The sequence below is a fragment of the Lipophrys pholis genome (genome assembly GCF_963383615.2).
Source record: "Lipophrys pholis genome assembly, chromosome: 22".
In the NCBI taxonomy this organism is placed as follows: domain Eukaryota; kingdom Metazoa; phylum Chordata; class Actinopteri; order Blenniiformes; family Blenniidae; genus Lipophrys; species Lipophrys pholis.
This window is the reverse complement of record NC_137644.1, coordinates 7,892,432-8,034,380: the sequence shown is the minus strand read 5'-3', so window position 1 is coordinate 8,034,380 and position 141,949 is coordinate 7,892,432. Positions and strand designations below refer to the sequence as shown.

At 41.4% G+C, this 141,949-nt stretch overlaps 11 protein-coding genes across 15 annotated transcripts in view; 4 read left to right on the top strand and 7 right to left on the bottom strand.

Annotated features, from left to right (window-relative positions):
• Positions 1-3,962: 3,962 nt before the first annotated feature.
• Positions 3,963-8,367, bottom strand: LOC308127326 (fibroblast growth factor 4B-like; the record flags this gene model as incomplete). The annotated part of the gene is made up of 3 exons (XM_080492308.1): positions 7,622-8,367; positions 7,011-7,114; positions 3,963-4,139 (listed from the first exon to the last, which is right to left on the bottom strand). The coding sequence occupies exons 1-3, from the start codon at positions 7,965-7,967 to the stop codon at positions 3,963-3,965; spliced, it is 627 nt and encodes a 208-aa protein (XP_080348434.1). The 5' UTR covers positions 7,968-8,367.
• Positions 8,368-28,541: 20,174 nt separating this feature from the next.
• On the top strand, positions 28,542-33,057 carry rad51ap1 (RAD51 associated protein 1). 2 transcript variants are annotated; one of them, XM_080492578.1, is made up of 9 exons: positions 28,542-28,840; positions 28,932-28,978; positions 29,206-29,341; positions 30,442-30,548; positions 30,625-30,711; positions 30,812-30,916; positions 30,995-31,180; positions 31,263-31,400; positions 32,252-33,057. In XM_080492578.1, exons 1-9 carry the CDS (start codon positions 28,824-28,826, stop codon positions 32,377-32,379), a joined length of 951 nt encoding a protein of 316 aa, XP_080348704.1. In that variant the 5' UTR covers positions 28,542-28,823; the 3' UTR covers positions 32,380-33,057. The 2 variants fall into 2 exon arrangements, with proteins under 2 accessions (XP_080348704.1, XP_080348705.1); XM_080492579.1 differs by having other exon boundaries at positions 31,266-31,400; positions 32,252-33,055.
• Positions 33,027-39,906, top strand: LOC308127309 (putative polypeptide N-acetylgalactosaminyltransferase 8). 2 transcript variants are annotated; one of them, XM_080492280.1, is made up of 11 exons: positions 33,027-33,536; positions 33,987-34,203; positions 34,459-34,625; positions 34,856-35,039; positions 35,138-35,335; positions 35,583-35,697; positions 35,777-35,962; positions 36,059-36,196; positions 38,332-38,427; positions 38,522-38,689; positions 39,456-39,906. In XM_080492280.1, the coding sequence occupies exons 1-11, from the start codon at positions 33,254-33,256 to the stop codon at positions 39,600-39,602; spliced, it is 1,899 nt and encodes a 632-aa protein (XP_080348406.1). In that variant the 5' UTR covers positions 33,027-33,253; the 3' UTR covers positions 39,603-39,906. The 2 variants fall into 2 exon arrangements, with proteins under 2 accessions (XP_080348406.1, XP_080348407.1); XM_080492281.1 differs by having other exon boundaries at positions 33,312-33,536; positions 38,549-38,689; positions 39,456-39,826.
• On the bottom strand, positions 39,669-45,017 carry ada2b (adenosine deaminase 2b). 2 transcript variants are annotated; one of them, XM_080492282.1, is made up of 11 exons: positions 44,929-45,017; positions 44,264-44,411; positions 43,404-43,778; positions 42,359-42,578; positions 42,075-42,285; positions 41,871-41,998; positions 41,690-41,780; positions 41,479-41,587; positions 41,246-41,403; positions 40,959-41,161; positions 39,669-40,104 (listed from the first exon to the last, which is right to left on the bottom strand). In XM_080492282.1, the coding sequence occupies exons 3-11, from the start codon at positions 43,702-43,704 to the stop codon at positions 40,017-40,019; spliced, it is 1,509 nt and encodes a 502-aa protein (XP_080348408.1). In that variant the 5' UTR covers positions 43,705-43,778; positions 44,264-44,411; positions 44,929-45,017; the 3' UTR covers positions 39,669-40,016. The 2 variants fall into 2 exon arrangements, with proteins under 2 accessions (XP_080348408.1, XP_080348409.1); XM_080492283.1 differs by lacking the exon at positions 44,264-44,411.
• Positions 45,018-45,161: 144 nt separating this feature from the next.
• On the bottom strand, positions 45,162-52,412 carry atp6v1e1b (ATPase H+ transporting V1 subunit E1b). The gene is made up of 10 exons (XM_080492373.1): positions 52,322-52,412; positions 52,140-52,201; positions 50,367-50,432; positions 49,475-49,584; positions 49,142-49,208; positions 48,426-48,515; positions 48,264-48,332; positions 47,967-48,061; positions 47,790-47,877; positions 45,162-45,794 (listed from the first exon to the last, which is right to left on the bottom strand). The coding sequence occupies exons 2-10, from the start codon at positions 52,170-52,172 to the stop codon at positions 45,732-45,734; spliced, it is 681 nt and encodes a 226-aa protein (XP_080348499.1). The 5' UTR covers positions 52,173-52,201; positions 52,322-52,412; the 3' UTR covers positions 45,162-45,731.
• Positions 52,413-53,446: 1,034 nt separating this feature from the next.
• On the top strand, positions 53,447-58,231 carry washc3 (WASH complex subunit 3). The gene is made up of 7 exons (XM_080491768.1): positions 53,447-53,651; positions 54,392-54,490; positions 54,595-54,660; positions 54,742-54,879; positions 55,938-56,054; positions 56,321-56,385; positions 56,467-58,231. The coding sequence occupies exons 1-7, from the start codon at positions 53,601-53,603 to the stop codon at positions 56,564-56,566; spliced, it is 636 nt and encodes a 211-aa protein (XP_080347894.1). The 5' UTR covers positions 53,447-53,600; the 3' UTR covers positions 56,567-58,231.
• On the bottom strand, positions 57,877-64,698 carry dram1 (DNA-damage regulated autophagy modulator 1). The gene is made up of 7 exons (XM_080491767.1): positions 64,351-64,698; positions 62,696-62,763; positions 61,002-61,144; positions 60,660-60,837; positions 60,167-60,225; positions 59,987-60,079; positions 57,877-59,902 (listed from the first exon to the last, which is right to left on the bottom strand). The coding sequence occupies exons 1-7, from the start codon at positions 64,479-64,481 to the stop codon at positions 59,864-59,866; spliced, it is 711 nt and encodes a 236-aa protein (XP_080347893.1). The 5' UTR covers positions 64,482-64,698; the 3' UTR covers positions 57,877-59,863.
• A 2,239-nt stretch (positions 64,699-66,937) lies between these two features.
• On the top strand, positions 66,938-88,136 carry gnptab (N-acetylglucosamine-1-phosphate transferase subunits alpha and beta). Its single transcript, XM_080491766.1, has 21 exons — positions 66,938-67,213; positions 67,913-67,998; positions 68,934-69,053; positions 69,177-69,227; positions 69,349-69,551; positions 70,584-70,648; positions 71,349-71,483; positions 76,677-76,838; positions 77,153-77,332; positions 77,555-77,725; positions 77,809-77,932; positions 78,009-78,224; positions 79,090-80,075; positions 80,190-80,389; positions 80,854-81,073; positions 81,171-81,284; positions 81,352-81,437; positions 81,514-81,612; positions 81,718-81,885; positions 83,912-84,002; positions 85,916-88,136. Exons 1-21 carry the CDS (start codon positions 67,067-67,069, stop codon positions 85,985-85,987), a joined length of 3,696 nt encoding a protein of 1,231 aa, XP_080347892.1. The 5' UTR covers positions 66,938-67,066; the 3' UTR covers positions 85,988-88,136.
• Positions 88,137-88,282: 146 nt separating this feature from the next.
• chpt1 (choline phosphotransferase 1) lies at positions 88,283-97,970 on the bottom strand. The gene is made up of 8 exons (XM_080492027.1): positions 97,521-97,970; positions 94,308-94,455; positions 93,919-94,060; positions 93,235-93,319; positions 92,646-92,777; positions 92,405-92,563; positions 91,774-91,899; positions 88,283-89,704 (listed from the first exon to the last, which is right to left on the bottom strand). The coding sequence occupies exons 1-8, from the start codon at positions 97,758-97,760 to the stop codon at positions 89,588-89,590; spliced, it is 1,149 nt and encodes a 382-aa protein (XP_080348153.1). The 5' UTR covers positions 97,761-97,970; the 3' UTR covers positions 88,283-89,587.
• A 1,267-nt stretch (positions 97,971-99,237) lies between these two features.
• mybpc1 (myosin binding protein C1) lies at positions 99,238-132,514 on the bottom strand. Its single transcript, XM_080492127.1, has 32 exons — positions 132,234-132,514; positions 126,751-126,777; positions 125,369-125,440; positions 123,746-123,964; positions 122,657-122,704; positions 121,440-121,481; positions 120,166-120,207; positions 119,301-119,411; positions 118,957-119,105; positions 117,903-118,020; positions 117,754-117,805; positions 117,040-117,096; positions 113,348-113,514; positions 113,136-113,268; positions 110,987-111,111; positions 110,785-110,890; positions 110,530-110,696; positions 109,497-109,662; positions 109,307-109,413; positions 109,094-109,230; positions 107,893-108,052; positions 107,706-107,810; positions 107,439-107,627; positions 106,725-106,859; positions 105,611-105,778; positions 105,420-105,508; positions 104,615-104,810; positions 104,380-104,519; positions 104,141-104,300; positions 103,498-103,634; positions 102,647-102,833; positions 99,238-99,967 (listed from the first exon to the last, which is right to left on the bottom strand). The coding sequence occupies exons 1-32, from the start codon at positions 132,253-132,255 to the stop codon at positions 99,867-99,869; spliced, it is 3,834 nt and encodes a 1,277-aa protein (XP_080348253.1). The 5' UTR covers positions 132,256-132,514; the 3' UTR covers positions 99,238-99,866.
• An 8,825-nt stretch (positions 132,515-141,339) lies between these two features.
• The window catches only part of LOC308127376 (transcription factor Spi-C-like), a 3,112-nt gene continuing 2,502 nt past the window's right edge, over positions 141,340-141,949 (bottom strand). Inside the window, exon 5 of one of the 2 annotated variants that reach the window (XM_080492396.1) lies at positions 141,340-141,949. This exon is cut by the window's right edge and continues 272 nt beyond it. In XM_080492396.1, coding sequence (XP_080348522.1) covers positions 141,710-141,949 — 240 coding nt within the window. In that variant the 3' untranslated portion in view covers positions 141,340-141,709. The other variant, XM_080492397.1, reaches the window with a different exon arrangement.

Here is a 141,949-nt window from a genome sequence, read left to right as displayed (position 1 = left end):
TGCTACTAGAGGAGTGCTCATTGCTGCGCATGCGCAAATATAACCTCCACACTGCCCGCGGCTGCTTCGTCTGTCGTTTTCAGCCTGAACGGTGTCGATGGAAGTGGTTCGACATGCGGCCTCGTCCACTACTTCAACAAGTCTCTAAGTCTTTGAACGTTTTGAGCTCCGTGTGGCTGCGCCGGCCGGATCAGAAATAATGAATGAGAATGGGGAGAATAGGGAGAGGAGGTGAGGAGAATACTGTAATGTGCCACAGACGGGCGAGCAGCAGGTGATGCTGAGTCAGCGTGAGGTGTGATGGGGCTGCGGGGTCAGGATGGAGCCCTGCGGTAGCAGCAGAGGGCTCGGCCCGAGGAGCCTTCCTGCAGGACGGAGGAGTGCAGCAGGACAGGCTCTGCGTGACTCTGCTCCTCACACACACTGCATTAACTCTGCAGATGTCCCCTCCCCAGAAATATCCCGACACCAGCACTTGTGAAGGGGAGCGCACGGCATGCCGGGGAGCTGCGTTTTAAAGAGCCAGAGCTCTGAATGCGCAGGCCGCTATGGAAGCTATGGTTTTGAGGGACTTCAAGAGAGAAACAAAGCGTCAAAAAGATGCTTTAAATTCCTGTTTCGTGGAAACGGTCCGTCCCATATAGCAGACCTCCCCAGCCACTGGGGTTAGGGCCAAGGCTGGCCCACGACTCTGACCTTGAACTAAAAAAGGCTGAAAGGAGAGCAGGAAGCTCCTGGGTTACAGCTGGAATCCCAAGGTCCCTGTCTGCAGGGGGTGAGGGACCGGCAGAGGTGGGTGCTGGCAGGTGACAGAGCTCAGGTATGCAGGAAGCTGCTTGTCATCGTGGCAGATCCACATTCCGGACAAGCAACAAAGGGAGCGGGCCTGGCTCCGTCGCATACGTCTTTCCCTGGATTTAAATAGTCCTGCGATCAGACACAGGGCTGATAGTGCAGCCTGTGTTTGGTGGGAGTAGCTGTCTGCAAAAACCACGAGGATCAATGCACTCTGTAAGACTCTCAGACTCACAAAATATGACTGGAATCTTTAGAAAAGCCTCATTTGCCTTTAGTCTTTTTGAGAAAGCAGCTGAGATCCACTTTTTACTTTTAATTTACTGAAACTCTGACCTTCTTTGCACATTTTACCATTCAAATACACAAAATTCTAAAATGTTTCACATAAATAACCTAAAGGTGCACCTAAACTTTATTCTGGATTCAAAAATCTTCCCAGATAGAATCAAAAATATACTCAAAGTACTACAAACAAACAGAACAATAAGCTGAAGATACACTGGAATTCAATGTAAACATGTGTCTTTATTTGTAAAAGTAATCTGAAACTGCAAAGTAACTTGTATGTGAAGGTGTCAGATGACTATTATAAAGTAAAAATGTTCCTGAAAAAATGAGTGAGTGTCAGTCCAGCCTTTAAAAACCTGCATGAATAACATAAAAATTACTCATAATGTTGAACGACCTATTCACGAACCACTACGGTAGATTGCAATGTAACCTATGACATAAAATGCTGCAACTTTAAAATGTTTGATTTTAACTTTTAGATCATCTTGATTTAAATTGCATAAATAAAAGTAATTTGTTACTAAATCTCTCAGATGAAGTACAAGCTTTGTCTCCAAACGTTAACAAGTAAGTCATGCAAGCAATACACTCAAATTATAAGTAAAAGTGCTCATTGCGGAGGGTTGGAAATCACAATGTGAAGGTGTTTCCAGTTCTATGTGATAAAAATTATGAAATAATCTTGACAAATTCCATCAAAATAATGTGAATCTGCAAAGTAACTTGCAACTAATGCTATCTGTTAATATAACAGTAAAAAAAGCATCAGATTGATGAAGCTGATTTGAATCTGTATCTTCTAACAACACTTTTCAAATGAAGAACAAAAGGAGTAAAAGTACAGCATTTCCCTACAAAATGTTAGACGAATCAGTCCAACATTCTTAAAACCTAAATTTTGAAATTAAATTGTATCTCTGACAAAAGTATCTACACATTTAACATAAATAAATAAAAAAAATCATGCATTCAAAGCATCAAAATATACCTTAAAGTACCATAAGTAATAGTGCTCATAGTGCAGAAAGCCTCATGTAAGTTCCACTGTAGTGGATTACGATGTAACTTTGTCTGCTTGATATGTAAATAGCTGGTAAAGGTGTTGCCAGTTCTCGTGGATTCTTGAACAATATTGACAAATTTCATTAAAAAATTCAGAATCAGCAAAGTAAATTGTAAGTAATGTTTTCTGATAAATACAAAAGTAAAAAAAAAAAGTATTAGCCTTGCTGAGAAATGGCCCAAGTAAAAGTCCAGAATTCATTATTTAGCTGGTGAAAACGTTGCCTGTCTGCAGTAATTTGTTATGTAGTGAAACTAATCTGAGTCTGTAAAGTAACTTTAAAGCATCAAGAAAAAAGTTAACTACCAAAAATGACCATTTTGTCTTTAAAAATATGGCAATTTGCTTATTGTCTTTCCATTCATACAACTAAAATCATGAGAAATGGGGACAGTGAGTTTAGAAGTCTTATAGCGTGCATCCGCTCCTCTGACGGCGCTGTCCTTGAGTCCTTCCACATGATTGACTCGTCCATAATTGCATTTGGACCCACTTGCCTCCAGCTCCCAACACCTCACTGCCACTGCAGTGCTGCTGCAGCAGCGCACACAGGTGAGCAGGGGATCCGGCCCGGGACGCCCAGCACACACACACACACACACACACACACACACACACACACACACACACACACACACACACACACACACACACACACACACACACACACACACACACACACATTCAGGCACTATCATTGATGGTCAACTTTGCAGCCCGAAGTCTTTTCACCACGTTCAGGTAACTGCGACAAAGCAGCCATTCAACAAGCTCCTGGTTTTGTCTTTTACGTTTGCAACTATTTACACGGTCTGCGACGGCTCGAGCGTCACAGTTCAGATCAAACAGCAGCTCCTCTCGGCTGAGGGGAGACAACATTTCTAACGTGCCGCTCCATCCAGTTTCCTGACTGAAAACTTTCTCCATGTTGGGATTATTTAATGGGAATAATTCCACCCTGTTTATTCGCCGGCCATGTCACACGGACACACACCTATGGCCTCACGCCAGTCTCCATGGCTGACCCCTCTCCGGTCTCAACCACAGATTGTTTATTACTTAATCGATCTAATTACAGAAAAGAAAATAAACCAGAGATAGTCATCCCCCTCCCTCCCTCCCTCCCTCCCGTACTCCACCCCGCCCACACCCCCTTCTGAGGCCCTCTCTGGAGTGTCAGCCCTATTTCTGACTCCAGCGGGTGTCTCTTACATGCAAGTTTAAGGGGGCCACAAGTGGGAACACCAAGGCACCTTTAAATCGTGCAGCAAAGGTAGTGCATTTTAAGTTTTTCCCCCCAGCACCCGCTGCCGGACATCGAGAATCGAGCAGGGAACCGTTGAGCGCTCAAAGGTTTCAAAGAAATGATAAACTCAGCAGATATTTCAGCAGAAGTCCATGCACCCCTTCAATTTTTACTAAAGTGGTTCTTTGAGGTAATAAAAAGTATTCGTTTCACTCTTTAAAAGCACAGAATATAGCTCGTCTTCCATCTCAAAAAAAAGAAGTGACACATAGTTCAGTTACAGCAAGCACCAAGGTAAAGTGAGACAGGCAAAGGCTTCCACTCTCCACCGTCCATAAAAACAATAAGCAGCACGGTATTGCATACATATACAAAGTCAGCTATCCAAATATACATATATATTTATGTGTATATATATATATATATATATACATATATATATAACAGAATAAATATTTGTGTTTTCTTTTGCAGTCCATGGGTGTGTGTATCATGATTATGCATTTCTGTATTACCTGGAAGAACATCCACATGTGCAAATTACTGAGTTATTGCCAGTCTCTCTCATAGTCGCGGGAGGAAGTGTGTGACAGTCATGGCGGTGGTGGCCTTGTTGCCTCTCTTTACGCGGCCATGCTTGCTGAGGGCGATGTAGAAGCCCTTGTAAACAAAAGACTCATAGGCGTTGTAGTTGTTGGGCAGCAAAGTCTCCTTGAACTTGCACTCGTCCCTGAAGACTCTCTGGAGGAGAAGGGAGAGGAGAGACGTGGCCGGTAAATCTCGTGACAGACACAGGATGGACATCACAGTCTACACGCGACCTTTACTTTGGCAAGCGGCCTGTATGGACAGAGCGCGGCGGCCGAAACAGGAGGAGCTGGCATGTTGTTGCTGAAGAAATGCCCTTTTCACACTCGGACTCCTGATTTTACTGCCCGACTCACAAAATAATGTCAGGTACTCAGACCAACACATCGGTCACACCTTTGCAAACCCTCTGTTACACCACGGAGGAAGTACCTACTTATAGTAGTCAAGTCAAGTCATCTTTATTTATAGAGCACGCTAAAACAGCTGTGGCTGAAGCCAGAGTGCTTCACTTAATAGACAAAATAAAAATTGCAATAGAAGGGTAAAAACAGTAAAATGCAGTCAAACAAACAATATTATTGAACAACTACAGTCTACAGATGGTAATATGTTGTGTAATCAGTGTGCAAGTTGGATATTGTTGCTGTCCAGGGTGATCCTGGGGCAATAAAGGGCATTTGTTGAGGTCTTCCATGTTGAAAGTAAACCTAATGGGAAGTCTCAACATACAGCCTGCAACTGTCGCACATGTACCATTTATGGTGTTGCATTGTAACTTATCTTAATTATTCCAAATTAACTACTTTACATTCATTACATTACTTTGTTTGAGCTTGAAGTTTTTTGTTTTTTTTAACTTCAAATAACTTAATTCTACATTATTATAATTTTTTTCCTTTTATATTGTTTTGGCTGATTGTGTTTTAAGCAACACAAATCAGATTCTATGTAAATCTAATGTTGCCTCCAGAGCCCTGTGTCCTGGTCACTTCTTCTGCACCATCACAAAATACTCAGAGTACTACAAGTAAATATACTTATTAGTGAATGATGGATTTAAGCGTATGTTTTGTAGTAACACAACGCTTTGGTTTTTTAATAAGACATTTTCCAGGCGTTCAAGCAAATGCTGTAGATTAATTGCTTTATCAACACTTAATTGGTCAAATTATAGAAATATTGTATAAATGTCTTACTTCTGTCATAACCACTTTCTAAAACTGCCAAATAAATAGAACATTGGTACAAAATGCAAGCTTCATGAGAAAAATGTTATAAGTAAAAGTTTTTCCTGCTTCAGTGACATCGAAGTACTCCAAGTAAAGGTACTTCAGTGTATTCAGTGTAGGGGATTACAATGTAACTGTCATTTCAATCTGTAAAGCAGCTTATACAAAAATTAAGTCACTTTAAACTTCAGTACAGTAAATATAAGAGTAAAAGTAAACACGACCTAAAGCTTCAGAACGGCATGTTTACGAGTATCTTTGTAGTTGATTCACATATTTGTTTACTATTTATGTACAGTAAATCTGAAAAGTAGCTTGTAACTAAAGTAGCAATAGCATCACATTTTTCATGAATATTAAACGTGAGAAATTACAAACTAATGAACACCAACAGGGATGAAACAATATCTAGCACTGATCATGTGCAAGCTTTAAAAAAACCCGCTGTACTGGTACGTTATGTTAATATTTCTGTGACAAATCATTGATTTAATACAGGCGACGTTGCTTACTAACTCACAATCAACTGACCTCCTAGAAAATAAACCTCTTTTTAGATTTCCCCACAAATACCAACATTTTGGTTACTTTTAATTAAGGAAACAAACTGAGACCCAATAATAGACATAGTGAATACGTAGTGTTGAGATTCTTACTGGAATTAAAAAACAAATAAATAAAAATACAGATTTTCAAGTTACTTTTAAATTGATCCCATTTAAAAAGAAAAAAAAAAGTCTTTGTGAAAGACCCCCTGAGTTATTTGATGTCAGCGATTTCTAAAAATACACAAATTTCACAGAGACACTCACTTTTTATTTGGCATCTCAGGCACTGAACAGTGAGTTGTGGCTGACCTACTTTAGTGGCTCCATGGTCTGCTGTCGGTGGTTTTCAACACGCTTCATCACAAATGAGCAGATGTACTTTTACTCAAGTGCTGGATACTCCTCAGGTACTTTTCCTTTCAAGCTACACGACACTGCGGATTACTTTACACGTCCAGCAACTTCACAGATAGGAATTCATTTTTGTTCACCGATAGATGAAGGCTGCTGCAGGCTTCATCCATATGTTCTAATGTGAGTAGTTTACATACATACACATTTATTTTGTGGGTTTTAATATTTTAGATTAAACATTTTGTCAGAGTTTTTTCAAGAAGTTGGTGGGTGGGAAGTGGCAGTGAAATCTTTTTTTTATTTATTTTTTAATGTTTACCTCAACATTTACATAGTACTGGCAGCTATCACATTGTTTACAATTACACAAAGGGTTCTTTTTCAGCAAAGTGGATATTTTAAAAACAAAGGAGGTCTTGATAATTGCACTCCACTAGATGTAATCTGTGGACCCCTTTGAAAAAGTATCTGCAGACTGCCCCCACCCACAGTATTTCCACCCCTGATAAATGATACTTTTTGGATTACAGTCGGTACTGTACTGTACTTTGGAGCTGAGTATTTTGCCTTGGGGACCAAAGCAGGGAACTAAACCCCCTCATCTGATTCTGACACAGCAGAAGATTTGAGAATTTCCCTGGGGTGGGGGGGGATTTTTGGACCTGTGAAGCCCCCTCCACCCTCCCTATCATCAGGGCATATTAATAACACAACAGTGCTCTCAAACTCGTGGATGCAGCAGCTATATGAACTCGTCTTACACTGAACAGGATGTGTGACACAGAGAGAGAGAGAGAGAGAGAGAGAGAGAGAGAGAGAGAGAGAGAGAGAGAGAGAGAGAGAGAGAGAGAGAGAGAGAGAGAGAGAGAGAGAGTTGCGCACAAACGTACCGTTCCGTATAACCTTCCCCTGCTGTTCATTGCGACAAACAGCTCACTCTTCACCCCGAACAGGCTGATCACTCCTCGGTCCACGGTGGAGATCTCTATTAGACCTGAATGAAACACAGTGTTAGAGCTGCTGCTGCTGACGGGGGACAAAGTGCGCACAGTAAAAACTGGCCTCTGCACCACTGATGGGTGTAACCTTTGCAGGTGCATTGCGACTGGATGATGCTGCCTCGCCTCAATTAAGCCCCCCCACCTCCCCATCCCTGTGCATTAATCACCCATCTGCGTGTTCGACATAATGAGAGTAGTTTACAGCCTGCTGAGAGGCATATGAGCGTGCGTCCTGCTCGCGGGGTAAAAATAAGTGCGCGTCTAAACCGGCTCAAGCATTCATGTCATGTTTTTGGCTTGGAAGGATATTTCGCACGGCACGGATGCGAGGCTCAGTACACTGTTTTTCCTTTGGGGAAAACTTTCAACCGTGCCGACAGCGCTTATTAAATATCATGCAAGACAAGCGAGCGGGCTCTTAACTTTCACACAAGCCGGCGCGTCGGGTTACACTCTGGTTCTGGGGGTGCGCTCAAGCCTCCACCCGGATGCAAACTCACTGTGTTGGTTCTCATTGTGTGCACCGCTTATCCTGCCGTCCGGGAGCACCTGCAGGTGAAACCCAATGCCCACGTTGCAGTACAGCCGTCGCACTCTTTTGATGCCCTGCAAATAGTCACTCTCCCAGTTCAGCTCCGATTTCCCCCCAGATATACCCAGATAGGAGCGGGAGAACAGCGTCTCCCACCTCTTCTCCAACAAAGTCGCATTAGTCCTGCTCGGAATCGGATAAGACGAAACGATCCCACAGAGAGAAGTCCACAGTACAATCACTGCTGGCAGCGTCCAGTGCGTCCTGGCCCCGCTGGACATACTGTAGTGGTGGCACCTTTGCGCAGTGGCCATCCAGTTCACCTTTGGGGCACGTGGTCAAAGTTACCTGCCCTAAAAATGCAACTCGTCTTATTTTCTGTCCTTTGGCATGGTGGTGGTGAAGGCTTATTTCGGGATCAAGGCAGATCAGGGCCCCATGGGCCGAGATCTGTTCAGGAGGAGAAGGACTGTGCGCGTCGGAGCTTGAATTGGTGCCGGTGGCGATGACCATCTTTCGCCGCTCCGCGCCTCTCTGCAGGCTACGCTGGCCGTGGAGGGGACACCACTCACCGCAAAAAGCAGCCTCACCGTTCCCCCTGACTCTCACATCCTACACTGACATAAGTGGGACTTCACCGCTGCAGCCCCCCATCAGAGGTCGGAGATGGGAGGAGGAGAGACAGTTCCTGGAGCCGGCGGCAGCAGCAGTTCTGATGGGAGTGATGGGGGGCTGCTGCACCTTCACTCCAGAGTCTGATAAGCCAGAAAGGACCAGAAAAACAGGCTCCTGTGGTATATTTCACAATAAGAGAGCCCAGCACGGTGAACTGCTGCTTCAGTTTCACTCTTGACGCAGCAAACAAAACAGCAATTACATTTTCTGCTGAAGATTTTTAAGTTTATTTTCCTTCTTCCAATTCCAGACTAACTACGCCTCAACGTAAAACGATACAAGTATATTAAGATGTAGTTATTCAGTGACTGGATTTTAGAATCCGTTTTTAAATAAGTTCAAGACGGAAACTATAAAACTTGATTCAAGACTTAGTTCACGTCTTGTAGAAGGTTTCACAACAATCAAAAACAGAATAAGAAAGCTTTTATTCAAGATATATGGCCTCTACAATCCCATTAAAATAAACAAAATATACACGATGGCTGCTATTTTTATAGTTTGTGTGAATATACATGTCCAGTGTTTCTATATCTATTTATTTTAGTTTGATTTGTTGCTACAACTTTTTATCTTTTTAATGTTTGCCTCTTATGATGTTGTTTTTCTGAGAGATACCAAATGTTAATTTTGCATTTCTTATAATGACAATAATGATTCATTCATTCATTCATTCATTCATTCATTCATTCAATCAATCAATCAATCAATCAAAAGATCTGTGACCAAATTAAATATGCCAACTTTTCAGGGTTCAGGTATCATTATAAACTTCACTTGAGTTGAGTCATAAAAGTTCACATTGTGAACCCAATAAAAAAATAAAAAATAAAAAATCTACCAATTCAAATAAGTTGACCTCATTTTTCCCCCTATAATGTCATGATCAAGAGGATAACTTGTTTGAGGATTGCAATTTTACATTGTATTGTTTCTGGTCATTCGTCAGAGTTTGCCTCTTTAAATTGGACTCATTTTGAAAATGTTTTTCTATATTTGACACTCATAGACTAAAATATTGAGTAAATGCCTCATTAATTGAATAAATCAATCTGTAGTTGTACATGGCTGGGAGCATTACGAGGAAAAACATCTGTCACAAATTTTGTATTTATGTGTCTTTGTGTGATTATATTGTACGAATGACAAAGAAGTGACTCCAGGAAACAGTTTCAGCAGCCGTATTATTTTGAAGGTTTCCTAACCTATTTAATCCTTCTTCCTCTTAATAACTCCTCTGACTTGACCCCCACTCCCCTCACATGGGAGACCTGTGAGCAGGAGGGGCGCGTGCGCGTGCATGCGTTTGACTTTCATTGGCGTTGAGCAATCATGGGATGGATGGATGGATACTGTGTCCAGGGCCCAAATCGGGACGGTGGTCATATGTCCTGGCAGCCTGCTGCCTTATTTAGAAGGAAGGTGTAAAAACAGTCGCAGCCAGTCACAGGAGAGCAAATGGAGATCCTGTCTGACACTTCCTTAGCTGTTTGTCCAGGAAGTTTACACAACCAAATATTCTGCCTGGTCAGATTGCGCGTTATTATTGTAAGTAACACAGCCCTGCAACCCACATCAAAATATAACCTGCGTGAATCAAATACGTGACATTGTTCGGTGTGACCCACTAAGTTCACGTCCTAAAATAAAGTGGCAAAGGACACGTGGAGAGAAACTGGTGCTGTTGATGATCACAATTTGGCAAAAATGTCTATTTTACTGCTGAAATGATCAATTCTTTGTCATCTCATTTAGGATTTATAAACAGTGGCATTATGAGTGATCTATAGCAGGCTTTCTAAGGGAGTAATTTATTTTTTACAACCACTTTTTTTCTTGTATTTTGTATCAACAGATGATAAATGTAAAGTTAAACCAAAACAAATAGAAACTGGTGCGAAATCATAGAATTCGCCTCTAAATCCATCACATTCATTAAATTGCCCTTTCCCCTCATGCACAGCTATAATAAGCCTTCATTCAGTATCTGTACGCTCCTTAAGGGCTTAGCGTGCTGTTTGCGTCAGTGGAAAATGAGGATGAAACCCTGTGAAAATAAAAATAAGCCAAACCCCCCCCCCCCCCCCCTTTTACATCGCCTGTTTGCATCCCATCGTGCAGGGTGCAGGGAGGAGATGGCGGCTCGGGGGAATTCCCAGCACGTCACACAGGGCAGCAATCCTCTGAGGCCCCCGGAGCTGCTCCCTGCTGCCAGGGAGCCTCAGGCCCACCTTAGCAACCACAGAGGCAGCGAGCGGCACTGACACACAGCAGCAGGCAGGCCAGCGGAAAAGATACTATGGACCTTATTTTTACACATGGTGATGACCATTGAAATTCTGTTTTTAAACTGTCTTAACATAACATTTGTAAACAAAGACCATAGAAAACATTAGAATTCTACTTTAAATAGTTGTAAGATTTGGCCGTTATGCTTATGTTTGATAAAAAAAAATATTATCCGCCTGCTTTCTGTCGCAACAATCCTTTAGTCATTTCTATGTCCTGCTGCCTTCCTGTACAGGTAGATGATCTTTCATAAATCAATAAGTTGTCAATACGTATTAAAACAAGCCTCATTTAAGAACAAAAAAGTGGCCAAAAAAGCTGGTAAATTGAAGAATGATCAATTAAATCACCTCTCATCATCCACAGCCATTGAAAAGTGATAGTATTCTATTTTGAGGGTCACCAGAAAGCTTATTGAGGGTTTACTGAGTGGTCGTGTTGACATACTGCATATTATATTAATGATTTCAAGGATTATGTGCCCCTTCTTAATTTTGGGGGTCATATTATGCAAAAGTCACTTTCTCATGGTTTTCCAACACTAATAATCGTCCCCATACCTGGAATGACGCCCCAGAAGTGAAGAAAATCTGTCCTCTCTCTCTCTGGCTTGTTTCAGTTTTTAAAAAGTGTGTTGCTCCAACGAGTGAATCAGAACTCAAACCCTATGTAGTGTCATCGTGGGTTTAGCCAATCCCAATCAAGGTAGGCCCTCCCTTTGACCCTCCCATAATTAGGCAGCTCTGCTCTGGCACATGGCACCACAAGAGGAAGTACTTCCTCATTTTCCCAAGATGGACATGTGTGGGCGGAGCCAGTCCAGGTCACACAGACACAGCAGATTCTGAATGCAGCTCTTATGATCCAATATACGGCTGAAAATCAATGAGAACACTGGATTTGGGGCAAAAAACTTTGAATCTAAATTTTCGACTCGTACTTTCTAGGACTGTTGTTTTTTTATTTTAATTTAATAGTTGCTTTTATTTCAGCTTTTTAAACCAAAATTAAATTCATACAGGACATTTAAATTAAATCTGAATATAGCTTAATTGCAATTCACCATTGTGTATAAAATTGTGTTATCTGAATTAGTCACCTCAATTGGTGAACTTTGAGCTCCTTTTAAACTTAGGGATCAAGCTCATATTATTTTTTCAGCAATCACACTAATCTTGTTTTAATATTATATGAAAATTATTCAAATGTTCTCCTCTTGATATAATACAAAACAGCTCAACACAATTGCAAATGCAACCTACAAACTAAACGAGCAGTTAAATCAAATCCTCTGTAGTGATCCTCAGAGGGACTGAACATTACCACCCCTATGAAAGTAGAATTTATGTTCTATATCAAGTGTACCTGATGAGGTCCAAGTGAGTGTATATTAAGGATAAATCAGAAAAAATTCAACTTGTGTATTTAGAATATATTTCATGTTATTCCTTTGTGAGCTGACCGGAGGTTTCTCTGATTAGTTTTACATGTTGTGGTACCTGGTTTGCAGAACCAGATTTATAGATCTTCAGTGGTGTGTGCACACAGGTAGAACGTGGGAAACTTACTAGTTGGGCAGTTGACATGACAATAAGTGAAGCTCCTAAAACTCAGCGATTGAAGATGATCTCATGTTGTTGTGAAGTCGATATTATTTTGAGGATTCAATTCGACATACTGTTTCCAACAAACTGTATTCGCACATTCTGTGATAAGGCTGGTTTGTTAGAATCATTAATAAATACAGTTTCTCATATAGATGCAAGAATACCATCATTCTTAATGAGTCCAAACTTACCATTTCCTCAATTGGAAGTTCAAAGTTTGATAATTCTGATGTATGTTTTTCAACTCAGAAGCTGAAACGTCACAGTTACCTCTGAATGAAAGGTAACCGGTTCAAATACAAAGTTTTGGTCATGAACCAGCTAATTCCATTTTTCTGGAACTCCACTGATTCAGTGATTTACATGGTAGAACCCAACAGGCCAGACAGACCAGACCTCACCGTACAGCCAATTAATGAGACCCGCTCCTGATCTGCTGCATCAGCACATGACTGTGCAAACCGAGCCAACCGATAGCCTGAATAGACAAAACCAGCGAGCTATTGACAGAGTGGAACTTTAATCAATCGAGAGTGGCCACCTTTAATGAGATGCTGCTGAGCTCTGGAGATTAATTCAGCTAATACTGGTACGCCGGCATGTGACGCTGAGGCGGCTTTTTACAGATGACAGCAATGCGAAGTGTTGAAAATCTGAAGCAATTACATGTTTGACAGAACTACCTGACATTATAGCCCAGAATCAATACCGTAATGCACAAATTGTAGTGTTATGTTGTGATACAGAAAAACAATACGGTAATATTGAAACGATATAGTTTTACATCCTCCACTGTCCAAAATAAAAGCATAACATTTCTTCTGCAGAATGTAAAATAGCACAAGGCGGCTGAAGCCATGACTTTATTTACAAACATTTATTTTAATATTAAAAGGGGCATTCAAATGAGTCGCTGTGACACAGGAAGTCAGTGTCTCATAATCAGCAAAAGAAAAAAAGAGATACTAAAACAGAAGCAGCAATGGTCAGTACATCCCGATTTTATTACCTACAGTGTGAATCGCTTCAAAAATAGTGGAGCCTACATTTCCCACAATGCACCACAACACTGACTTTGATTCAGCTTCATTTGCCTGGTAAATGGTAACTTTTCTGATCAAGCAGCCACAAGTTTAAATGGAAGTCTTTCTCTTCATATCAAATTGATAATTAGGAATTAATGAATTAATGTACATTCTCTTGATGATATCACACCATCAGCATAAAAAAATCTAAACTAGAAAACCTATTTAATCTTCTTGTGGTTGATAAAACTGATTAATCAGCTGTATCCTTGGAAGAGTGAGTCAAACAGTAAACTGCAACAGTGTCCAGCCACAGAGGGGCAACAAGGGAACGGAGATGGAAAGTTGCTCTGATAACGGATTAAATAGAATTCTACTATAGATCTGCCTTAACAGAATCTATTAAAGCTTAAGGAGATAGTGGAAAAACTTGAGGCTCAAGCAAGAGAAAAGTGCAGGCAGTTTACTGTTGTCAGGTCAGCTGTCTTTTCTGCAGTTATAGGATCTATTAGTACACACACACACACACACACACACACACACACACACACACACACACACACACACACACACACACACACACACACACACACACACACACACACACACACACACACACACACACACACACACACACACACACACACACTTACACACATCAATCAGGACACCAGTACGGAGCAGAGGAAATAGCTATACAAACAGCTTTTATGCATATTACCAAAGTGTAAGTAACTGGATACAGGAGGACGTAAAGCTCTTCCAATCACTGTTTTATTAACGCAGGGTTTAAAAGACGATATAGAAACAACAGCTGGGGAGCCCCGGAGATGAAGAGGGGATTTCTCTGGCATGGCATCAAAATCTCTGACATAGACGGACAATAATACTCAGCTCGACTGTATCAGACTCACCAGAGCTGCACAGCCCGCCGCATAAAGACACAGCAGTGGCTTCCTCGTCATAAATCAAACTATTACAGATCAGACATGCACACAGCAGGTCCATATATTAGTAGGTTTACTGAAGGAGTCCTGTGAGTTTAACCGTCTCTTAGGTGTGTGAAAGAAAGCTTGTAATGTGTCACTGAACCACCAGTAGTGTAGTGACCCCTAGTGACTGTAGTGATTATGACAGCAACAGTGTAGAGACACAGGAAACAAAAAAGGGAGGAAAGTGAGTCTGTCAGAGGTGGGTTAAAACAAAGTGTTCTCCACCTGTCGTCACTGGGCTCTGGCTTTCAACTAGAGTGTCAGTAATGACCTACTGAGCCAACTGGTTGAGGGGGGCTCTACTACCTTATATTTTTGGGAATATAATGAGTCATAAGCTGGGTTGATACCATTAAAAGGAGCAGGTCAAACCTGATGTCGTATCTCACAAAAACACACAATATTTTTTTCCATATGTCTTTGTTACCACTTTCTCCGACCTACATAGACCCGCAGAAGGCTCAAGCTGATCTGAAGAGACGAAACCAAATTTACCTGGAATTCCAAATGTGAGAGGAAACTGAAGAACTTGGAAATACACAATCAAACTGTGAAGCGAGATTGCTAACTATTATGCATCGTGTGGTCTATGCCATTCTCCATTATTCTCCAGTGAAGGTTCTGTTAAGGCCCCTTTTACCCAACAATGTTTTTAAGTAAAAACAGAAAACTTCCGTTGCATTTTGGGTATTCGTTTACATGACGATGATGCTCGAAATCACAAAAAAATGCAACTTTTGGAAAAAGCTTCCAAAGTGGAACTTTAAAGAAATGCCAGAAACGGGGGGAAATTCAACTTTTTGAAAATGCTGCTACTGGGCATGTACACCACAGCTGTAGTAAATAGTTGTTTGGCACATGCATGAGTCGGTGGACAGTAACAACAATGTTTGCCTCCATCGTGTCATGACTCCCAGCCCAGATTCTCCTGGGACTTGGTAGTTTTAGAGTTGGCAGTCACCGTAATAACAATCCAACTTGGTCGTCTGTCCAGACAAATGTCCATGTTCTCACCATATTTATTGTTCTCTGCAATGCATGTGTGTGAGGTTTCATTACTAACACAGCCAGCAGTGAACACTCATAGCCTGACACCCTACAACTACATCGTTTTCAGTCTTTCTGCTGTTTCTGTGTAAATGCACAGCGTTTTCAAAACCGTTGCCGCGTAAATGCAAAAACGTTTCTGAAACAGAAACACAAAAATTATGCCTTTTCACGTGAAACGTTTTCCTGGAAACGAGGCCTAAATCAGGAAACTTTGTGTTTCATTCCTTGGGAGCAGGGAGTTGTGAAGCGGCGCCGCTCTGAAAGCAGCTTGGGGTTCAGGTTTTTTTTCTTTTTTCTTTTCTGCTGAACCAGCTTATGTATAATGCAACAGCCAAAAACTGCTCAGGGTTATGCTCTTTTCCTGTGCTGCTCTGAAAAATATGTGATACGGGCCAAAACAGCATCCAACTGTGACACGGCGACACGCACACCTCATAAAACATGATGAGCTGCGTTAAAAAAACCCTGGTTCTTTCCAGATTAATTTGTCCAGCTTTGAGCTGCACTTGGGACGACAACTTGTCAGAAGGGAGTGTTCCTAGTAAAAATATCTTTTCAAGGGTACAGCTTGTGCACCTTGCGGAGAAGGATGTGCCTGCTGCTAAATTGGGCGTAGAGTGACGAAGGAGAAAAGAAGCAAGGCAGAGGTGACTGTTTAGCCGGCAACAAATCCCAACCAGTGACACAGCAGATTTTTGTGCTTGTCTCAGGAAGCAATGCAAAGTATTTTAAAACAAATATAATGACATCGGATGGTTTTGGATGCCTCTGTCATTTGGCAAAGCATCCAAGATGGAGGAAAATACAGCGCAGAGGGAGAAAGAAACCCCTCATTATGTTGTTGTTTATGAAAACCACAATATCAGGAGGTTTAGCAAACTTTTTGGTCATATTTTTTGGCTGATTTTCAGCATGTTTAATTTGTACATGACATTAATATTTAACACAGTCTGATTTGACATGTTACTGTCCTCAAATAGAAAAAAACCCCAAAACATTTTACTATGTTTTCAAACAGGAATTATAATTGTCATATTACAGTGTTAAAATATCAAACTGGTGGTTTCTATACATAAAGACTTTGTGGGTAGAAGTAAAAATACTTGCACATGCTTTATAATACCTCCCATCATGACCATTGATATAGTTTTAAGCTCTGTAATCAGGCTCATCCCAGGAGACCTCAGAGACACGTCAAATTGTGTCCATCATGCTGTGATCAAACACTTTGGCGAGCTTAACACTGGACCCCGAAGAGAGCCAGCTCAGCAGAGCTGTTAACTCCTGAGCCCCCTTTAGCGTGTGATGCTGACAACTCGCATCAGAGAGCAGATTGCATTGTGCAGAATGCAGGTAATAGTGCATGTATCTGTTGATCTGTCATTCAGAGCCCAAAGCTTAGACTCACATTGGGGCAGGATTGATGACGAAGATCCAACTGAAAAGTTTGATTTGTATTTACATCCAGTAGAGATATTGCTCTTCTGTATAAACTGCTAAGGGCTGTCCGGTCCCTGTACGCCCGGAGCAGGAGTTTGGTTCGCATTGCCGGCAGTAAGTCGGACCTGTTCCCAGTGCACGTTGGCCTCCGGCAGGGCTGTCCTTTGTCACCGGTTCTGTTCATAACTTTTATGGACAGAATTTCTAGGCACAGCCAGGGACCGGAGGGGGTCTGGTTTGGGGACCACAGGATCCCGTCTCTGCTTTTTGCAGACGATGTGGTCCTGGTGGCTTCATCAAACCTGGACCTTCAGCGTGCACTGGCGCGGTTCGCAGCCGAGTGTGACGCAACTGGGATGAGGATCAGCACCTCTAAATCCGAGGCCATGGTTCTCGACCGGAAAAAGGTGGCTTGCCCCCTTCAGGTCGGTGGAGAGCCCTTGTCCCAAGTGGAGGAGTTCAAGTATCTCGGGGTCTTGTTCACGAGTGGGGGGAAGATGGAGCGTGAGATCGACAGGCGGATCGGTGCAGCGTCTGCAATTATGCGGTCGCTGTATCGGTCCGTTGTGGTGAAGAAGGAGCTAAGCCAAAAGGCGAGGCTCTCGATTTACCAGTCGATCTTCGTTCCTACCCTCACCTATGGTCATGAGCTTTGGGTCATGACCGAAAGAACGAGATCCCGGATACAAGCGGCTGAAATGAGTTTCCTCCGTAGAGTGGCTGGGCGCACCCTTAGAGATAGGGTGAGGAGCTCAGTCACCAGGGAGGAGCTCGGAGTAGAGCCGCTGCTCCTCCGCATCGAGAGGAGCCAGCTGAGGTGGCTCGGGCATCTGTTTCGGATGCCCCATGGACGCCTCCCTCGGGAGGTGTTCCGGGCATGTCCCTCCGGTAGGAGGCCTCGGGGCAGACCTAGGACACACTGGAGAGACTATGTCTTTCGGCTGGCCTGGGAACACCTCGGGGTCCCACCGGAGGAGCTGGAGGACGTGTCTGGGGCGAGGGAAGTCTGGGCTTCCTTGCTTAGACTGCTGCCCCCGCGACCCGGCCCCGGATAAGCGGAAGAAAATGGATGGATGGATGGATGTATAAACCGAATTACAGAAAGGTTGGAAAAAGATGTATAGAGGATAATCAAACAGTATGCATGATTCTTAGAAAAGACTTTGCAACAATTTAGAGAACTTTACAAAGGAACATGCAGGAGGTCAAGACTGGATTCTTGTGATCTTCACACCTTTCCGCAGCTGCAATAAGAACGGGTGAGCGGCCACTACCTGGACTCAGGACCAGGTGGAGAAATCATTGTCTGTGAGCATGTAGATCCACATCTAGATATTTAAGCTGTATCAAGAATGGAAGAAGCCATTTGTGATCATGATCCAGAAACACTGCTGTCTTCTCTGGAGCACTGTTCCTATAAAATGGACTGACGCAGTTTGGACCTCTCTGTGTGGGGTTTGCATGTTAACCCTGTTTCTGCCCACAGTGCAAAGATGTGTTAGACAGATTGGCTACCCTAAAGTGACGGCAGGTCAATTGTGTGAGTGTGTGTGGGATTATGTTTCCGTCTCTTTGTAATTGTTTTATGATGGGCTGTCCAGAGTTACTCGGTCTTCTCCCACTGCAAGCCAGACGATACAGTCTAGAAGAAGCACCTTGTTCTTCTCTGTGCTGTACCGAATACCAAACCTGGTATCAGGAAGGCCACATCTTCTCTGCTCATTCGAGGCAAATGCTGACTGACCTATTGGAGGCCACGAGGAAAAACAGTGTTTATGTGGCTGCCATGCTGGAAAGTCAGACAGTTTGGTTTATGGCTGTAGGAAGAGATAGAGATCAGAGGAGGTGTCAGCTGCTGATTCCCCCGGCTCCTCTTCCCTCTCTCCCAGGAACCCAACACCAAACCAGGCCACCGGGACCGAGCTGGAGAATGCGAGGAATCCTCTCAGCACATTTGCTCACTGCTTTGCACGTTCGCACCCCGGTGGGATAAAAACCGTGCCGCCGTCCCAGAGGATGCGGCCACCGCGCTCGGCTGCGAGCGAGCGGCAGTGGAGGGAGAGAGGCGGCAATGAGAGGAGGATCAAGGCAATTTGGCTGCTGGGCTGAAGCAGAGCGTCAGGAATGGCACACCGCTGTGAGAGTGAGTCATCCTGGACAGAGCTGCTGTCGATCTGCCAGCACAACAAAGATCGGATCATTTATTTTTGTCACGGCCCCCGCTGGATGAAATCTAAACCCATAAGGAGTTGATCAAAGGTTTGGGCGTGCTGCCTGTCCTGGAGAGCAACTCATAACAAATGGCATTTAAAAAAAAAAAAAAAAACATTCAGAAGAATTAGCGGCCAGTTTTCTTGTCCAAACCAAGTCATTAACAGCGTCAAAGACACATATTTCTCAGTGATAGTCGTAGGCAAAGGTGCAGTCCACACTTTTCAAGTCTGAAGCAGACCTGCTCTTTTCCTGCACTGAAATTCACTTGATTCTACCGGCTTAGTTTTATTTTCAACACAGCAAAAAGCTGCATCAGCAGTTAGGGGGGGAGATACTCAGTCTTCCTGATATATCCTGTTATCATGTGATTCTTAGAGGGCACTGGGACATGCAGCAGCAGCAGCAGCAAGCACAAGAGAAAATATATCGCAGTGAGGAAGCGTGTCGCACACGATAAGTGTCATAGAGGGAGAAACAGAAACAGATTTATCAGTCGCATGAAAACAACAATGATCATCTTTGCTATATGTCACCCCTCACATTCAATGAGCCACTCTAAGGTCCCGTTTACACGACAACATTTCTAGTGAAAACGCATTGTTTTGGCATTTTCGTTTCAAAAAAGATTGCACTTACGTGGCAATGTTTATTTTTACGGAAATGCTGTAAACAATGTCGTTTTCATGTTGGGCCACTAGTGGGTGCTGTTGTTTGTTTTTGGAATGAAACCACACACGTGCAGAAAACAATATGCAATAAACATTAACAATAGCGAGTACATTGTTATTTTTGTCTAGCTACTGAGCATGAGCAGAAGAACTATTTACTGGCGTGGTGTGCGTGTGCGGCAGCAGCGTCAACAAGGACACGGAGCCTGAGCGTAAAAGAAAAAGCAAAAAAAAAGCCTTTTTCCAACTTACATGACAATGGGATTGGAGCATTTTCGAAAAGTTCCACCTTGGGAGCCATTTTCAAAAAGTTTTCAGTTGCTCCGACCAACGTTTTTGTGTAAACCCAAAATGCAATGAAAGTTTTTGCGTTTTCACTTTAAAGCATTGTTTAGTTTAAATGGGGCCTAAGTGCTTTCACATAAAAATAGATAATTAAGTGGATTAAATGTGTGGCAACAACACTCACTGGAAAGCCAACATCAAAACACATATAGAAGAGGATGAAATTTAAAAGACAAAGCTAGTTAGGCTCACGTGCCTCACCATTTCCTTTCTTCTCATGTCTTTATTTGAGCTGTGAACAGAGTGAAAGGCTGGAGGATAATCTAGAAGCTGACCCTCACACACTCCTTATATTTGTTTTAGTGTCAGATAAACAGTTGTGCTTTGCAAAAGCACTTTATTTGCAAGTATATGGCTGGATGGGTTGCTGTTTGTGACTTCAGAGGCTGCATTGATGATTTGTTGTCAGTGTAAAAGTGACACGGTATAGTTTTTGTGCCATCTGTGTTTTTTTTTTGAATGAATGAATAATAGCAGTGGGCTTGCAAATTAGAGGAAATCAAGATGACGCACGAAAGCATGGCTACCACAGACTGGTGGGACTAAAGAAGAGAAAAACTTTCTTTTCTGAATGTGGATGAAGTCTCTCTCCCCTCTCTCATGGGGACAGCGCCCTCTGGCGTCAAGCAGGCTTCAGGACATACTGTCTCTGTCAAATATGATAACTCACTGCATTGCAGCACTGGCAGGCTGGCAAGTGGCTCGACCAAGATCAATAACTTTAAATAAAACTTCCCGAGCATGCACTGTTACCATTAGCATTATCTATGAGCATAAACTGTGGGTGTGTGAGTGAGTCACACTGGCTTCACGAGATGCAGGACGTGCAGTTTGCGTTTACACAAAAAAGAAACCTGTGTTCTTCCTGCATTGCAGGTAATGTATCCCAGTGGAATATTTAAAAAATGGTGGAAGCTTATCAGAGCATCAAGTTCAAATCCTGCACTAAAGACTGAAGTCACTGACTCATCACAGCTGAGAAAAGTTGTAAAGATGTTGTGCTATCTGGAAAAAGTCAGTTTTCCTGTTGAGTGCCACGAGACTCAGCTGCCGTCAGACGTATGCAGATACATATTGGGTATTAGAGACGACCATGTGCTCTGTGCAGGCACAAGGGAGCGCAGAGTACTTTGTCAGAAATGCACAAGAGGGAATCTGAGACAGCCGATCAGTCAACAAACGAGGCGGCAGTGAGAGAGGGCCACATCCCAGGCACGTCCAGAGGTCTCATGTGCCTGTGACCTGCCCGTTAAAAGGTCATCCTAATGAGACCGCCCCCCTCGTTGCCCTTCAAGCGCTGAGCTCCGACGCAGGAAACAATGCCGCGTTACGCACGCTATTTTGAATGGTGTCACAGTGCAAAACTGGCAACGCTGAATTATTGTCGGCCCTTTGATGCTGTTTATATCCTTGCCGTCTTGTCAACACATATAATCACACTGCAGATTCCCCTTCTGGGACCTCGTATGGCCAATAACAGTGCCTGCAAACACAAGCAGCATGTTGTGATGATTCAGCATGAAAATGTTTTACTAAGCTCACCTTCAGCCTACTTTGTAATGTTGTTCTGCTATTGTGAAGTATTGTATTGTTTTTTTTTGAGAGCAGTGTTTGCCCGCAATAAAGGGTCGAGACATAAACTGTATGAGTTGTTGGTTTAACATCAGTCAAGACTTATGATGGATCATCAATTGTCATGTTCAGGCTCAGCTGTCAGTGATTTGAGGTATGCACCAGTAAACATAGTCTGTGAATCTGGTGAAGTTTCTTTTTAAAGCGGTGGTTTTCTAAGTGTGGGGCGGGGCTCTTCAGAAGGGATTTTAACCTTTATTTAACCTGGTGCGTCATTACGAACAAAATCTTAATGACAACGATGACCCAGCAAAAGAGAAACGGAGGTCTTAAAAGGGAATACAAAGTTAAGCTCATCAACGGATGTTAAATATCATCGCAATTATTTAAATAATGAAATAAAATCAGACAATATAATAATTCCAGCAACGTGGAGTCAAACTGGGTTTCAAAGCCTTTTCATGGATCAGTGAGAATGTTCATTTTAGAGAACTTGAATTCTGACCTGGTGATGAAATTGTACAGTTTTAATGTTTTTCCTCCTTGTGGGTTTATTGGAATGAAAGCTGAGCAGTTACAGAGTGCGTGTTTAGGAATTTTAAAGGAATAATGGTGAGCAGGACCGGTGTTGTACACAGCAGGTGTCACTTGTAACAAGCCGTACAGGAATGTTGGTGACACACAAAGGACGAGCCAATGAATTTACTAACTGGCGTGTGATGATGCCAGCTTATAGACAAATACAACATGCAGTGTTACATTCTGAAAACAAATTGCAAAACAATAAACAAACCTTTTACATTTTCTACATTTAGGTTTTACTTTACTCTGTCAGATATTTGGAAACCTTTTTTAATGAAAGTGTGAAATGGGCAGAGAACTCTTCTTACCAAACCACATGACCTTTGGCTTGGATGGGCTTTCTTAATTAAAACTTTTGAAACAAGACTGAAGTGACAAAACTGAATTTCAAAGGATCCGTGGAATTTGAAGAGACTAACAATGAGAAGAATGGACTGATTGACAGAATGAGTCATGGTAAAAGATGAATAAGAAGAGCTGAGAAGTCGTAACTATGTCATTAAAACCCTTTTTTCTTTTTTTACTGTATTTATTCTGTTATGCTGACAAATTTACGAGTCAAATCTAAACTCTAGTGCAAAACCAGGAGTGTCATAGTTTTAGTTACAGACTATATGTGAAGATTGATTTGAAATGAATCTTCATTCTCCTCAAAAAGGAAATCCCTGTTGGCTACCAATTTGACATTCAAGCTCCAAAAGTGGCTTGAATGAGGTAAATCTAAAAAGTCAAAAACAAAAATTGTCATTATCAATTTCTACTTTAAAACAGAGTTCTTGTAAGGCCCGTGTCCAAGTTACAGCGAGTAAATTACTGAAAGGCAGAACACAGTTTCAATTAACAGCATCTGAACTATCCTACCGACATAAGTTGTTTAGACTGAGATTATAAAACATTGGACTGTGAGAAAAAAAAACTATTTAAGTAGATTTAAACACTCTTAAGTGTTAGGCAACAATGGTATTGCTATAATAGTAGTGCAATGTAAAATAAATAACCCTTCATTGTGACCATATTCAGTAACATGTGATTTAACTTTGTCAGGAATTGAAAGAAACAAACCCAGAATACAGGTAATAAATACTGTGCTAATAATTGTACTGCAGTCCTTATTGTAAAAGGTAAATACACACAAACATATAGCGTTGGCCCCATTTGCGTCTTTTATTTCCAGTCAGTCCAGCTGATTATCTTGAAAATGTGAAGAAGTATGCTTGAATACAAAAAGCTCATTGTTAAACACACATCAAATATGTGTAGTGCGTCATATTTAATGTACTTTCTTTGTAAATAACACAATGTGTTGTAGGGCAGGAAATCTCTGAAGGAGACTAAAGACCATTTAGAGAACATTTTAAGTAGATATGGTAAGATATGGATGACTTTGGACATTTTTTCTTGAATAGTCTTGAAGGGTTGGACTCTCATTCTGGAACACCTTATACTATACTGGGTTATATATTAACACAAACACATGCACATGGACCAAGTGTACAATATGTGTGTTTAAGTTCTATGTTTAACTCTTGTAGCTGCTTTTAAATCTGACAGGTCAATACTTCTTCAAGTCAACAATGTTTTGGACTGTTACAACTGACTGGTTCTCGACCCTAACTCAATATTTGTACAGTTATTCTATCGCTGTGGCTTGTGCTGTGTCTTCCCCCAAAAGCTTATCTTAACGTGAGTTTATGCAGTCACAAGCCCACACTTCCCAAAAATCTCCTCATAATTGTTCCTCTGTGGTCTCTCCTCTCCCATGCAATTAGTGTGGCGGTTGCCGCGTGTGTACTCCCTAAAGAAGAAGCAAGAAAAAGTAAAAGAGAAAGAAAACTTGAGAAGACATCGTCTAAGACATCAGCCTCCGGAAACCGCTGACTGACAGATCGCTCTGCCCACTCTGGTTCCCCGGCTGAAGCCGTGGCTGCTGCGGCTGTGCTGCGGTTCCCACTGCTCTGTTCCTGAAGACATCTGAAGCAAGGCCATTTCTAGGTTAGAACAACAACACCACACTGACACAACTGCAAGGCCGGACGTCCTAAAAGCTCGTCAAGACGTCTTTAGTTTGAATCTTGTAAATAACTGGTGCCCCCCCCCCCCCCCCCCCATGAGGAATTTTGTCTTTGACAGAGCATTTTGTCTGAGGACCGAAAAATAAATCCAACTCCAACAAAAATAAAAAAATAAAAACGGCTGAAGAGTGGCAATCGACAACAAATCACCTGTTTTATTATTATTAACATGCAACCAATGACCAGCTTTTGTATCTTTCCCAAAATATCTCAATAATAATACGAGGCAGCGTATTTTTTCTTCGCCCTGCGTGGAATGTAAATAATAACATTGCAAGTCTCCGCCTGCGGAACAACCATACAGGGGCATTGGACCAATGCCCCTGTATGGGGCAATTATTGGTGCAGCATGGAGTGAGCCCCACACAAACTACCACTCTGAGAGGCTGCACAGTGCATAATGATGGCATTCAACGTCAGCGGTTGAGGGGGGAAACTGCCTCCTGACCACTTCCAACTAACAAGCTCAAATTAAGACCACTGATGAGCTCATGGCTGCCGGCGAGACCAGCACATCCAGCTGGATGTCTCTTTTCAAAATAGTCTGCTCACGCTGCCAGCTGCTGCCACAGACCAGAAATACACAAACACCGCCGCCTGTGGAGAATTCAAATGCAATTAATGACATCTGTGCTTGTCATTAGCACAAACTACAAGAGGACATATTAGCAAATGATTCGCTTCCTGTGAATAATCACGATATTCCAAATATTTGCTCATCAGGAGATTAACATTCAGTATGTCACATTAGAAACAGATTAATACAAATTATAATAATTAAGGGCCGCACAGTGCACATTCTCATTGTCATTGACAGTCATCATGATGTTTACCATGTTTGCCCGCTTACATTTGAAATCATGTCGTACAAACAATGTAGAAGCAGAACAATTTAAAACGTTAGAAAAGCACTAACACCACATAAAGAGTTAAAGCTTCAAGATATCCATATATCCTGAGGGATCATTCACATTTAAGTTGTACTAAAAAATTCAAATTGCTAAGTAAATTACAGAAAAATTCAACATCTTAAAATAAACATTTTGAGCAAAAACCTTTCCATTATTGTTAAAGAGGAATTTAAATGATACTTCACAGAGGATACATTGATCTTGAATTAATTTGTTTAATCCGAAAGGATTAGTTTTTACTAACAACTGCCTCATGTTTGTTTGCTTTCTTCAGTGAAACATGGGTTAATTTTTTGACCTCAGAGCTCCGAAATGCTTCAAATGAGATGAACCCAGAAGAGTGTTTCTGCCAACATGTGTGTCCTACACAGCTAAAAATACTGAAAAAATGATATAATTTCAATAAACTGCATTTAAATTCACACATCATTTCTGAATTCATTCAGATTCGAGGTACTGAAATGGTAAAGCAATAAACTAAAGATTAAGACCTGATGCTTTAATGCACCCTGAGTTTAAACAAAGAGTAAAATTAATTGTGATTTTACTGATCCACTATGAGAGAAATTCATTGTAAATATCTTGGATTATAACCAAATCACACTGTCGGGGGCCGGCCATGCTTTGAGACCCATTATTAAGGGATCAATAACAAAAACATACATATATGAAATGTACCGTGTGTGTATGTGTTTAACTTCATGTTTACGTACATTTAAAACACCGCATACCTCCATATTTTAAGCTCAGGAGCAGCTTCAGTACATAATATTTACTTAAAATCTAAACGGGTATGTCTACTTTTAGTTAAGTGAAGAATACATGAGCTTCACTCTGTTCCCTACCCGTCTTCATGTGACTTTGTTTGGGAACATATAGCACACGAGTGGGGGCGTAGCAATTTTCTCTGTAGAAACATATAAACACTTCCTGCAGTTAAAAAGACATGCAGTATATGTTTGGAAGGGGCAGATCAATGAGAAGCATATATCTGAATCAAGGAGACTGCAGGTTTATGAATACTGTAGTGACCTGTGCAGCCTGCAGCTGTTGTAATAACGCCACAAATACATGAGAAACATCTATACGTGTGAATGGCAGCGTGATGTTGTGACCACGGAGTTTGCATGACTGGACCTGATATTTTAGTCACGGCTGTAGGCAGTGCTGGAGGAGTTGAGGAATGTGTGACCACAGGGCCTTTTGGCCCCACGGCCGCATGTCTTCCTTCCTTGTCTGGGGCCGAAGACACGGACCATCACATCCCCGAGCGTCTCCTCCAGGTCCACTGTGTGACAAACCGCAGCCGACAGCCACCCACTCACACACTAGAAAATGACAACCCTCGGTACAGCTGCAGTCAAAACGGGGCGATTTCTCTTTCACTGCACTTCAGAGGGAGCTGTGATTGCTTCCGCCCTGAGTGTGGGCGACTCAGTGACTGAGGACATGGCAGGTTCATGTCAATCAGCTGCTCAGACTCTGTACCTCTGAGAGCTGAGGGTGTGTCACCCATCAGGGTCATGCTGCCATCTGCTGGACCGTAGAGCTGAACTCAGTCAGTGACTGCAATGATGCTGCCAGGGCCTGGAAATGGAAAAACAGATTAGTTTACTCCTTTTTACTCCAATAATGAGTTTAAACATGTTTAATGTGGTCAAAATGTACATTTATCAGGGTTTTATTTGTTATTTGGATAATCTGACTGTTGCTGCAGTCTAAGCCTGGTCTTAATTAAAGAGATAAATGCCTGGTTTCGACTTGCCTTGTTTAAAAATAAAAGGCTTTAATAATTAGAGATATTAAAATGGTGTGATACAGTTTGGATTGCACAACGAAAATAACTTAAAGTTAATTACCTCATTACCTTCAGTTGTATGAAGTGAATATGTAAGATGAAGTATAGAATCTGCATTTCCAAATTACTTTTTTGAAATAATCTGCAAGCATGCTTTAAGAAGTCCTTTTTTTTTTCTTTCCTTTTTTTTTTTAGTCTGGTCTGCCGCACACACACCTACTCACAGGCTCATTCAAACCTTGGTTTGGCAGACTGATCCTGAAGGTGTGGGATGAATAAGCAGTTTCAAAATGTAACTTTTGAAACGGGTAGGAATAAATAGTTCCTCTAAAGGGACAGAAAACCAAAAAACACTGAGTGGCATGAAAAATATGTTGTGCTCATGTTCTCAATGTGAGCTAATAATAGGTTTTTCCACAAAAACATAAGCATTTCCCCATTATTTAAATTAGGCCATCACAGATTGTGTCTGGGGTTGGTACTAACTGATCAGGCTCATTCTGACATTTTAACACCCAATAAACATATTTATAACATTTAGGATTTTGTATATTATTGTTATCATCACAAACATAAATGCAGATAACCAAAGGATTGCTCAGCAGCACTTATCTTGACACTTTTCCTGGCTGGTAGTTACACCACGTTTATGTTCATATATTAGTTCTTTATTGTTATTAATTGCCTGTAAGCATTTGACATTGGCATTTCTGCATGGCAATTTCTCCATTCTGTTATCATGAAGTAAATACTTCATGATTATTTTCAGATATGTTTTGCATGAGATGACCTCCAAAAGCTGGAATAAACCTACAGCATACAGTGAAAAAAGCATAACTATGTACAGTATATACAATCAAAAATGCTGTTCTCACTCATATGACTGACTACAATAGCCACTGGGTATATTTCAATATTTCAAGCTCAAGATGCTGAAATCATCCATGCATAGTGAGGATCTTTGTTGTTTTGATGTTTGTGACTTCAATCTTCCGCTTTGGCCAGTTTATAATCCCAGCTGGGTATCTGATGACTGGCATGTTGATGGCTCGAACCTTATTCTTTCCTTTCGGCTGCCTTCTTAGGACTTGCCTGGCTATGGAGATATATTTCTGTGGGCGAATTCCCTGTGCCCTCCTCGTGGTTTCCATCAGCCTTCCCAAGGTACTTGTAATTATCCTGGATATCCCGCATGTTGCCCACTGGTAGATTGATCTGTTCAGTTGTGGTCACCCTGCCGCGACCTATATCATTTACAGGGATATAAAGGACAGAATATTTCCACACTACATTAAAGTCCTAAATAGAGTTTATCTAATATTAGAGTGAGACTCATTAAAAAGATGAAAGTAATATAACTAAAAACACAGCGACCGTACAATACATACTTAAATGGCATATTTACAGTGTAATTATCATGCCTTGGTCAGTCTGTTGTCATGGTCAACGCTTGGCGCCGATAAGATAAGGCAAGGCGAAGCAGATTCGAGACTTTTTAAAATGAAAATAAAAACAACCAATATTCATATGTTTAAAATGCCATATTTCCATACACCGAGATCCTTAGGTTCAGTTTTTGGAAAAACAACTTTTTCTATATTTTTTTCAGGCACGAATCAGCTTCCGGAAATTGTCAGCTATTCAACACATACGTCACTTCCGGGCGGTTCAGGCGGGCTTGTTGAACGCTTATTGACTACCGAGTGAGTTTTTTTACTTTAAACAAACGTTTTTATAGATGGTTATTTAGCGACAGTGAACACATTACAGAAAGGGTGAATGCTCGCTCTGAAGCTGTGGACGCTTGAAGCGAGTCACCGCGAGCGTTTTCTCTAGGTTTTTAGCATTTTGTAGCCAGCTAGCAGCGTTAACTTGAATATTGTTGTCTGGATTAAATAAAGTCTTCTCAGGTTTGCAAACTTCACAAAGCATGGATCGGCCCTGCAGGTGAATACACGATTTTATCAGTGTCCCTACTTTAAAAGACGGCAATTCGATGTAGGTTGATGCTTAACACTTGTTTTGTTGATTAAAACAGGAAAACAAAGACTGTGAATTACCGTGAAGCCAAAGACTTTGATGACGGTGAGTTAAAATGTGGTTTGAATCTCCCAGAGACTTGTTACTTGTTTTCAGCCAGTCCAAGTTTGTTCACGGCATCTCTTGCAATGAAGAAAACAGTCATTACATGGCTGCTGTTCAATTTACACTGTAGCTGCATCCCCATGTCGAGACATAAAGCCTGAATAGACACTCCTCCCCTGGTCCATCGACAAATATATCTCTGTTGTTTTGTTGTCAATCTGTGTCAGATGAGGATTTTGCGGTCGTGAAGGCACCGCCGAGCAAAAAGTCCAAGGAGGACGTGACAAGGGAGCACAAACAGTCATCCAGCAAATCCTTCAGTCAAGAAACCAACACACAATCCTCACAAAGTCAGAAAAGCAGGTCGGTGACGATCATCTCAGTCACTGGTTTATTAGTTGTTATCGTCAGGGCAACTTCTTGTCGTGTCTCAGCTTTTATATATGGACTGTGTGTTGTTTCAGTGCAGTTTCAACAAACTAACATGACAAAAAAAAGCCCTTCATACTATCATAGTTGAACTTTGTGAAGATTTGTGTAATATTTTCATTGCACCTTAGTTTGTTTCAGGTTACACACAATCTCAACCTTTTTGGAACCAGGGTTTAGTTAATGTTACTTCTTCCCAGCCAAATTGAAAGGATCCCTATACGGCCACTGAAACAAACTGAGGCGGTTTCCATGGTAACGGGAAAGAAAAGTCTGATTTGAAGCAGATTTTTTGTTTTCAAACAAGCATAATCTAATGTTTCTTATATTATGAGAGTAATAAACTCTTGAAATGATGCAGGTACTTGATAATAAAAAATGTATCTCATTAAAAAAGCATGAGACACAAGCTTTTCTGAAACTACTTGTTAGAATACTCCATTCACAACACTAAAAACTACGATATAAGATGTTTCACCAAGTGATGCAGATTTTTTCCAGAGATTTGACAACTTTCATTGTAGATACATAACTGATGCTCATCTATAAAATTAATTACATCCTTTAATTTCTGAATTCTGAAAGACATAAACTTCTTTCAGGATCCAAGAAAACACTTGGAGCTGAGATGAGTGAGGCTCCTAAGCTAAACCAGTCCTCCGGAGAGTCCAGTGTAGCCCGTGAAATGACTTTGCAAAGACAAAAACCTGGATTTGTCATTGTTCAATAAAAGTAACAGCTGTTTTCAGTGTGTTTGCATCACTAATGAAGCAACGTTAACATCAAATCCACACTGTGAAGGCAGATTTTCACAGCCGAATTAAACTGACAATGAAGTCATTTTTAATGTTGTTTTTTTGATGCAATGCAATTTGAACAGAAAACAAGCTATTAAAAGAGTTTAGGGGTATTATTAGTTACTATGTTATTAAAAATCTGAGTGATTATGATGTGATATGGAACACCTACATTAACCTGATGTAGTACTTCAATGGGAAGTTACAATCTTCCTGTCGACTAATAAATCTTCACAGAAAACCTCTGGATGAAAAGCTGCTGAACAGAGATCTAGAAGCAGCCATTACACTCTCCATGCTCAATAATGCTGATGGCGAAAAGGAGCATTCTCACACAAATAAAGGTACGATGGAGAAAAATATGATTAATATTTGCAATGTTACAACGTTTTCAGGTTATATGTTCATTTTATCAAGCAGAGATGAAAGCTGAGCTGCCTTTGGGTGAAAACACAGATCCTTCGTCTTTACTTCGGTCGAACTGCAGTGTGGATGGTGACATTTTAGGTAAATGTCTTTTCTTCACTCTTGAGTTTTTGATTTCACGCAGTTGTCAATTTTAAGGAGCACAATAATTTTAATACCTGCAGCTGTTTTTTTCTGTAAGGTCTGGACAAAATCACATCAGAGAATCAAAGTAAGAAACAAAAAAAGACAGACGAGCCGAAGAAAAAGGACGATGATGATGATTATGAACCCAAACTGACACCAGGTTTTTGTTGCTCTTCAAAATGTGTTTGCTAATTTTTTGAACCTTTGTCCTACTTAACTAACAAACATTCTTCTGCAGATTCAGAAAGCGATGACAATTTCAGCGAACCAGATGAGAGTGACGACGAGGAGTTCACAGTAAAGAAAGCCAGCAAGGCTAAAAAAGGAGGGAAGGTACCAAAGAGTGAGAAACCCAAAACGAGTCCTGCTGCTAACAAAGCAAAGCGGCCATCGAAGCCATCGAAATCTAAATCGCAGACGGCCGGTACGACCTGTCGTCACAGTTTGGATGGATTGTCGTTTTGATTTCACTCCGCCACTGTAGTGACGATGACGTTTTCTCACAGCAGCTTCCACCCTGATGAGAAGTCCTCCAACAGCCAAACCTGCACCCAGCAGAGCAGGTTCATCCTCTACCGTCACGTCGAAGCCGTCAGTGTATGTGAGCCCAGCAGGGGGCAGAGTGCCCAAGTGGAACCCTCCAGGTATGTATAAGGCCCCATTTACAAGTGAAAACTCAAAACTTTTGTCACGTTTTGGGGTCCGTTTACACGGCGACAGTGCTTGGAGTCACTAAAAATGCCTCTCAAGGTGGAACGTTTGAAAATGCTCCCGTCTCCGTGGAAACGAGGGAAAACTCAACTCTCTGGAAAGGATTTGGCCGCGTCTTTGTGTAGCTGTTGCTATTAAGCATGCGAACGATGGCTGTAGTAAATATATAGTAATCTGCACATGAACAATAACACCAATGTTTCTTCCGTCGCGTCATGACTCCCAGTCCATGGTCGTCTGTCCACTCGAATGTCTGTGTTCTCCCATTGTTAATGTTTATAGCATATTGATCTCTGCGTGCATGTGTGTGTGATTTCATTAAAAAATTTAAACAGCGTTTGGGTGAGTTTCTCTTTGACATTACGTTGAGTGATTTTCTGCTGATTGGTGTAGAAAGTTTAATTTCACATCGATGTGGTTTACATGCATAAGAGATTGAGAAATTAATGTAAATATTTCAAATAGGTTGTATAAGAACTTTAATATCACAGATATGATTTAAAAAAAGATGATTTCAAAGCTTATGCTTGAGTTTAGACATGACAGTGCATCCTCATGGTTAATCATGAAGAATGAGAAAGGATGTAAGATGAAATTTGAAGAATGTGTTGGTCCACTTTTGCTCAAAATAAATCACATCATGGTCATTTATTTTGTTAATGCACAGGGTGATAAACAATAATTTGCTAAAATCGTGTTCATGAAACGTAATAATGCAAATAGATGAACTCCATTATGTTCAGAAAACTCAAAGCTTTTTATTTTTTTTTCCTCTTTCTTCCAGGTCAACTCGGTAAAAGTCCAGCACCGTGCCAGCGTCCTGCAGGGCGGTCTCCAGGTCAGGGTCTGCGGCTCGGACTGTCGCGCCTCGTTCGAGTCAAACCTCTTCACCCCAGTGTCACCAGTCACTGACTGGACTCCAAGCCCAAATATTGCTGTATTTCTACATTTATTCTTTATTTCTAAGCAGATTTTTTTGTCTAAAGTAGCATTTCCTTTTTGCTACAATACTCAGCACACCTCCACTTTTTTAAACCATTGTGGTTACATTGTACATTCTGTATATAGAAAATAAAACTGAAAATCAATTTAATCAGCCCTGTTTTTTATCACCCGCCTCTATGCAAGTTAAAAATCTGCTTCTTTCAACACTCTTCTAAACACATTAAATTATTTGCATCTATATATTAGGGATACATTACTTTTAACACATGAAATACTTTCTTGAAAATGAATGCACAAAATGACTCCATGTGGCTCCAATACAGCAAGTTAAAGCAGTTATTGACACACCCTGATGATCTGGAAATATATTGTTCTCTGGAAGTAACACGAATTAATTTCTAGGCGTCGCCCTGAGTCAACATGATCCTAATATGAGAGACAGTACATGTGAAAGAAAGCAGACCTGCAAAGGGAGTTAAAGGGTGTGGTTTGTTTTTATTGCTTTTGTACTGTTTCATTATGTATTCAGGTTCATTAATCCGTGCAGTGTCTATTGCATGATCTCAGATTACATCTGTTGATGTTTGATGATTGATTGATGCACGGCCTCCTGTCTGCAAATAAAATTCAATTCAGTGTCTCCACTCAAGAGTGCTTTCCTCTACAACACTGAGCAGAAATCGAGCAATAATTGCTGTATTTTTCAACTGAAATCATAATCCTGTAACAAAGAAAATAGCAAGTGTCCTCTTGAGATGCCAAGCAGATGTTAGAGATGGATGACGTTTGACTGAAGCTTCTGATTCATTGGCGGAAAACCAACATGTGATAAAGCGTCAGCATGTCATCTGAACAAATAAGGGGAAGGAAGGACTTCCTCAACTTTCCCTCTCACTGCGAGGCACAGCAAGGTCTGCAGAGAAGCAACAGGATGAGATCTGGTCATGTCAAAGGATCAATGTTCCTCTTTGCGCTGGCGTCGACGATGTTGTACCTCAGATACATCAAGGAGGAGTTCCACACCCACTCGGAGAGGCTCCAGAGAGCCCACCGCAACCAGTCCATCACCGGGCAGGGGCTGCTGAGGAGGATGGAGAAGATGGAGAATAACATCAACATGCTGAGTGAGTCAGAGTCTCCAACTTTCTATGAATAAATTCTGATTTGATGATTTTAGGGTCAAGGGATGATGATAACCATCACATAGTACTCGACGAAACAGAAGAAAAGCATCCCAGAGGGAGATGCTCTATGATCTAGATGTTATAAGTGATATCAGTTAGTGGAGAAAAATGCTCTATAATCTGAATGTTGGCATTTCTTAAAAATAAATAGATTCTTCTTGATAAGAAGCAGCAATGAATGAACTCAAACATTGAGAAAAGTAAGTTGACATTTGTTTAAAAGTGCTTCTGTACACATGCCGCTCACGTGAAGACATCTTGAATGTTTCTATTTGTCTTTGGATTAGGCTTCAGCTGTGTGTTTGTCCTCCACTAAGCCGTGATAGGATCAGACAGGAACTACAATAACATGCATCAAAATGACCTGCCTCTTGTCTCTTTCATTTGCAGTCGGTCTGATGAGTAAACTTGAGAAGAAGGACCCTGTTTCTGAGGAGTGGCAGAGGAAGTTGTACCCGAAGTCGGCCCTGTTCAGCAAGTGGGGCGACGGGCTGTCTGAGAAGGAGCAGAGGGCGGCCGAGAAGCTGTTCCAGAGATACGGCTACAACGCCTTCCTCAGCGACAGGCTGCCCATCAACAGGGAGATCCCGGACACCAGGAGCCCCAGGTGACCCCGAAGCCACCGATCCATCCATTCACAAAATAAACTTTATGTTTGTTTAAGGATTAGTTCTTCTCTGTTCTCACCTGTATTCTCCAGTTTACATTATTTCGCTTAAAACATCAGATTAAGATTACTTTCTCAACAATGACAACGACATGGGTTGCCATTACTTTAACAGGCATTCCACTGTGCAGTTAAAATCACATTTGAACTGATTTCAGTGCTTCCTTTATGTTTATAGCATATTTGATCTTGCAGATGTCTTGAGAAGAAATATCCCGAGGAGCTGCCGACCATGAGCGTCGTGTTGATCTACCTGGATGAGGCTCTGTCGATCATCAAACGGGCCGTCCGCAGCATCATTGACAAGACGCCGACTCGGCTGCTGAAAGAAATCATCCTGGTGGACGATCACAGCAGCAACGGTAACATTGACCCAGAGTCTTCATGTCTTATTTTTGTCTCTGTCCTTCGATCTTATCTATCCATAATTTAACATGTTAATCAGTGGTTTCTGTATTACTGTCAAAAGTAGTACCATTACCTGTAACACTTTGTTGGTGGTATTGAATCAGTGCAGGTGCAGCATCAGGTTGCTGGTGACATTAAAAAACACAGAATCCAGTTTGTGTTACAAAAAGTTTTTGTCCTGCAGAGGATTTACTAGACAAGCTGGACCAATACCTGGCCTTCGTCGAAGAGGAGCGTCCCGGCCTGGTGAGGAGGGTGCGGCACCCGGAGCAGCTCGGCCTCACTCAGGCGCGGCTGTCGGGCTGGAAGATGGCGACAGGCGACGTCGTGGCCATCTTGGACGCTCACATAGAAGTGCATGTGCAATGGTCTGTTGAATGTCAGAGCAGTCTGAGCGCCGTCTTTTTAGTAAACCGCTTGTTAACAGGCCTTTCATGTCTTTTGTGAACGGCCACTGTGTGTTAAGGGCGGAGCCGCTGTTGGCTCGGATCAAGGAGGACCGCACCGTCATATTGACTCCCGTCTTTGACAAAGTGAACTTTGATGACTTGGAGCTGACCCCGTACTCGCCTGCAGCCGACGCTTTCAACTGGGCCATGTGGTGCCTTTATGATTCCTTCAAACCCGAGTGGTACGCCATGAAAGACGCCTCGCAGCCTGGCAAGTAAGAGTCACGACTTCTCGGAGAGGTCCGCCATTTTCAGAAACGTCAATGATACAAGAATAAACTGTGTATAAAATCTCAGGTCGAAACCTACAGATGGTTAGAACCTTTCTTTATTTAAACAGTACTCCTATCAATCTAGAGAGTTTCTTCAAAAACACATTTTTTTTCGACCATGCTGACAGTCTGTGAAACATTGTCAGATATTTTGCACTCTAAACGTTCCTTTGTCTCGTGGTGTCTCCAGGAGCCCCTCCATCATGGGGATACTCGTCGCAGATCGCAAGTTCTTCGGAGAGATTGGGAGCCTGGACGGTGGGATGAAGATATATGGAGGAGAAAATGTGGAGCTCGGCATCCGGGTAAGATTGTGTGGATTTTAAAGCTGGGGGTCCCGGAGGTGTTCGCCATGTTACCTGTTCTAACTGCTGCCCTGTTCAGGTGTGGCTGTGTGGAGGTAGTATAGAAGTTATACCTTGCTCCAAGATCGCACACATTGAGCGAACGGTGAAGCCTTACCTCCCAGACATGAGCGTCACCATGAAGCGTAACGCACTGAGGGTGGCGGAGGTCTGGCTGGACGAATATAAATACAACGTCAACGTGGCCTGGGGCCTTCCTCCTGAGGTACGACGCCTCAAACCACTCACATGATGCAAACTCATCATTTGAAGGAGTAACACTTATCGATAACGGCCTTATTCCTCCTCGTTCCTCCTTCAGAATCACGGCATAGACATCGGGGATGTGTCGGAGAGGAAGAAGCTGAGAGAAAAGCTGAAGTGCAAACCTTTTAAGTGGTATCTGGACAATGTTTACCCCATGCTGGACCCTCAACTCGACCTCATCGGTTACGGAGTGGTAGGTCTAAAATACTGTCACATGAGATTCCCTGTCCATCATCTTTAACACGATCGGGTGTCAAACTCATTGTAGTTCAGGCCAGTTTGGTCACGCTGAAGATTAACCTGTAAAATTGATTCTGGAATCTGATGATCTTGTTCACAAACATTTAGCATTTCTGCTCCTTAAGCTCTGAGTCTGAGGTAATGAAACGATCCCTCTCGCATTATGGGCCATTTTCACATCTGGAAAGTGTTTAATTTGGTTAAATTAATCAGATTCACTTGATGAGAGGAATACATTTCAACAGGATTAAGGCCTTGTTTGCACTTCGTCTTCAAGTGAAAATGCTAAAATGTTCATTGCGCTTTGGGTGTCTGTTTACATGACAACAGTGGTCGGAGCCTCTGAAAACACAACTTTTTTCATTACAAATCAAACAGCGCCAACTAGTGGCCCAACATAGAAACTACAATGAATTCAGCATTTCTGCCATTTTCGTGTAAGCGGACATCGTGAAACTTTTCTGAAACAAAAGCGCAAACATTTTGCGTTTTCACTTGGAGTGTTGTGTAAACGAGGCAGAAATCATATTCTAAATTATAATGAATACTATTAGAATCATTTTTAATTAGGTCTTAGATAAGTTTTTGTCTGAACCATGAATATGTTCCTGCTTCTAGCATGCTTCTGCTTCTGAGCAGGATTTACTATTGCAACAACACATCATCAGTAGGGTAAAACTAACCTGTCTTACGACGGTCTAAACCCAGCTCACGTTCCCTATTAGTGGGTGAACAATCCAACGCTTGGTGAATTCTGCTTCACAATGATAGGAAGAGCCGACATCAAAGAATAAATCAGTAGTAAGTTTTAGAATGCTATAATTGTACTCTATCCATTTTTTTTTAAATACATTTTTCTCCTCTGTTACTGCATATTTTGAGTTAATCACAGAGCTCGTGACTTTATATAGCGAGCCCAAAAGTTATACTGAACAAAAATATAAACACTTTTGTTTTTGCTCCCATTTTTCATGAGCTGAACTTAAAGATGGAAAACATTTTCTATAAACACAAAAGACCTCTTTCTCTCAACTATTCTTCACAAATCTGTCTAAATCTGTTTTAATGAGCACTTCTCCTTTGCCGAGATAATTCATCCCACCTCACAGGTGCGGCATATCAAGATGCTGATTAGACAGCAGGAATATTGCACAGGTGTGTCTTAGGGTGGCCACAATATAAGGCCACTCTGGAACGTGCAGTTTGATCACACAGCACTATGCCACAGGCGTCGCACGTTTTTGAGGGAGTGTGCAATTGGCATGCTGACTGCAGGAATGTCCACCAGAGCTGTTGCCTGTGAATTGAATGTTCATTTCTTTACCATAAGCCGTCTTCAAAGGCGTTTCAGAGAATTTGGCAGTACATCCAACCGGCCTCACAATCGCAGACCACGTGTAACCACACCAGCCCAGGACTTCCACATCCAGGATGTTCACCTCTATGATCGTCTGAGACCAGCCACCCAAACAGCTGCTGCAACGATCGGTTTGTAGAACCAAAGAATTTGTGCACAAACTGTCAGAAACCGTCTGAGAGAAGCTCATCGGGGTCTTGACCTGACTGCAGTTCGCCGTCGTAACTGACTTGAGTGGGCAAATGCTCTCATTCCATGGCGTCTGACACGTTGGAGAGGTGTTCTCTTCACGGATGAATCCTGGTTTTTACTGTTCAGGGCAGATGGCAGACAGCGTATGTGGCGTCGTGTGGGTGAGCAGTTTGCTGATGTCAACATTGTGGATCGTGTGGCCCATGGTGGGGTTATGGTATGGGCAGGCGTATGTTATGGACAACGAACACAGGTGCATTTTATTGATGGCATTTCGAATGCACAGAGATACGGTGACGAGATCCTGAGGCCCATTGTTGTGCCATTCATCCACAACCATCACCTCATGTTGCAGCATGATAATGCCCGGCCCAATGTTGATCTGGACACAATTCCTGAAAGCTGAAAACATCCCAGTTTTCTGACTGCGCTGATCCCTCACTATTTGCTCTGGTGGCTGAGCCCCAATATCCAGGATTATTATACTTTCCTTTGCTGTAACTACAACTGTAAGATCTGATGTCTTCTTCTCTCGGCAGCTGAGAAACGATCTGAGTCCAGGTCTCTGTTTGGACCAAGGCCCCATCGATGAGAACAAACCAATTTTATACGGATGCCACTTTTTCCTCTCGCAGGTACGTTGAGACAGAATCCTTGCATGTATGAGGCCCAACTCTGGTTTTACAAGTTTGGAAATAATTAGTTGTTTTTTTTAATTCTGTGCTGAAGTACTGCTACTATCGCACTCATGGACAGCTGTACATCGGGGTGATCAAATCTCATAAGTACAACACAAACCACTGTGTGGTGGACCTCGGCTCTGGGACCCAGCCGGGCCTGTACGAGTGCAAGACGGCCAAGGACAGGAACTTCCACATACTGTGGGATTTTAATCCGGTCAGCATTTCTCTTTTAGCCTTTTATGACCTCCTAAAGAAATTTTTCTTTCGTTTTTTTTCCAAGCAATGAGAAATGGTCAGGAAGTATGGTGTTTATTTTCTCAGTTGACTTATTAGTTTTATTATTCACTGTATTATTTTAAAGCTGTTAACTACAAGATTTGTACCATAGACTTCCATTATAATGACATCTTTGACTGGCCTTTTAAATTCAAATGAAAAGAGAATTCTCTATTATTCAGTGCTCTCATACTAAGTTTATCATTGATCATTATTAGTATTACTGGCTGACCCAGAGGTGAAACAATCAATTTGAATGCATTTTTTTTCTTATTGTGCAACATCTATTGGAATAAAAAAAAAAATGGCTTTCAGATTAACTGCAAGGTTTGTCCTTTAAATCAAAGTGGAAAGAAAGACATAAAAAAACCTCTCGAATTTAATATTCTACTAAATTCAACTTTGATCACAATTAGTATCACTGGTTGGCCCATAGATGAAATGATTTATTTTTTTTTTTTTAAAAAGTGACATTCATATTAACTATAAGATTTGATATGTTTTCATCCTTTAAATCTAAATCAAGTCACCCACTTTGTGCAGTTAGTGAGAACTCATCCTTGCAAAATGGTTGGTTGATATTTTGCAATTCTGTTTGAAATGGGAAAATGTTCACCTTTCCGAATTTAATTTGAAACTATACACTCCAATTCCTGAGTCAAATGAGAAAACGTGGCCAGTAAAATCTGTATTTTCGTTAGCAGGGAGGACCGATCCAGAACAGAGAGACGAAGCGTTGTCTGGAAGTTGCACTGGATGAAAGCGGAGATTACCAACTGATACTCCGGCGGTGCAGCAGTCAGAGGTGGAACATTCAACACATCATCAGAGATCGTGTCGGACTAAGATGAGTGCAAACTGCATCACAAAGTGAACCTCATGTCAGATGAAGATGCAAAAAAAAGACTTGTTTTGTTCACAAGAGGAAAAGTTGGAAACTAGAATTTCTTTTTAATTTTTTTTATGATTATTGTTTTTACATTGTAACAAAATGTAAGTTTCACTTACACTAGAATGCACAATTACCTGGACAGATCGGCTGTGGGGAAGTTTGAATAAAGCCGACTCACTCATGGATCACTTGTCCTCATTGGAGCTTAAATAAACTGACAGAACCTCCCATCACATGTTACACCAAACATGCAGTTAAAGCACAACAGGGTTTGACTTCTTTTCAGAGCATCCTTTACAAACATGTGTCCTGTGGAGTTAATCAGTGCCAGTGATCCAGAGACGTGTGCTTTAGATCTGTTGTGGTTCGGCCTTTATAAATAATTTGAAATGAAGGCGTCCCATTTCTTCTGCCACACTTCTTGAGCCACGTCCTTCTCGTGAGCTGGCAGCGAGCTGTACCTGCAGACAGAAGACAGAAACTCATGCAGCTTTGAATATAATCTTTTTTATTTATTTTTAAACCTACTTCTTTCCAGCTCTTCTATTTATTCTAGGGTAGTGTCTAAATACTGCAATTTAATGGAAATGATTATCTCAGTTACAGGTATGAAAGTTTTAATTTGCTAGTTAAGGGGAAAACACAACCTTTTGAAAATGCTGCTACCGCGCATGCGCACCACGGCCATAGTAAATATGGTAAAATATTGGAAACTTTCACTCTTGGTGGACCTGCAGAAGTATATATTTGCTTCTTAATATTTATAATTTTATACCTATTAAAGTGTACTCTCCATTGTTAATGTTTATAGCATATTGTTCCCTACGCTACCTGATGCTTGTCAGGTGCTGAGCACCTTTCAAGAGCCTCATCAGTCCTCTGACTCACTAGCGCCATCATTTACTTTACTTTTTAGTCGGCACTGACCTCTGGCTTCTCTTCACTCAAGCACACAGTGAAGCAAATATGCACAACTCAGGAGAAAAGTTAATGCTACATTTTTCTGCTACTCATAACTGTAGAAAAACTGTGAACCCTTCAATAAATAATGCTCCAAATTAAAGCCAAAAGCAGCTCCCGGTGACATTGGAGACTCTTGATGTTTACTCTGCTACAATTGGTCAATGAAGTAAACTATAATGTAACGTAATCAGCTTATGGTAAAATCTGAAATCACAATAATTGGCCTTTTAACAGTGTATTTTAATGTGAGGTGGTGATTTTAAGATAACCAAGTCCATCTAAGCAGGATTACGACTAGGGAAGCGCTGGGGGAGAACCCGGCGTTGAAGGCAACGCTCTATAATCTTCTGACCTGATCGAGTTGAGAGCCAGCTCTTTGAGAGTGCCCAGGTTCGCTTTCAGTCCTCCGATGCCCACAAAGGCTTCGTAGAAGTCGTAGGAGAGGCCTGTGGTGCCAAACAGAGACGGGTCATCGGAGCTGATGACCAGCGGGTGGCCCTCAGACATCAGCACGGCCGCAGGATGGTTCCTCAGATCCGACACCAGCTTCAGCACCTGCAGTTCAGAGGTCCAGCCACGTAGCGTTACATACACGGAGATGTATTTGCACATCATCGTGTGCTATGCAGTAACACTAACCTGGTTTGAGATGGGACAAAGCTCCACGGCCACGTTTCTTTTCCTGGACATCTCTTTGGCGAGTGGATGGTGCGCCAGAGCGTAGCCGTGCCCGATGCGCTTGGTGTCGAACAGCAAGGCATCGAGAATATTTTGATCCACCTCGGTGCCTTCGTCATCTACTCGAACATTTAAAGGTTTGTTAAAAATGTGCCGTGATGTAACGAAGCATTTAAAGCTTTGAATCCACTCGCCTGTTTCTCCTGCGTGAAAGTAATATGGCAGCGTGGCTCCAAGTTCAGCTGGCAGAGAGAGAGCCTCTCTGAAGTACCAGAGAGTCCTCCCGCTGTCCTCCCGGCCAACCTGAAAACCGTCGTGGAAACTCCTCCATCAGTTCATCTGTTTCAGACGACCACAAAACCAAACCATGCTGGTGTTTATTGAGCGGGTTAGATCATCTCTTACCATGTCGAACCCCGACACGACCTCTGGAAAATCCTTCTGGAGCTGAATGGCTTCTTTTATAGCGGCCTTGACCTCAGATACACCCAGAACCCTGAAGAAAACACAGAGGAGGTACACAAAGGTGTAAAACACAGTCTAAGCCCCCCAAAAAAGAAAAAAAGTCCTTATATGTCAATTTTACCTGTGGACAGAAATTATGATCCGAGCCCCGAAGAAGTCTGGATGATCTTTCACAAATTTCTTTGTGACTTCTTGAAACAGGTTCAGAGTCCAGACTTTGTCGTGAATCGTCCCGTCGAGCTCGTATGCCTGCATCAGAGAGAAGTGTCAGTGAGACGTGAACGTGTCAGAAACGAGAGAATCAAAGAGACACGCCACGACGAACCGTTGAGAGGCCGCTCCTCAGCTCCAGATACATGATGTTGTCGCAACGAAGCTCCTCGAGGCCCTGGTAGAAGTAGTCCCTCAGCACAGGCGCGTGAGTGATGAGTCCCGCTGCTGCGACGAAGGCTTTCTCAAACTTCTGCCACACAACATCCTGATTGGGATATTCACCATCTGGATCCTCGGTGAACAGCGTGAGGTGCTGCATCAAACTGGGAGGAAGCAGCCACATTCAAGGTTCACGTCTTGACTTTCAAGGTCTCTGGGATTAAAACTCATCCTAACCTGGAATCAAAGCCGGCAGGGTCTCCCGTTTTTTCTCTCAGGGTTTGGACAAGCTGCCAGTAGAAGCAGTCCCATCGCGGGAAGGGCTGCCGATTGGAGAACAGGAAGCGGACGGAGTTGTCCCAGGTGAAGCAGATGTAGCAGTTTGGTCTGTAGGTTACATTTCTGACCAGCCACTCCACGCTGACCAGAGACGAGCTGTGGATGTGGAGCGCTGCGCCTGCAGGAACGGCAAGATCACAGTCACACAAATACTCTCGAGCTTAAAATTGACACGTTTGTTATACTCCCTCAAACTAAAATCATGTATTCTAATATGTCGGTATTTAAAAAAAAAAAAGAAAAGAAAGTTGAACACAATGCCTACAGTGTGTGAAGACATGTAAAACAAGGACGATACGGAAAAAAATAAAAATAGTGCTGGATGGTTAAGTTAATCATGTGGTTTTAACTGATTGAAAATAGTAGGACCATGTCAGTATATTCAATACATTTGTTAATATATTTTACATCTTTTTTCAGTCATGTAGGTCCTACAGGTTCAAATTGTACTCTATCATTACTTTACTCCCTACTTCCTCGTGAGGCTCAAGATTACACCACATTGCTTTCAGCTGTGATTCCCCTCAATCCATAAATGGGTAAATACTGCATTTGTTCACAGATTTTCGAGAGATATCAGGAGCAGAAAATACTCTTACCAGAGGTAAATAAATACGACTACACCTCAAGTTCCTGTGCTTTTTTTTTTTTTTTTCACTTTCTTCTAGTGTTTCTGAAAAGAAACTCTATTTACTGAAAATGGAAAAAGGGATTAAAATGTTTCAAATGACACAATAATTGCACTAATGTGACACTGAGTCATCTGGATTAATTGGTCCCGTGGTTGAAAAGATGATTTTAATTAAGTTTGGACCCAGACATCGAGCCTCCATCATGCCGTCCAAATTTTGATTTAGTGAATTCTTTGTCTGATGTTGCGTTACGATGAGATGTACCATCGATCAAAAATCATCTTGGCTCATGAGTGTGTGGCCTTCGTCACCTTTGGGCATTTTCTGCAGCACTTTGAAGACCGAGCTCTCCTGGATGAGCGGCTTTGCCTTGAAGAAGTGCACGGCGGGGGGGAACGGTGCTGCAGACATCTCCTGCTCCTTCAGTCGATGGAGGTAAGCGTCCAGCTTCTGTTCGGCCGCCGTCAGCGTCGTCCGGCCCCCCGTCTGCCTGGACGCCTCCTGACGCATCAGCAGGTCCCTCTCGGTGGGGTCGGGCTTCCCGTCGGCCGCCATCAGAAGCCACAGGAGAGGGAGAAGGGTGACCCGGGGCTGCCTCCGGGAGGCCACCATGTCCTTCTGCACCAAAGGAGGTGCTAAAGCATGATGCTCTCACTTCACAGGAGCAGGACGGCTGTCATTTACAGCTGTAGGGGAAAAAAAACTGCTTGAGGCACTGACCAATGACATTACAGGCACCGTGCTACCAGTGGAGGGTCTGCAGGGAATCGGAATAACTTCTTTTAAGGTCATTTGCTGCATGTTGCTTCTCTATTATTGTAAATACTCAATAGTTCTATTTTTCACAAAATGTGTTATTATTTTAAGCATATTGAGACAGTTACTTTCTAATAAATGACAAAAAAGCAAGTCAGAGTTACTGAAAAATATTAGTTGAGTACATAAAGGCAAACGAATCTTAAATGAAGAAAACTAATGCGAGCAACTGGCCTTTCATAAATCTCCTTAGTCCTGAGCGGTCAGTCTGATGAGATACATTTACAGTACATTAGTTGATGCTCAATAATCTGGATGTTAGTGGGAGGAAGATGCTCTATAATCTGAAATTGGAAAAATAGATTTATAAACTATTTCTGAGAAAATGCAGAAATGAAACAACAGATGAACTCACACCATGCAGACAGCTTCCAGAAAGGGACGCTTTAGTTTTTTTATGGCTGCGATGTGACTTTACAATCAGGTGTGTGACGGCTGGCAGCCACAAACAGGAGTTCAGCCAAATAGTCACCACTTTGGCTAAACAGTTGTCTTCGTGGGCGCTATAGGGACAGAAACAACAGACTCAGAAACTTTCAACTGCTGATCTAATAAGTGTAACAACGCTAAAAGTAGTGGGATTACAGCTACACAATACTTTATGGTGCCTTATGGCCCTTCGGCTCTGGAATTCCCTGCCAGAAGAGCTCAGACAGGCAAACTGACTATCCTGTTTTAAGTCTGGTCATAAAACTTGTTTTTATAGCTTGGTTTTTATAAACTAAAGTTTTTCTGTTCTTTTTCTGATCCATTTTATTATTTTAAATTTTAGTGTGGTTTTTAATGTAAAAGCACTTTGTAACCGTATTTGGAAAATTGCTATACAAATAGTTATTATTGTCCTCCACACGAACATACAGACAACAAGCAGCTCTGCGTTCATTACAACAGTCTCACTCACAGGAATCACCAGTTTAAATGTTTCCTCTTTCTAATCAACACGAACAAAAGTGCAGGAAACAGTCTTAAACACATGCAAAGGAGGATTAAAGTTAAAGGTTATTTAAAAAGGTAAAATACTCAGGAGAAAGTCGGAGCTCCTCTTGTCCTTTGTCTTCGCTCGGCCGTCTCCAAATAACTTGTTTTCCACGAGGAACTCCGCGTCTGTCAGCGAAATCCTCGCAGCCTCTGGGTAATTGGGGCATTTTTGTGTGACTAATACCATGTGATAAACTAATGAACGGAGCATGAATGACCAACATTGCCAAAGAGATATTCGCTGAGCGTTGGGAACAAAGCAGAGGAAGTGAAAATGAGGATTTTAGGTTTTTATTGTTTTACATTTCCCACAATGTAACATTTTCAGTTGGAGACACAATTGAGAAAAAAAACAACAAACAAACAGAAAACGCACAAACAGAAGACCAAAACAACAACCACACATGTGTATAATTTAATCTGGAAGCCTCATATACATACAGCACACCCTCTGGAATGATATCAGCCACTCCTGTAATCTGAATAAAGTACAGCCGAGGTAACACCAATAAATTAACTCTGTAAGGTCGCACTTTGTTCCCAATATTCCTCCTCGGTGATTGGCCGGAGCAGACACTCATTACAGCAACACAATGCCTCATGCAACTTATAGCCGAGTGTAATGGACACTGTGTGTGTTTGTGTGTGACGGCTGATCCGATTAACCAGCCGCTCACACAGCTGCGCACATCTGCACGGCCTCCGTCACGCCAACGGGAAAAACACAGCAACACAGAAGTTTCATTTCACAGACCAAGGAATGACAACTTTTTTTTTTTTTCTTTTCCATAAGACAAAATAAAAAATAAAAAGGGGGAGTGTTCGTCTCGGACACGGCGAGGCTCTCAGTCCATGAACTTGCGGTTCGGGTTGGCGCCGAACAGAGCCACTCGGATATCAGGCATCATCTGCAGAACCAGAACAGGACCGGTGAGCAAGAAGAAAAGAGAAAAATAGCACTTTCCTGAAATGTAATGTCTTGATGATTTAGATGCGTCTTTCACAACAGACTAAGCTTAATAAATACTTAAAAGAAAGAGGATTTTGGTGAGATGAGGTGAAAGAATCACATAAAACAAACATTAAAGTTTGAATGATTTAAATACTTTAATATAATGAGTGTCATGTTAAACATAACTATATTTGATTAATTTAAACCACAAACAAATATTGGCAAGACGTATTGGTGATCATAAAAATGAGTTGTTATTTTGATTCTCTATTTCAAAAAGTGTAAAAATGTGTACCTTTATAACAATAAATAATAATAGCTATTATCAAATTAGTAAAATGAAATGAGTAACTTCATAACATTTAAAACGTTTTTGGACTCTAAATCTAAATCATCTAAATAATCTAAATAAACCTGAATACATAAAATCTGTTTTAGAAGTTATATTGATATTGGAAAAATAACTTTGTGGCTTTTAAATTACACCATTTTCATTGGCTTTGTGATACTCCAGTGTTATTTGCAACAAAGTTGTATCAGCTGTATTTTTGCAATATGTTAAGTACATATAATTGAGACTGTGTGTGTGTGTGTGTGTGTGTGTGTGTGTGTGTGTGTGTGTGTGTGTGTGTGTGTGTGTGTGTGTGTGTGTGTGTGTGTGTGTGTGTGTGTGTGTGTGTGTGTGACTTATCACAAAGAGTTTGAAACAGAAAAGTAATATGATTACATTACAGTCCTACTCAATACCTACATATCTAAATGTTTGGCTGAAGTCAATTTAATCATATATTCTGTTATAGTACTTAAATGATCATTTTCAACTTTGAACTGTAAATAACGAAATGACCACATGTGTCTGATAAAGTTCAAACCTCAAACCTAATAGTCACAGAACCACTTTTAAAGCGATTGATGTCTTCCTCTGTGTAAATGAGGAAACACTAAAAAGCCCCAAACTCAGACTTGATGAAACTAAATGAATATGAGCCTTAAAACATCCGATACTCTTGACCTTGTGACAAATGATGTTACTTAAACTTCCTCACGAGGAAACTTTGGACGTTTCTGTAACATGAGAGCAACAGTAATGTCATTTAGTTGAAGTGGAAGATCCTTAACATTTAGGGTTTGATTCAATTTTCAGACCGACAATAGATTCTTATCTAACGGCCATTTACCTATTTTTCTAGTTGACTTTTATGTAACCTGGGGTCATCGTGAAAAATCTGCTTTTAAGCCAATAAAACCCACAAAATAGAAAATATCAAAGCTAAAAACACACATTGCATCTGAAGAGGAGCTTCACTACTGAAGTGGCCTGAAATATTGTGAACTAAAGTACAAACTACATAGCCAGGACAAGGAAAACCCAAACCAAGAAAAACATCAAATCAAATCGGAACTCTTCCTCTTTCTGTTTTCTAGCTTTACTCCAAATTCAGTTGTGGGCATTTTTCTTTTTGGAGACATTTTTCTTGCTTAGTCAGTCAAACACAGTCTAATGGAGAGATTTTTTGTGGTACTGTAGCTGCTTTCTTTTGTCATTCAGTGACATCTAGTGGTCACAGAGAGTATTTCCTGTATATTTTGATACACAAGTCACAGGACCGGCTAAACAACTAAAACAGGTGTGACTTATAGTCCAGAAAATACAGTAACTATTGCTGGTAACTAGCTCGGTCTTCTCCCAATCGGAAGGTTGCAGGTTCGATTCCCATCTCTGCCTACATGCCAAAGTATCCTTGACAGTGAACCCCCCCAACCCCCAAAAAAACCCTGCCCCCACTGGAGTGACAGAGCCTTGCAATTGTGTGTGAATGGGTGAATGTGATGCGCACTTTGGGGCTGTTGTCAGCGAAAAGGCGCTATACAAGTTAGTCCATTTATCATTTAAAATCAGAACGAGCCGAGGAATAAAAAGCGTGGAGTTTCAGTCGTCGCCGCGTCTCACCTGCTGAGCCATCAGGTCCAGTCTGCTCTCCAGGGTGTTGGCAACCTTAATCTTCCCGTTGCTGTTGTAGATCTCCACCCCTCCAGACCTACGAGCAGAACAAAGATCCATCAGGTCAACATGGTGGTTTCATCGCACAACAAAGACGTATTCCTAAAAGCTGCTGCTGCTGCTTACACATCCGGGGAGAGGAAGTTGTCCTGGTCAATGCGAACCTCCAGGTTGGTTTTTACAGCTGCTTTATAAATGGGGATGTTCCTCTGGATGGACGCCTGAAGGACAAGAAGCACAACTTTTAAACAACAAAAACTACGAGTGGTTTTTTAATAAGCTGTTAAATGAATCTTTTTTAGATGCTTCTCATTTTCTAATGAAGCTGCAATGGGTTTAGATTGTTAGATCGCTGTTCTTTTCTCTCCATTAAGAGGAAGAAGCCTTTCACTTTTCTGTTGGATGTTAAGAGATAAACATCACCTGCACCAGCTGAAGATCCTGTTTACGGCAGCGAATAGTCAGTTTGAGCTCCAGGAGCTGATAGAAACCCTGAGAGGAAAGAGGGAAACGCTCATCATTTAACATTTAAAAGACTTTTGCTCTTCCAAGCAGAACAATCAGGCGGTGGAAGTATAAACTGACCTGCAGGATGAGTCCGTCCAGCAGGGTCGAGTACCTGGATGGGTCCTTGGCCACGTTAGCGAGCCGCTGGCGAGCTTCATTCAGCATTTCCTGAACAGTAAAAACATGCACGGTCACAGTCGCAGGTTGTTTTTTTATTTGGTTTGTTTTTCCCCTACCTGAACTTAAGCATGATTTTAAAAAAATACCCAGAAATTTATCGCTACTCTGCTCAATACTGACACATCGGGGCACGTGGCTTCACTTGCAATACATTATTTAATTCAGATCATATGATTTTCTGTAAATAAAATGATTAACAGCACTTTTCCTTCATATCTATAACATAACATAATTTATCACAAGTTACTCCCCACATCTACACTGTACACCAGGGTGACAAACATATTAAGTTCAGGAGCCACAAACAACCTCATTTCATCTTGAATGAGCTGGACCATTGAAATGGTGCCATAATAACCTTTTAATTCAAACTTTAAAAGGATTTTTTCCTTTGTGGTGCAGAATATACAGGATTTATTCATGGGAAGCCTAAATCTTGTTCATAAATGTGCTCTGGGCGCTGTGTATTTACCGTCCTGTAACCCTGAGACGGTTACTTCAAATACGAAATAGCCAAGGTGCAAGTTCACCTTCTCTTATTCATGATGCCGCCACATTTCTGCTGTGCTCTTCGGAAGATTTGATGAGGCGACAGAAAGCAAAGAGCATCTTACCGAGATCATATCATCACGGGCCTTCAGCACCTTCAGTCGAGCCTGGTTCATCAGGTTTGACATCTGACTGTTAGACAAACACACACACACACACACACACACACACACACACACACACACACACACACACACACACACACACACACAGTAGACCTGTCAGGACTTCGTTTGTTAAAAACCCTCATGACAGTCAACAGGAGACTCATTTGTCGAGCGGCGCTGCCAAATAAAATCACGGAAACTGTGTCGTGGCCACAGAGCTCCGTCTTTGTTCTTTAAAAGGACGAAAAACAGACGTGATGATGACTCCTGTGATGTCTCGTCATGACTCACATTTTCTTCTGCTGCTCGATCTGCTTCTCTTTCTTCTCGTAGTACTCCATTATCTTCAGCCTCTGGGTTTGCACCAGGCGGCCTTTCTCGATGTTGAACTCCTCTTCTGCCTGCAGGAGGAGACACGGTTCACTGAGGGAGCAGCATTTGCAACAAAGCATTTTGTTTCCCCAAATGGATTCTCTGTGCACATACTGTATATAATTTAAAAAGCTTTTAATACAGAAAAGTTTGAAGTCTCATGCTCACTGCTCGCATTTCCTTCATGAAAGAACCTGCATGTCTGTGACTTTCTCAAGTTTCTAATAAATTCCCTCATAATGCCTTTAAAAACACAGGAATTTTAAATGTTCTGGTTAAGATTAAATCAACACACATTATTAATATTAGGAAATTGGACACGTTCACATTATTTGTAGGCACCAAGCTGAGAGGTGCTTCGGTTCATATTAGAGATCGTAAATGATGAGTCTCTCTGTACTTTAGTCACCTAAATTATCATCTAACTAGACGTATAGCTAGAAAGGTAGTTAACTGGTGAGCTATAGATGGAGGTAGTAGATAAATGAAAAGGTGACAGATGAATAGAATACAAATACTTTTGTAATCAAAGGGGAAAGAAAGATAGATACAGATAGAGTGATAGATAGATCTATATAAGGAAGCAATAAAGATAGAGATGTATATAGGAATACAAATATATTTGAAACCTGTCCCAATAAGAACAAATGTTTTTTAAGACGTGTCTGTGTATTTCTACAGCAGAGTGTGTGTGTGTGTGTGTGTGTGTGTGTGTGTGTGTGTGTGTGTGTGTGTGTGTGTGTGTGTGTGTGTGTGTGTGTGTGTGTGTGTGTGTGTGTGTGTGTGTGTGTGTGTGTGTGTGTGTTTATACCTTTGCATCGATCTCCTCCGCCTTCTCATTGGCCTCCTGCTCGATGAAGGCCATCATGTGTTTGATCTGGAGATGACAAACATCACGTTGAGGTTGTGCTGCGGCATTTGTCTGGTTTAATATACACGCTCAACTTTCGCCCTGCATAACATTCACTTCCTTTCTAATCATGTAGTAGTTTTTGATGAGGGATGATGAAGCTTTTCTCACATTGTCTTTCTGCTGCTTGCTTCTGTGGCTTTAGTGAGAAAAGTTTCACGTTGGTGTCAAACTGAACCACAGAGCGCCGATGAGAGGCACCACAATCCTCACCGTCCAGATACTGATACATTTTTAATTTACGCTATAAAAACACTGATTAGACCTGTTAAAGCATGAAACACCAGTCCAATGTTTGTTCTATTTCATTGCGTTTTTGCATAAAATTTTACATTTCTTACATTTTTTTCTGCTGTACTTTGCTGTACTTTGCCGTCATTTTGCTCATAATTGTGTTCATATTCTTTGTATACATCAAGCATTTTGGAAACGCAAGAAAAACTGAATATCAGTTGCCTAAAAAGACCTATTGCAAAAAATAATACACCCATGTATATTAATATTACTCTATCCTTCATAGGATGTGATTTATAATCTTTTCCATTGTCTGTTTATATATATATATATTTAAATATAGATGGGGATAATAAGTTCTATTTGTGGATAAAAAGCTGATAATTGAAGATTCTGCTTAAGAAAACAATTAAAATAGTGACTATCGAATGCAAAAAGCGACAGATCTTTACAATTCTCACTAAAACGTGGGTGTATTTCGTAAGGTTTTGAAAAAGCTACATCATCTTGTTTTCTAAGCCAATATTTTGGTCTTTGTTTATTGAAGGTCAGCACAGTGGTATCGTGGTGAGGACTTCGTCTTATAGCAAGGAAGACCCTGCTTCTTGTCTGGGTTCTGCTCTTGGGCCTTACTATGTCAAGTTAGGATGTTTTCCATGTATTGCAGTCCTAACAAAATACATCCAAAAACATTAGTTTGACATAGATTTGTGTCTTTAACATTGCCTGTAGGTGTGAGTGTGTGTGGCTGTCCTTCACTGTGTTTGCCCTGGAGACTGGTTCCCTATTCCAGGGTGTACCCTGGACAGAATTCCTAAATTAGAATAAAATGTTGACAATGGGAAAACATTTTCAGCTCTTACAATAAAATCTGAGAAAACAGTTGATCTATTTGATACAGACATCAGAGATGTAAGTCACCTCCATCTACGCCTCCTTGAATCCTTGTCTTGTAATTTTATTACAACTGTACGAACCATGTTTGGTATCTTGGTATAGAAAACTAATCATTAAATATTTTTAGAGATCATATTTTCCGTCTTTAGAGGGATTCCCATTGTCCACATACACTCTCACGTCTCAGTTCCTCATCAGGCCCTGGCATGTGTTCATCATGTGACCGTCCAGAAATATGACTGAGTATCTCGGCCCCACAGCCTCAGACTGCACGGCCAGTTTAATGTGTGTTTGTTTGAAGCAGAGACGCCATCATGCAGATGTTGCAGACATCAGGAAAACGAGGACAATCGTGTGTATCTTTACTGCGAACGTCCTGCAGCTTCCTCAATGTCATTCATAAATCCAACCTAAAGCGCACCGCTCAGAGGCATTTCTCCTCGGCGTGGCGCGCGAACTGGGCAGGTTAAACCTCCTGCGGAGGGTTAAAGGGGATCCATGGTCACACTGCGTCGTTTTTTGATGATAAAAATGCTTCGTTACCTGCTTCTGTACGTCTGCATCGCTGAGTGCCATGGTGGGAGCTGTCAAAGATCCGCTCGGGCCTAACGAGCAAAAACACGATCAAAACACGATCAAACGTGAAAAACACTGCGTGGCGCAGGAGAACAGTGTTAAAAACAGTAAATTCACGAGATGAAGGGTTTAAAACGACGAGATCTTACCGCAGAATCTATGAAGAAAAGGGATGAATTAATCGCTGCAGTCGTGACTCTTAAAGACGGAGGATCAGCTGATGTGCTGAGTCACGTGATGTTTACTTCCGGTAAACGATTCACGGTAGAAAAGAGACGCTTTTCCTGTTTGCTTCTATTTCATTCTTTAAATGATAAGATCAACTTTCTGGATTTCAACATATTAAATAAAACATCTAAGACGAATTGAATAAAAAAAGACACTTCTATTTGGAATATTATTTATTTCCATATATTGACAAAACTAGGCAACATTGACTTTTTTACGAAGCGCCATTATATATAACATTGATAAAGTCCCTGGTAAAATGTTTGCTTTTTATCACCACTCATCTACAGGCATATTTTTCACCACACAAGCACTTAATATTGCAATTCTTTTATAAAAAAGATAATGAAAAGTTAACCTCACAGATCAACCCTTTTTTTCAACTATCTATTTGTTTATTCTACCTTATTCCTTTTCTATCTTTTTATCTTTTAGTTGTTCTGTATATATTACCTTATATTTTGTGATGCATGTCTATTGCCAAGCAGAAAATGTAAAGCAATGTTACTTTGCCACATAGATTTGGTAAATTCGCAATTTTGTTCAATTAAAAAGCTTTTCTCTACATATTTATTGTATTTCAAGGACATTCCTTATTTATAGATTATCAAATATTATTGTCACTATATCCTCTCCATATCATATATTGTAATCGTACATTAACTTGTTGTGTTTTTAATTTTCCATTGTCAACATTAAATACAATTCTCTTTAATCTAAACATTTTTAATCATTCAATAAATGGCTACATCAATGTATTTCCTGTTTACTTACAGTGAGTTTTTGCTTTGTCATTTGAAATGAGCATCTTTTAATATTAATAATCTCTTTTGCTAAAAATCTTTTGAAATCTTTTTGAATTTCTTTTGCAATTTCAGACTATTATTAGGTCAGAATTATGAAAAAGAAAAAAAAACGTTAAGGAGACACAGAAGATGTTTGAATATTGTTCTAAAAGCAACGGGATAAGTGGAGCCAGCAGGTGGCGGTAAGTGCAACTATATGGATGCAAACGCCGTTAAACCTCAAAGAAGAAGAAGCACCTTTCCGCTCGTGACGTTATGACGCTGTCACGCTGCGCAGCGTCACGTGAAAACCTCTCCAGTAAATAATCTCAATGTTTTCGCTTTTCAGCCTTATAGGGGCGAATAAAACCTGAAACTTGCACATTAATCTGCGGGTATTTTCTATATTTACGTCATGGACGAGGACGGGCTGCCTATCGTGGGCTCCGGAGTGGATCTCACCAAGGTGAGAATCGAACACTTGATGCAGCTAAATGAGCTAAAACTGTCAGATAAATTGCTGTCTGTACGACTAAAGCATCATTTCACAACATACGTTCATATTTACAGCAAAGCCTGAGACACTTTACTTCGTTTTTGCTGTTAAATCCGTCTGCTAGTCATGTAGGCAGCCTTCTTCCTGATCCTGGTCCTCTAAACTCTATTAATATTCTGCTCATGTAAATTCACCAAGAAACCGTTCTGTCCACCACTGCAATACTCAAGCTGACATAGTTGTACATTACAACCTTATTAATTACCAATCTGATCTGCAAACATTTCTAACTCAAGGTAAAAAAATTTAAAGTAGCCTCGGGCTAAGTTCAAATATTGTTTTTGCATCTATATCATAAAGTGTGCAATTGATATACTAAAGCTGTATGATATATTCTGAATCTGTATGACTAGATAACCTATAGTACACTACATGGCATCACCTTTTCCTGTAATTTTAATTCATTTACTATTTGCTCAGGACTTCCACTAAGCAATTGACTTTAGTTATCTTATTATTTATTTATTCTCCTCATTATGACTTTATTGTTTTGTATTGTTTGTCCTTGTAGAATATTTGGCTTGTGTCTTAATGAGGCTATAGAACTATCTCTCTTGGCCATGTCATAAAGTATGTGTGAAAGATGGAAGTTGCTTCATTTCCTTTCTTCCTCCTCTTTATCATTGAGACTCTAACTTATTATCCTCCAGGTCCCCGCCATACAACAAAGAAGAATTGTTGCCTATCTGAATCAGTTTGTGGTGCACACAGTTCGCTTCCTTAATCGCTTCTCCACAGTGTGTGAAGAGGTTTGTACATCTTTATTTTAGTCTTTCGTCACTGTTTCTTCTCTCCCTGATCACACAGAAGCTCCCCGTCACACCTAAATGACAGTTTGCTCTTGTTTCCACAGAAACTTTCCAACATTTCTCTTCGCATACAGCAGATTGAAACCACATTGTGTATTCTGGAGGCCAAGGTGAGCTCGTGTTTTACGTCATAGTGTGAGGATTTCACTCAGCTATGTTTTATTAATTGAACACTATTGTGCTTGGAGTAGTTGTCCTCCATCCCCGGACTGGAGGACGTCACAGTCGATGGAGTCAGTCAGCAGCAAACTGCGCAGACCAACGGACCCATGACGGCCAGCCAGAGCCAAGCAGATGGTCCAGCAGCAGGGCCGCTGCCCCCCCCAGAGGTATTTCCACCGGGCAGGATGGAAGCATGCCCACAGGTTTATTCGTCCATGCTGAGCTGCAGGAGCCACAATACATCTCTGAGAAAAATCATAAATAACTTTCAGTCGGGCAGACGTTGCCAAACACCCCCACAGCTCCTTAATTAACAGTGAATATCTGCTTTGTTTATTTCTGTCGTCCAGTCCCGGTCCTCCAGGATCACTGCCCTGCATGTTTTAGCTGTGCCTGCTCCAACAGTTTAGTCTAGCAACACTTGAAACAGAGCTCCCTGCAGAATTTATGAATAACACATATGCACAATTATTCTTTCCAACAATCGAATTCCTATAAAAGCTGTAACATGAAACAACTTGGCTTTTCCTCCTTTATTACATTTGAAGATCAATAGAGTTGTTTACTATATGTGTAACCAAATTCTGTTGGAAAAAAACAAAATATTAATGTTAAACTTATTCAAAAATGTAAAATAGTTTAGGTCACTATTATAACATTAGATTAAAATATTTTAGAATATAATAAAATCCTATTTATATGACTAGAAGTGCTTTGTAACAGCACTTGGCATGACTAAATAAAAATAAAATCTATACAGACAAACTGAAAACAAGCTTCATGAACTATCGTAGCTAGATAGTTGTCCCGATATGAATCATTTATTTAGTTACGTGTAACTGTGTTGCCTCGCTTTCAATTTAAAATCATGTTACAATTTTCAGGAAGAATGTTGCACCGACTGGAAGTGCGAGTTTGAAATGTTCCAAATGAGCCAAAAACTGTAACAATAAACTCTGAAGATCAATTCAAAAGTAACAGGAAGCCAGTAAAGCACAAGTCTTTCAAAGGAAACCACACACAGCGGTTTTGTTATCTCTTGTAATGTTTGTTCTTTTTCACACTGATGCGCTTCAAGTATTCACACAGAGAAACGTCCATGTACTTTTACTTTAATTTACTACACATAAAATGTTTTGTTTTTTTAAATTTGTTTTATTCTCCAAAAATTCATCTTAAAATTCCTAAAAATACAATATTTATACTTTTATTTAACATTTTCCAGCCGGTTCAGAGTCCACCTGAAGCTGCACCGACGGAAAAGTCTGAGCCTCCTGCAGAAAACGTCATGACGGTGGCCAAAGACCCTCGTTACGCTCGATACCTGAAGATGGTGCAAGTGGTAAGTTCTGTTAGTCTCTGTTATGGTCTGCTTTTCTGCCCAAAAATAGTAAGAACACCTCTGAGTGATCTCCACTGCAAACTCCAAGCGAAGATGAAGATATTGATGAATTAAAACAGTAGTTTTAACATAAAGCATACTTGGGGGTGAAAAAAGGTTTTGAAGATCAAATATTGTCAAAACATCTTTTAAGAATATAATAAGAACACATGGTACTAAACAGCTGTTGTCTCCTGCAGTAATGACATCATGTTTGCCTCTCTCAGGGCGTCCCCGTGATGGCCATCAGGAATAAAATGGTCCTGGAGGGTTTAAATCCCAACCTGCTGGAGTGAGTAGTTCGAACCACTGCTGATCAGTTTCTGTCAACACCTCCAATCAAACTGACTCATTGTGTTCTCGCACATGGCAGCACGCCTGATGCCCCGATGCCCGACGGAGAGGCAGGAAGCACCGAGGACCAAGACATGGCGGCCACCAGCTCGGACAGCGAATCATCGTTCAGTGATTGATGCCTCTCCTTCCTTCCTCCTCATCATCCCTCACTGCGACGCTCCATCTGTGCTTCTTTCGGCCCGCGGGTGGAGTCATGGTATCGAGGTGTCTGAATGTCCAACGCGAGTGATTGTAACTTCAGTGTGCAAAAGAGCTGAATTGTCTCTATTGGCCCGTAAAGCGAACTTGATTCTGATGCACGATTTGCATCAAGCGAGGGAATTATTTTTCCTTCTTTTCACGTCAGAAGTCCTGAGAAGATGGCAGTAGCAAATTGTTTTTCTTGAAAATCAAATCCTGTGGAAATATTCAGTCTGATGCCTTTGTGAGATCGGCTTATTGCTGGTTTAACTACAGAATGACAAATCTGGATGTTTGGAAATGTTTGTTGTCATATTTCTGCTTGTCACGTTAGCGTTTGTAGCTGACATTCAGGAATAATTTCACTGCAGATTTTGGACTGAATTATTGGAACTCCTTTATAATTTCTTTCTGAAATACAACAAACTTCAAAGCAGAGGTACTTGTCATTTTTCTGTTGTAATCTTTATGTAAAGGTTAATGAGGCTTTCCGGAGAATTCCTGTACCTTTCCAATCAGAATGTGACAATAAGTAGATTTTTCCATATGTTGTTCATCTTTAGAGAAAGCAGACATATTTTCCACAGTAATATCGATTAAAAATCTTTATTGGTTGGATGTTGTTCAGGTCGTATTGAGACATCAGCAACTTCAATCATTTCCATCAACGAAAAATTGATTGTTCACTGGTGCTTTTAACCACTTTATTATGATTCCTCAGTACTTATCGGAGGCTCTTTCTTAATGTATTCCAAAATAAAAAGTGTCACTATTGTAATTCCTTACATTTAAATCAAAGACATACAAGTAATTCAGTAATCTAATAGAGTGATAGGTCAAATTTGTGTGGGCCACACAAGGATATTATGGGAATTCTTTATACCATAACGGTACATGTATACCGTTATGGTATATGTCATAACGGATCTTTTTTACAATAAGATCATAAAAAACTATCCTTGAACAATCATCTGAAAATGACAATCATCTTAGATGTCCATCTATTACCATAAAAATAGGCAACTAAATAACTTTAAAATAAAAATTAAGCCAGCTCAATTCGGCCTGTCCTCTGGTGCAATACCACTTCATACCACATGGGGGTGCAGAGTGTACTGAGCAGTGTTAGACTGTCCACAGAGAAGAAGATGGTGACGGTGAGACTGAGCTGTACATACAGTGTAACTGAAGTGAAACTACCCCAACAACCCCACAAGCAGCAGTCAGACTAATAAAATCTCAGAATGAGTGTAAAAAAGCATAAAAATTGTATTTATTCTTGTTTTTAGACAAATATATTAAACATTTTTACATAAAATTGAATACATTCAAAGGTTGTTGCAGGATTACAATAGATCATCATATATTTCCATTATAAAGACATCTTTAATGACAAACTGAACTCAGTGAACATCATTAAATGAACCTGATTTTATGTTACAGTAATACAGTGTTTTAGAAGAATCTATGAAAATGTTGAGGAGAATAAAGTTGCTGGATCTGTGATTTGATCTGAAATGGACACTCATTTAGTCCAAGGCAGTATGTGTTTATTCATCCGCTCAGCACCAGGTCCTCACATTTACAGTATGTCACAAGAAAAAGTACAAAAGAAGTTCAATTAAAAATTAAAAAAAACTTGAAAATGCAGTAACTATAGTGAAAATATAATTACAAAACTGCATAGTCATTACAGTACAAATTTTTTTTTTTTAACCACTGCACGTTTATCTTATCTATCAAGATAAAATCAAATGATCTTGAATTACCACTAAAGATCTGACTGACCATAAAACCTCATCGTCGCCTGAAAGCATTTCTTTATGTATGTTTTGTCCCTTTCAGTGAGTTTTAGTTTGTTTTTTCTCAAAATAGTGATCTTATCCACAAGGAGTTTGTAACCTGTCGTGTTGAATTTTGTTTAATTAGTAAAAAATGTAATTCTTTATAGGAAAAAAAAAACTGAAATAGCAGCTAAAGCAGTGGTTCCCTAAGAGGATAGTTGTGGAATAAGAAAAATAATAATCTGAAATACAGTACCTCCATTACAACAGCACTGAATAAAAATGAGTAATCTAATTAAATCCAGTAATCGATCGAACAGAAGTGGAGAATCAACTCAACAGGGGCTCAAACAAACAGCCATTATTTAAAAAAAATAATAAAAAATCCCTTTGAAGTTTGACCTGAAAACACAGATTAAGATTTACATCTTAGTGTCACACAGGCTGAAGGAGGAGAAAACAATATCAAGTAAGACAGGAAGTGAAATTTACGGGTTTCAATCTAAACGTGTGTGGAAAACCATTCAAAGCATTGAAACACTAAATATCAGAAAGTGTGATGAAAGATCCTACATCTTCTTTCTATAAATCTGGTCAACTGTCCTTTTCTAAATATTCAGATAGTATCGTGTGACTTGATGTTTACATGTGAGCACATTTCCTCTTTCCATATTACTGAAATCACTGCTGTTAAAATTTAGGGAAATACTGGATAAATCTGATATGTTGTTTTATTTGAAAAAAAAAAACCAGCGACTGTAAAAAGTGTGGAAAACCACTGATTTAAGAATGAAACGTCAAACATTGTCCGGGGAAAAAAAACACCTTGTTAACTCCAACAAACCCCAAATCCTGTTTCACTTTCTGTTTCCTCGCAGCCTGATTTCCACAGCAGGCGTGAGCTGAAGAGAGCAAACTCAAGAAAAATGACCTTTTTACACATGGACAGTTAAGAGTAAACACTACATTTAAGAACCGAAGAGTTTTTCTCCACGTGGAGCACATGGACCGGTCCTCTGGTTTACACTGACGTTAAATGTTCTCCTGCTCTACGCACGGCATCAGGATGGATTCAACACTCAGGTTTCATTCGTCTGCAGGGAGGGACAATCATGTGCACATTAGAATGATCTAGTGAACCTTGTGTGCAGCGATCATGTGCTCACTGTGTGATGAACTTCTCTTATTAGTGGTCACAGGTCTTCCGGGAGGCGTCGCGCCGTGTCGTAACAGCCGAGCAAAGTGAGGACGCTCCTCAAACGTGGAAATGTATAAGAAGTCGCAAAAGTTATTCTTTGTTCTGAACTTGACTAACACTCATAACGTACAGTATAAATAAGAATGTAAAAAAACTATCGTGTCTATAAAAATATGTTTGCGTATAAAAGCTCAGCAAAAGCATACGTGCATATAAAATACTGTGACTCCTGGTCGTTCCACCAGCAGCAGCTACATCCAATACTCCAAGTTCACCCGTAAGGTGAAGAGCTGTGGGAAAGGAGGGCAGAGGAGAAAGGTTTCAGACACGCATGCAAAGGCCGACAGACATCGGCGCATCGGCTCGGCGCTCACCTTGAAGTCGTCGATGTAGGTGAGGAAGAAGCAGATGAAGCTGAAGGCGACGACCCACTCGCACACGGCGCTGGTTAGATAGAAATGATAGTCCTACGTAGAAGAGGCGCTGCCGTCAGAACAAGCTGCAATGTGTGTCTGAGTGTATTCACGTTACAGTCACGCAGACCTGCAGCTCACCTTGTCGTCTGTGTCTCTGTGCAGTTTAGTTTGGTCCACGAAATTTGTACAAACGACCACTGAGGTCTCAGTTGAGGAAACTTCATTGTATCAAGTTTGTATATTACGTATATTTGATGCAAACATAAAGTGTAAAATATTTGTACATCTATGTTTTTTGTGAACGCAGAAGTATCGCAGAGCTCAGTGCACTCAGGAATAATGTTGCAACAGTAAATGCTGACTTCCTGCCTTAATGCATGTCATGCATGTAGAAGCAATCTGCAGTATGAAGGAGAAATTAGTAGTCAAAGCACAACGGGTCAACTTTGGACATGTCTATAATCTGGCCACACAATCTAAAGTCCGATTTCATATCAATAACATGTGCAAGACTCCTTTATAATACAGTGATTTGAATGGAGTGAAACTTATGGCTTCCACCGTCAGCACGTCGCCTCGCTCAGATAGTGTCTTAGGTATTTTATCAGATTCCACCTTCGAGACAGGATACTGGGGAAAAAAGCCACAACAGCGATGAGCGCGATACTCGCTCGAGCCCAACACACACCCAGGGAGGAACCGTACGGATAGGCCGAGAACGATATCACCGACTGGAGCACGATGTAGGAGACCCCTGAAATAAAGAACAGCAGCGCGCCGGCGTCGTGAACTTTGGTCACCAGTGTTTCCTGCAATCAAAAGGAAGTGAAGTTAATTGTGGGAGCAGTTTGGAAGTGTTGCTCAAGGACACTGAAGGCGGGGGTTGGAACCTGCAGCTTGACGGAATATTTTTTATCTGTGTGTTCTTAATTCCAATCAAATATTTTTTTTCAATACATCCACCAAGACATACCTGAAAAGTAGCCACGACGCACATGCCCAAACAGGACATCATCCCCAGCCAGAGCGCCATTTTATTGAAACATGGCCTCACCACACTCGTGTCCTCGTTCAGCTTCTCCACAAACTTGTATCTGGCGTATATGGTGGCAATTCCTGCGCAACAGTCATTGGATGAGCATTTACCACAAATATGTGACCTTAACTTAACACTACCCCCCCCCCCCCATTCCCCGTGCTTTAATTTTCTTGAAAAGTAAGGGCAGGGAACAGGAAGTGGGAAACTTTGATTCCTCTGTTGGGAAAGCCCAAAGTCGCCTAAAACCGACAGATTGTCACGTTGCTTCCGCTGCAGAATTGAAAATGTTAATTGTGAATTTTTGGTCAAAACTCCATTTTAATGTTAAATTTTTCCCACATGCTCACTGTCGCCTACTTCCTGTTTCTGTTGCATTAAGATCAGATCCAGGACACATTCTGTTCTTCACCCTCCCCTCTGGAAGACTCAGAGTCATGAGAGCTCGCACCAACAGACTGAAGAATAGCTTCTTCCCCATGGCTGTGAAGAGACTGCTGCAGGGATCATGACATGACCCCCCCCCCCCCCCCCCCCCCCCCCCAAAAAAAAGAACTTGCACTTCAATACCGCACCTTACCAAAGACTATTATTTTTTTATTTTTTTTATTTAAATGTGAATGTGACATGCTGCTGCTGCTATTAGTGATGCAACAAATGGAATTTCATTGTACTTGAACAATGACAATAAAGCTTCTTAAATCTAAAACTCGTTGGTATCTTCTGAAGGTCTGACGAAACAGACAGAAATGTTACAGCTGGTTTCTCCCACTTCTCTACAAACTCAATAAGGTTACACTGGACCCGAGTATAAACCAGGGGTGTCAAACATAAGGTCCGAGGGCCAAAACCGGCCCGCAATAGGCTCCAATCTGGCCAAACCACCAAACAAATTGTCAAAATTTGCAAAGAAAACTTTAATTTTTAAACAGATTTAAACAGAACACTGAGAGCCGAGCTGAGATATCGATGATGCCGATATGAAAGACAGTGAACAAGCATTAGCTTCGTAACTGTGAGACCTGGCATTTAACATACGGTTTATGTGATCCGATCACAGGCGCCCCAGCTCTGACGCAGACCGTTCACACTTGTCCATATCATGTGTTTCTGGCTGACCACTCGAGATGAGATTGTGTTACTACCTCTACATTGCTTACACGAAGTGGTCCAGTGCTGTGAGGCAGCATGTCTCTGCAGTGCCTGTTCACGTCTTTAGGGCTCAACACTTGTGATCGGATCACCGGAAAGTCATGTTAACGCCAGGTGTGACCGAGCCCATAGTGAGTTTGTAAAAACATGCATAACGCAACAGTTATAGGAGTTTTCTTGACATTTCACTGTATTTTGCACTGGAATGTATCATTGAAATTGACTTTATGCTGAGATTGTAGTAATTTTTGGTCATAATTTGCTGAAATATTAGACATTTTGGGCCAAATTTTTAATTAAAAGTTTAAATTCTTATTATTTTACCGGTCCAGCTCACTCAAGATAAAACTGAGCTGTTTATGGCCCCTGAACTAGAATGTGTTTGACACTCCTGATATAAAACAACATATTTCTAAAGTTGATTTTAAGGAACATTATCTACGTTGATGCACACTTTTTAGTCAAATCTTTCAAGTTACCTGCACATGCAGAGATGAATGTCATCAGGCCAAAAATGCAGCTCTCAGGAGGGTTTGCTCCGGTGTCACTGTCAATCAAGATGATGTTTATTACCAAGTATATATACAGTATAGAGGTGGAAGAAGCGTCAAAATCTGTACTTCAATTCAACTGCAGTTACACTATTTCAACCGTGCTTATGGTAATAACATGTATAGAAACATAATTCACGTACAAAAACCATTTTAAGAGTGTCTGTTATATGGACGCATCGTAAATGAAGTTTAAAGCACAATACATGAGACAAATTATATAAAGTGTTACAGTTTGACCGGTAAACACATGTAGAAATGGCTGAATGCAAAAACATCCTGTTCCTATTCAAAATGAGGATATTAAATTGAAATCCTAGTGTTTCATGTAAAGTGCAGTCAAAGTGCAGAAAATAATTTAGCTTCTGACTCAAAACTACAATTCAATCTGAATCCTGATCTTGCTTTTCGCATGACGTTTGGACGTGACAGTGCATATTAAAGAACAAACCATCTCTTCACCAGGTTACTGTAAATATGCCGGATTGAGCACAGAGCTCATTTCCATCCGTTGATATTTATAAATCACTTTTCAATCTTTTTTCAGTCTTCATTTGCCTTCCAATAAAGAAGTTAGTCGATGTATCATGGCGACCAATTAACCCTTATTTCCATTAAGGTTGTGAACATCATCTATTGAAGTAATTGTGTGTTTGCTTTTGTAAAGTAGGAACTATAAACTACAACATTTCTACCACAGACTTCTATTATAACCATATTTTAACCCTCTTCACAGTAATATCATGTCACATTACTATGTAATTAAACAATATGTAAATGCATTGTGATTGTGAGGTTATTACATATCTGTCATCATCTCCTTCTAAAATCAATTTAATGAGAAAACACAGCAACACATTGATCGACACCTATCCAAGGCCTCTCACATTCCCACATGCACCTGATACACACATTTATATGACAAAGTGTGCTAGAATGTCAGTACAATCCTCACAAATCTGCTGAAAATGGCTGTATCTACTTCTAAATATAAGAAACATAAACTCAAATAAGCCTAATCAGCCATATTTAGTGTACCATTTCTATAATGCAGGACACCAGTACTCAGTGATGCATTGCCAATCTATTATTTGAATCTATAATTAGTTTTTTTAACAGGAATTAGTGAAAATCGTGTAATTTTATTATTCAATTTTATTACACTTTGCTTGCCCGATTACATGTAATGAATGGAAAACAAGAAATATAACACTTTAGAGTAAGAATTGTAAATTTTCTCTTACTTGAGAAGTGAGAGGGTTAAGTAAAGGAGGTGAACTGGTACTTTTACCAAACTCTTTTGAACAATTATGATTAAGTAGTGAGAGTATTTGTAAACCGTTACTTCACCCCGGACCACATGTTGGGTTGCAAACGTCTAAAAATGAAGAGATAATTATAAGGAGAGAAGTGAAAGAGGCTAAAATTACGCAGCTGGCTGAAGTTTGGGGCTCAGCCAGGTGGAGAGACTGCGCAAGAAAACGAAACTAAGCGGTGGCAGACGTCACACAAAGGAAGACTGAACTCGCAACTTGTCCCACTTTTGCAAACACACAAAAAAAAAAAGCCAAAGAAAAACTTACCTTATGTATGGAAAAACCACGTCCACGTCGTGTCTGAAGAGCGCAATGAGATAGGCGATAATGAAAGTGCAGGAGGACCAGATGACCAGAAACACTGGGAGGAAGCAGAGTCCCTGCATGAACCACAACATCTCCGACACAGTTTGAACTCAACCTCCTGCCACAGAGAAAAACAACTAAACAAACTGCTCCCCAGCAGAGCAAAACCCAGAAACGTGTCAATGTGGATGAGAGAAGCGGATCTCCTGTGTGTTGTCTGCTATTACTGGCAGTCACACGGTGGTCAGGACGCAGTTTACAGTAACCTCCTCCCTAAACCAACCAAGCCCCAGTGGGCTGGCCCGCCTCACAAAACCACACAGACAGTCCTCCTGCTTTTACACCATAGTCGTTTGATTTCCTCATAAAGAAGAAAAATGAATTTTAGTCACAGTGCATGTGACTCTTATAAACTTCTACTGTAGAGTATAAAAGATGTAACTATGTACACAGTTGGATGAAACCAATTAAGAATGCTATATAATGTACATCAGCGGTGTTAGTTTAGCTCAAAGTGCAATGGGAAGAGATGAAAATATCCAATAAAGTTTGATGCAGATGTGTCAAACACATAAAATCCAATTTCTCCTTGACCAATGGAGCCAATCACCTTTAAATATAAACTTTAAAGTTTTTCTTTGTTATGGCACAGAGTATACATATTGGAAATGTCTATATTTTCACAAAACCACCAATTACTACTAAATAACTACAATCTCAACATAAAGCTAAGCTGTGCATGTTTTTATAAACTCACCCTGACTACATGGCTTTTAAACAATGACGTAGCTATCTATAAAAGATAAACAAAAACATTTATTCTTCCCACAAGTGGGAAATGTCAGTGTCACAGCAGCAAAGTGGACAGAATAGTTTTCACTATACAACTAAGAAATATTTTTTTTTTTCCAATTTGCTTGGTGGTTCGGCTGGATTGGAGCCTGCTGCAGGCCGATTTTGGCCCACAGGCCTTATGTTTGTCACCCCTGCTCTACTGCAAAGCCATTAGTGTGACTTTGATTACAGGTTACATAAAGACTACTGCCAAATTTAGATTACTTTTCTAACTGTAGTGATACCTAGCATTCAAACATTAAGCAGCACTCTCAGTGAGGTGAGTTCATCCTCCCACATTGTGAAAGTCCTTTGGCACCGCCCATCTGAGCCAATGAAGCTGTTTTGGCCACCTTCCACCAGATAAAATTCCCCCTGGGCAGCAGAACATATTTCATCACCAAAATGAAGATAACACTGCTTGTAAACTTGTGGGATGGTAGAAGCTTTGCTATACAGACCACAACTGTTTTATTCAAACATTTTTACATGTTTTAATCTGTTTCAGCTGTAGTTACTCACAGTTAGATTACCAAGGAGTTTGATAATGAAGTCAGCTCACTAATGCTTGAATTATTCTTCAGTTTGAGATTCACATTTTAAATCTTGAGCTGTGGGATAAGGACTCCTTTGACATGTTGAGTGACAACATTAGGAATGAAAAAAAAAAAAAAAAAGCCACTGGCAACTAATGTTGTGAAAGATACAGGGCCACTATAGGTCAGGGAACATATTTCAGTGGGGGGGGGGGGGGGGGGGGGGGGGGGGGGTGCTGTGAGTTTCACACATGTGTGATTTATTGTAAAATGTGTTAAATCATTCGTCTTTACATTTATTCTGATCATGCAATATTTGTTGGTGAGAACAATAACTGTGTGAGAAATGTACACAGGGAGAGAATAACTTTATCAGGCACCCACTAAAATCAGTGAATAGAACATTTTACTCTTTTCAGTATGAAGATCCAACACCATATCAAATTATGTAATCACATGGATTTCACAAATCTCTTACAAAGTGGAGCAAGCCCCCCCCCCCCCCCCCCCCCCCCCCCCACACACACACACCACCACCACCAATCTCAATATATATTTGCACAACTAGCTTCCCCTACGTTGTTGTTTTTCCTTCACTATACCATCATTAGTTTTGAAGGAAACACAAAGTGATGCCAAATACAGTAACAAAGAGTTAAACACACAGCAGTCAGCAACCACATGGAGCCTACACATGTCATCTGTAAACCAGATTCACACAATAGATACAGTGCAACTAATTTTTGTTTACTTATCAAAATTATAATCCTTTTTCCATGCTATTGTGAAACTAGTATGTCCACATGTCGAAGTATCCTTGAGCAAGACACTGAACCGAGAACCCCTCCCAAAGGATGGGCTGAGCGCCTTGCATGCAGCGGCTGCCTCCATTGGTGTGTGAATGTGTGTGTGAATGAGTGAATGTGATTAACAGTGTAAAGCGCTTTGAGAGCTGTTCAAGCTACGGAAAAGCACCATATAAATTAAATCCATTTACTATTTTACCATTTTAATTCATGTCACACAAAAAATAATCCCATTGTGTCAGCATAAACTTGGCGAAAAATACATAAATCTATAAATAGAATGAATTGTGCAGTTCCCCTCCTCGCCGCTGGAGGGAGGCAGTGTGCGGTAGCGTGCCAGCAGCGGCGTCAAGCAACAGCGTCAGCGCCGCAGAAGAAGGGCTGGATGTATGGCTGTCATGAGTCGTGCTGTGTGGCCGGTCAGCTGACAGACCCACGTCCCAGTGACATGTTCACCGGCCCCGCGCGCCGCGTCTACCTGCGCTCAGGTGCGTTCACCGGATGACCTGGAGAACCATGGTGGTGGTGAACTCGGTGCTGAAGCTGCTGCAGCGGCAGACCTACACCTGCCTGTCGCACCGGTACGGACTCTACCTGTGCTTCGGAGGCATCGTGCTCATGATAGTTTCCGCCTTCCAGTTCGGAGAAGTGAGTCTGTTTTTATTCTCTCCCTTCAGGGGGACGTTACTCCCTCCAAACATCCTGTTTACTCTCCGTCTGCTGCTCAACCAGAGTCCGTTCAGAAAAAGCTCCTTTTTGAAGTGAACTCGCTTGTCAATCATCAGTCTGCTCTGGAGAACTTCGGTCAGAGCTTTTAATGATTATATGTTTAGTTCCTGCCAATTCCGGCTCATACAATACAACAATCTGCACTTTATTTCCATTTGATAATGTGTAACAGTTATGCGTGATTCGTTGTCACGTCTGCAGGGAGAGAGGTGAACATTCTTTGCACATTTTAAACTTTGCATTAGTGTACTTTGCACAAGTTCAAATATGTTAATTAGAATGTTTTTCAAGAAAATTAAGCTGTTTGACAGATACTAATATATTAAGTGTTTAGAAATGATATTTGTTCATGCACCTTTTTTCAAAATAGAATAGAAATACTTTATTTATCCACACAGAGTAAATACAACAGAAGTTAAAATATTTCAAAAAGCAGCATCGATTTTTTTTATTTGATCTCTTTAACTTCGTCATGTTCATCAGAAGATATTTTTAGGATTTTATCGTTATTATTTCCTGTTTGAAAGCTGCTGCTGATGTGTATGTGGTTTGGTGTGAGTCTGCCCTCGGCCGCAGGTGATATCTAGAAAAACGTGAGAACATGTTTTGTCCTTGCAGGTGGTGGTGGAGTGGAGTCGGGACCAATATCATGTGCTGTTTGACTCCTACAGAGACAATGTCGGTGGGAAGTCCTTCCAAAGCCGGTGAGCTGTCATCCTGCCAAAGATTCAAGCACTCATTACAAAACGAGAAATACAGGATCCCGTTTACAGCCAGTCCCACTACTATAAAGTCACAAGTAATACTTGCTGGGGTCCAGGGGGAACACAAAACATGTGCAACCAGGCCTCCCACTGTTCCTCTCATCTGTTCATTGTAGTCTGGTTTATCCTGCTCACTATCAATGAAAATCTCAGCAACTTCACCTCCAGTCAGCGCTAAAATGTGATCATTTATCACTGTTTCATGTTACTTTGTAATAAAGTACCAGATCTAACATGAAACCTCACAGATTAATATGTATTTTTTGATATAGAAACACAATGTTTTCTGGCTGTGAAGCAAGACTGTTGGCAACTTCACCACGGTGTAAAACCTTCAATTTTGTCAGACAGAGAAACAAGCTGATTTCTGCTCAGTGAGATCCTCCTTCTACATGTCAAACTAGATCAGGCGGAAAAAAACATTTTAAGTGTTTTACTTGTTTATGTGAGAGTATTAAATTGTAGTTAAACAACCGCACACACTCAGAAACGATCACACCTATGACGAAGCAAATTAGGCTCACCAATATTCCAAAAATGCACATATATTCCACTTTGGATGGAAGCCGGAGCACATCGAGATGAAAAACTAATCAAGATCATATTTTGAAAGAATGTTTCCAAATCACAACTAATGTGCAACCCTGAAACAGATTCTTTGTAAAAAATAAATGAATAATTACAACAAAAAACCCCTTCTCCAATGCTACTTAGAAACTGCCTGGAACCTTCCCTGGAGATAGATCAGAAATAACTGTGGGGGGTGCAGCCATGCATGAAGAAAAACTGGCTCAGACGCGTTGGGAGACAAAATCAGGGTGACGGCTCAGCAGCAGTCTGAGCAACACGCGTGTTTTGTCTTTGCTCCCCTTCAGGCTCTGTCTGCCCATGCCAATCGATGTGGTTTACACGTGGGTGAACGGCACGGATGTGGCCCTGCTGAAGGAACTGAAGGCCGTCAAAGAGCAGCTGGAGGAGGAGCAGAGAGCACTGAGGTAGCTGTGAGTCTGCTCGAGTGCGGCGGTGCAGCGGAGCGTCGTGCCGCGAGCACTGTTTGCTTCTATGTGCAGCTTCCAGCGTTTCGTCACCTTGAATGAGTCGCTTTCTGTTGCTTTTAGGGAACGCTTGGGGAAAAATGCAAACGAGACAACTGAAGTTCCAAAAGACAGGTGAGTCTCCCCCCCCCCCACACACACACACACACACACACACACACACACACACACACACACACACACACACTCCCCCCTTGTGTCTGAGGCTCTTCCGTCTCTTCTCGTGTGTTTGAAGCGTGAAGCCGGAGTGCCTGCTGTCTCACTGCATCGTGGCGCCCATGCTGGCCCTGGACCCCGCTCTGCCGGCCAACGTCACGTTGAAGGAGCTCCCGTCGCTCTCCTCCTCCTTCTCCACCGCCAAAGAGCTGCTGCTCCTCAACAAAGCGTTCCCGCCGCCCACCCCCGTCTCCGTGCTCGTCTTCCACTCACAGGCTGAAGGTAAAGACACTAGAAAACACTCAAAATCAACAAAATAATCTGAAAGGACTCCATGTGCGACATTGTTTGTGAAATACTTTTACCTACAGAAATTAAGATTTTGTTTAAATAGCATCAAAAATATTTTTATGCAAGATATAATTAAATTTTGTTGAATAATTAAATATCTACAGAGAATATGAAATAATTTAGTTTAATTGACATGCATTTTTTTAAATTGAAAAATGTTCATTATTCCCATAAATGTTTTCCTAATACATTTTTTTTTCTAATTCTATAAATAATTTATATTATCCACTAATATATCTGTTATTTTATTAGGCTGCTGGATTTTTTTGTTAAGCATTTTATTTATTCAAGTAATGATGATGACGGTGGAAAAAAGAAAATCTGCTAACAGCAGCATAAGCATTCAATACAGTGAAAGTACGAGCAGCAGTTTAATCTTCAAATAGGAAAGCTGAGACATGGAAATGTAATTACTCATAAGAAAAATGGTGAATTTCTAATCTAAATGGGTCTTACTGAAGCGTGCCAAGTGGCCACCATTAATTTAATGCGCCGTTATAGACGCTTCCTCTCAGATAATCAGTAAGGTTTATTCACTCTTGACGTTATTGGAAACATTCTGGCGTCTTTATTTGATCACAGTCTGGAAGATTAAACTCCACTCCTCCATCCGCATGTTTTCTTTCCTCTGTGGTTGGAAGGCGTGTCTCCTCGATTGTGTGCATGTTAAAAAATGTCAGAGAACTGCTTGGTGACAGAACTCCGTTTTAGCAATTAAAGCTTCACCTTTAATCCAACATTTTACTGAAATGCCGTCATTTATATTTGGAGACTCGAACTCATAAATATTTTCTGAAAACACTTTCAAAAATCTGTCATCATGTGAGAGTTTCTACTTGTACCTGAGGGACAATGTTGACTTGCTACTTCTACTTTCACCAGGATTTTATTAAGTCAAAATACTGGGCTGTTACTGTGTGCTTAAAGTTCTATCTTCATTCTAACACTTGTTGCTTTTTATAGCTGATAAAGCCTACACGGACCTGTCCAAAGAAGTCCACAAATTCTCTGTGTCCAGATGTTACCTGGTGAGTTTATATTTGGTATTATATCAATTTAATAAGTTAATAACCTGCTAATAATACAATATTAATAGTTCCTTTGTTATTAAAGTAGCATTTAGAATAAATCCTTAGAAAATGTATAAACTGCAGCCAGTAATGTAGTATATATATCTGGCTTCTCATGTTTTTATGATTCTTTATTATGTTTTTTTTTTTAAGTGTACCTGTGTACGAGTGTTTTCTTTCAGATCTGTTTGTTTTTTTTCTTAAGTGCTATACGAATAATGTTGACTTGACTTAAGAGACAAAAATGGAGAACAACAAAACAAGCTGCTATCGGAGGGAAAGCTGATTTACTCACTGCAGTTTTGGAGGAGTCGGAGTGCACAGATCACAAACTTACAGTTCTACTATCAGAGGAAGCAACAGAAAGGAGAGAGAGAGAGAAAATGTTAGTTATATGTGAAGTTGAGACTGAGAAAAGGAAAAAAAAACTCATTAAAGAAGGAGTCCCAGTAACCTAAATCTATAGCAGTTGAACTATAAAAAGCCGTCCACAATACTTGTACTGTATTGTCTATTATGTCACGGGCCTTATGTGTGACGCCCCTGATCTAGAGCCTGGGCCATTTCCACGGCCCTCTTTCACATTTATGAACACAGAAAGGACAGAAATGAACATAAAAGTGGTTTCGGCCTGAGATTCTTGTCCATCTCTTTGCAGACGACAGACAAAGAGGCCCCGGGTCTGATCCGCATGCACTCGCTGGCATATCTGAGCGGCTTCCCGGCCTCCTTCAAGGAGACGGAGCAGCTGCGAGTCAAACTTCCTTCAGTCATAACCAGCAAGATCAAACAGGTAAGAATTCTTTGACAACATCATCTCAGAGCACTAACATTCTCCTAAAATACAGAGGAAAACAAAGTGACATTGGAGGGGAAATCCTCCCCTTAATTGATTTTTCCAGTCACTGCTCATGTGATTTTTCACGCTTCCTTATCAGAACCATAATTTCTTGACTATTTAAAAAAAAAAAAAAAATAAAAAAATCAGAAACAACCAGAAAAGAGAAATGGAGCTTTTGGTATATATGTTAGTTATCAAATTGGCCTCTAGACTTCCTCAGTACGACTAACTGATCACACATTTGTCACATGATCTTCTCGGTAGCTTAAAAAACTTGCAGTAATACTTGAAAAATTAGACCAATCGACGTCAAACCCATGTCTTTGGACTGTGAGAGGAAACTCACACACACAGGGGAGAATATGCAAATGCTGCACAGAAACATTCCGACTCGAACCAGGGTTCCAATGTGCCACTGCTCCACAGCAGAAACTGAGAAAATCAGGATATTAACCCGATATTAAGTCTATCATGGATCATCTTCTTCTTAAACAAATACATTACATGAAAACTAAGATGTAAAGATGGACACATTCAATGTAATCCTTGAGAAAAAAAAGAAGAGAAACATTTGTAGAAGCTGCAGCAGTAATCTGAAAAAGAGAAGTAGGTCGGTTTTTTTGGCCAGCAGGGGGCAGCATTACACATTTTTCTGAAAGCTCAGTGGCGACTGTCTCTTTAAAGTAGATGCAGGAATGAAGTGATGTTTCCTGAAGATATCGTGTTGATGGTGGTTTGGATTTTCTTGTATAGTTTAATAACTGCATCAAAAAATCGTCAACAAAACTAGATTTGATTATAAGATTGTCTAGACTTCCTTGTAGACACAGTGCTGCTATAAATGTCCTCTTTCTATTTAAATGAGGGGCCTCTTTGTATCCCTGCTGCTTGTGCATGTAATAATTTTCTCTCATCAGAGCTCTGCTTTATATTCTGAGAGGCAGGAATGCCACTAACAAGCGTCAGATTACTCTGTAGTAATCAAAGAAAATAAAACGGGCACGGAGCGTTGTGACCCCGGGTCGACTGTCCTTTCCTCTGTCCCGCCGTAATCGCTGGGGACGATTAGTAGGTGATGTTGGATAATGTCTTTCATAACTGCTTTTGTATAATATAGAAATGTGAGATGTGTTGTGTTTGGTGTCCTTTATTGAATCAACAGGGGATCTGGAGTTACAACATAAAGAAAGATGAAGAGGAATTGAGGGAAAAAAAACCATTTTAAAGATTTAATGAATAACTAGATAGATGGGCACCAGTACAAACGATTAATAAATGCAATTAATTACAAAAATGAGAATATTTCCTCTTGAAATGACATAAACAGAAACAAGTTGATGCACTAATGTGAAATACACAAAAAATAATAAGAACAGGTTGGAAAAATGTATGAAAATGTACCAGTGATGAATACATACATTTTACTTTCTTATACTGTTTTTATTTACACTTTTATTTTCCTACTCTCAAAGTTTTTTAAGAAACGCATCCTTCTCAATTTGAAACGACACAGAAATCTATGAAACTGAATTGCAACTTATTATTACAAAAATATCCATTATGTAATGATATTGTATGCAGTAGTCAGAAATGTGCAGCTGTCTGTGTGACTGTGAAGCTCATGTAAAGCTCCTCGCAGTCACTGGATCACTGTATATGTGGATATGTAGGTTAGCGGTCTTTAACCCACATATCCTCCCCCAGTTGTCCCGCCGTTCCCTGCATGTGTCTCCAGGTTGGCCGCAGCATGATAATAACCGGCGGTATTCGGGCTGTAACCTTAGCTGGCCGTGCGGGGGTTTAACATTAGAACAACTGTTTAGAGTGGCGCGGCGCCATCCAGCACGCTTCTAAAGGTCACCGGGATTTTACCGACCTTCTCGGCCCTCACTCTATGCACCGCCACGTCTCCGGACTTTACCTGTCAGGAGCCCAGTTGTGATGTTTGCTTTTTCGTGGGAGGTGGGGTGCAATGATACTTGGTCATGTGGAGTGAGTCCAGGAAAGTGTGTGTGTTTGTTTGGAGTGTAGAGCTGGAAGGACTCTGGGTACACGGGCCACTGCACAATGCCCAGTTTGGATTTCAAGGTGTTTCCTGGTGAGACTGGGCCGGTTCTGTGAAAGAGGGATGATGTGCATAGTGCCGAAGGAGAGGTTGGGGTGGTATTTATAGCTGGTGTTGGAGGGAGTGCCATGGTGATGAACACCAGACTACACCCTGATCATCTGCCCGTGCTGCCGCCTGTCGAGTCCTGCTCGCAGTGTTTGGGTACGAGCCTGTCGATGTGGTTTCTTTAGCGTGTGGTTTCATCCCGCGAGTGTCCACATGGTGTCTCGTCTGCACCGTAGAGTGAAATTTAGCAGTTCTGTTTTCTGCAGATCATATATGCAGCTACTGGAACTATAACTAGCACAATTGGGTCAAAACAGTATGACATAACATTTCCAGTTTCTGCCACTGACAGAGAAAGCAGGCTCGATGAACACTGATAGGCAAATAAAGAGTCTGCTATCTCGTTGTACTAGTTTTTGTTTGGATAATGAAATGAGCCATGAAAGCACTTGTCAACACACGGTCACTATCAGTCTTTCAAGCCAGAATCTAGTGAAAAAAACATCCCTGAAATTTTGAGACGTTAAAGTGTCTGCAGTAATAATTAAGCCATAATTCATCCTGTAACTGTCTTGTGTGAAAATACATTGATAAAAAGGTTAAACACTTATCTACATTTCCCAAAAACTAGTGACGCCATTGCCGCACAGTCTTAGCAAAGCCTCCTGTGCCCACTTAAACACGGTTGTTGTTAACCAGTGCATCCAGTAGGGGGCAGTGCAGGTTGCTGATTTCATGTAGGACAATATGTTTGATCCAAGCATCCAGGAAATAGGTTTCAAAAATGGCTAAAACAAGTATTTGTGTCCCTGATAGTTTTTGAAATTAGGTCTGAGGGGAAAATTTGTCATGTTTGAAGTTACATTGTTTTATTCTTGAGCTATACTGCTCAACACTGCCCCCACAGGTCACGGTTGACATTACCCTGGTTACTACACATCTGTAAGCTCCCTGAAAACGAACCAGATTATGCAGTAATGAAAACAGACCGTCGGACAGAAGCTCAACTCTTCAGCTGAATTTATGGAAACCTGCCATCTTGGTCCTTCACTTACTGTTAATGATCATTATGACGTATATACACAGCTGTTCTACACATGTAAGAAGCAGAAGAAACTGCTTGGTTTCTGTGCTGTGAGTATTTAAAAGAAAAACAAGTGGCAGCAGTACGGAAGGGCGACGCCTAGAGGTCAGTGCAGACTAAAGTGCGCTGCAAGAGGTGTAAAGTGACTGTAAATGCACAATTGTTGCAGAACACAAGGAGTGCAACACATGGAGTCAGCTCAAGGGAGTTAGCCCTGCAGACTGCTGACTTTTTTTGGAGGTGAAAGTTGTTACCTGATATCTTCTGGAGACTAAAACTGGAAAAAGTTAGAAAGAAATGTCTTGATGAATAGAACCTGTGGCTGCATCCTCATCACATTCCGGATACATTTTATTGCTGTAGTGGAGATTTTTCTCAAGTGATACTGTGACTGACCTCCACCCCGCCCTCGTATTTAAGTCTGCTGTGTATTGAAAGTGACAGGAATACATCTGTAACTGGGTGTTATCGTTACACTCATCACTCCCTCATTCGACATAGTGACTGAAAACCCACCTCTGTTGGGTCGTTTAGGTGTCAGTGTAATTTCTCCTCCCAGCAGGAGGTGCAGCATGGCTTCACTTCAGACGACTGCAGCGTCTCAGCCCACCTGCTGACGGAGATCTCTCATCACCTGGTTAATTGGTTTACCCATCGTGTCAGCTCGCTGTTTTTCACACTAATTGCATATCCTCTAGCCGCTGCAGAGACATGCACACCACAGTGATTACGGTTTCTCAAGTGTTGAGATTGCAATCCATTTGGGACGTGTTAATACTACCGCGAAGGATAACCGGAGCTTCTGAACATCAACAGTGTTTACTTATTCAGCATTCATTTTCAACTGCGTTCACTGAAAGTCCAGACAGCTGGTCCTTGTGTCTCCGCTCCATCACTTTACAGCGGCTTTTCTTTCCCCATGTTGGACTGAAAGAAGAGAGTTTTCAACACTCCATGAAATAAAACCGTTTTCTTTGATTGAATACATTCACAAATAATGAGGCACTCCTTCTTCGGTCAACCAGAGTTTAGTGTAATAGTAACAAAGCTGTCTGAACTTTGGATTATGCTGACAGGTGAACAGACAGAGAGACAGCAGCTCTGCAGCCCTCGACTGCTTTCATGTGTAACAAAAATACCAAATCCACTGAAACGTCAGACATTTTAACAGTTAATTATTTTTATTTTTGTCATAAGTTACTAACGTCCTCCAAAATGTGAACATCACAAAACATGGAAATCTATAAATGATCAAAATAAGTGATAGAAATGCCTTAAAATAAAAAAAAACAATAAAAAAAAATGGATGTACAAGTTGTTCTTTCTGAAAAAAAAAAAAATATTTGTACTGCATTGCTCATGTTTTCCTCAACTCTGTCTGTGTGTCTAATGTTGTCCTCCATCAACACACAGAGTTGAAGAGAGGTGATGAAAGTTTGATCATGGAAAAAGCCCGGTGAGAGTGTGTGTGTCTCCTTCTCACATAAATAAAACTCCCCCTCTCATCGTGATCTCATGCCTCTCATAACTGGCCCGAGATCAGACGGAGCTCTACCTCCATGTCACCGCTTTTAGAGGCTGATATCACAGAATCTCCTGAACTCTCACCTCTCTTTGAACACAGTTTGTTTTGACTCTGTCAGCTTGCACATGACACCATGTTGGCATCGAAGCTTCAATTTGACCCTTATAACTGAAGGTCAAAGGTCACAAAGCACAGTTTTCTTCGTGGAATATGATCAGTCAACATTTTCTACCGACTTTAACCCAATTTTTTTCTGAAATGCTGCTGTCAGGAACTTTAAAATTGAGCCCAAATAAACAACTTTCTCCACGGCTGTTTTCTAAGATGCAGTATATTAAAGTGATATAATGTTAAAACATGTGCTTTTTAAGGAAGCTTTGCAGATGTTTCCAGTGAATGCTGCTCTTTCTCTTCTTCTCTCAGTTTGAGTTGTACTCGGAGGCCAGCATCGCGCTGCTCCACCTGAACGGCCCGCAGGACTTCACCGATCTGACCCAGCAGGCCAAAAAGAACCTGACGCTGGACGGGAACGAGCTCAGCATCAGCCCAGGCTACTTGTTCTGGGACCTCACCGCCATCTCACAGGTCCTCTCCAACTACTTTGTCTTTACTAATTAATGTTAATATTGTCTGTACGTCGACAATCCTGTTGGATAGCGGTCAAATAAAACTAGTTGAATATAAAGAATCAGCACAGCGTACGAAAGTCAAGCGAGTTAACTCGGTCACTCCTGGGTTAAACATTTCAATCTTTAATCATTCGGTTAAAAAATATATATAATATATATAGTGATTGATTGTCTAAACCAAAAACCTCTAATGGGTAATTGTTTTTAGCCTGTATTTCATGATTAGATACAAGGTGTTGATTTTCACTCGGTGCCCGTTGATGTCTTCAGTCCAAACAGGATGAAGACGTGTCCGCCAGCCGGTTCGAGGACAACGAGGAGCTCCGCTATTCACTGCGCTCGGTGGAAAAACACGCCCCCTGGGTGCGGCACATCTTCATCGTCACCAACGGGCAGATTCCATCCTGGCTCAACCTGGATAACCCCAGAGTTTCAGTGGTCTCACATCAGGTAAAGGCTCTGCCTCGCAGCAGCGCCGCTCTGAACGGATCTGATTCAGATGCGCGGCTTATTTTGAGTGTCCTGAATGTGCACTGTGTGAACTTCAATGACCTTGCAAAACCATTATGTGCCATTTCAACATTTTAAAAAGTTGATATACAGTCAAATGAGAAATTCAATATACCTCGATTTTGGCTAAATGTGTATAAATGTTCCTCTTTTGACTTGCAGGATATCTTCTCGAATCACAGCCACCTTCCCACCTTCAGCTCCCCAGCTATAGAAACCCACATCCATCGTATTCCGGGGCTTTCGCAGAAGTTTATTTACCTCAACGACGACGTCATGTTCGGCAAAGACGTGTGGCCTGACGACTTCTACAGCCACTCCAAAGGACAGAAGGTGTGAACACATCATGAAAAGTGCTGGAAAAGGTCTGAAACCTGACCTGCAGTTTGAGTCTACATTTTCTCCACTCCTCGCAGGTGTATCTCACCTGGCCTGTACCAAACTGTGCAGAAGGCTGCCCAGGATCCTGGATCAAAGATGGCTACTGTGACAAAGCCTGCAACAACTCTGCGTGTGACTGGGATGGAGGAGACTGCCTGGGTAAAGAGAAGCTCTGCTACATCTCCTATCTAAACATGCTTTTTGTGATTTCTGTGTTAATCCTGGTGTCTGACAGGTGCCGCAGGAAACAGTCGCTTCCCTGCAGGGGTCGGCGGCGGCGGGCCCGGTGGAGCAGGCGGACAGGTGTGGCAGTTCGCAGGAGGTCTCGGAGGATTCGGGGGGGTGTCGTACTGTAATCAGGGCTGTGCCAACTCCTGGCTGGCTGATAAGTTTTGTGACCAGGCGTGCAACGTGCTCTCCTGCGGCTTCGATGTGGGCGACTGTGGGCAAGGTGAGTTTAAAGTAAATACACATGGAGATTGTTTGAAGATTTTTTAACCACTATAAAAACTAGTACAGGTAATAAATAAATCTAATGGAATGAAAATAAACAAAATAATTTCTTCCTTTTCATGGTTTTTGCATGTGCTATAGTGCTACATAATTCATGGTCATTCATGAAAAACATTGTTACACAGAGATGAATTTGCATTAAAAACAAAACAAAATCTGTTCTCAAAACATGAATGTTGGCATTAAATGTGTATAAATGCATACCTGCAAATAAATTGTAGTGGAATGATTCATACCACTCAAACCCTGAAGAAAGAGCTCTTTGGTCTCAGTGGAACTTACCAGGTTAAATAAAGGTTTAAAGGAGGATAAAATTCAGTTAAAGTATGGAAGATTTAAGTAATTCCACATTTATGCCCTGAATGGCAGCAGCTTATCGCTGTTTTCAGAGTTTCAGAATCTATTGCAGCTTCTTTTGTTCCCCACTGAATGCAGAGAAAAAAGTTACTCACTGCACCATCTTTTGGCACAAAGTGGTATTACATGACTAACTGGACTGTGAACCTGAAATGTTTTAGAGTAAAAAGTGCAATTTAAATACTGTCTGGCTACTGTCTTTGTATGCAGAGTCTTGTAGCCTTGTTGTTTCCTCAGATGAATGATTTCTGCAGCCTTCAGCATGATTTCACAAACTCCGATAATAGAATAGCTTTGACACTAACATTATTTCACTAATAAAGTAGCCAGCTTCTTCTGTCACAGCACTATGGGTATTTCTGGATTCAAGTATTCAATTCTGGTTTCGGTCTGATCACTGTGTTTTGTGGCAATTGAATCCCAAAATGCATTTCTGTCCTTCACAGCGCACTTCGGTGAGCTACACAAAGTCAATCTGCTGAGGAACCAGAGCCTCTACACCCTCCCCGTGGGTGAAGTCAGGCCGTACTTCAGTTTCTCCAAATTGGCCCGCAGGATCTCCGAGGCCCACGTCAGCGACAGCGCGGTCGTCCGCCACACCTCCGTTGCCAACAAGTGGAAGACCATCCATTTGCTTCTTCACCCGGGTCAGAACTCCACCCAGATCCACTACAACCTCACCCTCCAGGGGGAGGATGACTCCGAGTTCTTCGTGAGTTTCAGTGTGGTCGTCGACACCCGCGAGGTGCCTCAAGCTAACACGTCCCAGCCCGCTAGTAAAGACGCAGGAAAAGAGCCTAAGCTGCCCCCGACTCCAGAGCCGGTGTTCCCCTTCTCGGATGTTCCCGAGGACAAACGTGGACCGAAAATCCAGAGGAGGCTGCCTGATGAAGCTCAGTCTGTTCTAGATGTTCCATCATTGAACGTGTCGGTTTTACCCGCTGCTGTTCGCAACGAGCTTCAGAAGCTGGAGGAGAAGCTGCAGATCGGTGACATCACTATGAAAGGGTACAACCTGACGAAGGCTGAACTCCTTGAACCTTTCAGGGAACTGGCCCAGCAGCAGCAGGTCCAGGACGACGCAGGCAGAGCCCAACATAAACCTGACCAAAGCCCGGAGGCAGGGCAAGAGGAGGGAAAGCCAGACGGAATGGATCCAGCTGTGAACGTTCTCCAGAATAATGAAAACTCACGGGAGAAACACGTGACTCCTCTCGTCTCGGTCCGCATTGATGATAAACATGTGGAAGCTGTGGTCGAGCGGCCGATGACCTCCAAACTTCTGAGCAGCATCGCTCACAAAAAAGCCCCAGAGAGTCGAGCTGAGCAGGCAGACGCTCCTCCGGTGGGAAGAAAGCTGCAGCATTTTGTCTCGGCAGATCGAGGCTTCCTGCCATGGGAGAGGAGGAAGTTCTTCCAACGTCTTCTCGAGGTGGGAAACTTTCACTTTACAGTCAACATACAGTAGCACTGAGTGAAAAAGTCACTGTTGCTGCTTGGAAGAAACGGTAAGGAATGCCGAAGTTGCCACTTTGCGTCTCCACAGGAAGAGGAGCGTCTTCAGCGGGAGCTGTCGTACGAAGCCGATGGAGCCGCGACGGCCCGGAAGCTGCGGGACACGTTCGCGGACTCGCTGCGATACGTCAACAAGCTGCTCAACAGCCAGTTCGGCTTCACGTCGCGCAAAGTCCCCGCGCACATGCCGCACATGATCGACCGCCTCATCATGCAGGAGCTGCAGGACACGTGAGTCACGCCCTCTCGTGTCAGACCCTTCAGTCGACCACAGGGCTGCACGTTTTCACTCAAAAAGGAAAAAAACATATATTCCATAATAATACCAAGATTTCTGTTAATTGAAAAACTTATTTTAGTAACCACAGTTCTTACAGATTTTACAAGTTCATAATCTAGCGCTCTGGTAGTATTCACAGTGATCAATGTCAATCAATTGTGTGTACAATCAGCTACAATCAATATATTTTACAGACAATACTGACAGCAGAACAGGATCATCTTGGATATGTAGTGATCCTTCAAAACACAAAACCTGTCACACTTGTTTACATGTGAATCAAATAAATTCTCTACAAACTTGTTCTCACTTGTTGATTCATGGTGCCAGATACTTTTGCCAAGTACTTTAGGTCATCTATAAAAAGCGTGGCTCCTGCAGCTATTTGTTCAATAAGAGACTTTCTACTCTTCAGATTCCCGGATGAGTTTGACAAAACATCCGGCCACCGCGTCCGCCACTCCGAGGACATGCAGTTCGCCTTTTCATACTTTTACTTCCTCATGAGCGCTCAGCAGCAGCTCAACGTCTCCGAAGTCTTCGACGAGGTCGACACGGACCACTCGGGTGTTCTGTCGGACCGCGAGATTCGAACCCTGGCCACCAGGATCCACGAGCTGCCTCTCAGCCTCCAGGTCTCCTCCACTTTCCTCGAACGAGGCTTCGGCAGTGTGTTTGTGGGAGATTCTTCATGTAACGTGTGTGTGGTTTTCTTATTCGCCTTGCTTCCAGGACCTGACGGGTTTGGAGCAGTTGCTCATAAACTGCTCTAAGACGCTCCCGACTAACCTGACCCTGCTCCACCTTGTGAACCCCACTCAGGAAGCCTATTATGACCCCAGCATGGTGAGTCTGAATAGACAACTCCCTTCTGTTAAGAGTTGACTTGATATTAAGAGTTTGGTTTCCGCAGCCTCCCGTCACCAAAGGCCTCGTCCTCCACTGCAAACCCATCACCGAGCGCATCCACAAAGCCTTCAAGGACCAGAACAAATACAAGTGAGAGCTTCTGTTTGAATTGATTCGCTTGTTTCTGCGGACGCTCCCAATGCTGACTCAGCTGTTTGCCTGGCAGGTTTGAGATCATGGGCGAGGAAGAGATCGCATTCAAGATGGTGCGCACCAACGTGTCCCACGTGGTCGGTCAGTTGGATGACATCAGGAAAAATCCCAGGTAAAGAAAGCTTCTGTTACTTTCAAAATAATGGCTTCTAAAAAGTTTTTTTCCCTCAATTTGGTGTTATGAACTTGACAAATTGTCTTTATTTCCGTTTGAAAGGAAGTTCATCTGTCTGAACGACAACATCGACCACAGCCACAAGGACGCGGCGACGGTGAAAGCTGTGCTGAGAGATTTCTACGAGTCCATGTTCCCGCTGTCTTCCCAGTTCGAGCTGCCCAGAGAGTATCGCAACAGGTTCCTGCACATGGAGGAGCTGCAGGAGTGGTACGTCATCACGAGTGTGCACAGTGGAAGAGGTTTTCTCAGGCTGCATGACCAGTCTCATTTCATCAGATTCACTTCATCAATATTGTGTTTTTATGATCTTCGCTGGCCCTCAAGTAATTCCACATTAAAGCAATTGTGAACGTTTCCAGTCAGCAAATCCCCACTTGAAAGTTGAATTGACATTAAACAGTGAAGCAGCCGGGCCTCATATGATCTTCAGAAAACATCAATCACAACATTCCTTCACAGAAGACAACATTGACCTGAAATGATCCCAATTATTTATGCTTTTCTTTTTCTTTACGCTTTCATAATTACTGCTGTTTTTTTTATTTTTTATAGTTTCAAGTAATTTATTGTTTTCACACAAGCAGCAAAAAACAAAAAAGGTAGAATTTGTCGCGGCAATATTCAAGATTAAGTTAATCTATTTTAAATCTTTCTGTTTGATTTTATTTTGATCATTTAGTTCAAGATGCTTCATTCGTAATCTTATTCATCAGGAAATTCAAAACTACGCTTTCTGAAACTACAGAATATCAGATTTTATGAAGTAAAAAATGGTTGAAACTTTTAGATTAGGAACATTTGCGCAGAGATAAATGACTGAACAATTACCGTAACTTTAATAGTTGAGTTGAGCGATCACGTAACCAGTGAATCTAATTAGATGGTTGTTCTGAGAAAGTCACAACGATCAATCAGGTATTGACAGAAAGTTAGTTTATCTGCTTCCTGATAGTTTTGATGTAACTAAATATGTTGCATCAAACTTTGTCACAGATTTATTATCTTGTTTGGGGACACAAGGTTGCCAAGGTGAAGTGTTGGGAATCCCCCTGGAGAGTTGATGGGATTTTGTGTGATACCGGGGTGGGGTGGGGTGGGGGTGGGGGTGGGGGCTCCCACCAAGGGGAAATTTGCCAACCTTGCAGAGACTTTAAAATTAGCTCGAGCTGCTTCAAATCAGCCTCGAGTTCAAAGATAGTTTGAAGACGACAGCCACGCGGTTGAGCCCCGTCCTTTGCACCTCCTTTTCTGTGCGAAGGGGCAAAGTGGTGGGCAGATGGCGTCGGGCGATGTCGCCCTGTTGCCCTGTTGCCCCCCGCATACTGGATCAGATTAGAAAGCTTTATTTTGGTTGTTTGTTATCTGATGAAGACACCAGGGCCTCAGCGCAGCGTTAATAAGCATTAACTACAACTTATAAATAATGTGAGGACCAATATAAAGTAGACACACAACAAAAACAACAAATAGAGCTGTAAACATATTTTATGATATTCTATTGAAATGTACAGTTCTCATGGAGTAATGATTGTTGTTATTCTTATACTGAGGTGGAGTGTTTTTACACCGGTTGGAATGAAAATAACAAATAGATAAACTAATAAAAAAAAATTGACATGATTGAATGCGGAATCACAGGAATGAATATTAATGAATATATGAATGAGTGAACAAGTGAATGAAACATAACGTAAACTTACTAGAAAAATACAAAATGATTGAATACATATTGAAGTCAGTGACTCAAATGAATGAAAACATGAAAGAAAAAAACTGGAATTATTATTATGTGCCGTTATTTTCTATTCATGTTAAGAAATGAAAGAATAATTTTGACTGAATGACTAAATAGGAGGTAAAATGATGAATGAAAGCGAGTATTTAGATTAAGTAGCTGTACAGTGGTGGAGTTGTCGGCACTTTAGTTTGTGTTCTCCCTCTGCAGGAGTATGTCTTCTCCTGGAAAGGTTCCGTCCATCTTCTAGAACTCTGCGAACCAGATCAGTGATGTTGCTCAGTCATTGTGGTTCAGAACCAGAAAGAGAGGCTGAGAGTCTGGAGCTGCTGGACTTCACTGACTGTCAAACCGGGGGGGAGCAGGCTGCTCGGTTCCCTCTTATTACATAACACCACTGTTATTTCATTGTTGAAGCGAGACGCAGCGACCTCTGATGAGCGTTTGACGTGTCCTCCTGTCCTTTTGGACGTCTGACTGTAATGTGTCTTCCTCCAGGCGGGTGTACCGGGACAAGTTGAAGTTCTGGACCCACTGCGTCCTCGTGACGCTTGTCGTGTTCACCGTCATGTCCTTCTTCGCCGAGCAGGTCGGTTTGTTTACACACACACACACACACACACACACACACACACACACACACACACACACACACACACACACACACACACACACACACACACACACACACACACACACACGTACACACACTCTTCTCTCTATTTCCATGATTCACGCTGGAACTATGATTCAGGCCTCCGTTGCCCAAATTTACTGGCGGAGGCGCGTCCGTCTCGTGTGTCGCGGTGGCTCGGCGAGCTGAGCCAGGCCTGACTTAACAGAAATCAAAGACCCCCAGCAGCGCTCTGCCTTTGTTGACTTAGACCGCAGGACACTGTGTATTCACTTTGACCTTCTTTGTTGCCAGATAATTAGATTTTCCCGCTGGAGGAGCTTCCAGAGATCTCTCCAAAGAAATTTAAAGTAAGAAAGGTGTGTTTCTGGTGGACGACTTTCCTCTCCTTTTCTCCCAGCCTGGTGGTGGAAGCAGATGAACACAGATGTCAGGATGTGTCTTAACAAAGACGACGTGACCCCAGGTTTAGATTTGAGCTGCACACAAGCACTTCCCCCTAATCCCAGGGTTTCTAGTTTCCCTTCAGCCAAGCTACGGAAAGGTCACTAGTTGGAGTGACCTGAGGAGAATTTGCCCCCCAGCAGCCTGCGAGGGGCAGAGCTGTCCCTGAGGAAGGCATCCGGACTCTTCCACTGTCTCCGTCACTCTTCTCAAACACTGCAGGTGTCTTCCTGCCGTCAGATGAGCCTGGCACTCTTATTAAGGTGCCGTTCAGATTAGAGAGATCAGAGGTGCCCTCGCAGGGATGATGCCCTGCGTCTGTGATCATCTTCACTTTCTAGAGTTGCAAATGTCTGAGAAGGCTTTTTAAGATATATATATTTGATATTTAGCCGAGTCTTACAAGAGATCGTTGGTGTGTAATAACACAAAGTCCCTCTCATGACTTTGCTGGTTTGCAAATCTGGTGCAGGTATGTAATTCTCACTTGACGGTCGATGTGACCTGAGCAGCCTTCAGTGTGCAGTACATTGAGTTCTATTCACCAACACTTTGCTTCTTCTGCACAACTTTGAAAGTGTTCAAGTCACATTTCTTCATCTTCCAGGGGAGTTCTGTGGTGGAAAGACACCGGTGTCGTAGAGATTCTGGCAGCCGCTGCATTTCAGTTTTTCTACTTTTTATCCATAAAAATCCATGTCTGATGTCTTTCTGCATCAGATGATTTGTACCCGACTCATTCAGATACTGTCTGGATCAGAGCAGTTCATGTGTCCTCAGATATCTCCACTGTCTTCAGTTACAGACATTTAAGAGGGCTTCAGTGTCAGTAGTTTGACATTTTGGCATATTTATGAAGGATACTTATTTGATATTTAGTCTTGCAATACAAGAGCTCTTTACCTCTGTGTGTCCGTCTCTTTAAGAGGCAAGGTGCAAAGATTATCTTAGACAGACTTTTTAAACTGCCGGAGTTTTGGAGCGTTACTCGTCCCGCACCGGAGCATGTACACAAAAAGCACATCAAAATGTGCATAAACTTCCAGAATTGTGTGATATGATTTGTGTAAACTGTTAGGCCAATCGTTTCCACAAAAATCACAAAAAACTGCTAAAAAATAAATTGCCCAGTCAACGTCGATGGGATTTCGGTGAAAATGTCTGCACACACACAAAAAGCACATCAAAACGGGCAGAACATTTGGGAATATGGTGCTCTGACTTGTGTGAATGATTCAGCAGATTGATTACGCAAAAATTGAGAAAAGGCGGCTGGGATTTTGGTGAAAAACAAAAAGAAGCAAAAACACATACAAAGCAAATGCACAAATTGCTCTCGTGTTGAGACACTAATATTTGGGCAAACAGTTTCTGTTTTGTTTTCATTATGAATCCTCCCTCTCTTCCTCCTCCCCCCCCCACAGCTCGTCCTTCTGAAGCGGAAGCTGTTCCCCAGACGCAGGGCGAACAGGGACGAAAACCCCGAGAGGGTGTGAAAAGAGGAAGATGTCCCTCTCTTTCTCATTTCTAAACCTCCTGCTGCTCCTCCTCCCTCCTCGTCAGCAGCTCTGAGGCCAGGAGAGGCTCCTCTTGGGGGGGGGGGGCATTTGAAAATAGAGACTCTGAGTGTCGTTGCATCAGCAGAGATGCAGCAGAGTCTCTGGTGAGATGCTGATGAGACAGTTTTTCAGAAGATGACCGACGGAGCCGGCCAGCCAAAGGAAACAGCAGCCAGACAGAAGAAGAGTGAGTGTCGTTAATCCTCCACCGGGGGCGCCTGACACTCGTCTTACTCCACAAGCTCTCCTCTCACCTTCTCCTGTCGTCACCACATCGATGATGTGTGCTGTTAAAGCATGAAACCCTTGGTACGAGCAGGACTTGGAAGAGAAAAAAAACAAAAAAAACTGCTGCCAGCTTCTTGAATGTTGGTATTTCGCTCCTTTTCTCTCTTTTTTTAATCATCACCAGTTAAATATCTGAATTTATCGACACAAATTATGAAAAGTTGGAATGAAATTTAATTCAGGATTCAAGTTAATTCCTGATTATTGAGGCACTAAAAAAACCAACAACACTCCTCCGTCCTGCTCCCGTAACTTTGTGTTGTTAAAGCCTGAAACATTTGGAAACCTTCGGTCAGGACTCCTGGTTTCCTCTTGTCAACATAAAATGAATCAAATACTGAACACATGCAGGTGCCAAGTTCCTCAATTGTATTTTCTGGTTTATTTACAAAAAAACAACACATGCATAAATAGGATACAGAGAATGAATGAAACGCTGATAAGCCAACAACACTTCATCCATCCTGCAGTTTTCTTCCTTTTCCGTTGCATCAGTGCGACTGTGCATGAAACTCCTGCATCAACGTCAAACTTCCCTCCTTAAAGAACAAATACAGAATGTGCTGGTGCCAACATCTGAAATGGTACTATGTCATGTGTTCTTTTTTTTTTTTTTGTAAATGCATATAAATGTAATATCTTTGAATGCGTGAGTGCACATCAAGCAGTTTTAAAGCAATTTGTAGATTAAACAAATTAGCTTCCACCACTATGGCTTTATTTTAAAGCATGTCTTCAAGTCTTGCAGTTAATGGTTCACTCAAAAACAAGAAGCACTCCCTCTATCCTCGGAGATCAGGACTTAAAATCATTCTTTTTTGATAAATACCGAACGACTTAAATGTTAGTATTTTGTGCTTTTGTCAGTTTTTGTCATTGCAAGCTGCGTATTTCTTATTTTGTGCTCGTGGAGGAGAAATCTTTGTCAATTTCTAAACAAAACATTTGAAATTAGAAGAAGTACGAATGAAACCAATGTCCTTTTTCCTTGAGCAGTTTGTTATTTCACTGCTATAGCTTTATTTAAAACAAATTGAGAACATAGACATACAGAAATGGGATAATGTAACTGTTTAATACTTTGTCTGCTGTCTTCAAAGGAACCGTATGCAAGAGATTTATGTAGGCGTTAGCCAGCGAGCCACAGCCGGATCCTTCTTGTAATTCCACGTTTTGCCACCAGTGGGTACAGTGAGTTGAAAGCTTACATACGGCACCTTTTTAGGAACACAAAAACTTGAAGTGCCTTCGTTCATTCCCTCCCGTCTGAACGTTTTTTTTCTTCCTTTGGCTTTTTAAACCGTCGTCTTCTGATCGTGGGCCTCGTCGTACTCTGATGTAACAGTTTACAGTGAGAATGAATGGGATTAAATAATATAATGATCGTTCTCAACATGGTACAGATGTATGTGATGCTCCAGCTTTCACAGCCGCCCGGATGTGTGTCTCCGTGGGACTCGACGGGCCGGCTGCTGTCTGAAATTCAGACCCCCATCGGCATGTTTCTCTAACTTATTTTGGATTGTATTTTTGTGACAGGGACTGATGCATCTGATTCGAATGCCAGAATGTGACTAATGTCTGCCATCTGTTTAACAATCTCCTCTGAATGTCAGTTTAGCATTGTTCTGTAATTGAATTGAAAAAACCCCAACAAAACAGGAAGTTGAAAGTAGAAGTCCACGTCACGGGATGTGAGTTTATAGAGATGCTGAGTAACATGTTGGGAAACTGGCTTTCCTCAGATTGCATCAGTTTCAGTCGTTTATCTGAATAAAATAAATATGATTTGGTTTAGATCCTTTGTCATTTTGCTTGATGTTTTAGTATTTTGTAGAATTGTAAATATCATGCATGTTTTATGCAGATTGCACATGAAAAGTAGCTCATAGCACCTTCTGATCGCCTTTTAAAGGTGGTAATGAAAACACACTGGCCAGCCTCAGTGAGTCACAACAAAGCGGATGAAAAATATTTTCTTTATTACAATCGTTTCCACTCGCTTCTGTTAGTAGAAATGTGTTTCACTGTAATATTGAACAGCGCAACAAAAAGAAATCAGTCGTACATTTTTTTTAATGCATAGTTCCAAAGTCCCTCCGTAAATGATGAAAATGAAGACACGCCCCTCCGTCGTGTCTGTTACTCCTGCAGAAACGAGACCTGAGGGGAAGAGAAAGTTACTCAAACAAATCAAAAGTACCCTCTATGTTTATAACTTTTAGCTCTGCAGGAAAATCCCTTTAAATCCAAATGAACCTGAATAACGAATCGGATTGATTAAATCAAAGTACAATAGCTGATAATACAACTAACCTTCAATACCCAAATAATTCACTGACGCACACAATAAAAGAAAAAAACAAGTGAGAAACTTGTGTGAACAGTGAGAAAACAAAACCTTCCAGTTGCTTTTATTACTATAGTGGTGTGTGGTTTTATACCGAAGTAAAAAAAAAAAAAAGTACAAAGTTGCTTTAAATATTCACAACAGTAATTACAAGAGAAAAAATATCTTTAAGGCGTCTTAAGTTCATTTCTGTACAATCACACAGAATTAAGTTTTAGCCCTTCAGGGAGAAGAACAGAGAAAGCAGAACGAGTCGGCTGTCGATGCTTCATCGGTTGAAGGAAAAGTTTTTCGTCTGGATTTCCCGGTACGGGTGGTTAAAAACCGAGTTTCAGCACCAACAGCCCCGCTACCCTCCACACGCGTCGGCCACAGCCTGACAGCCCACATTGAAACTTCATTGGAAATCAGTTTGAGGTTTTAAAGGTCTTTTTCTTTTTTCTTTTTTTAAACCCTGATTAGATTAAGATTCAATAAATAAAAATGATCAAGAAAACTTTCATTTACCTCAGGCAGACATCAAAACATTAAAGGTGATTGTCGTATATTTATGTGTCAAATAAATATATGATAATCTCTTTAAACTTTTAAAGCACATTGAAAAAAGAGTTTTGATATCTGCCCGAGCCATAAAATTCAAACATATTTTGGTGTTTATGTTCCCTTTTTGTAGAAAATGCATTCTTCTGACAACATGCAATAATCAGGATTTTAAAGGAAACTTCAGCTCTATTCGTGCGTTTCGTGTTTTGTTTTTCAGTTGTGGGACCGTTTCAGTCGGAGGTGGTGACTTTGTCGAGGCTGCAGTGGCTCGGGGTCGAGGGTCGCTCCTCGTCGTCTGCTTCCAGGAGCGGGGCGAGATCTGCGTCTCTCCCCGCCTCCTCCCGCCGGGCAAGCCGTCAGTCGCGGTGGGCGTGGCTCTGTGGCGTGATGCTGAAGACCCGGATGCGCAGGTGGGAGGCGATCTGGAGGCAGACGCCCGTGCAGTACCGAGTCAGATCCACCAGAGACAGGACCTGAGAACCAGGGGACAACCGGAGGACATGTGAGGCACAGTTCAGGCTCGAGATGTGAAGACAACCAGCTCTTCACCACATACATGGTTTTCACGTAACAAAAACCCTGAAAACCATCTATCATTTCCCTTCCATTTCATAATTATGCTGCTCTACCACATAAAATCCCATTTATGTTTGATTGTATCTTATATTTTGTAGTTTAAAGAAAAAGCAAATAAGCCAATGACTCTGAACCATGAATTCAAACAATGGACAAATAAGAATCAAACTATAATAAAATAATTAGGGGAAAAAAAGAGAGAAATCCAGAGCATCTCTACAAAAAGTGCAGAATATAAAGTAGACTATCAAGAGTTTTATATATATTTACAAATCAGAGACTAAGAAAGAAATATTCCAGACCTCACAGATGAACTAAATAAATTGTCTGCAGCTTTTTGAAACACATTTAAGAAGAAGAAGAAGAATATCTCAATTATATTCGGGCCTGAATAGGAATACTAGAGATCGGTGGGAAGTAGAGGAAGGAATAATATATGTGGCATATTATATGTAAAGCACAGCAGCTCCACAATGACTCTATGATGATGGAAATGACAAAGAGACGATCACCGGTTCAACATCAGGGTTATTGCTGGAGGCTTTGTGGGGAACAAACTGGACCACACATGTTTTTTTGCACAAACTAAACAACTAAAAGGACAATTAGGCTATAAAGGGCCTAAAACACTGTATTATATTTTGAAATGAAACAAGAAAACAACTAAGACAAAGAAAAAACACCAGGCCAGCGAGAGAAAGCAGAAAGTGGATGATTTGAAATGTTCCTGTGTGGGCGGAAGCAATTCTCAGGTGTGACTGATGACTGAGGCAGACGAGCACAACGAGCACAACGAGCAGGTGTGACTGAAGCCGTGAGCCGTTTCCTGCTGCGGCATGTCACACTGAGGTCAACTCCACCCGACAGCCTCCACACCAGGGGTGCAGCTTTACGCAGGTACGGAGAAACCACAGTGCAGCTGAGGCCACCAAGTAAAACCTCTCACTTAAAGCACAACACGCACGCACGCACGCACGCACGCACGACTTTATCTCAAAACTCAGCTGCTCTTTGAACGCTCTGATTAGCTCCGGAGGAGCAGGAGCGAGCGCTGACGTGTAACGAGAGTTGAGCCCGACCCGTCCTGCAGGTTCTCGCTCCACGCCCGTCTGAATACGCCTGCCGTCGTTCCAAACGACGTACATCTCTGAACTGAAAGGAGGCAGAAGCTTCGACCTTTATGAGCTTTGCCTTGTTTGTGTGGATGTTGAACTCAGCTGGGATGAAGAGCAAACAAAAAACAGTTAAAGTATTCAAATTCCTATTTTTAGAATCGTACTCGGTTAAAGACTGGACGGGGTGGGTCCCGAAAGTAACATCACTATAATTTACAGCATTTTTTTCCCCCAGTATTTCTGATATAAAAGGTGAAATTTTATGACCAGCTTAAATCAAAAATAATCTAAAAACACACAGTAGAATTTAAGAAGAGATTGAAACAAGACTGATGGAGAAATAATGGAGAAACAAAGTGTCCATTTGTTTTTGAGAAATAGAACTGATAGAGTGGCTCTGTAGGCACCTCGGACTTTATAGTCATTTTAATATTTTCTTTAAATTTTCAATGTAAATTAAGGAAAAGAGTATATAACTTAATTATCTTTGTGCTCCCTTTCATTCAGGGATTTTGAAAACGTTTGTTCTGTAATGTATTAAATTGTTTTGGGTTTTTATTGAATTACATTTTTTACAATGACTGAAATAAACTAAAATTATGATCTAACTTCTTAGAATCAAGTGTTTCACACACTTATCAAACTCTTACTATTAAAAAGTCCTAGGATTGATTGTTTAGTTTTTTTCAGCTTGACTTAAATCAGATGTGTGTGATCTTATGACACCAATAAAATGGAGAATGTCTATTTCCACTGAGACGATCATTAGAAGCGACTTTCTAACGTTTGGAGGACACTGGACTTTAAACAGGACCTGAGATTGAGCCGTGCCGTCTTGTTTCGGTACTGACCATCGCTATCCAGAGGACTATGTGCTCGTCGATGAAGCTGTTGAAGTATTGGTTGAGGAAGAGGAGGCCGGGCCCGATGAAGGCCGTGTCGGGGAGGTTTAACTCGCTCTTGGTCATGTGCGCTACCTGCAGAAGAGATGGAGAAGGTGAAGAAAACACTTTATGCAGTTAAATCACACAAAAGAAACATATTTCATTATAAGTGTTTTTTTTTAAGAAACAACTATCGATTTGATATTTTAAATCATTTTCAGATGGTTTGTTTTAATTTGAAAACATGAGGATCACAAACAGGAACACCAATAGAAACGCATTTCAATTAAGCCTGACATGTGATGGAATTAAAAGAGATCATCGTTTGGACGACTCTGTGCTACAACATGGTTGCTAACAACCCTTTGAAAAGAGATTGATGTAATCTGATGCTTTTCTACTTTCACATTGTTCAGATTTTGGAGGTGAGAAAGTAGATAAAGTCCACCTCTGATCACACGCCAGTGTGAACAATAACGCACCATAAACCACTTTCGTGTGCATGTTCCCATCATCGGTGACCAATGAAGGAACAGAATCTTCAATTTCTCTGGGCCGGGTTTACCACAGTTTACAGTTTGATTCCCCCACAACGTACCACCAGCTTGTTGGAGATCTTGGCGATGACAATGCCGAAGGCCAGGAGGTACAAACACGGGTGGTGCTCGAAGAGGTGGCTGGACGACTTCTTGAAGATGATGAAGGCCAGCGTGAGGATGAGGCCGATGTGCAAACCCGGAGTCAGCACGCTGGTGTCCTGAAGGGTGGGAACCACGATCCGGTATTAAACAGGATATAATCAACCAAACGTGTATAAAACTGAAATTGGAGCCACTTACAGCCACGGTGGAGCCATTTTTACCAACGCCTCCGTTCAAAATGACGTGGAAGTAGTTGTAGCAGGAGTAAAGGGCCCCGCCCACGATGCCTATGATTGGGAAGACGTAGAGCTGCAGGCCGATGACGGGCAGCTACGGAAAGACGTGGAGGTCAAGTTAAAGAGAGGACAAGGAGCCGCCGCTGCCGCACAGACGGAAGAAAGGTGCTAATATGAAAGCTGCAGCATGCCGAGCGTGATGGGAGAGCAAAGCCAAAAATAAAGAAATGAGGAAAAACAATGCGGGGGGGTGGGGGGCATCATCAGCTTTTTTGAGCCGGATCATGTCCAGTAGATGACCTGTGGCCATGGCGTTAAGCTACCATATTTACCTTTGCACTTCTCTCGTTAAGTCAAGCCTCCGAAGGCAGCACGGAGTAGAAGTAAAACACAAATTCTATTTAAAACGACTAAAAAAAAAAACTAATGAATAAATCTGTGTAAAAAAAAACAAAACAAAAAAACTAATGGAGAGAAACTAGAACTATTAACTGAAATGAAAGTGTCCCTGTGTGCATGAGGAGGTGAGAAGACGTGAAGTCTCCAGGTACCGTGGTCTGCCAGAGGCTCACTCCTCCGAACGCCGACATCAGATACATGATTACGATGGCGAGCTGCACCTCGGTGACGTCGATGCTGAACAGAAAGAAACAACCAACTTAGAGAGCAGCTGGGGGGGGGGGGGGGGGGTCAGCTTTATATTTTGAATCTACGGCTCAATCTGTCATTTATCTCTTGATCTGAGTAGAATTATTGACAAGAGACTATTTTCAAATCAAACTTGCTTCATCCTTGTAAAATGTTGCTGAACAAGCAGTGAAGGGCGTGGCCGAATGCTACGACCAATAAACTCACCGGTTTGCGGGGCATTCGCTCTACAACAGAACTTTGCACTTTCAATTTCTGGCTTCAGGAAAACAAAACAAAAAAACTAGCTGCAGCGTTCCAGATGGTCACGTCATAAAATGACACGGGCAGCTTGCAGGAAATCTATTCCTGTTGTCACTCTTCCAGAGTGTAGATATACACATCACAGCAACAAAATATCTGAACTTATTACCAGCACACCACCTCGAGGCGGAGCTGTGGAACCATGTTTCCATTTAAAAGGTCACATTTAAATCTTGGAGTTGGTTTTAACAGGGAGGACGAGTCGGACTGGCAACAAATCTTCAATCAAATGTAGAACACGCCCCCTTTCTCTTCACACCCGCTTCACTTAAAGAGCGACTTACAGGCCGAACCGCAGCGTGCCGGACACGTAGGTCTGCCAGTGAGCGCAGAAGAACATGAACATCCCGATGAAACCGCAGAAGAAGATCCAGTTGGGAAATCTTCCGATTCCACATGATATGCAGGTTCCCACGGCGACAAAGACTGAAAGACGAGACGGAAAAACGAGGATAATCAGATTATAAATATCTGTAGCAGTTCGTCCTCCATCTCCTAATAAAGTGCAAATAGTTTCAATAGATTACATATTTAAATATATGTCAAATGTATTTGACTTGTGATAAAGCTTTCATGTTATATAAAAGAAATTCTATTACTTCCGCTCTGGCAGCGCGGGGAGATTGGTTGATGGCAGTTTTGGGACGGCTGGATAAGAGAAGAGCAGAATCACCTGTGGACACGGCGTCACAGCCGTGGTCGAAGAGCTCCCCGAGCGGCGAGCTGCTGTTGGTCCTCCGGGCCTGTTTCCCATCGATGGCGTCCAGAGACTGGTAGATGAAGAGGCCCAGGGCGGACATGAGGAAGGCCCATGTTGGAGCCTGAGGATGGAAAACAAATAGGTGCAGTATTTTTGTTAAAAAATACTTTAAAATTAAGCAGGACTACTTTGTTTATAAGAAAAGATCATAATAGTAATAGTTATGCTATATTAATGTACACTTTTTCAACTTTTTTTTTTGAAGAATTGAAATAAAACCATCAACATTTTGACTTCAATCTAGTTTTCTTATAAATCGGGATTTGAATCGAATCATGGGTTGAGTGTATCCTTACACCCCCTAGTGGTGAGCATTAAAATCGGTCCGGGCTGTGTGCGGTTTGCATGTTCTCCCTGTGCATGCGTCGCCTGGGCTTCCTCCAGTTTCCACCCACAGTCCAAAAATGCTTTTTAGGTCAGTTGCTGACTCCCGGCAGAAAGTTTAATCCCTTTCCATAAAATGTATTTCTGTTAAAATCCAGTAAGAGCCGATACGCTATTATTCATTCTGAGTAAATATGCGCAACGTAACTCATTTCTGGTGTTTTCCCACTACTTCTTAATTCTGTAAATGTACCTGTAGGTATTTGGGTTGTGAAGCAGTCGGTTAGACAAAACTGAGATGTTCAGGGACTTTGACGGGAGGAAACTGGATTTGTAGCCTAAACAACAGATTACTCGGTAATCCATACAAGCAAACTGTCACGATAGACCTGAATATTGATGACGTAATATTAATGGATAATGATGCTTCCATAACAGTTAAACTGAAATAAAATGTTCAGAAATGGCTCAATATATTTTGCAGGGCTGGTTGAGTAGAAAATGACCAGAGAAAAGTTTTTTTTTTTTTCAATGGCTTTTCTGTGAGCTGAATTACATCATTAGGATCTGAGGCACATTTCCCTTTATAGCTTTTATTTTTTTGCATAATTTCATCTTTTGACATGTTATTTTCTTTAGATCATGATACATTTAATTAATTCCCACATGTTCATGCACCATATGTACTGTATTTGCATCTTAAAAGGATGGAGGATGAGAGACTCCAGCTGACAGCAGACCCTCGGTTTGAGCTTACGGACCATCTGGAACAAACTACAGGCCCACATGGTGTGTTTCCAACCACAATGGGTGAGCACGCACGCACGCACGCACGCACGCACGCACGCACGCACGCGCGCACGCACGCACGCACGCGCGCACGCACGCACGCACGCACGCACGCACACACACACACACACACACACTTCCACAGAGATCAACAATCCCATGCTGGGTGAAACATTCAGAGGCCTTGCTGTCTTTCTCTTGTTTTTCCTCTGGTGTTTTCTGTGTCTGGGCCCTGAACGCCTCGTCAACTGTTGAGGACAGAGTCTGCTTGTTTAGGTTTATCTCAGAGGTCACTCTGGGGCGAGCTGCGCTGGTTCTGCGGCCTTGTGAATGTCTTGAACGTGCATTTCTTTACACAGCTGCGATAAGCATATAAAGCTTGCAGCATACAGTGGACAAATCGCGAGAGTTAAACTCTATTAGAATACACTTTCGTGTGTTTCACAGTGAGAGCGAGCCGCATGGACTTTGACTAGGTTTAAGGTTTTCGTGACTGGACAAAGGTGTAAATCTGATAAACAGAGCAGCAGCAGTGGCTCGACTAAACCTGCAGACATAGGTTTACCAGTTCATAGGTCATCTCTTGGCTCATTTGCAGTTTATTGTTTGTTTGTGGTGTTTTAACCCTCGTGCTTTTTACAGTTTTCCTAAACTTATTTGATGTGGTGATCATTTTAGCTTTGTCAAAGCTTGTGGCAAGAGTTCTTGGAGCAACTTTTTGTCTTTAACTTCATCTCCTCATTTATTCTCTCAATACAAATTGCATTCTTTTGTCCTATTAGGAATTAAACTATTAATGTGTAAAAAATTATTAATAATTTTCACAACATCAAACATTTTCAAATCAATTAATCATTGTGAAGATCGTTGCCCTTTTAAAAGCTGTTTCATGTATTTCAATGTTTATTCTATATTTCAAAAAAAAAAGAAACGTAAGAAATGAAAGACTTTCGTTCAATAAATAGAAGAATGCTGCAATTTCAGTCATTCAGATATTATAATTAATTTGTTTTCATTAGTGTAATGTGACTGCAAATAAAATTCCCTTTTGTTTAAATTGCAGTGCCATTCCGGTGTAGAATTATTCTGCATTTAAATTTGAATAAAATTAGTGAGTTTTATCATTTTTACCATAGTGCATCACATTCAAACTAAGTATGAATGCATGCAATTCTTGTATTTTTACCAGTGTTGATACCCTGTGGAAAAAGTGTGCGTGTAGTAAATTTAAAGAGGGCATAAGGATAAAGTAAATTAAGCTAATTTAATTCACAGATCTTCAGGTATTTTACAATCAGTCCAGTTATTTTAAAGTTCTTTATATTTAGCTTGTGCCTAAATGTTAATTCTATTAAGTGATCAGTGCCAGCCGCCGCTCTGATGGAGAGAATTGCAAACATAGTCTTCACCACACAAATTGCAGAGTTTCAACAACAATAATAACTTCAAGCTGTCAACTTTCCAACAACGCACGCGTAAAGGCCACGTGACCGCACGTCGATCCCCAAAACAGTCATCCAGAGGGGAAACCGTGTCACACCTAATACCATTACAAATATCCCCATTTAAAGCAAACTAGCATTTGTGGGGCTATTAAAATGCAACATATTCATAACACACATCTATTCTGAATCACAGAAAGATTATTTTAAATTCGGCCTCCATTAGCATTTATAAACCAATCGTTTTACTCCTGATTTGATTCCTTTTAAGCCGTTTGAACAGGCTCAAAATACGCCGCTGAGGGCGTTAGCAAGCGGCGTGACCCCGTTAATAAAGTTGAACTTATATTGTTATACAACCAGCTGTCTAGTTCACAAGTATGCCGTATTTACAAGTATATCTTACGGATTCAAAAACTGCCATCAGTCGCAGCTTTTTTTTATACGTGTAGTTCACACGATACGGTGATATCCTAACTTGCAGTTTCTAAATGGAGCCCGGCATTCTTGCCATACCAGAAACGGACGCCTGAAGTGGGGCCAAACTTCAGCCAAGGTCGCTTTAACTCACCTCTTCTGTTGCCGTGGGACAGTAATACACAAGCACCACGGTGGAGAGGATGTTGACCACCAGTCCGACAATAGTCAGTGTGTTTGGTGCGACCCAGGTGGGGATTTGCTGGACGAGCCAGTTCCAGTAGATCTGACACGGAGGCTCGAACAGGGACCGACCCGAGGCGCTGTATTTATGCTCCTCCAGCCGCTTCAGCTGCGCGGGAGACAGCGGCTCTGACCACAGGCAGTGTGGCATTATTACTCTAGTTCCTGGCTTTACCTCAAAATACGGCTATAAACTTCACCTTCCCCCCCAAAATCCTCCAGGGAAGGTGGCTCGGACGGAGCTACAGGCTGTGTCCCGGTGAGTGGCGGCTCATTGGAAATGTATGGCAGCGGAGGAGGAGGCCATGAATACAGAGCGGAACCAAGAGGCAGAGTGTCGATGTTTCTCACCGGAGCGTTTACCCTGCAGGTAGACTCGGTCCAGGAAAGGCACGTGACCAGGCGCCGGTTAATTTAATAACACGTAATATCCAACAGGTTTAAACTAGTTTTATTCACTCAAGCAACTTTATTTATTCGAAAAATAGCTCTAATTATTAGAATCACGAATAACGTTTTGGACTTATTTAGTAACTTCTGTGCCTTAATGTTTCTCAAAACCAAATAAATGCAAATTATTAATAGTCACATAAAATATTGTGACCCCCCCACACACCTTCAAGAGGCTTTATCAATAAGTCACCTGACTGCACATGGAAAAATTAGTGTATATGCTATGTAAACATGACTGTACTATAAATCCATCCATCTTCACCATTGCTTTAGCCTGTGCAGAGTCGCAGAGCGCGGGAGCCAATCTCTAACTATGGGCAAGGGCAGGAAACACGCAGAACGGTTTTCAATCAAAGGGCAACACACAGACAGATAACCACATATACTCACATTCATACTGAGGGGCAATTTCAGGATCACTACTTAATCCCACCAATTGTGGGAGAAAACCCATGCACACATGGGGAGAACATGCAAATTCCACACAGGCCTTGTAAATACATCATATAGACTCAAAATAATTAGTTCTTTGTATTTATTATGTTGTTGTTATTATGGAATTTGCTTCTATGGTTTAATGCATATATGTGAATATATGAATATAATAAGACTATATGTTGTAAGTGTGCATTATCTTTTCTTTCTTGCCCAAAACCAATTCCTCGAATTCTGAACATGTCCAGAAATAAAAAAACATTCTGATGGGTGCAGTTGCTGATATGTTTGACCCCCTTTCCTTTGGTAAAACACATTTTTTTCCCAGGCAGTTCACCTGATTGTTGCATTTAACTTAAAGGTATTAACCATGATCTATAAACACAGGGTAAACAAAAAAACTGCTCGTTTTCAAATGTGTATTCTTGTTAGTAAGTCTGAATAATAATTGTTCATCAGTGTTCAGTGTTCTGCATGGTAATTTCAGTCAATACAGTATTTTTAGAAACCGTGAATTTGTCTTTGCTGGAGATTTGACAGTAATGAGGTAATGGAAAGAAAATACTGATACTTCTGACATCAAGTGTGCCAGTGTGAGTATCTATTTGCCTACTTAAAGATTTACATATGTATACTCAGCCTTTTAACTATACCTAAATGTGTTCATTTAAGCATTAGTAATACGTTATTACTGTGCATTGCTCTTTTCAAAAGTTTCACAAATTAAAGAACAGTTCTTTAAATCATGATACATCTTTCAAATGTACGTTTTATTGTCATCCATAAGCCATAATTACAAATGTAAAGGCATGCACACATGACTGAGCCTCAATTAAATCCAATATGAATCCCCAAAAAGTCATCATAATGTGTCATGCAGAATAATGACGAGTTTAAACCCCAACATTTTATCTGGTAGTACACATGATTAACCTACACAGAAGTGAAATCAACAGGGTTTGATGCGATTCATATCAGAAGGGTCAACATGTTCACTTGTTCCAACATTTTTAGTTCGATTCCCATTTTTCCTCCATGTAGATGACACCAAACCTCAGTTTATACATTCTCATTTCGCATCCTCATACCCCAGAATTACACTGCCACCTTCAACAAGCACTCCGAACAACGATCCACATGTGAATACTGCAGGTGTGTTACTGTTTGTAACAAGCGCTTTGGATATGTTTTACACACTACATGTCCGCATTAAAGCTTGAGCTGAAACACTGCATCCGAGTTGAGTCTTTCAAAAACAACAGGGTGACAAAAGATGAACATTTCTCTAAAAGGAAACTAGCTCCGCTGCAGACGTCTGCAAAGTGAAAGTCTTTTTTTTTTGTATTTTATTTTTATTCTGTGCTCAGTTTTACTTCTCTTGCTGCTCGACAATCTTCGTCTCGTTCATGTACTTGTCAATCAGGTGCAGGGGGACTCCGCGTTGCATGAGTTCATAGAAGGTGAAGCCTCCTGAAGGTCGAGAAGGAAAACTTTTAGTTGTCAAGAGGTGCAAACAGTTGAGTTGAGAGTGAAAAGAAGAGAGTGTGAGACGAGGGGAAAGATGAGAGAAAAGCTGGGAGTTCTCAACACTGGACAATGAATGAAAGAGAGAAAAGTTCAAACTGCAAAATCGCTTTTTAAATCAGTTTGTCCCAGTTCCACACTGTACACTGTCTTTATGGACTGTTTTAAGCAGATTTCATTCAATGAGTATGTGAGCAGGACCACTGACATCAGAACTGTTCTATTCTAACAGGCTCATAAACCAGCCGGCTGAAAATACCAGACCATACAGTAAAAATGACACTGTTTCAGTGTGAGTCACTATGTCACAACAGTATGAAGTGTTTGGAGGCATTCTTTATAAAGTTATTATAATGACGCCAATTTTGGAAGCTTTTAACTGATTAACATGAAACAGACAGAGTTGTAGTTACTAAAGTTTATGTGTGATGTTACTTTTTACATATTTCTACTCTAACTTCAGATAACATTCAGATTATAGAGCATCCTCCTCGCACTAACTGAAGGAAATCCATATTAATTTATTGAGTGAATCAGTCATTATTCTGACCCTGATTATTCAGTGCTGACAGATCAGATAATGAGTATTGGCTACACTACAATAATACCACTGTCTGCACAGTATTAAGGCTTGACTAACTGAGGGTGATAGAACAAGTAAATGCAATCAATTCTTAATTTTCTGACACTTGCACAACACGGATCAAAAATAAAATCAATGCCAACACACAGGCAGTTAACACACGACCCTGTTATGCATCCGTGTGTAGTGTGGTGCTGGGATGCAGCTGATTATTTCACAGCCATGTATAAAGTAGATTCATCCTCTTTACAAAACTCCAGATTAATGAAGTCATATACAACAGGCAAAAAAAAAAAGGCTGCAAGAGAATCTGTGCTCGCTGTTTTTATGCATACGCCATTCATCAGGCAGCTTCAAACATGGCGCAACAAGGAGACAACATTTAGTGCGTTTTCTTCACATGTGGCATGTTGCTCAGGAGCAGCCAGTGTCTTCATAGCGCAAAGTTTCTCAGCCTACACAAGTGATGCTGTGGATTTTCTGGCAGAGGTTAGAAAGTGCGTCGTGGATTGTTGTACTCACCTTAATCCTGTCACAATTTAAATGAGACAGACTTAAAAGTCACATGATATCACACCAACAATCAAATCAACATTTTCAAGACAAGTATTCAAAGTCAGCCAGCTGAAGGCGTCCAGGTAAATAACCTGGCAAAAAGCTGTCATGCAAGTGCAGCACGTTCTTTCTTTGTGTCCTGCTTTCATGTCCTGTCACAGTCCCGCTCACCGACTGAGAGAAGCGAGGTTACAACAGGCTGGCTGAAAGATGCATAATGAATGACATAAGCTTCATATGCCAAAACCATATGAAAGCTTACCTTATATGAGAACATACATTCACAATTCTTGAGTTTGGACTGGGGGAGAGAGAAGAGAAGAGGGGTTAACACAATGTTTTACATGGAGTTATATGTGTGCACCAGGGAATCCTGCTGAGTTATTACTGAGCTCTTTTATATGAGGAGTTAAACTATGTGGCATAAAGGTGACACTGGAGTCTCTGGGAAAACACGTTTTAAGATGGAGACATTAAATAATAGGTGGCAGAAAGGTCACAGCCCTGTAAGTAATGCCTGCTGAGGTGTGACTGGAGGACTGTGTGCCGAGGTGGTGTGCTGTGATGATGGACAGGATGGCTGGATGGACTAGGCTCGATACAGATGTGTGACAACACAGGGGATCAACTTCTAGAGATGAAGAAATGTCACCAGATATTATGTGCACCGCACACACATGAATGGATTATTATTTTGTCATTATTTGTACTTATTTTGGGGGATGGAGTCCAAGAACCAGTTGCACCAGATATTCATAGAATCAAATATCAAGTGATATTAATGTGAAGACATACACATTACTACACTAACGAGAGTTGCACCACTCAAACTTTTAACCTTAGCCGAATATGGCAATATATATCTACAGAAATACAAACATAATACATACTTGTAATAATAATACTTAATACATACATAATACTTGTACTTTAATGGCAGTTTAAGTATCTCAAGACTAATTTTATCATATGATTTTAAAAAGACCATCTCAGCTCTGCGACTGCAGTTCTCGAGCTGCACAATATGAAGAAAGGTTTAAATAAGGGTGCGAAGGAACACTGATACTTTTTAAAGAAACTGGTATAAAATATTAGTAACTTGCGCAACGCTGCTCCTGATTTGTCCTGATTTTACATTTTCTGCATTTCAGTGGTGCAATCCAACAGGTCACCCATAATCTCTAAAAAGATTTTTTTTTTTAAAGAATTTACAAATAGCTGGTGCAACCCAATCCAGATACTTACATGTCCACCGCTTAAATCGTCCCTTTGCTGAACTGCAACACAGTTCAAAGAATAGAGCACCCAGGTGGACATGGTTTCCCAAAGTTGCCTTTCTTCTTTCAAATCATTACAGAAAGATGAGCATGTTTGGAGTCTTTCAAGGGAATACTGGGATTCATTATATTAAAGTTGAAGTAAGTTTGGGAAACCAGACCCAGGTGCTCGGGGAGCCACATGTACATCCCCTTGCATTCCACACTGACCTTTGACCTCCAGTTTGCACTCCACTTGAGCCTCTCCCAGATCGTTGATGGCCTTGCAGGTGTACATGCCGCCGTCGTAGGGACTCGGCTTCCTGATCTCCAGAGTGCACACGCCCTGGTTGCTAAACATACGGTAGCGCGCGTCGTCGAGGATGGCGATTTTATTCTTCATCCAGATCACTTTGGGCTGCAGGCAAACACAAAAATGATCGGCATCATGAAGATCAGACAGCAGGTAGATGAGTTCAGTATGTTTTTACTTTAGAGTTTATTCCTAATGGGACATTCTGGTTTATTACAGCTTCGGATATTTCAGATTTTACAACAGTTGTATGTCTTTCTGGTTGTATTATTGGATGGAGCAATATATTATATAAGAAAAATGTATTGTAAAATGTTTTCAAACGTTGAAGCAGGTCCTTGAGGCAGGGATCGAACCCAAGTCCTTGTGCTGTTTACCACTACTCCACAGAAACAAGAAGACAAAAGACTTTGAGCCCAAAAGGCTTTGAAATGAAAAGCCAAAGTCACTTTTCCAGGTCCTCAGCTAATAACCCTTTTCTTATAAACACAATTTAATTTGAGGAAATCTATTAACATTAAAGGAAGATGGACGTCGGCTAAAAAGAATAAAAACTGATTTAAGATGTTGACAAATATACATAAAAAAAAACCAAACAACTTGTATACAAACCAAAATATTACAACTCAATTTTCCTTGAGTATAATTAGAAATCTGTGAAAGCAAAAACTGTGCTGAATATTCCAAACAAATAATTTAGTGATAAAACAATGGTTTTAAGCATTGGAAGACTGTGTACTATTGTTTTACCTTTGGTTCCACCACCTACCTTTGGGTTGGCACGAACGCTGCAGTTCAGTGTCGCGTTGTAACCGGCGATGGCAAAAGTGTTGATGAGCGGCTGCGTGAACTTTGGCGCTTCCTGGAAGTCGCGGTCGTTGTACTCTGGCGTTTTCATTTGTTTTCCTGTGGGGGTATCGGGATAAAAGGGCAATGGGGGTAAAGGGGTTAAGGGGGTAAAGGGGGTATAGGGGGTATAGGGGGTATAGGGTATAAAGGAATGGGGCATTGCATGATACTGGTGCAGAGCGGTATCATGTGGGGAGAGCCCTATGTGATGAGGGAAAAGACAATGTGGTTTTTTTATTTATCAGCAGCTGAGACTGTGACACCTCTGGTTAAGGGCCTGTCAGTCATACCCCGAACCCCCGTGTGCACCAGGCTCACTTTAGGGTGGAACACATCACTGACAGTACCTTTCAGATAACATCTGTGAAAAATATAGACAGAAAATTATACAACAGCTTCATCGACAGCTCTGAAATTAAAATAACAGCGATTTGTTCCAAAGTTTTCACTTTGGAAACATTTTCCCCCATCAGAAATTTAAAAAATCTAAAATTAAAATCCTAAAGGCCAAATGTGTGCTTTCAGTAGTTCATTCACATCGACGGACACGCGGTCGGTTGTACCTTCTTTGACGATCAGAGCACTCTTTTTAGTCTGGGTGGCCGTTTCACTCAGGCCACACATGTTCTCGGAGTAGATCCTGAAGAAGTACTCGTTCCCGACCACCAGCTCGGTGATGGTGATGCAGGTGCGGTGGTAGTGCTCGATGCACGTGTACCACTCCTGGAAACCAGAGTGAAGCGCGTCAGGTGAACATTTTCCTGCACATTTTCATTGAGTTCAGTGAAAGTTAGTCTTGTACCATTGTCTTTTTATCTGCTTTTTGAATGGTGTAGCCCGTTATTGTGGCGTTGCCGTTGTCTTTCGGAGGGGTCCAGACCAGAGCGACATTTCCCCCCCATACGTCTTCAATGGTCACAGACTGCGGGGGTCCGGGTAGATCTAAAAACCAGAGGGAGAAAGCAGCACTGACTTGATGGAGGCTGAAACTCTGACCGTTTATATCACATTTTAAAAACAAGATCACGTCCACTCGCCTACGATTTGTATGTCAATGATGGCTGTGTCCGTGTGGTTTTCAACCTGCACCGTCATCTCGTACTTTCCAGAGTGACTGCGCTCTGCTTTCCGGATGAAGATGATGCTGTCGCAGTCTGTGTTACGAATGCTAACGTGGGTCTGCTCTATGGGCTTGCCCTCCTTTAGCCAGGTGACTTTCGGCCGGGGCTTGCCCTAAACAGGCACATAGAGCAAAGACGGAAAAAAAATGAAACATCACTATTGTTTAAAAAAATTGTTTACACAAAACAAAGCATAAGGCATAAGTTAATGGCGGAGAAATCATGTTCTTATCTGCTTCACGGTGGTTCGATCTATTTTCCTGCCTGTGGATCAGTGGAAGTGTTTCAGAGTGACAAGTTTCACTTCAAACAAAAGACCATTTCTTTAACGGCAAGATTCTTTTCTACCTTTTTAAAGAGTCAAACACAACATTCGTAATTAGAATGTATATTATGTAACTATGCTGTAACAAACCAAACTGTTTGAAAACCAGTGAGAGGTGATGTCAAACAGCATTTACACAAATTAATTCCTATTTCTTTATGCTCAAATACTTTCTGTAGGTGTTCATAGTAATATTTCTTTTTTTTGTCATCAAATAGAAATCTAGTACTGCTAAAAAAATGTGTTTCTATCTCTTTATTATTCCATATAAAATGTAGTGACAGGCTTCTAGTTATATATTTTATAACACTATATTTGGTGACCGTCCTCAGAGATGTTCCTGAGCAGTCAACACTGAAGCAGATTACCGCTCAGTGGTCAAACAGGGAGGTTTACCATGAATGGCACCACCAAGTTGACGGCTTCTCCCACTCTGCGAATGTACGTCTGCTTCAAATGTCTCGGGACTCTGATCTTTGGTGGTTCTGAGGAGAGAGAGAGAGAGAGAGAGAGACCAAAACATTTGCTATCGAGACGTGACTTTGTAAGAGTTGCACGTCTGGAGTGATAAACCTCTCGGAGCTCACCAATGACCTCTTTGACCAGGACGGCATGCTGCAGGCTCCGTGGGGCGCTGGCTCCGGCTGCATTGATGGCTCGGACTCGAACTAAGATCTTACTCCCGGGTGTGAGCCCGGGGATGGTGTACCTGGTTTTTTCGGTCAGCTCCTTGTTGGAAACGGTCCAGTCATTAGCTAGAGGAAGAAAAATGGTGAGCATTCCCATGAATCAGTTATGTTTTTGTTTAAGGGAACCTTTTAAACGTTTTGCTTATTGAATACCAGAAGTGTATGACAAAGTTACCTATAGTTTCAGACCTCACAATCTTAGCTCATCTCACTGTGAATGTAATTTAGTTTTAAGTCCTTGAGGCTTTCTATCTGGATAGCTGGTATGTGTTGAGTTTGCGTGTTCTCCCTATGCATGGTAGGGTGTTCTTTAAATACCATGGCTACCACAATTCCAAGCCGTATTGGTAAAAATAACACATTTTCTGATTGGTAATTGCAAACAAGGCAGTAAAAATACAGTTTAAGAATCAAATTAAAATTTTAGCTTTAAAATCCTCTACTCAACAGATCCGTCTATTTTACAATAGATTTTTTATGGCATTAGAGCTTAAAAAATATTTTTTTCTGAACTTTGTTGCATTTTAAGGCAGCTACTTTTAAAGTGCAAATCATATGTGGGCACATAAAATTATCAGTGAATGTAAATATATTCTATGGTATGAGAGTCTGACAAGAAAGATGTTTAATGGAAGTCTTATTTAACTACCATTGCTTTAATTTTCCAGCAAAAAGCCTCCTCAATTCTCAGGGTGTTTTTTGTCCACTTTGGGTCAACTGATGACTCTAATTTGGCCATAGTTGTGAATGGAAGTCCGTCTTGTTGGTCCTGTCGCTACCCTTGATAGACGTTGACCTTCAGAATCAAACGCTTTTATGGTCTCATTTTGTCCCAAGTGCCGCCGATATAATCTGTGAAAGTCATATCTGCTAAATGAAGCCTGTGAAACGGCCTGTGCGTGTTAACTGAAGCAGATGATGTCTCTGAACTCGCTGAATGCTTCTAACATTTCCCCAGTTTGTGGGTGTTGGTATCTATAGGGGGTCTTTAACAATGTGCAGAACGACTCACCTCCTTCTATGCAGTACTCCACTAAGTATCCGTCTAGCCCAGCAGCTCCGATGGTCTCGGGGGGACGCCACTTGACAGTCACGGTGGAGTCAGTCACGTCATCCACGACCAGCATAGTGGGCTCACTGGTCACAGCTGTGGGGAGATAAAGGTTTTTGTAGAGATCATAGAGAGCCGTAGTGCTACAATCACTTGGCGACGGGGATGAGCAAGATCAGAAAACATCCATTTTACTAAGTCATGAACACGTGAGCAAGGCGCCGCTCCCTTTCCGCCATGCTCTCAGTCTCACTGTCAGATCTCATTAGCCCCTCCTCTTGCCGTCTATTCTTGTATTGTGAATCACATTTAACTCCTATTGAACCCCCTGACAGACCTGATCTCCTAAACCTCTAATCCAGAGATGATTTGGCAGCCATTATAAAGACATATTTAATATCCTCTAAAGCTCTTGCGTGTCCAGTGGAGGTCACAGTCAGAATGCTTCGAATGGAGGGTATAAAGAGGGAGAACAGCTGTGTCGCTGGGGTACCAAGGGCAGATCGCACGCACCATCACAAGCCCACTCTTTGAAAGTTTCTCCATTATTATGGCACTGTTGTGACATAAACCCGTTGTTGGATTAAGTAAGTATATCATTCTTTCCTGAACAGATTATTTAAGAGCCTCAGGTCAAAGGTTACACTGCTAAGACGACATCGAGGGGATACCCACCGAGGGGAGTGAAGGCTTTAGATGGTTCACTGGGCTTGGATACCCCGATTGCATTGACTGCAAAGATCCTCACTTCGTATGGCACTCCTTCAATCATCTTCTTGGGATCAAACGTTGTTTCTTTAATCAGGTCGAAGTTCAATCTCATCCATCTGGAGCTCTGTTTCTTTTTCCTCTCAATGAAATAGCCTTGGAAGGGTGAACAGGAAAGGTGTCACTTAACATGTGGATCAAATCTCTTTTAATAAAGTAGGATGTAATAGTTACCTAATATTGGTGAGCTACCGTCGTATTTTGGGGGTTCCCATTGCATTGAGCACCAATCACCACCCACTTCTGTGACCAGCGGCGCTTCGGGAGCGTCGGGAATGTCTGTGGAAAGCAGGCTCTCTCTCGTAAATGGCTCGTGGAAACATTTGCCGATTTGATGTTTTATTGGAAGTGTTTCTCTTACCAACAACCTTGATTTTGACACTGGCTGAGGCCTCGCCAGCCTCATTTTGGAGGACGATCTTGTAGTTGCCTGTGTCTTCCCGCTCCGTGATATCAATCGTGAGGCTCGTCTGGTCACCGTACGTTTCAGCTCGGACACGGTGGCCTGAATCCAGAATCACCTGAGAAAAACAAAAACAAAAAACCGAAACAGATTTGAAGGTTAAGTTTCTCAACACCGTTGATCACCCCCCTCATTGTTGGCTGACGCACCACTAATTGGTCCAACTCGTGCCTCGAACATTTGGGTTCCTAAGCATTCAGAACTTTGCACATTAGATTTCATTGAGATGGAAGCATCACGTTGCCCTTGAAGTGGAGCTGTCATTTAAACAGATTAATCAAGTGAACCTTCCCAACCTACTGGTACTCAAAGAAGTACCAAACCAAGTGGTCACAAAGGAATCCTGTCATTTTCTGAGCCCAGTCGCAGTAGAGCAGGTGGCACCAGACCGTACTTCATTTGCTCAGACACCACCAACGCCACTCAGATATTTTAAGACCAAGTAAGTCATTGGTCCACAGACCAAAGGTTAACGAGGTGAAAATCTTGACCACATGTTGTGTGGGAACAGAAGAACAGTCAGCAGGCCTCTATTGGTTTCCCAAAAAATAACCTTAACTTCTGCAGATTTCTATAACTGAGCATAGATGACCCAATATTGTTTACATAACTCTGAAAGCGCAAAAAGCCAATGAATGAATGAATGAATGGTTTTATTTCGGTTACAATTTCGCAGTACAAAACTAAAATTTTGTGCATTCAGTTTATAGGACTGAAAAGTTTTCACACACAAATGTTTACAATCTCTGTAGCTCGTGAGAAAACTATTTGCATTATCATGTATCTCTGAACTGTCTCTTTGATCAAATCGCGTGAGTTTATGTGATGTCATTTAGATCATTTCTTTTCAATGAGCTTTTCTGAAATGATTTATTAAATTCTCCCATTGATGGCCCCTCATATTCAATTCTCAAGCATAATATTAAAGATATAAATCTGGACCGTGAGAGGGGTTTTATTCTCTATGGCACAGACAGCTTTAGATAAACTGTATGAATGCTATTGTGCAGTTTATGAAACGAGTTATAATCTTTACACGCATAACATTTCACAGTGTGAAGGAGCTTTAAGTGAAAACTCTAATTGGACAAAGTCTCACCCGTTCGCCCTTCATCCAGACGACTCTGGGCACCGGTTCTCCACTGATGGGAATCTCCAACCGAAGTTTGTTTCCTGCTACGATTGTAACGGTGTTGTCTTGGAAGTTCAAGCTGTCCAAGTGTACCCTTGGAGGATCTGCGGAAAAAGCACACGAGTGAAAATACAGAAGAAGGAAATGCAATTTAAAAGTCTCCACTTCACTGAAGTTCACCAATAATGTGGATTTTAGCAGACAGGCTCTGCGAGTATCCCTCGGGTACAAAAGTGTAATCTCCTGTATCGTGAAGGGTGCTGGTCTCGATTTCAAGCCGATGGACCCTTGAAAGACGACAGAACAGAAACTTAGTGAATATTGTGTGGATACTGTTTAGTTGGAAAAGCGCTTAAGACAGCCGTCGTACTTGTTTCTGTGTATGATGTTCATGCGGTCGTTGGGCTGGATCAGCTGTCCATTCCTGTACCAACGGCCCGGGACGTTCCCGGGGTAGATCTCACAGTGCAGCTTGATGGGTTGACCCAGCAGCACCTTCATGTCCTGCAGGTCCTGGTAGATCTTCAGGGGCTTCACTAATTACAAATACGGAGGTAGAAAAAAAAAGGTGTGTTACAAAAGATGTGCAGGGGATGAAAAACTTGCTTTAAAGTGGAAATTGCCTTGAGAATTTAACATGTATTTGTTCTCTCATTTAATATTTTCTGTCATGCAGCTCAGGCCTTTACTTCAAAAAATGGCAAAATCTTGAGTTGCAGATTTCTCTGCGACTCTCCTAATACATTTGAATCAATCATTCAGTTTACACCTTTACTTTCTGGATGCAGCCGTTAGGAAGCAAAACACAAAACTCAGTTTATGATTGGAGAAGCTACAGCATTTATTTTTTGCCAATAAATGCGGCTAAACTGTACATTTACCTCCGCTTTGCATCTCTTTTTGACCACTGCTTATCTTGTTTTGCTGCTCTCATTTAAAATGCGATGCAAAGGTGCAGATCACCAGACATAAGTGACTTTTTTTAGACTTTAAATTAATGTTTTGTTGATTTCCCACTAAAAATTACATTCCCCCCCCCCCCCCCTATATTTTATTAATCTGTTGTGGGGAAATTATTTTTCCGTCTTCAACCCATCCTATTTCTAGGAGTGTTGGGCTGGGACGTTGCAGCGCCTGGTGGGTCAAAGGTCATGCTCAAGGACTTCTTAGCAGTAGAATTCACACCTACGAACCTTCAATCTCAGCTGTGCTTCTCTAATCCAATAGAATGTTTTCTGCTTTTAACCAGTGATTTACGTAATTATTACAGTCACAGTCAGCTCAACTGTACCACCACTGCTCTTTAATGATGCCTCTTCAATTCAAAAATATTACTTTTTACATAAAAATAGGAAATATAATAAGCTTACATTCTTTCTCCAAGAAAAGGACACTCAACTTACAGTCAACTTGAACGTGAGCCTCAGACGTGCCACCAGTGGCCATGATGGAGTAGGTGCCGGTGTCCTCTCTGGAGGCGTCGTCGATCACCAGGTAGTGTTTGGTTCCCTCGCACTTCACTCGGTATCTTGATCGGACTCCCGTCGGCACTTCAACACCGTTCTTCATCCTTTAGAAGAGCGCACACATAAAGGAGTGGGATCAGCCAGGCAGTACAGGCAGAGACCCAAATCATCTGCATACCTAGAAAGTCTTACCATTTGACCTGAGCACCTTCCTCCGACACCTCACACTCCAGCTCGATCCTCTCGTTCACCGTGGTCTTCACAGGCTCAATATCTTTAACAATCTTGACTGGTAACTCTGTCGGAGAAGACGGCACACTGTGTAACTGAAAAAAGGCCGATGCATCTTTCAGATCTTGTTATAAAAAGCCAAACGGTGAAATGAGATTGATACCTTTGACAAACAGCTCTGTGGTGCATTTCTCGTCTCCTGCGGCCACTGAATAGGCCGCATCATCATTTGAGGAACAGTTGTTGATGACCATAATCCTCTGTGTGCCCTTATGCTCAAAAATATACCTAAACAAGGAGTCCATTAGTTACCTTGCTGGTTCGCCTGAATAAACTCGCAATTTACAAATTCATAAATGATGCATCAGTCTTAAGAAGCTCATAATGAAATATGAAACAATCTGCAAAGACTTGTTGTCATGCTTTAACTGCACACGGCGAGAGCAGGCTCACAACAAAACTGAGACATGTGGAAAAGGGAGAATCGACCAGACGAACAGACTTACTTCCGATTACTTAAGGTCGGCAGCAGAGCCAGAATGGAGCCAGAGCACAGGGTGTGTGCGGCAAGTGATTATAAGAGATGACGAGACGGACACACACACAAAGACAGAGAGACATCATGCCTGGACGGGACGGCTACAGTGTTACAACAAGAACAGAAGGACTGGAAGGGAGAGAGAGACTTTTATAGAGAAGTCTTCGGACCACACGGTCCTGGAGAGAGCAAAACCAGAAAACAGCAATATCCTCCCAGATGGCTTTAACTTCAGGTGGCTTTGAACAGAATCAGTAGATGACAAGCGAGTTAAAAACTCTACAAGATTGTTGTTTGTACTCTAGGACTCCAAGAATAGTCAAACTATTTAAATTCCATCCTGAAGATGGCTTGAACAACAAACCATATCTTGCCCTTGGAGGTTGTACATGAAGTTAAAACTTATGAGTATGATTCTGACTTTGCTTTGCTGTGTTTCCATCTCAAAGAACGATGCCCAAATTTGCAAATAAGTAAGTTTCAAATACTTTTGAAGGGACCGTTTTCATTTAGATTGATTGGTCCTGCTTAAACCTGGATGATGTTATTTGAGGGAGCTTAAAAAAGCAGAAATTAACTGCACATTATCTCCTTTTTAAACTGACAGGACAAACCGCTACTAGGTGCTAAGCATTTATTTTAAGTCGAGCGTTGGCTTTTTGCTTGAGCACAGTTGGTGGCAAACTGAAGAGCTATTGGCGAATAAGACCTGGAAACCAATGAAAGGAGGTGAAAACTGCTGAGAAAGTGCATCTATTTTACTTTATCAGGTTTTTGTGCCTCCGTGCTCACATTACATATCAACATGGATCTATTTAGATATATAAATATTTCCTTTACAAGAATAGATATTTTTTCCCCAGTAATTTGTCAAAACTACAGATGTCATTCAGTAAAATTGGAATTTTAAGGTTAATAAAGCCTAACTTATCAACGACTGAGACGGTTTCAAAGCCAGACTTGGTTAAAGACCTGTGAAGGAGGTACCACCTTTTTCCTGTATGGACAATAGACACAAGTTAATTTCAATTCAAGAATCGACACCATACACCGTGTTTACACCCAAATGTAGCTCTGGGGCCATTTATTGTCACGGCCCAGTGACTTTGTAGAGATCCTGCGAAAAAGTGTGTGTGAAACTGCGTGGAAGCTGATTAGAGCCACATTAGAGTCGAGAGACGGTTATATGTTCACGGGGTGTCAGTTGGCAATGGTTCACAGTGTAGTGGTCTGAAGTGGCTGCATATGAAGAGGAGCAGTGTAAATCATGAAGAAAATTTGTAATGAATTATAGTTGCTGGAAATGAAAAGTAACTACTTGGGAAGGTAACTTATTTGTAATGTCATGGAAGTTCCATGGTACGTTTGGTTAATTTTCATCATGTTAATATTTGGTCTGTTAGGTAACCAAACAGCTGAATAAATGCATATTAATTTAATCTTCTCAAGCGGGATAAAATTACACTTAAGGGGTTTGCATATTTTGGTTGCTAATGTCAAAGCTAATAGTCAGTGATTGTGGCCGTGTTACTAGGTTCTAATATGTTCTCCAAACTTGTGGTGTTAGAGTGTTAAGGTGCATGTGTGAGTTCTGAACTGTAACGTACATGTGAACCATTGTGCTGTTGAGAGGCGACAAACCAGAGAACTGGAAAGTAAGAACATTGCTACAAATCCAAAGCATTTTTTTTAAAGGTTAAAATGCCTTTTATTTGTAGAGTAGTGAATCAGAGAAGACAAAGATGTGACAGAGGAAGAAAAGGCTGTCACATACTTGGGCGTGGGCCTGATCTCCTGTCCGTTCTTGTACCACTTCAGTTCCACCGTGGGGTCGGCCAGGTCCACCACCAGCCGGATCTTTGAACCTTTGTCCACCTGATACGCCGGCTCCAGCTTCTTTGCAAATGCTTTAAAAGCGACAAAACGAATTGAAGGCAGCTTCCTCCAGGACCACAGACTTAATCTTAATATCCAGATCTTCTCTACCTTCGCTCTTTTTCTCCTCTTTAGGAATCTTTTTCATCCGTCTCAGTAGGCCTCTCAAGTCCGTGATGCCATACGTAAAGGCAATCTTCTCGTATTCATCTGGCCTGGCATTCTTCAGGATCTCCCAGACGTCCACGTCGGGAGCATCATCCTGCTGTTTGGGCTCCCTGGTGGCGCCGGATACGAGGGGAATTTATGAGCACCTGAGCCGTATGTTGGCGTTTGCAACGTGTCCTGAGGAACGACTCATCCACACATTTTTGCTTAATATTTCACTTCAAATGTAATTTTTTTTGATAGTGGGGTTGAGTTATTGCCCGCAGTGTTCCTCAGGACATGTCACACAAAGGGATGGGCATGGCGTGCTCTCTGTGTTGACATCTCCTCTGAAGCCACACGTTAACATAGATGAGGTGGCAGCACTATTAAAGCACAACACCAAAGTGTTCTCCACTGGAGTGTGATTTTAACAAATTTAAAAGTTTAAGAAAATCCTCACTGTGCTCATAAATGTGGCTAATATATCAGTTGTTACTGCACGCTGTCAACCTCAACTGATTTGAAGATAAACAATATTTGCTGAATTTCAGGTAATTTGTGGAGGGACTTGGGGATGCAGCCACTTTTCTGACCAGGTGTCGTCGGTCATAAATTGGGTGTTAAAGCTATCATTTAATTTTCAATGAACACGCAACGTTTTCAAGTAAAAATGGTTTTCGGAAACTCCGTCTCCATGTAGACGGCGGAAACGCAGCTACTGGTTCTTCTGGACAAGCGAGAGTAGCTGGACAATAACAACAATGTTTCCCCAAGAGTGTCATGACTCCCAGTCCAAAAATGTCCTGGGACGTGATAGTTTTATAGTTGACAGTCTCCTGTAATAGCAATCCAACTGTCCATACGAACGTCCGGGTTCTCCCATCGTTAATGTTTAGAGCATATTTTTCTCTGCGTGCATTTGTGCGGTTTCATTACAAAAACAAACAGCAGAGGTACTTGCTTCCTCACCTGGTTTCCATGGTATAGTCATTGTCTTTACCGGCCGTGTAAATCAATATAATGCTTGTCCATGTTTCCTCATTTAGTGATTGTACATACTTAATCATGGTGGTGTGCTGTGTTAAACTAAAATACACTAATGATACACTAAATAATACACTAAAATGACTATCCATAACCACCTTTTATAAGGCAGGATGGAAATAGGGACTCACTTTAGGATCAATTTACACTTGTTTTGTGCATCTGGAGGAAAACAAACTGTAACTGATGCTTCAGGCAGTATTTGTGTTACTGCACCAAATAACTTCATTTGACATACTTCTATATAATGTTTCTGCTTGATTAAAGTTTGGTTGAAATGTGAACGCAGCATGGAGCAAAATGGTGTGAACTGTCCAAACACAGGAGACGATGTTTGTATGATATCAGCAGGTCTTAAATGGTGTTAGAAGTTTGTTGCACTTCCAATTATCTGTTGAGTTCTTGGTGAGAAAAAAAAGGAAAAATTAAAGAAAGATCTATACCTCATTGGTGAAGTCATTATTACACTGGGTATCAAGATTCAAACAACACACAGAAGCAGTCATGGATCCACAGTCAAGAGGGTTTTTCTTTTGTTGTTGCATGTTTGGTTCTGTCAAAACCTTATCATCCTAAATGATGTTGTAGAGCTGAATGTTGATATGCAGCATGCAGACAAACAACAAATTATGCTTTAAACGGGGACTCCTAACGTGTTTGTGCGGCTCTCGTAAAAATGGCCCATCCCTTTGTTGTTGGTTTGAGTGATCACTTCAGATACTCCGAGGCTGTTAGAGGATGAACGTGTTGTTGAAGTCGGAGATGTTAGAGACATGAGGTCCAGGTTAGTTCAGCACGTCGACCCGGAGATTAGTGTGTTCATTAGTTCAGACTCATTCAGTCTTCTTTCAAAGACATTTTCCACAAATGTCCGAAAGGCGGGAGGTGAATAGCGCAACAAATATTATTACATTCGCTGCCTATGTATCTCATCTGCTTATTTTCAGGCAATTATGACAGAAGGCCAAAATAAACACGGCATTTGATTGCCTTGTATTTCTAAGTTGAAATAAACGACAATGTAGTGATAACACTATTTTACAGCATCATTTCTCCGTGGCCCGCGAGCACATCAGCAATGATCCAAAATGGCGCCCGTCGCCTCTTAGAGGAGCTGCTTCGCTTCATGCGACGATGAAGAGCAGGCACCTCGACGTCGATGAAGCGAGGCCCATTTCCATCATGGCTGTCTGCCGACTGAGCTCCTAGGAATGCTGCCTTCAAATGAAGTGTTACCGCACTACAGTAGGCCAACACTCTTGCTCGTCCAATTCCTAGAGCTACATGACATGCTGGGGTCTCTACAGGATTACAGTACTCACCCGCAGTAAGGTCTAATCGTTTTAAAACCTATGGTTTTCTTTCTACTAACCTTTGATTTCTGAATATGTAGGGGAGAAGAAGAGACAAGCCCAAAATAAATGGATAATTTTACCGGCGAACAGTGTCACTGACTCGATTTTTTTTTTTCTTTTATCGTTCTCATGTTTAACCCATCAAGACCTGAGATAACTTCTGTTATTTGTAATGGATGCAGGTGAATTTTTACACAGGTAACTCTGTATTTGCTGTTTGGTATCACTTCATACCTTGACTTCGCTCTGCCCCCTTTTCTCTTTTCATTATATAAATTTTTTCTACACAGCATTCTTTTTAGATAATTATTATTTCCATTGTTCTAATTAATTCCTGTTCTTTTTTGAAAAAAACTCCTAATGCATTTCTCAGTACTGGATTTGGATTGACTCTACATCTGGTACGAAATGGAAAACAAGTGCGAAATGTCTCTGGTAAGAGCAGCACCAGCACCAGTTTATGTCTCCCTTTAGAGCTGGATACAATATCTATCCATACACCTACATATCCTTCATACTGAGGTGGGTCATGGAGGTGCCAGTGGACCCTGGACCGGTCACCAGTCTCTTGCAAAACCCTTCTCGCCCAGAAAGAACCGAGTGCTGGTTCTGGGTTGGGGATCACTGTTAAAATCGGGTATAATTAATTTTCACAAGTTTAAGGTTTGGCCCCTCAGCCAGGCTATTCACGCATAAAAAGCAAAAAGTCTGACACTGTTTAAAGGCCCGACTTTGTAATGGACATGCATTTGTGGGATGAGCAGCAGATCCATGAAATCTGTTTACATGAAGACATTCAGCATCAATAGCTGCAGCTGGTCACTAATGAACTGTGCTAGAAATAATCTGTCTCTCTCTGGTGATGGATCACCAACACATATTTACATTTGGAACCAAAGATTTCTTTGTATTGGTTGAATACCTGGAAAAAACACCAAGTATAATCAGGGAGAACATGGAAACTCAAACTCATAGTCCCAGGCCTGGAATCCAATCTATATATTCCTGCTGTCTAAAACGGAATCAGGCTAAGTCTGTCTCTAAAGGGAGAGTCGTGTGGTATTGATGGGTTAAACGCTGTAACTGCATCTTAAAAGTGTATCATGGCAGCAGCCGCCAAGAAGACTAAAACAAATCTAAATTACAAAGGATGTGGAAAAAAAAGATGGGGCACAAAAGCACATCCACATAGACGAGGGGCTTAAAAATACTGAACAGGACAGAATCGGCTGGAGGGCGGTACATGGTTCTCACCTATGTTTAAGAAGCCCACTAAAGTCAAGCTCCCCTGCATCTTCTTGTCCTTCACTGCTGTTGTTAAGAAGGAGAGATTAATGGAGATTTAATCAGAGCTGAAAGAGAGACAGGCACTAGAAAACAATGCTAAACGGGCAACACAAAGCAGAGGCTCTGATGGAAATCGCTGACTTAGCTCCAGGCTAACTCACGATTGGCGTTTACACACAAACTGCTTATTTGTCTTTGTCTTGCTTGAAACAAGGCGGTTTGTGTGAAAATGGAATTATTAAACCATCGAGAGCGGTGCCAGGCACCATTGCCACAATGCTCCTGCAATGTTGAAGAAACATTTGTGCGCAGCAGCATTGTGAGGATGCAATGGGACGAGGATGCTTTGCATTGCGTTCCAGATACATTGTTTGGAGGGAGATTTCAAAGTGCAAGAGTTGGCCTTAAATTACACATCGACTCGACTGGTTGATTTGTAATTACCTTGGAGGAAGGTTAATGACATCTTCCCAACCATCTTGTCACACGTATGTCATTCAGTAATATTACTTGAAGAAGAAACGCTCATTGTTGTGCCTCAGGGGGCTGCATATGTTCTTTTACTCACATTTCAAGGAATTTCATGAGTATAGATATAATCATCAGTCCTATTATCTGTAAACGTATACCTCAGTTCTAGTTAACATCTTGTCGTCGCTTTGAACTTTTTTTTTTTTTTACCTTCTTTTGAAAGCAGATCGAATATCAAAATTCTGTGAGCCCTGTCCAGATTCTGTGAAACAGTAACAACACACAGCATAAAGGTATTAATGGTGTCGTCAATTCTGCACCGGAAGTTGAATATGAAGCGCTCCGTCCTCGTGACAAACCTTGAATCTCCAGGTCGAAGGAGCAGCTGTCGAACTTGTCTTTGTAGTTGACCTCGCACCGGTAGTTTCCAGCGTAGTTGTCTTTGGCTTTGATGATGAGCATCTCGAACGTGTGGATCTGCCAAAAGTGCCAAACACCACGTTTTGAGTAAAATCCTTGTTTACCTGATCGGGACTGGAGACGGATGCAACATTTCTAACATTTTAGCATCGTTTTATAAATTAGTGCTTTACAATATGGATTCATATAGGTGAAAGTTCGCTTTAGCTGCCTCAGAACTGAAAATTCCCAAATCAAAATGGCAGAATTTTCTAAAATGGAAAAATAAGAAGGTATCTAAGTCACCTTTTCTCTTTTCCAGAGTATGACAAACTATGTCAAATTTTTCACTGTCAAACACTTTAACTTTGTGCATTTAGGCAACACAATAACAGAGCTGTAGATACGAGTGCTCACCAATGTAAACGTTTCTCTGTGCACGGTTTCATTAAATAAACAAGCAGTGCCAACTTCTGGCATGTTAACTATATGATTTTCAGTCTTTCTGCCCTTTCCGTGTGAATGGACATCATTTTCAAAATGTCTCTGTGTAAACACAAAACCTTTCTGAAACAATGATGTGCATACAGGGCCTTATTTGTATTTTTGCAAATAGTAAGTGTATTTTCAACAAACCCGTTTTATGTCCATTAAACAAACTAGGGCTTCATGGCAACTTATATTTTTTCTATTTAGATTTTTTTGCATTCAACAGATGCAAAAAGATTTGCAGTATGATCTGAGATGCAGCCCGTCACGTTTCTCTTCTGGCTGATGTTGGAAAATGTCTATTTCTTCAGAGGATGTACAGTTTGTGCAGCTTTCAAAGTTGTGTCATTACAGTGGCGCTGTGACATTGAGGTGGCTGGATCTCTTCATTTACGTAATTCTACCGACATGGTATGATGAGAACATTTACTGGAAAAACATCTTCCTTGTTGGACAAATACTCAGTTTAAATGTTTCCCGTGGGTTTCCCTGAAAGCGTTGGGGCTGGTTGGTGAAGGACGGTACCTTAGTTGCTCGGTCGAAAGTCTCTTTGAGCTGCAGGTGCTTTCCTGTCTTGCTGGCCAGGTCCATCCATTTCCCTTTGAACCACTTGACTGTGGGTTTGCGGAGAAGATCTTTGGCCTCGACCTTGGCGATGAAGGTGATGTCTCCACCTTTAAAAACAAAAATACATTCAAAGAAGAAAAAAAATTATATTTTTAACGCATAAAAGTCCCAACAAAACAAACGATAAAATGACAAAAATGATGATGAATGTCTGTGTTCAGGTCGGCGTTATTTCATGGACTTTTATATGTTTTGTGTTCTAACTGTGATATTTAATGCATACGCTCTCCTCTTCAACTCACCCACTGGAATAGTTCTACTTTGGGGTCTCTCGATCAGCAGGGTGGACAGTGGTGGGGTGTCGATGGGCTTGTCCAGGTCCTCCGGGGCCTGACCCTCTCCGAGAGACCACACTAGTCAGTCAGGACAGAGAAAGATTTAAAACAAAGCTTCTGCAGTCCATTCACAACGTAGGAAAGAAAAAACCCTAAACCGAGTGGAGTTCTGACACCCACCTCTCACTTCCCATCTGAAAACCGTACGTTTACCGGAGTTACAAACACGGACAGAACGACTAAAAGACGCACAGTTTGGACACGTTTCCTCACTTCCAACACTCACACCTCACACAGCAGCAAGATCTCAGCTTTTTGCAACATGGAAAGCATGAAAGAGACGATGTGAACCCTGATTGAGCGGCATCTAAATTTCATTCCCCAAAAAAATTCAAAGAGGGCCTATTTCCTCCAGATATGAAGCAGTTTTCACTGTGGACTCTTCCTTTTGCGGATGCTGTCATCTTCTATTCGGTACCAGACGTCTCATTGATGCATCACACTGTGGACTGTTAATCCAGATCTGATGGAACTTATGCACAGTCACCATTGACAGACCTTTGTCTGCCAACACATTAGCTTAACCTTTTAACCTTTTAAAAAAACGTAATGAACCTTTTGTCTTGTTGCAAATGAAAAAGATTGAATTTTCTGAAAGCCCATTCATGTCCTATGTGGAAGGACAGGACAAGGAGAGGTGGTAACTTTGCCAGAAAACAATCATTTTCATTTTGCACACACCATAACCAGGCTCAAATTCCTCCTGGAGTGCATGTAAGGATGGAAAATTAAAGAGTTTTTTTTTTTTTTTCTTGAACTACCACTTTATTACCTGAGTCTTTTCTCCCCATGGCTGGCACAGGGACGCTATCATCTAAACAAAGACAGAGAGAAATTTACAGCATATTGTATAAAATAGTACTGTAAAGTCCACTGAAGCAGATACACACACAAACACACGTATAAAATAACAAAACAACAAGCAGTTAAGGGCTCACAAATGGTAACCTGAGGAATTTCATGGAAAAAGGAATCTTTACTTTTAACAAGAAACACATTAGGAGGGTTCACATTAAGAGGGTTCACCAACCTGAGTGCACTGACAAATTCCTATTAATGTGTTAGTGAGTAAATTCAATTTAACTTGAAGTAAATGTGTCTCTAACACGTTTCCAACATTCAGATATTCTAAAAATAAATTACCAGGGGCCTCATTTATAAAACATTGTGTAGGATTCCTGCTAAAAATGTACGTGCGCCCAAAAGCTGAAAATGGCGTGCGCCCCCAAAAATCTGGATTGATAAAACTGTATGTACGCACATCTGCACGCACTTTCCTTTTATAGATCGCAGTCGACCTGGAAGGTTGCGCAGTTCATATCCCACCCTCAACTCGCCCACTTTTTACCATAAATGGTCAATGCAAGGTGCCTCGTCAATATTATTGCATCTCAATCAGCCTGTTGATCGCCGGCATTTGACGCTAATTTGTGTTTTATCCTCAGTCACTCCAGAGTTGGAGGCGGAGGGTGACGAGGATGAGGTCGTCTCTCTCCAGCATCGGTGCACTCCGCAGCAGTGCGTCCACAGTTCAGCTTTACGCACGGCTGTCACCACGCTCTTTATGTGCTTACTCTGAAATTAGACTGATTGTTACACACCTTGTCACAATTGATAATCAATCAGTTCGATCCACCGCTTGGTATCATTTAAAGATGAAAGTTTGACATTAGAACATTGTGCCGCTGATTCAGTCGTAATGCTCCACTAAAGAAGCATCTAGGACACTGCAGCTTGGCTGTTTATGATAACGTGGATCTATAAGTCTGATATTTGAAGATATTAAATGTATGAGATGAATCTGGCTTAATTTCTCCACCTCACCATCAGCGCTGCCATTTTCCCCCCCACCTCCAAAATGTGTGTGCACAAGGTTTAAAGTTGTACGCACAGTCTCCCGCAATTTTTTAGATCACAAATTTTGTGTGAGAAGTAGCGTACGCATCTTTCAGGACCCGTTTTGTGCGTAATCAACCTTTATAAATGAGGCCCCAGCTCGGACAGAAGACCAAAGGATGAAGCTGGGATTTAACACAAGGGTCTTACTAGGAAGATCAACTGAGAGTTTCTTGGTTGAATTGGCTTCCTCTGTGAAAAAAGCACAGTTATAGTTAAAATAATCAGGATGAGCTTGGCTGCGTTTAGGTTTTGATCAATATTATATGTACTTGGTAAATTTCACTCATAAAAGTTGGGAAAAGGCTCAACATCTTCCATTAAATCAGTGGGTTTTCCTCTAAATTGATCAATTATTCCTCGTCCATATAGTCTAAGATGAAAGTTTGCATATATAGAGGACTGGGTGCCTCATTTAGTCAATTTTAAGTGGAAAGTGCTTTTGGATGAAGAGTTTTGTCCTGGGATGACATGGCCATGCCCTTTTAACTCAAACTCAATCGTCACGTGATGCTGACATCTCAACTAACACGTTATAATCGAGGCAACTAGAGCTGCCTGTTCTTGTGGAAACCACAGATTTCACAGTGCACTTTCATTAATATAAAAGAAATTTGTGTTTGGTAAATTATTTCCTTGTTGTAACAATGATTCTTGGCAGTAAGTTGTATAACATTGGGAAGCTTCTGCTGCACACTCCTGAGGCTGCTCTTTGTTGAATAGTCAACAGCAAAAAAAAAAAGAGCTGTTAGTATAGAAGACATGACTCTGCTGCTCATCCCACAAATGCATTTTCCTTACAAATGTGGGAAATAAATAGGGTTTCCTATGGTGTCAGTTATTGCCAAGAAGCATTGTTGCAACAAATAAATCTTGTACCACAAATATTCTTACTTTTTGTACAGATACACATTAAACATACATGGTTTTATTCAAATATGTATGTGAAAAGTCATGCCCACATCGATCTTTATCTTTAATAAAGAAATAAAGCTTGATGTGCATGTGAGACTGTGGTATTTTTCAGGTTGATATCACATGTCCGCCACATGTATGCATTACACTTACAGATTTGGCAATATCTGTAAATGTTGAGGTGACTGTGCATGAGCTTTTTCTTGTTACTAAACAAGACTAAGAAAGCACAAGCCATCAACGTGAACATTACACACTGGCAAGTCAAACTATATGATCCCTGCTGGGGTAAGGAAGCAATGAAACTTATTCCACCCCAAAATACAACCAGTTGACAGTGACTTGCATTGCTCCAATCAAAGTGTCTTGAGTTCAGTTCTTTGGTTTCATCCTCTCGGGGTGTGAAAAGAATAAATCGGAATGAAGTGGTAAGTGCTGTTATGGGTACCAACCTGCTTGAGGAGTTGGTGATGGAGTAGTAGCTCCAGCTTTATCATCATCTGGAATAAAGGTGTCATTGACAAATATACCCACTTATCAAAAAAATAAATACTTCAAGTCCATTACTGGCAGGTCAACAAGACACAGACGACCATCGAGACGTTCTGACCACATGCGGGAAAAGACTTTGAATGGATCGTGACATGCAGCTTTTGGATAAAAAAAACAACCAAATCATGGACTGATTACTTTGCTTGGGCCCTCTAAAAAATCCTGACTGCTGTTTGTCTATGACATCAAACAATGTGAGGTCAGAGCTTTGCGGACGATCGAGGCATTGGACCCATTGCTGCAAGGCTCTCAGCTTGCAGGGACAAAAAAAAAAAAAAAGCACAACACACAAGGTGCATCATGTAAAAAATGAGCCTTGAAGCTTGCTCATGACCAGGCATAAGAAACTGATGAGCCTCAGAAAATAGCCGCCGATTCATACGATGCTCTCTGCTCTTTGACAACTGAGCTCAAAATCATTTGTTATGGCCGAAGCAAAGCTGATCAAAGAAAACCAGTCAGCGCTGAATGCAAAAATGGGTTTGCATTCTAGTTTTTTGTTGTTTGACTTGAGCAACTCACCTTGCAGACGGATTGTAGCTTTTCATTTCTGGACTGAATCAGTATTTCAATCTGACTTCTTTTTTCTTGCATCTTAAGATTCAAATACTGAATGATTGAAGTCTTAGGTGCAAGTGTGTGTCTTTCATTTCTATTTTAATCCAGCATGCAATTAAAATGACTGTATAAAAAGCAAAAGATGATAAAAACAAATGCATGACTCAGCAGTGGGAGTCCATAGCATTCTGAACAGAAAGGTAAAAGTCATCTATTAGCTTTCTATTGAGAAAAACAAAACTTGGTTTTAGGTAATGAAAGACTTAAAAAAAAAAAATAAGGAAATAGACAGTGTTTGCCATGCTGCTGAGCAATTAAAATGCACAACATGACTAGCTCTGCTTTCAGGGCATGATTCAGAAGCTAGAGGGGTAGAACATGCAGTTTTACTACGGTAAGATGGGCCTGAATCATATTTAAAGGATACTTACCAGCGGGTGGGTGGGAGCTAGGGCTCTCTTCCTTTACAGCAGAGTTAGCAGACTCTGCGCTCTCTTTCACCTCAACCCCACCCGGCTGTGGCTGGTCCAAGCCGTTCTTGGTGGGACTCGGCTCCTGAGCCACCACAGCCTCTAATGGCTCGGGCTCTGCGGGCTGTGGGCTCTTCCTGTCAGTCTCTACGGGCTCATTCCCCGCCTCTATTGTAGCCTCTGTACAGCAGACAAAGCGCCAAGCTGGAGCAGCAAGCATTGAGCAGAGACACTGGGCGCCTTACAGGACAATGCTTGCTCAAATGAGGAGGGTATAGATACGTAATGACCAGACAGACCTGATGCTGATGAGCAGCAACTGAGGCAGAAAGTTAAATACGAACAAGACTTGGTGCATTATTGTACAGCTGGTGCAAATAGGTTCACCTTACGCAGTAATCGATTCCCTCTTTGTAAAATATATCTGTTCTTTCCTGACTGTTTGGTGAAGTGAGCTTGCACAAAGTTAGTGAGTGAATGGTGCTGCTGAACGCCTCCATATACTGTTGGCTTACAATGTTCTCATCATACTCCTCAAAACATCAGAAGCTACGTTCAGAAGTCTTTCTTGTGAGTAATAAACTTCATTACAACTTGGAGTATTGGTCTTCAAGTGTGGCAAGGTCAGGTGCACTGGGGGTGCAGAGATATTATTTTAAGGTTATAGAAAGTAGTTGAAGGTCTAAAGTCGGGGAAAGAGTGATTTTAATAATTGCAGAGTGCAATCCATTTAGACCATTTAGCCCAACAGTAATGACCTAACAGGACAGAAGCAGGATCGACCAACCCATTCAATGACCTATACCTCTGCTAATCTTTTTTGTGTCCCAACAATTTGCACCAAGCTGTACTTTGACTCCAATTTGGTTATTGAGAAGAGATACTGCTTTGACAGTCCAGTTAACCCAATATCACATTAGTCATCACTAAGATGCGATATATTTTAAAATGCACGATGGAGACCAAGGCCCAAAGACTATGAGAATGGGTCGATGAGACTTAGACTGCTGATTTGAAAAACTTTAGTCTCTAAATTTGTACATTTGGCCATTCGAATACAATGAATCCAAACACAAGTAGTAAAAGAATAATTTTGTGGTCATTTCATATCTATACTATGAAATGATTAAAGAGGCAGAGATTCACTGATTGTGATTCAATTGTTCATACATATAAATATGGAGAACTTGTCAGTGAAACCCAGCTTCTATAATCTTTATATTTGCCTCCTGTTTGATGACAATATGTCACACTATCACACAAATACATGAACAGCCACAGCATGAGTTAGTAACTGCACCCTGTTTCAAGGCAAGTGCACGTCGAGCAGTCCAGGCATGTGGATTTGTGCACAGTGAGTGCAATACTGTGGCTGACCTCGGTAACCTTCCGCGTAAACATTCAAAGAGTCGAGCAATCATACCTTCACCAGAAAAGTGCAGATTCAGGCCTCGCAGAGTGAATTAAGTGCACATAACGGTGATGGCACACGTCAAACGAACACGTGATGTGAGTGTGATGCGCAAAAGAGTGAGACATTCTGGGGCGAGTGGAAGGAGGAGGGGGGCCGTCAGGGTTACCCACCTGGGGGTGGAGAAACCTCCAGGGAAATCTCAGGTAGGGGTGGGGCACCATAACTTTCTGGGGCAACACTTTCTGAGCATGTGACAAATATAGTGGTGGATGGAACAGCTGCTTTTAATAAGCACAAAGCTTCAGCATCTGCAATGCTTCTCTCTCTCTCTCTCTCTCTCTCTCTCTCTCGCTCTCTCGCTCAATCACACACACTACCCAACACAAACGGACATAGAAAAACACAACTATATCCACCCACCTTCTTCACAATATATCATCTTTCTCCCAAAACATTGTCACTTTGATACACATGAAAAGCAGAAACATCTTTGTAATGGCTTTAAAATGGTACAAAAGTTGTGGAGACCGCCATGCAACTCCATACAAAATGGGAAATGTGGAAAGTTCAATAGAGGCTTTAAGCTGTTTATCACGACTTCTATTTAAAAAAACACACAAATACAAAATTCTTCTGTTGTTAACCTTTGCAATGTTGCTGTAATTCCTGTGATTCATGATGGTATTTGGTATTCTTTTAATGAAGTGGTGAAGCTTTTCTGGGAAACAGAAGTGATGTAATGATTGATGTAGAGTGATTAGTTTAAGTTTCCAGTGAATAAAATGTTTTTTAGAGGGACTGTGGCTTGATTGGTAGAGTGGTTGTCCTTCAACTGGAAGGTTGAAGACCCTGAACCTCAAACTGATCCCAGTGGATGGATAAGCAGCCGCTTCCATTGGTTTAATAAAATATTGAATATTTCTATCCTGAAAAATAAGAAAAGATTCTCTCTGGGAATAATAAAGTATTTCTATTCTATTAGTAAACTATTACCCACCACACTGGTTATGTGACACTGAAAATCATGAGCCAGTGCAAGAAATGATTCATCTGAGCTTTTCCCAGGAATATTTTTAGTCGGACCCTAAAAAGTTGAGCCTCAAGATGCTGTAGCTCCAAGGTCAAAAACCTCAGCGCCGGCAGAAAGCCACTCGCATGCCAGCATCTCGCTCACATGGGACGGCGAGGGCGTCAGCTGAATCAACAGAGGGGGATCAGCTGGCTGGCCAGAGGAATGTCAGAGACGTTGACGGCTTGGACTTCGAAGCCACAGCAGCTCGTCCACACTGCCGACTATTGGCTGCACATTTACACTGCTACACGTCTTTCGCGGCTGGAGTCGTTATGTTTCACGTGAAGGCAAGTTTTATCATCACGGTGCAAACGAGGGGTGCTGCTTCAACAAGGGGAGCTTTTTGTATCGTCTCTGCAGGAATTGGTTTCTCGTCTCTTATTTGAGTGTTTTTGTGTCGCTACTGGTTGCATGTCAGCTCTTGTGTAACTCATTATCTGCTAGACTACGAGGTGACACGCGGATTAGATGTGCACTCACCTTCTGGCTGCCCATTTGGCGTCTCATCTGCAGAAAGACAAACACAACACATGGCCATCAGTGACACATGACGACAAGAAACACAATCAGCACATTCGCCCATATCTGTTGATTCAGTTTGACTCATTTTTATCGATATCCATGTGTAGTTCAGCACCTTTGCTTTGGGTTATTTGTGATCAGGCACTGTGTAGACTTAACCAATTATGAAGGAGGTCACCATGACACACCTTTCCCCATGACACACCTTTCGTTTGGCTTTTATTGATACAGACTTCTGAAACTAACGGCTGTGTTTGAAATGTGAATGGATGAACGAAGCCTGGTCAAAATGTATTTATCTGTGGAGATACAGAAGATCAGTGGTTGTCTTGAAAGATCTGGAGCAACCATCTTTATTTATTTTGTATGGATTGTTTTCAATACTTTAAAGTACACACAGCAGTGGGATGTACAGGTTCACATCCTCTAATGAGGCATCTCATCTTGGAAACAGTTTCTGTGAATGTTAAGAGATGAACTCCCTCTGAACTCAAAGCTGTTATTTTCTTGTATGCGTAGATAGAGATACTCCCTCGCACCCCTTCAGTGACACAGACTTGCTGTGTGTTACTACAAAGCTTAATAGATAGAAGCAAACAAAGTAATATCTCTACAGAAAATGTGCATGAAGTCTGTACAACAGCAGCAATAATGCGACACTGCCAGAGGTGGCCATGTTGCTTATTTAAGCCCGTCATGTGAGGTGGGAACTTCCCATCTGCAAACTGTTCCACTTTTCAGCTGGATGAATGCAAAATGACAGAATCTGAGCGTTTTCAAAAACTTCCACTTTGGGAAGTCAGTGGCAACATTGTCGTGTAAACGGGGCCTGAAACCGAATGGCGAGGGTGGAAAGTTTGTGAAGTGTTGAAGCGGTGTGTAGGGCAGCTGTGTCACTCCTGGGGGAACTGGGAGTCTGACACACTGTGTGAGGAAGGTAATGACAGAGAAGGAAAGTAAGTGTAACCAAATGATTTGGTACGGCTGTTTGGGGGGGGGGGGGGGGGGGGGGGCAGCTAAGTGGGTTTCATCGGTGAGCTGAGGAAAAGAATCCAGGGAGAGGAAAGGTATTTAAGTATGTGAATGGCCTATAGTCTCTTTGAATGTCACTCTGCTGTTACACAAGTAAGTTTGTTGATTGTGTCTGCAAGTTTATCATACTTTTCATCTATATATAGCATGTTTAATGTGAAGTGACCTGGGGGAATAGAATAAGGTGAAGTGGTATTCTGGTGGGGGAGAGTTCCAGTCAAACTAGCTATAGTCGGTTTCAGGTGCGAAGAAATATAAAATCTGAGTCTGTATTTGTTAAAGTTGGTACTGTTGAGAGAATCGGCACTGCCATTAGAGGACACCACTAGTTGGGACCAACTAGACAGAATACTGATGAGAAGAAGTTCCCACCTCATGACCCCAGAGACAAGTCAGTACTCACTGCTCATCTGTCTGTAGTTAAACGTTAGTTAAGTGCTGATCCCAATATGGAGGCAAGCCAGCTCCCTTGAAGACAAGTTATAAAAGCATATTTCCGAGCAGCAGCTTTCCTTCATTTCTGTCGACCTTTCAATTTGAGATCACGTTGTACAACAAACTCAAGTCCGACTCCTGAATATATGAACAGGTAACTGATATAACAAAGTGTATGTAACGTGGTGAGAATTCACGACTGCATACCACAAACTTAAAGAACGACTTCAGACACACAATGCATCATGTGACCATCCTGTATTGATTGGTTTCCAGTCACTATTTCCGTTTCCTGCATAGATTATTTTTATCTGTCAGATCAGAACAAACTCATTTAATAGGAATGAATTACGGCCATATTTAACAGAAACAAATATTTTTGCACATGCATTTAGAAAACAAATAAGTCCTAATTTATGACTAACATGCAACATTAGGATAATATTTCAAGAGTAATGTTAACAATTTACTGTCTTTACCTTTACCATTACTGTTTAGAATTTGTACAATTTGTGTCACAGCAGCTCTGGGAATGTGGTGAGAAAATGAAATAACAAAATACTGGATTGATAAAAATTTCCTCAAGATTCTCGGTGATTTAGAAAATACATAAATTACCTATTTTAGAAAAATATGACGACATTCTAAAAATTTCTGAATATATAGGAAGAACAACTGTGTGCCATTTCTTTGAATCCTTTTATACAACAGTTAGTATTTTCCATCTGTTTTTACTATTTCACATGATATTGATTTCCTTCATGAAGCGTCTCTCAGCGCTGGCTGCTTCAATACATCACTCTATGAATATTGCATCTTTTCTCCCATGTATGACCACAGACCTGGCACCATTTTTAATTTGCATTTTGCCTCCGCTGCCGCTCGGCTCCTGACATCCCCTCTGTATTTGGAATGATACCCCGGTCGGCCTTCCTCATCAAAATATAGCCGCGCTGCCTCCACCTCACTTCAAAACAATGCGACGCTGGCCACCGGGCCACAATCCTGCAGGGTCACATCATGCCCCCTCGAGAATGAGCCCTGCTCGGCCTCCGCCTCATCACCGCTGAGATAATGAGAGTGGAGAAAGGTTTTGTTTCACCTCCGAGGACTCCCAGTGCAGCTGACGGCGCTGCAGGTATTTTCAGCTGTTGGTGCTGCTGGCGTGCAGACAGAAGGGCTCATACAGGCTCTGATGTGAGCCAACCTGCCAGCAAGCTTCATTTTTTCCAATCGTAGACCTTTATCGCTGGAATAAACCTGAGCTCAGACTGCTGCTTCTTGCTTTTTGGTGGGCTCCACTCTGATGTTGGCTTCTTTTCAGCGTGGCTTAATAAGAACCACAACACTTGAGGTGTGTGTGAGGAGATACAAGCCGAGGCAATGAGGTGCTGATGGTGCCGTGCCCCCGCGTTTTGCCAGGGCTGGGATTTATGAGGTGGTCTTCAGTAACACAATGCAACAATGTCAGAGGACAGAGCCCTGCGAAGGTGATGGACCTCAGAGACAGTAAATATCATGAGGTGAGGACAACGTCTTCACAGCCACTGAAACTCTAAACTGTGCCACAGTGAAGATGGTTCTGGAAGACCTCTGGACACAGGGTGGGAGATTCACCCCAGAGGTGCCTGACCTCCTGACTGATCCGTCCGTTCTCTCAGTGTGAGGAGAAGGGAGATGAGGAGGAAGAGGAGGAGGGGACATGGCAGAGAACAAGGGATGGGGATTAAAAGTGTGCTCATTCTGAACTATTCCAGGGACAAGAATCCCGGTCCCAAGAGATCCACAGAGGACTCAGCCAGTCCATCATCTCTGGTTTGGACTTTTTAAAGGCCTGAAAGCGAGGGCTGCCTCAAACAACAGCTCAAGCCTCCTCCTCCTCCTCCTCAGCTGTTCGGACTCATTTAAAGAACAATACTTTTCCACCCGTATTTATCTGCTGCTCCGGGCCAAGCGGCTATTTCTGGGGCGTGTTTGTAACAGACAGGAATCTGCTGCCTCGATTTCTCCACAGCTTTGTCTCTGAGGGGGATCAAAGATGTTTATGATGATCCAACTTTACATTAGACCCATGTGACCATCACACCACTTCACCTCAGCAACAAAAACATTCCCGACCACAGGTGACCCAAACAGAGGAAAGTGGGCTGACGTATGTGTCGGGGGAAGTGTTTGATAAATACCTCGAGAAGGTCAAAAATCTTTGCTTACAGCAACTTTTATCCTCACAACTTTGATTTGGATACAGAAAAACACTTAATAAAGGAAAACTGGTGATTTCTTTATTTATATGTTTATATGATAAAGCACATTAGTATTCAGAAAGATGGAAGTAAATTGGCTTTACAGCAATTTACAAATGCATTAAAAGAGGGGAAATATCTTTACTATGAAACTCATAGAATGTGGTCACGTCCAGCTCCCTTCTGAGAAACACGCCAAAACACTATTTAATTTCTAAGGCAAAATGTGCTATTACTATTTATTATCATGCAGCTTGATTATTTATTGACGCCTACAGCAGGTAGAGTTTCTGAAATCTCTACACACTTTATTATTTGTTGTTACATTTCGAATTGCACAGAGAAAAACATACTTTTTGAATGTACACAAGGAATTTCTCTGTATTTGGTCATTTCTGTGGCAAACTGTGTTTGTATCTATGATTATTTCTTAGGTGATGGGTTCAAAATGGGCCTCAATCTACAGAAATATGTACTCCAGACTACTAAAATATTATTTTTACTGAATTGAAGATAGAAGAAAGTCAAACATCTTTTGAAAACATTTTTGATCTGATTGAGGAAACGCATTGCATAAACTGTGAATGTCAAAAAAAAGATTATCTTTCTGTTTTATGTGTAATTATTATGACTAAATATTGTAAGATGTATGAAAAAATTTTTTTACTGAAAATTGTTTCGAGGCCAAAAGATAGAAAAAGATCCAAACTCATTGTGTGCAGAATGATTTTGTCATTAATGGATTAGATGCAGAAAAATTAACAGAATTATGACGTTGACTTGGCTATTTATCTTTATTAGTGCCACTTCTATTGCAAAATCTGATAGTACCGATGTATAAATTGTTTTGAATATGTCAGAGAAACCGATGGGTCTCTGGAGGAGGATGGGTCTATTAGAGACTGGTATCAGCTCTCATCAGTGGGGGGGGGGGGCTTCCAAAGGCTAAACAAAATGTTCCATTTCCTCTACATGGGCATGTCTGGGTGGACGGCAGACCTCCTAAAGAACTGAGTTAATGGAGAGGGTGGGCGTAATACCATATTGTAATGACAGACACAGGAAGATTAAAAGGGAATGTTGATGGACGCGACTGTGCAGATGAGTGACGTTATGTTGTTGGGGGCGGTTGGAGTTGGCATGAGGGTAGGACATGGGATGGGTGGGGACGCTGCCTGCAGTTGAATATGGACTTGAACGATCACCACAAACAGGTTGGGTACAAGTTGGCTAATCCTGCCCCCCAACCATCACTCACCAGTGACTACTACGACCAAGGTGTTTATTTATCCTTGCATGACTTCCGCACATTCAAATTGCATCATCTTTCGCTCGAGTCTGGCCTCATCCACATTCCTCCTCCGAGGTTCATCATCACATCTGCCCTCTCAGATCAGATCAACCCGGCTGGGCAAGAATAGTGGTCGTTCATTAAAGCACAAATCGTCTCTTGCACCCAGGATGGCAGAAACATGCATCAGTAACACAACACCCCTGTCAAAGTCACTTTGAGGATTCATATGAACAAGCTGGCGGGCAGAGCCATGAAGTGATGGAGCTCCCCGCAATCCCTTTCAATCCAAAACAAAATGTCTTTTAAACTCACTATAGCAAGTTTAGGCCTTCAAATAGCTCAAAATACATCATCCACAACACGTGTTTTGGCACCGTTTTTTGTGTGTGCATGTTTTAATGTTTTTCCCACTTGCAACATACTTTCAACAGTCTTACCTTTCTTTGTGGGCTCTGGCATGTTGAGCCGTTTCCCAAGAAAACAGTCAAAAGTTGCAGATAGAAACCTTCACAGGATAACTCGGAAGCCCTCAGAGTCCAGGAGGGATGGATAGAGGATGGTGTGGATGGTAGGAGAGGATGTTTAAATAAAAATCTGTGTTTGAAAAAAAAAAAAAAAAACAACCGCTGGGACTCTTGAAACCAGACTGATGGGAGATGAGGAGAACGCGGGTGTGGAAGTCTCAGTAGGGGAGGAGAGGAGGACCAGTCACAGATCCAGAGGGGACTGGCTGCTAGGCCTTATATAGAGAAGTGGCATGCTCCTCCTCTCTGTGGCTGTCTTACACCTACTGTAGCATCACCACACACACACACACACACACACACACACACACACACACACACACACACTCTGGCTGCCGCTCAGTGTGAGTGTTTATGTTTTGATGTCAAGCCGGCTTGCCATGTCAACATGTCAAATGGACGAGACTTTTCTTAGATTATAAGTTCATGTTGCCCGTTAAAAGAGCAAATCAAGTATTCAAATGTAAATTTGAACCATTCCGGGTTGTTGAGATGCTGTGATAACCACAAAGTAGAAAAAAACATATTCGAATGGCTTCAAATGCTGATCCTTATCCCCTTGTTTCTTGGTCCAATGGTCGATATGTCATTCAACAAGTAGCTATTTTTTCAACTCTTTATAGTTTATGCCACTTGAGATTGATTTATGACGATGGATTTTTGTAAGAAGTCTTTGTGAATATAGATATTTCTGTATGTGTTGGGTATGTATGTGTAATGTTCAAATGGCTTGACTATAAATTTAATTTTGGATCTTTGAAAAACAGATAAAGATGAGCTTATCTCAACATTTTATGTGATGTGACATCAGCTGGTGGTTTATTTTGGTGGTCAAACACGTGCATCAGCGGTTTATTTTGGTTTTGTACACTATCAGAATGTTCACCACACAGCTCAGTCAAATTCTGTATTCAATCACTATAAACGGACGTTTTTGGGCTTCTTTAAATTGTCCCTGAACATTAAAAAGTTGTCTTCACCCAGTTTTATTCCCTCAAGTAAAGCTTCAATAAAAGGCAAACTCTTGAATGATTTTCGTGCTGCAAATTTTAGCTAATAATACAGGAGTAAAACAGAAATAAATACTCTGTTTGCTGGAGGCTATTTTCAACTGCAGATATTATGCACTACTAAGTATTTAAAGCTGCAGATTAATGTAAATTTGATTGACCAAAAATAAACTACAGAGCCCACATTCACTGTAATCAAAGGAGCTTGTCACCCAGTGTACTAATGCTGAAGTATTAACTAAAAGTCAAATTTTGTGCAAATGTAACACCTTTTTTTCTAGCCATGTGTGCTTTTGGGAACAATGTTCAGCCCATTGTTTCTTTAAGATATCTCCAGTGGGGTCAGGAGGAGGGATATAAAAGGAAAAGGTGCCGTCATGGTCACAGGTCCGAGGCTGATGTAATCCTCTCCAACAATGCTCAGATGATAAACAACATATCCAGGGAATCTGTGAGATTTATCATAAAAGAAAATGTTTGAGATGACAAGCAGGGGGACTCAATGCCAGATGCCAGATATCAGTTTAATCCAGCGGGAATGTTGTCCAAGAACAGCAGGCTTTCCGACCTGGCAAATAAATACTGGGGAGATGCCAGGGAGGTGGTTATATGGCCTATACTTAGAAAGCCTGTCATAAACCGTGACATTTGACATGTGTATCTGACATGAAAAGAGGGTTTCATTGTGAATTATACAACTGAAGTGGACGCTTTGGTCCTAATTAATCTTTTTAGCACGTCAAACTGAAGTGATAAATCAGATGCAGTGTCCTGGTGAGGTCGTGAAGATTAAACAAACTGCCGAAAGCTGACGGATTTACGAGCAGCGGCAAGCCCTGGTGCTTTTTTAACCAACGCACCCGAGCTCCTCCACATGGACGGGGCCACGCTCCGTCTCCGAACCAATATCATAAACACTGGCTGATGATCTCATTATGGAAGTGCACTGAAAACATGCAGCAATAATTCCTCAGACGACCCAGCAGGGCAGCTGAGGCGGCTCTATTTTTGGGACATTGTCTGGGAGCAGGAATTTGGCTTATATCCTCCAGTGAGAAATTTACCACCATTGCTCAGACAATCGCGGTTCACCAGCGTCACCATCACTACGGATTTAGACCTCCGATGCAAAAGCAAAGGGGTGCTGTCCTCGGGTGATTGGGAAGTTTCTAATGAATGACGGAGCGCAGCCTCAAACGACTGTTTTCACAGTTCAATTTGTGGCCTTTCTTGGTAACAGACACCCACAGATCAGTTAGCCCCATTTATAACCAGGAGTGGGCTCCAGCAGTAAATACTAGGCTTAGGGAAGCATCATGTGGGTGCGCTACAAAGAGCACAAAACCATTTAGTGCTGCCCCGGCAGGTGTTGTGCATAGCTCTTTGCAAGGAGCACTTACAGTGGCTTTCACGAGTGTTGGCAATAACTTCAAATCTTTATTTTCAACATACAATTAAAAAAAGAAAGAAAAAAAAAAGAAGAAACGTTTAGATGAATAGACAAAACAAAAAAACAACACTACCACTCAATATACATTTGCATTAACGGAAAGGAGTAGGAAGAAGTAAAAACTTATTTACTCCTACAGACAAGTTATAAAGAGATGAGTTTCACCTAATATTTCAGTTTCAGACCCAAAAGAAAGAATCCGTTACTTTTGGAGAATCAAGTCTAACATCATTATATTTACTGACAAAGAACACAATTCATAGAGATTACAATTTATGAGTCAAGTTAGGTGAGTGTGCAGGGGATCACAGTATAAATCTGGGTGGGGGGGCGGGGGTATAAGTAGTTTAAACCATTCTGTAATAAACTAACACGTTAATGAAACATCACTCTTTTTGACCGTTGGGAACTGATCACTTAGATTATTAACTCTGTCATTGGTACTAAAGTGTCCTTGAGCTTTTTATTTGTCACTTTAATCATTGTACATGAAAGCTGCTCTCTCTTTATTCTCTAAACTGTCGGCGTTAGCTGAAGCTGTTGCTTTAACAGACTTTAAATCAGGTTCTAGTTCAGGGACCACATACTGTCCAGTTTCATATTGAGAGGGTCCAACTGGGAAAAAAAATGCTATAAAAAAACCTTTAAGTTTTTCTTTGTTGTGGTGGAGTATAAATTCTCAAAAGCAAAACAATTGGTCCCAAAAGTTGCTCCAATTTCAACATAAAGACTAATTTAATGATACTTTCTGGTGCAAAATACAGTGAAATGTCTCCAAAAAACAAAACCTCCCATAACCATTTGGTAGCTGTTGTTCATGGCAGCTTCACCCATACCTCAGCTCAGGTCTTAGTGTCATGTTGTGTCTGCTACTTTTAAGAAAACTGTAGTAAAAAAGTTGATGACTTCTTTGAAATTTTCACCATTTGCTTGTTGGTTTCATCAGATTGGAGTCTGTTGCCAGCCGGTTTTGGCCGACAGGACTTGACACCTTTGGTGAGGACCTCCTTTCTTATCAGATAGATTCTTCAGCCACTTCTCCTGAATGTCCTGCTGTTTGTTATCTGTTTGTTCTTCAGTGGTTCCTATATTAAGGGTTTTGCGAAGTCTGGGCTGTATTTATGGCCTTGGTGTGTTGCCAAGTTTTCTTGACGTGCTCTCATTCAAAGGATGAACTGGTGAGACGTGAAACATCTTGAAAAACGGAGCCAAAAGCTGCACAGGAAATGGATTTATATAATGGAGTCTCCATAGATATAGCCTGCAGTGTATTCACGGGACTGGTTCATTAGCAGCCTTAAGTAACGATCAGATTAGCTTTCGACGACCATCTAGATCGCCACTGTTTCCTGATTCACATCGTCATAAATCTGCTGCTTACAAGAAGTGTTAACGTTCAGAGAATGAAGCATCTTGCGACAAACTTAGCAGCCTCAGATGAACTGAATGAGAGAATCAGTCATGAAACTCACCCACAGAGTGCTGACAGCTCAGCTCATGTCACAGAAACACCATAAGAATAAAACTAGGTGCACATTAGTAAGACAACAACCAGTAAAACAACTGCACTCATATGAATGAGACACAAGCTGTATTACAGGACTAATTCTCAAGAGTTTGCGCAACACATTTGACTCTTAATAGACTGAAATGACTACAAATATAAGGGGCAACACTTTTTCCATAAATATTCAGTCATCCATGAAATACACACACATGAACACACTTTATATGAGTCTCTTTAAATTCATTAGTGCAACAGTCATACAGATAACGACCATGATCAAGGTCAGGTATTTTCCACCACATGCCACTTTTGGCTCGCATGCAGAATTTTTCATAACAGCTGGAAGGTGGTGAACCCCAGACATGGTTCACCCCAGAGGTCGCACAGCAGGCAGATTGTGCCAGAGTGACCCGGAAGCCCCGAGAAGGGCGACACTGACACCTTCTGGTTTTTATCAGCAGACACTCTTACCAGCAGGAGAAACAAGTGCACATGTTGAGCAGGTTACAAGGTTCACCAAGCAGACACACCTCCCCTCTGGGAGGGAATGCACTTTGATTAGATATTGCAAAATGATTTCAGCACCACTTAGGAAACCAACTCCATCTAGTGACAATTATAGTGAATATTTCTGCAAATGTAAAAGTAAAAAAAACCACACTTTTTTTAATCAAATAATTTCAGAAATCCTCTGACGCTTCTGGTCCAACCAAGACAAACACATTTTAACATAAATAGTTCATTCATTATGTGTCGTCTTTTTTTTATTACAAATTATTGTCTAAATTTTTCTTAGTGATATTAATAATAGTGTTGTATTTATTATTCTCCAACATTATTTTTGTGCAATGTGAAGCTGCTGCAATGACTGGATGTCCCCATGTGGGATGAATCGTCTTTTCTTGTCAAATTGTAACATCACATTAAAAATAGTTTGTTAGCCTCAATCTGAAGCTCCACATAAACACTGTACAGATTAAATGATGTATTAATTAATGAAAAAAGACCTTTATTAAGCAGAGGACACAATATACACAGACAGATGACATCTAGAGATGAGAATTTAAACCTTTGAAAGCAGCAACACATCTCATGGAGGATTTTGAGACATCACTATAATATATTGACTGGAAAATCACAAATGTGACATGAGTTGGAAAAACCCCAATACTATATACTATACAACTATACCAAGACTATAATGCAACTTTCAAATATGTGGCATTCTTTTTAGTCTCCATTTTTGCCATGATTTTGGAAAGAGAGGTAAATGGATAGAGAGATAGAGAGAGGGAGAGGGAGAGAGAAAGAGGTAGCGGTATAGAGAGAGAGGAAGAATTTAATGCACCTTATACATGAAATTTGTTGTGTAAAATCAGAATAAAAACTCTTGCATGAACAGAATGATGTATAATTTTAATCTTTATATACATAACAGTGTCAGAAAGATTAAAACCAATAGAATTGGGACAACGCAAGTAACTTACACTATTTCCTTAAAATTAGATGTTATTCAGCTTCTGAGCTCTGACATTGAAAAATATCTTAAAATCTGCATCTCAAAATTGCATATAATGCACCTTTTACATGTGATATGTTTTGTGAGAGCAGAAAACATCCTTTCATCTGATCCCTCAGAGAGAGACAGAGAAAAAAACAGACAAAAATTTAAAACTGGACAAAAACACAATAAACTGAAAGAAGCATAAGATAAATGTAATTAGTGTTGGGTGTGTTGGTGCCTCTGCAGGGACACCAGAGTGTCTCTGCTGAACTGGTAGGTCAGCTTCTTCTTCACTTTGAAGATCTCTCCGGACCGGGCGTAGTTCCTCAGGGCCCGCGACATCTTCTGGTAGGTCATGGGCCTCTTGTTGCCCTTCCTCAGGCCCCACAGCACCGCCACCTGGTCCTTGTTCCTGGAGGAGAAGCGGAAGACCCCTGTGGCCGCCGGCACCCAGGACACGCAGTGTGCCATGCTGGGGTCCTCCAGCATCTCAAAGAGGAAGTGGAAGAGGCGCACTTTCCTCCGTGACCCTGGCGCACAAGCACACTGACCTTAGCCGGGATTGAACTTGGCAGCAGCTGTCCCAGGTTACAGTTAATCATTTCCTCAATTACAGCCATTCCCAGAAAATGTCTTTAGAGGTAGGAGACCTTTTAGTGGAAGGCTCAAGCTGTCAACACTCCGGTTATCTGATAGATATGTAAAAACTGCAATTTAACTGAGCCATGCACACCTCCATTGTGTTTTTGACGGTAAGGGGAAGGTCTCTTATTTGCTCTCTTAGTATTGTTTCCCCCAGGCTAATAACAACAGGGACTATAACAGTATCTAATGAGTGGAAAAAAAAAGCAGAACTCACCTCTCCCCGCTGCCCTGGACGAGTGTTTGCTTGATGGTGTGCTTGATACCGACTCACACAATGTTGCTGTTGTGTCGTGAAACCTGAAGCCTGGATTACAGTCTGCTGCCAGCGCCGGCTGCACTGCAGGCTTCACGTCCTTTAAAGGAGGAAATGATGGGGAAAATGACAGAAAATCCACCGCAGACGATCAGATTAAACAGATTAACCTTTCATCAGACTATAATAGTGACACCTTTATTCATGAAGTGCTGTATAAATACCAAGTACTTTCACAATAACAAAGGGGGGGAAAAAACCAAAACAGAAAATGTAACTGAAAAGAAACTGAGAGAGAATCTTGAGCTATTGTTAAATTCAGATGCTTTGAAAGGATTACATATAATCAAAATAATGCCATTACCAGGATGAGAGTCTGTTAAAGTTATTTAAAAGAAGTCACAGATTTGATCTTATCTGATTATAACTGATATCTACATATTTACCTATGAACATATATGCACTATTATATACACAGTTTAGTATAAATACCCACATCCCCAAAACTCTCATGCACACAAACTGTAATCATAGCTCAAAAGTAAGTGGATGAAGCATATTTTATTCACCGTAATCCTTCCATTTAATAATTTCCTGATAGTTATCTCATCAGTAAAGAGGTTTTAAAGCTGAAGCTTCATCACATTAGCTACACATCACCAATGTTGTGCAAGATACTTAACATTGATTACAGTTACTTCTCTGAAAAACAGTCGTTTCCACAGTTGTGCAAGTTTTAAACTGTGAACAGCAGGTATCTGATGCAATTTCACTTGCAGGAACGCTCGACTGCGGCAGATGTTGATATAAAGCCGGAATTTTCTGTGTTTTACAAAATACAGATGAAATGTTGGAATAATTGTGGATGTACTCGGTAATAAAGTAGAACAGTGGATTTTGAAACTAATTCCAACTTAATTACAGTATTGTGAGATTCAATTAGGGGCGCAAGTGTATCCCATATTCTGTTAGTAAGCAAAGAAAAAAACGATAATCACAGTTTTAAACATCTGTAATTTGCACAGACAAATTTATGACACATTTTATGTCACTCAGTTCTGTGTTTTTGCAAAATAAGTATGAGTGACCAGACATTGTGTCAATAAGGAACACTATACATTGATGATCAAATAAAACAGCCATCATCGTCATGTTTTGAAGATTAACATATTTTGCTTACAGGTGGCTCATAGATCACTGAGCATGACTGGCAGGTTCCATCCACCGTCACACCGGCAGGCCAAGACGCCCTGTTCACTGGGGAATACAAAGAAGTCCCTGTCAAAATGAAAAATTCCCTTAATGTAAGTAAAAACAAGTGAATTCACTTTTTTTTTCTTACCATTTTCTGCAGAGTTTTGTCTGTAGTACTCTTCCAAGAACTCTAGGATCACCTCCAAATCAGACTGAGTGTCCTGCAAAGAAGTGTGACAGAGAAGAAACGTTTAAAATCAGCCTCCAACAAGACTTCAGCTTTTTTTCTTTTTCTTCAAATGATCTATTCTCAAGTGGTGAGTCGGCTCTTTACCATCGCAGTTGAGAACAATCCTTGAAGTTTGGGTAAATTTCACTCAACTGACTCTTATTATACCCCCTTCCTGCCCCCCCACCCACACCTCCCACCCACCCCCACAGCAGTTGGCTTTCTAACGCCAAACGTTCTCCCAGAAACAATGACCCCCCATCCCGTCTCGCAGAGCCCCCGACACCAGCTCCAGCAGCACTGACCACATCCTCCCCGCTGAGCCAGATAAGGCCTGACCTGGAGGCAGCTTCTGCACGCGGCAGGAAAAACACTCTCGCAGACATATTTTTCCTCACAGGAAGTGTCATAATTTCATATTTTTTTGTGCCTGTTGTAATATTTCACAGAGAGACAGCACCAAAATCTTTCAACACAGAGGGAGACACCTGTGTGCTCATTGAAGCAGTTTTATTTAAGTCGGTATAAATATGAATGTTTTCTCCTCACATTTGAAATAATAACATTTAACCGTTAAATACAAACATTAACATTACAGAAAGAGTATAAATGGACTTTATCTTCTGAGCAGAAATCCTGATAAGATATAAAAAGAATTTCAAATTGAATCATAAATATGAATTTAATGACATTTGAATTATAACATAAACTTGAATGAAAAAACCAAAAGTTACAACCGTTAGACTTTTAATTTAAAAAAAAATACCCAACCAAATAATTAAAATTAAAAGACTGTTAAGCAGTCTGGTGTGGGAGTTCGGAGGTGCTCAATTAATCTGCCAGTGAAAAAAAACTTACAATGAGACTTTGTCTTTGATTGTAAATGATCCAAATATGTCTCCTAAAAATGGATTTAACCGGTGATACAGTTTGTAAAAAAAAGAAAAAAAAAAGAAAGGAAAAGAAAAAAAATCAATTTCTTCTTTCTTTCTTGCATTTCTTTTATCGAGTTGCACTAAATGGAAATGATATAAAGTTCCTTTCATTTTGTTGAAGTATTAATAAGTAACTCATTTCATAGATATTTTAGGATTTTTCTGCCATTTATGGAAGAGGACTTAGTCTAATAATAATAATAATAATAATAATAATAATAATAATAACAATAATAATAATAATAATAATAATAAACTAAAGCCTTATAAAACAAAATAATATGACTCATATGATTGTTTTTGGATCAGGAAGATTTTTATTTGGCTTCAGTTTTATTTACAAAGTATTTTACAGTGATGTACACATGTATTTTTGTTAAAGGCATATGTGTTCGCTACAATATCAAAAAATAACAGATGTTTCCTGAAAATATCTTTTAAAACAGACACAGTTTTCATATACAAAATGGATTCAGGCTGTTTTGTTGGGGGGGGGGGGTTGTTTTCACTCATTTACACAGTAATTTACAGTGAGTCACTAAAAACGGATGTCTGTGTCTTGTGATACATTCGCAGACTAAACACGGACTCAGAAGATTTGTGAGTCTTTGAACTCTGTCCAAATTTGAAGGGTTTCTTCCACCTGCGGGTGAACTCTGGGCTCAGAGTTTGGTGTGCGAGGTGAACCTGGAGGCCAGGTCGTAGTCGCCCTGCAGCTGGTAGTGTCTGTTAAAGCTGTGCCAGGCCGGGGCCACAGCGCTGCAGTACTCCTGATCACTGAAGCTCTGCAGTGGCTGTAGCTGCTCCTGCTCCTGCGCCTGCTGCGGGGCGTGGACCTCCTCCTGCACTGAGTGGTGTCGGGGCAGCTGCATGGGAAGCTGCGTGGAGCCGAGCCTGTGCAG

Bases quoted from the DNA above. Each gene is read 5' to 3' on its own strand.
- atp6v1e1b (XM_080492373.1), bottom strand. From the start codon at position 52,172: ATGGCACTCAGCGATGCAGACGTACAGAAGCAG. The intron at 48,062-48,263 runs GTGATGTTTATC...CTTGTCCTTCAG, and splicing joins AGGATCTTCAGCTGGTGCAG to GCGTCCATCCAGAGGAACAT. The intron at 45,795-47,789 runs GTGAGACGCGGC...CTGGTTCTGCAG, and splicing joins TGGACCTGATGGCTCAGCAG to ATGATGCCTGATATCCGAGT.
- ada2b (XM_080492282.1), bottom strand. From the start codon at position 43,704: ATGGTGGCCTCCCGGAGGCAGCCCCGGGTCACCCTTCTCCCTCTCCTG. The intron at 41,999-42,074 runs GTTCGTCGTGGC...TCTCTGATGCAG, and splicing joins TGAGGAGCGGCCTCTCAACG to GCATACGAGCTCGACGGGAC. The intron at 41,588-41,689 runs GTAAGAGATGAT...GACGGTTTTCAG, and splicing joins TCGTGTCGGGGTTCGACATG to GTTGGCCGGGAGGACAGCGG.
- washc3 (XM_080491768.1), top strand. From the start codon at position 53,601: ATGGACGAGGACGGGCTGCCTATCGTGGGCTCCGGAGTGGATCTCACC. The intron at 53,652-54,391 runs GTGAGAATCGAA...ATTATCCTCCAG, and splicing joins CCGGAGTGGATCTCACCAAG to GTCCCCGCCATACAACAAAG. The intron at 54,880-55,937 runs GTATTTCCACCG...AACATTTTCCAG, and splicing joins GGCCGCTGCCCCCCCCAGAG to CCGGTTCAGAGTCCACCTGA.
- LOC308127309 (XM_080492280.1), top strand. From the start codon at position 33,254: ATGTCATCTGAACAAATAAGGGGAAGGAAGGACTTCCTCAACTTTCCC. The intron at 35,040-35,137 runs GTCTGTTGAATG...CTGTGTGTTAAG, and splicing joins ATAGAAGTGCATGTGCAATG to GGCGGAGCCGCTGTTGGCTC. The intron at 35,698-35,776 runs GTAAGATTGTGT...TGCCCTGTTCAG, and splicing joins ATGTGGAGCTCGGCATCCGG to GTGTGGCTGTGTGGAGGTAG.
- gnptab (XM_080491766.1), top strand. From the start codon at position 67,067: ATGACCTGGAGAACCATGGTGGTGGTGAACTCGGTGCTGAAGCTGCTG. The intron at 67,214-67,912 runs GTGAGTCTGTTT...TTGTCCTTGCAG, and splicing joins CCGCCTTCCAGTTCGGAGAA to GTGGTGGTGGAGTGGAGTCG. The intron at 76,839-77,152 runs GTCCTCTCCAAC...TGATGTCTTCAG, and splicing joins ACCTCACCGCCATCTCACAG to TCCAAACAGGATGAAGACGT.
- rad51ap1 (XM_080492578.1), top strand. The intron at 29,342-30,441 runs GTCGGTGACGAT...AAATCTTCACAG, and splicing joins TCACAAAGTCAGAAAAGCAG to AAAACCTCTGGATGAAAAGC. The intron at 31,181-31,262 runs GTACGACCTGTC...GTTTTCTCACAG, and splicing joins ATCTAAATCGCAGACGGCCG to CAGCTTCCACCCTGATGAGA.
- dram1 (XM_080491767.1), bottom strand. From the start codon at position 64,481: ATGTTGTGGTTCATGCAGGGACTCTGCTTCCTCCCAGTGTTTCTGGTC. The intron at 61,145-62,695 runs GTAACTTGAAAG...ACTGTTGCGCAG, and splicing joins ATTCATCTCTGCATGTGCAG to GAATTGCCACCATATACGCC. The intron at 60,080-60,166 runs GTGAGCTGCAGG...TCTTCTACGTAG, and splicing joins ACAGAGACACAGACGACAAG to GACTATCATTTCTATCTAAC.
- chpt1 (XM_080492027.1), bottom strand. From the start codon at position 97,760: ATGCCACACTGCCTGTGGTCAGAGCCGCTGTCTCCCGCGCAGCTGAAG. The intron at 92,778-93,234 runs GTACCTGGAGAC...GTCTTTCCGTAG, and splicing joins TGAGCCTCTGGCAGACCACG to CTGCCCGTCATCGGCCTGCA. The intron at 89,705-91,773 runs GTCAGTACCGAA...CCTGGTTCTCAG, and splicing joins TAGTCCTCTGGATAGCGATG to GTCCTGTCTCTGGTGGATCT.
- mybpc1 (XM_080492127.1), bottom strand. From the start codon at position 132,255: ATGCCAGAGCCCACAAAGAAAG. The intron at 107,628-107,705 runs GTAACTATTACA...CACCCTTCCAAG, and splicing joins CGGTAGCTCACCAATATTAG to GCTATTTCATTGAGAGGAAA. The intron at 104,301-104,379 runs GTACAAGACTAA...TCTGGTTTCCAG, and splicing joins AAGCAGATAAAAAGACAATG to GAGTGGTACACGTGCATCGA.